General features: G+C 35.3%; 3 protein-coding genes across 12 annotated transcripts; all 3 read right to left on the bottom strand.

The window, feature by feature from the left end:
* Window positions 1-5,543: 5,543 nt before the first annotated feature.
* LOC123546602 (uncharacterized) lies at window positions 5,544-27,742 on the bottom strand. Of its 7 annotated transcripts, XR_008372342.1 has the most exons (21): window positions 27,587-27,742; window positions 27,341-27,441; window positions 26,981-27,094; window positions 26,742-26,807; window positions 26,294-26,359; window positions 24,458-24,667; window positions 24,178-24,267; window positions 19,196-19,401; window positions 18,341-18,458; window positions 16,545-16,946; window positions 16,114-16,245; window positions 15,661-15,876; window positions 15,230-15,280; window positions 14,262-14,439; window positions 13,242-13,441; window positions 10,534-10,623; window positions 10,121-10,207; window positions 9,867-9,935; window positions 8,995-9,127; window positions 8,456-8,530; window positions 5,708-5,770 (listed from the first exon to the last, which is right to left on the bottom strand). XR_008372342.1 is itself a non-coding variant. In XM_053550917.1 (20 exons), the coding sequence occupies exons 2-20, from the start codon at window positions 27,414-27,416 to the stop codon at window positions 5,676-5,678; spliced, it is 2,538 nt and encodes an 845-aa protein (XP_053406892.1). In that variant the 5' UTR covers window positions 27,417-27,441; window positions 27,587-27,742; the 3' UTR covers window positions 5,544-5,675. The 7 variants fall into 7 exon arrangements, 6 of the variants coding, with proteins under 6 accessions (XP_053406892.1, XP_053406893.1, XP_053406891.1 ...); XM_053550917.1 differs by lacking the exon at window positions 8,995-9,127 and having other exon boundaries at window positions 5,544-5,770; window positions 26,981-27,091; XM_053550918.1 differs by lacking the exon at window positions 8,995-9,127 and having other exon boundaries at window positions 5,544-5,770; window positions 10,534-10,620.
* A 3,682-nt stretch (window positions 27,743-31,424) lies between these two features.
* LOC123546603 (protein mono-ADP-ribosyltransferase PARP14-like) lies at window positions 31,425-64,206 on the bottom strand. 3 transcript variants are annotated; one of them, XM_053550924.1, is made up of 33 exons: window positions 64,047-64,206; window positions 62,411-62,987; window positions 62,014-62,076; window positions 61,105-61,506; window positions 60,221-60,592; window positions 59,383-59,490; window positions 59,006-59,055; window positions 58,213-58,402; window positions 57,694-57,855; window positions 57,295-57,369; window positions 56,240-56,417; window positions 55,523-55,767; window positions 54,091-55,008; window positions 53,363-53,540; window positions 52,861-52,991; window positions 51,926-52,029; window positions 50,383-50,616; window positions 49,869-50,090; window positions 49,408-49,465; window positions 49,076-49,134; window positions 48,645-48,869; window positions 46,636-46,866; window positions 45,674-45,812; window positions 45,221-45,325; window positions 44,853-44,918; window positions 44,276-44,461; window positions 43,770-43,991; window positions 42,740-42,984; window positions 40,481-40,880; window positions 39,243-39,379; window positions 38,470-38,668; window positions 37,263-37,385; window positions 31,425-36,251 (listed from the first exon to the last, which is right to left on the bottom strand). In XM_053550924.1, exons 2-33 carry the CDS (start codon window positions 62,895-62,897, stop codon window positions 36,040-36,042), a joined length of 6,726 nt encoding a protein of 2,241 aa, XP_053406899.1. In that variant the 5' UTR covers window positions 62,898-62,987; window positions 64,047-64,206; the 3' UTR covers window positions 31,425-36,039. The 3 variants fall into 3 exon arrangements, with proteins under 3 accessions (XP_053406899.1, XP_053406900.1, XP_053406898.1); XM_053550925.1 differs by having other exon boundaries at window positions 42,740-42,948; window positions 62,411-63,070; XM_053550923.1 differs by having other exon boundaries at window positions 62,411-63,070.
* A 3,896-nt stretch (window positions 64,207-68,102) lies between these two features.
* LOC123546606 (uncharacterized) lies at window positions 68,103-106,108 on the bottom strand. Of its 2 annotated transcripts, XM_053550927.1 has the most exons (19): window positions 105,972-106,108; window positions 99,394-99,474; window positions 98,812-98,940; window positions 97,911-98,003; window positions 97,041-97,091; window positions 96,471-96,676; window positions 96,009-96,126; window positions 93,351-93,743; window positions 89,053-89,187; window positions 88,358-88,579; window positions 86,485-86,535; window positions 84,758-84,983; window positions 83,775-83,983; window positions 82,671-82,760; window positions 82,320-82,409; window positions 78,099-78,137; window positions 76,609-76,707; window positions 74,693-74,715; window positions 68,103-72,129 (listed from the first exon to the last, which is right to left on the bottom strand). In XM_053550927.1, the coding sequence occupies exons 2-19, from the start codon at window positions 99,464-99,466 to the stop codon at window positions 72,127-72,129; spliced, it is 2,250 nt and encodes a 749-aa protein (XP_053406902.1). In that variant the 5' UTR covers window positions 99,467-99,474; window positions 105,972-106,108; the 3' UTR covers window positions 68,103-72,126. The 2 variants fall into 2 exon arrangements, with proteins under 2 accessions (XP_053406902.1, XP_053406901.1); XM_053550926.1 differs by lacking the exon at window positions 74,693-74,715.
* Between the last annotated feature and the right edge of the window lie 14,653 nt (window positions 106,109-120,761).

A 120,761-nucleotide genomic window follows, 5' to 3' on the forward strand; every position in this document is an offset into this window, starting at 1 on the left:
TGATCTTTAGGTTAAATTCAAAACTGTGTCATTTGGGGTCAAAAACTAGGTCAGTAGGCCAGATAAACTCTGATGAGCGATATTGGGCTATTATGGTCCTCTTGTTTGTATATAATTATGTATGCTTCTTATAGTGTTTATTCGCGGTAGAAAGCGCCGAACACTAGCTCAATCCTTCTAGCGAGGAGTCCAACCGTGCTGTGAAAAGCGGATCAATGCTGATATGCGAATTATGATGGTAGGGTGTAGAACCGGATATCGAGTACGAACTTCCGTTGAAGTGGGCATGCGTCATGCATATATTGCGTACCCAAGAAAAATCGTACCGAAATTCACCAAACTCACCCTATCCTAAAAGGATATGACCCAGTCTGAATATAATTCAAGCTGCTTACAGGCTAATTAATGTTTCATATAGTTCTCTCTCATGGGAACAATGACCAAGCTGACATATGGAATATCGCATGGATTATCTGGAAGCAACATGTTACTATTACCTTTTGCCAAAAAGACAGAATACATTTGCGTTGTCAAAACTGACTTAAATTATCCTGACATGGGTTACATCCTGATGCAATGCAACTAGTTGACTTCTTAGTTCCCGGGGGCCTCCGTGGCCGAGTGGTTAAGGTCCCTGACTTCAAATCACTTGCCCCTAATCGATGTGGGTTCGAGCCTAACTCGGGGCGTTGAATTCTTCATGTGAGGAAGCCATCCAGCTGGCTCACGGAAGGTCGGTGGTTCTACCTTGATGCGAGCCTGTGATGAAATAATGCACGGAGGGGCACCTGTGGTCCTGCTCCACCATAAAAGCTGGAAATTCGCCATACGACCTAATTGTGTCGGTGCGACGTTAAACCCAACAAAATAAATAAATAAATAAATTCTTTGTTTCCATTCTTGTTTCAGGTCCTGTAACTAGTTCATCCAGTCTGATTTATTCCTGAAATATCACCGTTTAGGAGCCTCAGAATCCTCAGGTTTAACTAAAAGGGGTTCACAGAGGTCATATTGCCTTCTACCCTCTTGCAACAAACGACTTACGCATAACGTATAATTATAGCTCAGTCGACTCAGCTGCCTGCTGTAACTCATATAAAAGGCAGTCCCGTATTACATATACTCCCTGAATGAATGGTCTAGGGAGGGATGTGGCGATGCTGTGCAATGTGTCAAATGCGTTAACAAAAATAACTGCCGACAGATTTTGTTACCATTTTCGATGAGATGCCTCTGTTACCTTTTGCGTGTCATTCTAAGTCCTCTCAGATTCACTTATCTCGGAGTAATCAGTTTGTTTGCTCTGAGTAGATGCAGCTTTAATTAATAATTTCCAAGTATTAAGTGTGTTGACTTTGAGTAAACTTGGAATCAATATCTCAGAGTATACAGTTTGTTGGCTCTGAGGTTCCAACTCGGCAGCATCCAAGTCTGGTTAGAGAAAATCATCAGAAAGTTCATACCATTCAGCAGCTTACATGGCCTGCAGTTCATTATCCTTGGTCGGATTACCTTCTCCTCTGATCCCTCATTGTTTAAATGTTCATGCCCATCTGGAAAGTTCCGATCCAAGAGTTTCCGCTTCTTGTATTAATCTGTTGACTTCAGATATTTGCTTCATCAAGACTACCAATTTACACATAATCATGTGCTGTATAGATACAACGGTGGACAGTTCCGATTGATTCGAGGCTTTCCACTTTAGTCTCTACTGTTTTGTTTTCAGGTGCTGAACTCACTGAAATGTTTTCCTTGTCTAAACATATAATTTTAGTGTTTCATCCTGGCATTTTGTGAACAGCATTTCGTATGGTAGTTAGGTAGTATACCTTTTTACCTGGGTATGTTCAATTTATTGTAGTCCGTGTTATTCAATGTTTTAGTTGCTACAATCTCAAGTTCGTTTATTTCTGTCCCTTCAAGTACAATTATGTTCAAGGTTTGAAGTATATGACCCTCCAAAGGTATTTTTCATTGAAAGAAGAAGGAAAATACGTATATTTTACACTTTTCGGTGTATTTCGGTTTCACTTTTATCCGTAGATGTCTGCGTAGTTGATAATGTCATTTGTATGCGCTTTAGCTTTCTATTATAAGCTTAATTGTTTCCATGGTAACGCGTTTTCTTTCATTTTTTAACAACTGTGTATGATAGTGGGTTTTTCGACGACATCAGTGCCATTCTGTTTATGATCAAAATGGAATTAGGGTAATATTATGAGCAGAATACAAAACATTTTACATGGTACCCTATTTATCTTAATGTTTAAAGTAACCATGGCAACAGAGATGTCTAGAATATCTATATATTGCTTTCTGTCGTAATTTCTTAGAAAAACATTAAATAGAATTATATTTCTCAATTAATTTAGCTCCAGAACATTATATTTCTACAGTAAGTAATATGTTCGTGTTATTCGCATTATTTAAACAAATTTCAAAGCTTAAAATACTTACGGCAGGACTCGTCATCTGACATATGTATTGAAAAATCATTGTGCTTAGAATGGATAGTGTTCAAAAACAGATTAAAAGCTGAAGCTGCGTTCCTTAAGTATATCAGTGTCAACCGCTTTGTATTTTACAATTAGATATATAGGAATTGGGATTCGTTGCCATGGTAACATTAAATTCAATTCACAAAATCACTATTTTCTACTGCAATTGTAACAATATTAGAGCTTAGTTTTAGTATATAAGTACCAAATTATCACTGGAAACGGAATACTATTAATAGGTATCAGAGATCAAACTGCCAAATTTTTATTTGAAAATGGCCACAATAAGAAACATTTCACCCCACTATATACCCAATAACATCATTAACCATCATCCATTTTCTTACATTCCGCATAACATTTCCAAGTATGTACATAAAAGTCGCAAAATATTAATTTTTATTCAGAGCGAAAGACAGATAAAATATTTCGGCTGTTTAAAAATACCTCAAACAAAAAAAAAACCTCAGAATTATGTACATTAACAATAAAAGCTATTAATTTTGTGCGGTACCGTCATGACGTCAGTGACGTAATTTTAAGACAACAATGTTTTGTAGCGTTTCTGCATAATTTATTAAGCATTAGGTCAGAGATATGTTAATGATTTTTTTCAGAAGAATGAATATACAACCACATTTAATTTGCCGTAAACGTTGTCGTAAATCCTCGCGTTAGCTTCCGGTTGGGCATGCGCACATACAAATGTCAAGGTATACTACCTCCTTAACATTGTTAATTGTCTCTTGCATCTTGATATTGATTCATATTGCCACAATTTCTGCTTGGTTTCATCTTGGCAACATTTTCACCTGCAGAGTTATCAGTGCCACTATGACAAAATCTTAGTACGGCTTGCTGATGCTTGACATGTTCGGGTAACTCCCAAAAGACTTTAGTAACAAGGGTCATGACTCGATCTGACCAGTCGTCAAGTGATTCACCTTCGATTTTGCTTTGCATTTGAAAAAAGAGATGCGTGAAGCTTCTAATAGCTCTTTAAATTCAAACCGCCTTTCAACCTGTTTCAAATAAGTCGAAATATTCCACATCTGGATCTGCTTCGAGAAGGAGGCTTTACCAGTCAAACACCAGCATAAATTGTCCTTACATTCTTTTGCAGTCCATTGCTAGGACTCTGCATATTTGCTGAACTTTGAAAGGAATGTTTTCCAACTACCAGTTCCGTCATATGCAAGAGATTGCCGAATTTCTCTAAAGATGTCGTAGTTCCATAGCAGCCGTAAGCTTTTCCACTTTCAAACCTAGTAGTATTTGCAACTGGGAAATTAGTGTAGGAAAGACTAGCTAGATGCCATATAATCTTAATCCTCGAATATCGTTACAGAGTAGCTGATATAACCATAGTCCGACCGAATATTACACGGTGGTGCAAGTCGATAATCTGTATCGAGATAGCTCAAATCTCTTTACTACATTACACCATGGAAAGAAGCTGTAGTGGGCTTTGAACTCTTTTGTTTATTGGTTGGTGTTAAACCCTATGGCCAGGCATTATAAGCAACTTTTTTTCTATTAAGGACTGTCTTCTGCTGAAGGCTAACTTGCAGAGTTTCATGTAGCCTGGGAAGCCGTTGATAATATTTGTGCTTTGTCAGAGGAAATCATACCTAATATCTATGCATTAAAGATAACACTTATTTTGCGTTAATTAGTGTTAATTGGCATTCATCGAGCTTCTGATATTATCAACGCCTGGGGAAATCTGAAGGAGTTTCCATGTCACTACTGATTATCAATTTTCTATAATTAGCCTAATTAACATGTGATCATATTTGCGCTTGTTTGAAACGAAAAACGAGACAATGCTGCCGAAAATTCGGCAATAATCGTAGATCACTAGGTCTGCATTTGCATGACATCTTGACAGCTATTACGCACATTTAAGTTTATACTGACATATTTAAAAGTTGTAACAACATGCTGGAAAAGCTATGGGTGGTACAAAGTGGTATTTATCTATGGCCCGGATATGTTCGGAAACCTTCGGAATTACACAATTCCGATCTGTCTTTTCCGTGAAAATTCTGTTTCTATTTTAAGCCATAGATTATTGCTTTCAGAAGTTATCGTTCTTTATCAAACACCCTCATATTTCGGGTGTAATATAGGTGGCGCTGCGGTCGGAGAACAGGTTTCCCCAGGCTGTCAATTTGCAGGTAGAAAAAAAAGTTAGAAATTGTCAGACTGGATTCCCATGCTAAGTTTCATGGTATTCTTTCATTGAAGACCGATGAGACGAGAAATCTAACATCGACAGTAATGCAGATGCAATCCGGATGTATCGAATATTCGATAACATCTCCGCGGTTGAAACAAATAAAACTTCAATTATATGGGGTTTTTTACAGCCAGACAGTAGCCGACTAGTTCATCCTCGCAGCACCAGTATAGTAATTAGTATTAATGCGCGATAGAAAGCCTCAAACGCTAAGTCAGTCCTTTTAGCGAGGAGTGCAGCCAGCTGTGAAACGTTGATAAATGCGGATAACCGCTATGATGATTATGAAATAAGAATGTTTCTTGTAGAACAGATATCAAGAACGTACTTCCATTGAAGTGCGCATGCGTCATGCGTATATTGCGTACCCATGAAGAATTGTACTCGAAAATCACCACATTGCTGTATATCTATATCTGTATCTATACAATAAATATGATTAAACTTAACTTAAACAAAACTGATGATAGGTATGAAATTATTATTCCTATTTTTGTAGTCTTGAGGACAATGACCAGTTTGTTTTATTTGCAAAGAGATTTTAAACACCTTTATATCCTTTCTCCATATAACAAAGGAGATGCATTCATTTTATCTCTTGTTAAACTCTACATTTAGGTTTTATCTAATTCACAACAAAAGGAGCGATCTACTTGGAAAAACAACCGTTTCAGAGTCATTTTGATATTACTTCTACTAATGACTAAAACACAGAGGCAATAGGTACAATATGTATCCAGTAAACCATTATAAAAAGGGCATGGAAGTGCCTTATTTAGCAGCATATTCAACGCCTAAACACCTTTCAAGTTCTGTAAACTTTATAATGTTTGTAACAGTGACATGAATTAAATACACTACATTTTCTGCAGCGCGATGATAATGTCTAATATAAACAGATGAAAATGTCAACTTCGGCTAGCGAAACAAAAAGTCTATTTGGTTTTCTTTGATATTTTTTTCTTCACGTCAATCTCTGTCTGGATTGTTGGTTCTTCTTTTCTACTACTGGACGACTTCCCTGCAGATACTGTAAGAAAATAATAATATGAAAGTTAAAGCATAAAATTAACAAGGGCAAAAGTCCATCAATTAAGGAAAGCATATCTACGGAGCGCTGCCATACTGATTGAAAATACCATACCACATGTTACTGTACACGTATGCGGACACATCAGCTGAGTAAATGTATGACAATGTATTTATTTGCTAACGGTTACCACCCCTCAACATGATTCTGTTAAAATCGTACAATTAACAAATACATTTGTACCTACGATGATAAGTATTGCATGTAAATCTAATATTTTACATTTAGTAAATATTTCACAACGCAACAATCAATTTCATATTATTTATTGTAATATCATTTGATTTCATGCGCATGAAATTTCGTGGTTTTGATCAAACCGGCAATTTCGTGAGGATATGAATCCGTGGACTTCAACGTTTGAACATATCATGAATGGGACTTTTACTTGTTCGTTGGAATTAAATTTCGTGGATTGACTCAACCATGAACTCCATGAAAATTGGTCCCCCGAATATTACTGATTTCACGGGATACTTAAATATTATGCTACAGCTTCATAATTTCCCTTGTTCCTAGAATGCAAAGAATTATTACATAGTTTATCTTATTACGAACTTTTCAGAGTTGCAGCTCAAAAGAATTCTTAGCTTATCTCAAAATATGCCTTATCTATCACATCTTTAGACAAACAAAAATGAAATGGAAAGATTCTCTATGTCTATGTCCGAGCTAATTTACAAATTTTACTCTTTTTCAGAATGTTGTCATCATATCTGCCTCTGTCTACCTCTAGGCTGGGTGAGGAAGACTGTAGTTTTGCACAAAAAATGTTTAAACATTTACGTAATTCAAATATGACTCTCATACAAACAATATCCGTCTCGTAATACCATTCTAGTTTAAAAGTGTTGTTGTTGTCACTTTTCGAATTGTTTTAAAAGAAAAAGAAAAGCGTATTAACAGAGACATTTTTGAGCTTATGTGCTATTAAATTTTATATGTGCACAATCCGTGGAAAAGCATCAACGTATTATTGCCTCACGTCAACGGCTAATCCTAACGTCAACGTGAACAAATTACGCCTTTCATTCCTGCGCATTTCATTATCATTTGATAACACTGAAGGACAATATAATCATTTTAGCATTTTACACGTTTTACCCAAGTCTAAGAATAGCGTTAACACATGTTCGTTTCGTTTTATAACCTTTGCTGAATCGAAGTTGTAACACGAAAGAAAATGTGTTATATCTTTATCATTATTAATTAACTGAAACCATTTAGGTTACAAAATGTTTACAATCAATTTAACAATCTTTGTAGACCTATAACTATATCTGCATAAAACACAATAAATGCAAAACGAAGAATACAGACATATTAAATCGATACAAATTTTTCTCGTTTTATGGAAGACCACATAGTAGTTTTAGGAGAAACGATTTTCTTGTCACAAATATATTGATACGAGCACTGTGAACATTCTGAGAATATACTAAATGAACATTTACATTAAACTTACTGTTTTGTTAATTACTTCCACTTTAATATTGCCATTTACAAATGGATGTAAGTGCATTGGCTATGAAATGACAATTTAAGCCAACCGTGTAATTCTTTATCATGCAATGGGCGGATGCATTGATCAAACAGGATAAATCTATATCCTTTGAACGCATATAACATAACAAAGCCAAGTAATAACAGGTTTGACTTGAGCGAGTCTGCCAATGAAAGGTTATTGAATGTGCAACACATCTCACGCTCTTAGCACCGACTCAGACAAAATGTTATTTGATTAACTTCAAGATCCAAAAGAACATGAAACAATAACATGGCCACATTCCAACATTCAAAGAAGGCAGCCATCCATACACTACTTCACGGGGAAATAGGGGAAAATGGCATATATATGCGCTTACATTGTGGAAACAAATATACATCGGTAAAAGATTAATGGCATTATGAAAACTATGCTGTAACAAACAGAAAAAGACAAGGAACACCGCCTAGAAATGGTCAGGGGTCTAACTACTGCGTAGGAGTTTTAGCCAATTTACTGGCGCCAAATTTCTCTCACAATACACTTCCATGTTACTTAAGGACACTATATGGAAAATGAAAATAGACCCAGTCAGATGATTTTCTTACATACGTTACAGTAACCACATAAACACTTGGTAATGCGCAAATATTCTCATTTCAAGAGGTATAAATCAAAACCCATTAACTATTAATATATGTCTTCTTTTTTTTTAATTTCTTTGCAGAGGATAAGGCACCAATAAGAGCACGACTTAAGAGGACAGCAAACAATTATCAAACTATTCCGACCTTGTTCATGTTAAGCGCTAATTGTTAAGAAGACTTTAGAGCTTTTATTATTTAAAAAAAATGTTTAGATATTAACATTAAAGCAATTACTTGAAAATAATGTCAACACGTATTTCCCTTTAATATTCTTTTTAAATCTATCCTGCATTTTGTTAAATGGAAATTTATATATTCTAACATACACTTTTGTCACCATATTCGACTCACACTGAAAAACTAGCACACTTAATGTGCTTTCAAATTTGAAAGTAAAAAATGTGCCTTTGATATAAGTGATTATATCATATATTTTTGGAAAAATTTGTATATTTATGCGCTGTAAAATGAAAAAGATATTATAAAACTTACGGACAGGCAGTGCCAATTCGACTTTAGTTTCTATATCTTTAGAGACATCGTCATCAACCCTCTCTACAACAGGTTCTGAAGTTGAATTAAAAAATGTAAGTTTTTTTTTCCGAAAGCAAATAACGATTGATGTCACATAATATGACAGGAACTTTCAACAATTACTCATATTTCTTTTTAAACAGGAGAACTTCTTTGTATTGGTCTATCAATTATTTATTATACAATGTTTAAATGTATGCTTTTTCAATTATTAAAATAAAATCATTGTAGTAAAAAAATATCCAGCTCACCAACATCTGAGCACATTTGGATCTCAAAAGAATTTTCTATAATGAAGAACTGATATAACTCTGCAACTTTTAATCCTTTCATGATGTTTTTCGCATAAATGACATCGGTTTATCAAAAGACAACAACCCTAACAATATGTTCACACATCATGGTCAGATAATTTCGTATAGATACATGCCGAAGAATCAAAACACGTCATTGCCAGCTTTCATAGCCAATTTTACATTGTAGCCTCCCTTGATTACCTGGCAATTCGTGCATTTTTGGATTGTTTCCCTTACGCTAGACCACAGGATTAACGTATTTCGGTTATCTGCTACCTGGTGAAAATCGATATCCCATTGTTTATTGGAAAGTCAGTCTACCTTTCAAATGTATCTGTTACCGAGAAGGGGAAACAGTTTATTTTGGTTAATAAAATTAATATGTGACAACTTAAAAGATATACCTATTTTGGCTTTTTTTGAAAAGGAAGACATTTGTTGATCAAACCAAAGAATGATAAAACACATTTTATTTGTATAGCTATTTGATCAAACATAATAAATTAAAAAAAAAAAACATTTAGAAATAAGTTACAAATTTCGTTTTTGCGGAAAAATGTTTTCTTCAAGCTCTGTCTGCAGAAGTGCATAAATTCAAATTTGATATGTTAGAAAAATGTGTTATATACTCATCTAAACGTTTTGTTTCAATGCTTGCAGGATATTGTATAAAAACATTTGTCTTACTCTAAGACTGAAAACCGTATATACATGAAAACGTACACTTTAGGCAACTGTTTTAAACCAAAAATTCAGTATAGATAGAACACAATAATTTGATTTTATCCAGTAATATCATATTCAAATAATGGTGATTGCATCATTTCCCCATTATTTTTGTAAGCTTTCTATATTATATAAATATAATGGAAGGATCACCTTTATCGGTATGACGTTTTTCATTATAATTTTGATATTATAAGATATTGTTTGTCAATGAGTTTTCACTATACCTGAGTTTATTATCATTATTTTTTATATTACTGCTATATCTTTTATTATTTTTTTCTAAATGTTGTATAATAATAATAATAATAATTATCAATTAGATAGTGATTAGTGAATAAGCTTACCAACATCTCCTTTAAATGAATTAAAGTCTTCTATCTCCTTCCGTTTTCCACCAAATTCATCAGGAAATTCTGCAATATATTTGATTGTTGCAATCCATTTAACAACTTAAAATGTGTTCAAACGTCAAATATCATAGTCCGATAACTTTGCCGCATTTGAAAAATACTGCAAGTACAATATTTGTATATGTTCATTTACCTGACATTTAAAATAATTTGAAGTATTAAGGCAATTGTGTTACAGATATTTTCACCTTTGTTTGCCTGATGTTTGGTTTCAAACGACCAGTTCTCTTCCAGAGAGAGGAACTTCTCGTCTGAATCGTCTTGAAGAACACTATCTGCAAAATGTTGATGGGAAATACAAACTTTAGATGGCAATTTTAATTCTGCAAACTACATCGTTTACATATTCAAAACATTCGGGTAATGTCGGATATGGAAATAGTTTTTTTTTCAACAATTGTATGTTTTTTTTCTACAAATTCTTTAAAAAGATGCGACATGTTTTTTTTAACTTGTTTTCCCAACATCTGAAAATGTTATTTAAAAAAAAACAGTTGTATCATGTTGTAAAAATATTCGATAAGCTTGAAAAGATGTAAGTTACTGTATTCATTATGTCTGATTTTTTAAAGTCTATAACGAATGTTTTTAAATAACAAACCTTCATCAGTAAAGTAGAATTCAGAACTGACGATACTTGGACAAGTAATCTCTACATCATCTCTTTCTTCATCTTTTCCTTTCTCTTCTTCTTAAATTAGGAATGATAAATCATGTAGATGTTCGGCGTAAAAAATAAAGTAAAATTTAATAACCCTTTATAGCCTATACAGAATTGTAGGAGCAAGCTTGTCGGTCGGTCCGTCCGTTGGTTTTCATGGTTTCCGGACAATAACTCATGCAAGGCTTGACAGATTTAAATGATTTTTGATACACATGTGTAACATAATACAATACAGGTCAAGTTCGACTTTGGCTACAAAACATCATTTTTGACGTAGTTATGGCCCCTTTCCAACTTAGAATTTGCCAAACTTATGGTTTCCGGACAGTAACTCATGAAAGGTTTGACAGATTCAAATAATTTGGGTACACAGGTGTAACATCATAAAATACAGGTCCAGTTTGAATTTAGCTACAAACTACAATTTTTTGACGAAATATGCCCCCTCTCTAACTTAAGATATGCCAAACGCATGGTTTCTGAAATACTTGACATATTTAAATAATTTTTGGTACACATGTGTAATGTTATAAAATACAGTTGTAGTCCGACTTTGGCTACAATCCATCAATTTTTGGACCTAGTTATCGCCTCTTAACAACTTAGAATTTGCCATACTTCTGTGACAAGGTCGTATTGCGCGCGGGGGGGGGGGGGGGGGGGGGGGTAAATTCGTCACTCCTGTGACAGTTCTAGTTTTACCTGATAATGATATAGCAAGTCTATGACTAGATTGAAAATGCAAATATGTTTCCGGAATATATTACATAAATACCTTTTTATATCACATAGCCTTTCACATAAACACGTCAATTGAATTTCATCACCTATCCCATAGTTGCACAATTTACAAATTCTAAGCTGTCTATCAATGTTTCTATGTCTGACCTATGAGCGTTTATTTTTACAGAGGCATAAGCAGGCCTGTACACTCGAAAATGTGACGTATTAATGTACTGTTCAATGGAATTGTTTATATTGTTTTAATAATTATAGGTTATTAGCTTTGTATCGGGAAATATGCACGAGTTCTTCAGCGGAAATATTGCGCGACTTTAGGAGCGCAATATTCTTCCGCTGAAGATGTTCAATAGCCTGAATAGGATTGACAATACTGAACTAAATAGAAAAAAATAGTGCAACAACACACACTGAATTACGTCACGCACCCGATATGAAATTCAGGCGTCAGTGTATGGAAAAATATTGACGTTTCCGGTACCAGTGTAACTTAACGGGGAATAGAAACGAGTATGTAATAATAATAGTATACAGTGCACGTTCTGCCATTTCTGATATTGGAAAACAAACCTTGAAGATACTTATCATTAACTGTTTCTGAATCACAAAAAAATTGTTTCTAATGAATGATGTTTCCAACGTTCCCGCGCCTTTATAACATATTACATATATTTAATTCGATTAGTTTAGTTACATTACGTAAAATCACCTGGCTTATTTTAACATTATAACACTCCTTTACTATCTTAACCCGCCCGCTTAGCTCAGTAGGCAGAGCGTTGGTCTACGGATCGCGGGGTCGCAAGTTCGATCCTCGGGCGAGGCATATGTTCTCCGTGACTATTTGATAAACGACATTGTGTCTGAAATCATTAGTCCTCCACCTCTGATACATATGGGGAAGTTGGCAGTTACTTGCGGAAAACAGGTTTGTACTGGTACAGAATCCAGGAACACTAGTTAGGTTAACTGCCCGCCGTTATATGACTGAAATACTGTTGAAAAAACGGCGTTAAACCCAAATCAAACAAACAAACTATAATAAGTTAATTTTTAGCCACTACAGACAAATCTGTATTACACAGCCAGCCAATGGAATGACACAAACAAGTTGCTGCATAAGGCAGATGAAAATCATAACCAAATGTCAATATGAGAAGTTAGTTGACTGTCGGATTAAGGCATGTGACTGCTAAATAAAGGTGAACTATAAACTTCAGAATACGGTTTCTGAACAAAACTGACAAAAATAATTGCTGATGTATACTGGTTACGATATAAATGTAGACATGTACGTATTGCTTGACTGGTAAGCAAACAAGGGACTAAAAATCTGCCAAACATATTTAAGAGTGAGAAAAATCATATAAAAATCTAGTTTTGCTGATTTTCAGGGAGGAGTAGGTCAAATGTCCTGCACATATGTAGCACGCCTTCGCAAAACATTGACAATATGCTTATTTAGTGGTGGACTGGATTAAAACGGCTTAAATTCAGTATAATGAAGTCAACATTGAGGAAAAACGGGCGAATTTTCCCACCTATTAAAATCTCTCCGATACTGCCCACATAACTGACCATAAACGAAAGTATTTTATATAGTATTTTGCTATCGTTAATCAACTGTAATCAGAAAAACGTATAATAACCGTTTCAATATGGGTGGATGAATGACTCATTTTGACCTACTTTTGTCATATAGGTTAATATTTTGGTATTTAATTATTTTAATTTGCGAGAAACCTTACAATTTTAATCAACATGAATAAGCAGTTGAATAAAATGCCTCTAAAATACATTAACTAATTTTTAAAAAAAAAAATTCTTAAATAGACAGGGAAAAATGTTGCAACGAGTGTGTCAGCGTTTTACACAAGACCAATGATAATAATAATTGCATATACCTGACTTCTTCACCAGTAAAAGTACAGACGCTGTAAAGAAAATTTCTTTTCTGTTTTCTTTAGTTGCGCTTCCGGGTCTAGCAGTAACATTTGCCCCAGTTTGCATAGATTTACACACACGTTTCGTGTTCTCTTTTGTTTTCAACGCCTTGTACAAATACGGGTTTTCTTGCCTGGTGTACTCTTTCAATATTTTATACCTTATGTAGATCAAATGCATGTATTTTATAAACCTAACAAACGTTTTTTACTATTTTTGTCCTGGTAGAAATTACTTCCCATGCCTGAAAACTATTCATCAATATCATCTAAAAATGTTGCGACAGAGAATGCAAGCGTTCACGTTTCTCAGAGATAAAGACGACAAATAAGCATAAAATAATTAACCCTAAAGTTATGTCGTGTATAATTGTACAGAAATGAATAAATTAAGATGCAATTTAAAACCTTTATGTTGTCATAGAATCCCAATTACCCTATTGTGTCGTACAATTGTTCAATATATTCAATATTAGCTATTTAACCGAATTTGTAAGAAGATATGAAATTCTTTGGAGCATCTAAATCAACTAAGCCAAACCTGCAAAAATTAGAAAACAACAACAAAACTGATGAGGCACATTGACACTCCACTGGATATGAGGATTAAATTTGGTGATAGTAACAACGTCAAAAACATGGTCAATAGGATTAATTGGTAGCATATTAATCAATACACTTGTAAACTACTACAAATCCTGGTTAACTAAAATGGATTCATCGATTGGCAATTCAACACTATGTCATATTGGATCCTTCAAATAAAGCGTATTGCACACGTACGTAATACAGTACAAAGTATAGGTATAATCTACGGTTTATTAACAGGAAATGGCGTTACTTGTATGTCCATATTCAAAGGTTTCACTACTTTAACAAAAAGCAATAACAGTTTATATACGGTTGTTGAACCATTTGTTTATTAGTTTATTATCTCAAGAGCCAAAAGTTATGAGATACAAACACAGTCAAGGAACCTACCCTCTATCGCCATGTTGTGTTATCTTATCTAAAAGACATCTGATCTTTTTTCTCCTTGGCTGTTTAGCAATATCTTGTTTGATATTTTCTCCCACAATCTTCTCCTTCTTTAATAGCGTAAGAAGTTTATCAGTAATTTCAAGCTCTTGACAGAGGACGCTTGCATTTTCTTCTATATCTTTTGAATGTGAAAATGAAAGTAAATAAGTACAGAAGATAACAGTTAAATTTAAAGCTAACTATAGAAGCGCATACTTCTATACCGAAAAGAGAAATGTTCACCTTTTATATAAGAATAGCTTTATGCCCCTGGTGCCGATCACCTGGTAGGCATGTAGTGTTAACATGTCCGTCTGTCATATTTTTGAATGTACACAACTCCTCGAACAGATTCTACCAAATTGAAATTCTAATGAAATATGGTTTACATCAACAAAATGCAGTGGACTTGCGCGCACATTCGGGGTATTTCATATCCGATTGTTCTTTAATTGTGTCCCTAGTAGACTTTATTATTATTACATCTGCACTTTGTTCACTAAACACCTCCTACGTTTTGATTTCAAACTCAAATAAAACTCTGTATACAGTCAACATCTAGTAGACATGCGTAAAGTAACGGAATTTTAATGCCTAATGTCCGAATTTGCTTTCTTGAGTTATGCCCATCTTGCAGATCCATTTTCCATCCAATTCAAAAGAAACTTAGTGTACGTCAACAGCTTTGTGTTTACATGCGCGTACCGTCGAGAGTTTCATGTCTGTGTTTTATTTTTTTTAATGAACTTTCTTTACACACTTTATATTTTGTTATTTTCTGTAGAGAATTACCGATATAATAACACTGAATACAAATAACAGCCTATATTCATTAATGGTGTGTTGTTAATAATATCAGACAAACATCTTTACATTTGATCTTTTTGTCGATCATAAAATTGATAAAATTTATTTAGCTTGAAACTTACATGTGGACGTTGACGGTTCATCTTCCAAAGAAAACATAACTTTTTTATCAGCTGAAATTGTAAACAACACCGGAACTATATACTATTTCTTTTCCTCGTGTTCCTTGTATTGAACTATATATATATTATATATATATATTATATATATGACAGTGAAAATAATATGTTGGTATTTAAGTAAATGTGGAGCCATCAGGGCGACTTGAAATGAACAATGTAAATATATATATATGACAGTGAAAATAATATGTTGGTATCTAAGTAAATATGGAGCCATCAGGGCGACTTGAAATGAACAAAGTAAATTCGTTTAAACATGTTAAAGGTGATAAAAAAAGCTTACAATTACATATGAAAGTAAATTTCGTAATTCTTCAATGACATATTATGCATATATTTTGTGTTATTTCAAATAGAAATAAATGTCTCACCTTGTGAATACGGTGGAGTCGGAAGAAGATATATTTTAAATCTAAGCATGTACTCTCCCTCCTCCATGTCAGATTTATTATTTTTAAACACTTCAGGGATAAAATCCTTGATTTTGCCAGAGCGACAGCTCGTTTTCAGTATTCGCCAGGAGTTCGAGTCTTTTGGAGTTAACTGGATTATGATTGATCCTTCGCAGGCGCTACTGAACACCATGCCTGAAATTCACAGAGAATATTTTGTATATAATGTATTTTGTCTGTTATCTATCATGTTAAATTAACTACTATTAATACTCTTTAACACGCAGACAAAAGCTTTTGAATTATATTAGCTTTAAATATTCTATGTTACGCTAATAACAATAACTCTGCTTTATTACTGATAAATTCTTTTTACTTTAGAAGACATTTATTTCTGTTTCACACTTTTGCCCAAAAGGAAAAATATCTTACCGTATTCCAACGCCTTTTCTCTAACATTTGAATTTAATTCTTGAATAGTTCTGACGATGTTCGACTGTTTTTCTTGACCCAAAGTTTGTCGCTTGCGCTGAATTTTTGGTGGTATGACATCGAGCGCATCGTCTACAAAATACAGAGACACCTTGGTGCTATTTGCAACGTGTGACAATCATAGTGCTGTTACATACACACCTGGCAGTATGACATAATCTTTATGCAAATTCAAATTCGATATAGGTATAAATCTGGTTCTAATAAAGATGTGATAGTCAAAACGGTGTATATATTTTCGTCTTAGTCACTTAAGCTTAGGCTCATCCGTTAATTTTTAAATAAATGCGAACTATATAGCTGACTGTAGAATACCTGTTAATAAAATCTTAGTGGTTTTTCCAATCGCCCCTTTCTATTTATGTACTTACCAACTGTAGATGTCGGCTTTCGCTTTTCCTTCTGTCTGCATATGACTTCCCCAAATTCCTTCCTTTCTAATAATTTTTCAATAACATGTGGCATGCATACGGTGTCTGATTTTAATATTTGGAAAAAGTCTTCTAAGATCTTTTCTGAGCATACTTTCATCGTATGTATAAGTTTGCAAACTTTTCTCTTTGTATCCATTGTTTTATCGGCAATGTTGGTATGCTCATCAATGCGAAATATCATTCGAGACAAAAACTGGTCGTTTATAGAATCTACAACTGCTTTGTCATTTAACCAGTATTTCAGAGTACTTTGGTTTGGTTTTGTGAATGTAAGACGAGGTTCTTTACAATATGGTCTCGGTTTCTTGTGTTGAGCTGACAATTCCAACATAGAAAACACTGCAAGTGAAACAGGTTATACAAAAAAAATAGCAGGAAGGGAACATTAATCAAGTGTATGCTTTGGTGAATGACTCGTTATTTGAAGTTGATATGATATGTTAAAAGTACTCTTTACTGTCCGTGTAATTGCTGTAACTTAAAGATATTCTCATATGTCACAGTTTACTATTATACAGGAATACAGTTGTCCGATCTTTGCCAGTTTTACTACAGTCAATGTTATCTATTCAGCAGCATTGCCCTCACTATATATCAAAAACAGAATCTTGTACGACGCGATTTATCATTGCGAATGTCAAGATACGGACTTTGTCAGGGGAGAAGATGTGTTAGCTCGGTCGGTAGAGCACTCGCCCTGTAAGCGAGGGGTCCCGGATTCGAGCCCCAGACGGACTGCATATTTTTCTCACTCTGTGGCACAATGTTAAAATTCGAGAAAGAAGAAGCATGGCATTTGACCCAAAATTGTTTAACTTGCCTTGAAAGATAAACATTGGTCTAACGCTTTTCTCACCCTCTGACATTTGGCACCCAACGTGGGACCGTGGCATGCTTACTTGGTCAGTCTTACGACGCATGCAATATTATATACCTCCGGAATTCGAGAACGAATTTACAATTAGAGTGGGTGTATGTCTCGGCACGGACTTGGTCACGTAATGGGAGAAGATGCATTAGGCAGCAGATTAGCTTGGTCGGTAGAGCATTCGCCCTGTAAGCGAGGGGTCCCCGGTTCGAGCCCCGGACGGACTGCATATTTTTCTCACCCTATAGCACAAAGTTAAAATTCGGGAAAAAACAGACATGAAAATTGATCCAAGTTTTTTTTTAACTTACCTTGAAAGATGAATCTTGGTCTAACGCTTTCATATCAACGAGAAACAATTTCCTTGCCTTTCTTTAAAGACTGATTTTTTCATATCAATGTTATAGTCCGAACAAGATCAGAAATGACCCGCATGTGACGTTAAAACAGGGACCTAGGTCTTGCAGAGGAAACTCCTCATTTAGATAAATGTGTCAGCAGGCATGTCAAAGTTACAGTCTGGATAATATCAGACAAGATCTTTCATCCAAAATTGTTACTTGACATAAGAACTACCAGCCAAGGACTTACACGTGACTCGCCGTATCATTTAAGCAGAATATTTTGTAAAATATTTCCAAGACTTCTCCGTGAATTTTAAACAATAATCAGAGCAAGACCAGACATGCACTTTGACCTCAAGGGATTACAATGCTTTTGAGACGGATACGCTATAAGCCGTTTTAAGGAGGCAAATTGTAAAATTTGCTCCATGTATAAAAAAATGAAGAGAAGAAGATTCAAATTTCGAGAGTAGCGGGCTTGATAAAATCTGGATAAATGACATAAAGAAGTGCTTATAAACCTTCAATATCCACGTCAGTGACCTCTACTGTATCCAACTCTTCCGCAATGTGTTTGCTTTCCCCTTGTCTTAGAACATTGATAAAAACATCATAAATGTCATTTGGACCCATAAGCACCTACAAATATGATAGAAGGTTTAAACATAGGAAAACAACTGTAATAGTCAAATATATTAATATCTAAATACGGAAACTTATGTTCAATTATGAAAACTTTGAATATCTGTTTATTTTAAATGAATAGGATTTTTTCCCGAGATTTCATTTCTTGGATTGACATAAACACAAATTCCAACAAATTAGTCCCCAGTCAATATATGAATGATTTCATGGTATTGCATCCGCACGCAGAAATAGGCATGCGTTCCATAAAACGACTACAGGAGCGCAAATTTACTCCACAATAGAACCGGTGCATACTTGGTGCAAATCATTACAAATGCATCGGCACATATAACTATTATATAAATCTTATAAATGTGTTAATTAGTTCGAGTAAAATTTAAAATTGCGATGTTTTGAACTCGACGACACATATTTATTTTAATGCTCTTAGATTGGTTTCATAGTATTTTCTTGTTTAGATAATTTTTATTACTTCACTTAAATAAGATTAACCCTCAATGTCAACAAATAAATGTCAGTTTACTAGATTTAATCTAAATTGTAACTGAAACGTAAGTGTGCTTCTAAACGTAACGTATGCTTCGAAACTTAACAAGTATGTAACTTTAAAATTAACGTGTAGTCAATTTTGAATAATATTGGTTTCTAGACAAACAAATATACATTGCTATAAGTACAAATAGGTAACAGGAAAATGTGAATAATTAACTTTATATATATAGACATACTCGTTTTAACAACGCCTCAACAGAGTTTCTCCTCGTAGGCGCCTCTTGTATACATTCAAGATCATTCATTGATAACAGCATAGGTTGATGCTGGTATAAATGGGAGGCGATATATTTTGCTGTAGATTGTTCCATTTCTTCTTTTATCCAAGCGTATGATTTCATAAGACGTACACGTTTCTCTGTTGTCACTCGATCTGCATGCACTACAATTAATGTCAAAGAAAAGTACATTTTATCAAACGGGAGATGAAGGTGCAACTTAACGCAAAATATTCCAAATGTTTTATTTGGTAAAGTTGTTTTGTAATTGTAAATCTAATCTGTTAAATTTTGGTTAAGCACTCTGTATATAACATGCAGCCAAATCATTTCCTGTCCTGCTGTTCAGTAACCCAATTAAACCAAAAGAACAGTTTGCTGTATTTCCGTTGTCTCGTTCTTTCGCTTCCATCACAACGAAACTTACGTACACGAAAAGAAGCCATTATCGTCCTGCCGTTCTGTAGGTAGTGAAAGAACGATACAATGAAAGAAGGGTAATTTAGTAATTGCCGTTTTGGATAGGGTGCCGATACGGCAACGTTTTAACAGACAAAGGAAAAAAAAAGAAAAATCAATTAAAACAGCGTCGTTCTGTCGTTGTGTCGTGAGTAGAAGGACGCGGGCGTGGCAAAGGGACAATGAAAAGCAGCAATATATCTTTTTTTCGATGATGTCTACATCTACATCTACAGCATTACGTCAAACTGTCAGACTTGACATTTCTTTGACAGTGCGCAAGGAAAGAGAAAGTGTGAGAAAACTGTAAATAGTGAAAGTTAGAAGTTTGAGTCCCAGTCAAGATTGGTTGCAGATAGTCAAGAGTTAGAACTGTGAAGAAGTATACCAAGTTCCTTTTCAGGTCCATCAGGACACGACCAATTCGGCTTCCGTGGTGGTACCAGGGCCCAAGGCCCGGCCGACATAGCTCGAGTCCATCATATCAACGCCTAATTTGTAACTGGGAAGGGTGTACCCTTAGAAGGTCAGGTTGGATAGCCCGCTCTTAAAAGATGCCATAGAGGGGGCCTCAGCATCAGCTGCTGGTAGATCATTCCATTGCGGTATAGTACGTGGGAAAAAGCTAAACTTGAGACTGCCTGTAGATGTAGGGTGTGGCAAGAAACCATTTCCATGCTTGTGTCGTGGCATGACCTTTCTCGGAGTCAGGTATTTGTTGCAATCTATGTCAACTAGGTGGTTTACTATGCGGTAGAGCATTGTCAGTTGGTGTTTCTGGCGGCGTGATTCGAGTGTTTCCCATTGTAGCTCTTTCAACATGCAGGTGACCCTGCTGGTGTAATGGTACCTGTTAGTGGTAAAGCGTGCTGCACGCCGTTGTACCAGTTCCACTTGATGTTTATGTAATACTGCGTGTGGACTCCATACTGGGCAGCAATACTCTAGGTTTGAACGTACCAGGGAGATATAAGCGCTGGTCTGGGTTTCTCTAGAGGTGTTCTGTAGGTTGCGCCGCAGAAAGCCGAGCATGTTGTTTGCTTTCTTGGTCACTCGGTCGATATGTGGTTTCCATGAAAGTTCAGAGTTAAGGTCCATACTAAGGTACTTAGATGTTTTTTCACTGGATAGTTGGATGCCTTTCAGTATGTAGTTAGTTGAAATGATCTTGGTTCTTGCCCTTGTTACACATAGAACACTGCACTTTTGCGGGTGAAAGTCCATACCCCATGTAGCTTCCCACTTGGCTAGTGCATCAAGATCTGCTTGAAGAAGTTGGCGATCAAGGTCGGATCGGATCTGGCGGTAGAGAATGCAGCCGTCCGCAAAGAGTCGTAAACTTGACAGTAATCCCTCTGGAAGGTCATTGATGAATATGAGGAAAAGGAGAGGACCTAATACCGAATCTTGGGGGACAATGCTAATGACAGGGACCTCTTCTGAACGCTGACCATGAACCAAGACTCTCTGTGTTCTACCATGTAAAAATGACGAGATCCAATTTAAGGTGTTACCTCTGATTCAATAATGTTGCATTTTCCTTAAGAGGCGCTGGTGTGGCACGCGATCAAACGCCTTGCTAAAATCCAATATGATCAAGTCCGTTTGAATCCTATTGTCGAACGACTCAGCAAGCTCATGCACTAGAGTTAGTAGGCGAGTTTCACAACTCCTCCTTGCTCTGAACCCGTGCTGACAGTCGCGAAGGATGGCGTGCTTGTCTAGGTGCTTGAGTGTCTGGCTGACAATGACATGCTCAAGCAGCCTGCAACATAGACTTGTTAGGGACACAGGACGGTAATTTGCAGGATCTTGCCTAGCACCCTTCTTGTATATGGCTGTGACACTAGCTTGTCGCCTGTCCCGTGGTTCATTTCCTTCGCTGATGGAGCGTTGAAAGATCAGAGTCAAGATCGGGGCCAAGTCTTCAGCACAGTCCTTTAATATCCTAGCTGATATGTCGTCAGGACCTGAAGCTTTCTTGTGGTTCATGTTCTTGAGGAGCTTCAAGATGCCTACCTCTTGTAACTCGATCTTGTCCATGTCCGGGTAAGGTGTACCCGTAGGACTGGGGATCTCGCCGCCCGTTATATCTGTGAAAACTGACTGGTATTGTCGGTTCAGTATGTTGGCCTTGTCTCTCGCTGAGTTGAACAGTCTTCCATTATCCTTGAGCGGTAAAATACCAGTGTTGTCTTTCCGTAAAGATTTAATGTAGTTCCAGAATTTTTTTTGTTTTGAAGGTTTAGTTTCATCAGGGTCGTCAACTTCAATCAGGTTGTTCACATAATTTTGATAAGTTTCTCTTTCAAGTTTCTGAGTGGTTACATTGTCTGTATCTGTTGGTATCTTTGTCCTGGCCAGTTTTCTTTATTCTGGTGTACAGCTTTGCCTTTCTCCTCATGGAAGCCCTCACCTTACGGTCGATCCATGGCTTTCGCTTGAACCCTTCCTTGAAGATCTTTGTTTGGATATACTTGTTCATCAAGGATGTTAATTTCTTCTTGAATGTTGTTCAAAACACATCAACTGAAGCATTAGGAATATTGGACAAGTCTTCATGTAGCTCGCATAGCTCCTCTCTGAGGCCCCCGTAATTAGCCTTGTTTTATGTGAAGACTTTTCTCTTGAGTGGGGGTGTCTTGTGTGGTCGTAGACTAGCTTCCACGTAGACTGCCTCATGGTCCGAAATTCCTTGAATGACTTTAGTTGTATTGATAAGTGAGCTGTTGTTGGAGAAGAATAAATCTAAGATGTTAGTCGAGTGTTCAGTAACTCTTGTTGGTTCTGTTACTTGTTGTTCAAGATAGTAGTTTTCAGTGATTTCAAGTAATTGATTACAAAGGACAGGTTTAGATGCTGATGGATTAACGCTGTTGTTTTCCCAGTCGATATCACCAAGGTTGAAGTCCCCTCCGAGCCAGATGTGTGCTCCTGCTGGGATCCTGGATAGACATGTGTTTAGGTGTGACAGATACTCCGGTTGGTTCATGTCGGGTGGGCGGTAAAAAGCACCAACATAGAGATGGCTAGCTCCCTTGACAGTAAGCTGGACCCAAAACATCTCGCGGTAGACTCCAATTGAAAGTTCCCCTGGTTCCATACTTTGGTACTTCTTTTCAACCAGGATGAAAACCCCGCCACCTCTACCTCTATTACGGTCTTGTCGGTAGACAGTGTAATTTTCTGGGAAGATCTCAGTACTCAGATGTGATGAGTTGTCAGATGATGATTTCGGAACCCGTGCTGGTGCACATATTGTTAAGAGATGTTTTCTTTCCAACTATAGATTGGCAATTCAGAAGGGCAACTTTGAGTGGAATATCCTGTCTCTGCTGTTTGCTTTTATGGATAAGTAGAAATTCATTTCCATTTTCTAGAAAACTTGGATGTACAAGGTTTTCATCATCGCCGATAGTGGTACATGGAATTGACCAGTCACTTGGGAGACGATCAAGGATTGGAGATTTAGTTCTCTTTGGAGATGATGTTGCTTCCGGGTTCGCGAAGTTGATGTCACATTCTAAATGGCTGTTGCTATCATTTTTGAGTGGGTCAAAACTATTTGAGGTTTCATAACAAGTTCGACCAAAGAGGCTCGATGCGAAGTTGGGGAGACCGCAGTTTACACATTCCCATGAAACATTGTGTAGACTTCATCGCACATACCCATACAGTCTATGTGGTACCAGTTGTCGCATGAATCACATTGCACACCTGGAGTAGTCCATATTACTGCCTTTTTACATACCATGAAAGGATATTTACATTGTCTAGGACCGGGGTTCGGCTCAGGGTAGGACTCTTGGAGAAGGACCATGCCGGGATAAAGCAAAACAAGTTTTTTGCGACATACTGGGCCTTTTTTCTTAGATATGTAATTTCTGATTGTCAAAATAAACTGGATGGACGGCGATAACACGTTCTGGGCTGAAATAACGAGGCCCCATTGTCATATTCATTTCTAAACTCGCTCTTACCATCTTAAGAGTCTACTGGATTCAGTTTATTCACAACGTGTACAGTTGTGACGGAGAAAACGGTCAGTAAATGCTCAAACATCGTGGAATAACATTCATTATTCGCAACCGGATGTTGACAAAACAGCTGATAATGGCGGATCCAAAACGAGGCTCTAGCTTGAGAGGGCCGATCAAAAAGTAATGTAAGCAGTATCTGGCTTGTATCCGGGATTTTGGCCTTTCTCCTTCAAGTATACCTTCTAAATTAGACATGGAGAGGGGGACGAGAAAATAAATAGTTTTCTAGCTGAGTAACTGAGAAATGCGCGCACTGCACCAGATGTGAGACCGACAGACCGGAAAGACAAAATTTGCTGAAATTTGTCACTATCTCCTTGTGATATAAACACCAGACAAAAAGGCAAACATGGTAATGTTCAATGTATAACTAAATCTGGTAAGTGTTTGTAACGAATGTCATTAATTTAAATGAGTGTTAGAATTGTTTTTAACGCAAACCTTCACAACTGGCATCTCCTTCATGTGAACTGGAACTATCGTTTTCGTGGTTTCTGTACGAAAATTCTTTCAATTCTTTCATTCTTATTTCTGAAAAATATCCATGTACATTTTATAAGATAAAATAAGACTGGATAAGTTCATTATAGTTTCTACCGACAAAATCCAAAATATAGATTCATTATTATACTGTAAGTAAAATATTGTCTAAGCGACTTCCTGTATTTTCATTATTTGAAAGTAAACGTATTTTCTAAATAAGAGAAACATAAATCGCTACCAGGAGTAGTTTGTTCTGAACAATCCGATGCTGTCTCTCCTAGGCTTGCATATGTCTCCTTGAGGCTAGTATCTGTCTCTTCAATGCTTGTAAATGTCTCCTCGAGGCTCGGATATGTCTCTTCGATGCTTGTGGATCTCTCCTTTAGGAACGTACATGCAGACGGGCCATCGTGAGTGTTCAGCTGCATTTCATTTGATGCGAAGTCCCCTTAAAAGCAGAAATCTCGATGCCTCCATTACATTAAATTTAAAACAAGCATTGTCTTTATCGATCAATTTATATTCAATTACCGTTTATTGCCAATAGTGTTTCAATAATTCGAATCATGTTCCTTACATACCTGTTCAAATCCATATCAAAACAAGAAGGTCATGATGACCCTAAATCGCTCATCTGTTAAACTTGGCCTTTGAATTATCATTCTGACCAAGTTTCATAAAGATAGGGTCATAAATGTGGCCTCTACAATGTAAACAAGCTTTGTTCTGATCTGAGTGGTGACCTTGTTTCTGGCCCCCACATGACCCAATTTTGAACTTGCAACGGAATAATTAAGATAAATAATCTTACCAAGTTTTATGAAGATTGGGTCAAAGATATGGCCTCTAGATTAGTAAGAATATCCTTTGAAATAAGCGGATGACCTAGTTTTTAACCTCATATAACCCATTTTGAACTTGGCATAAAATTACCTAGATAAACATTCTATTAAAGTTGCATGAAGATATGATTATAAATATGGCATCTAGAGTGTTAACAAGCCTTTCCTTTGCTTTGAGAGTGTCTTACTTTGTTTTAGACCTCAGATAACCCGGTTTTAAACTTGGCCTAGGAATCATCAAGTTGAACATTCTGACCAAGTTTCATGAATATAGCGTCATAGGTATGGTCTCTAGGGTGTAAACAAGCTCTACCCGTTGATTTGACCTGGTGACCTAGTTTTTGACCCCGCATGATTAGCCTAAAAATCATCAAGATAAACATTTTGTACAAGTTTTTATCAAATCAAAGTCTAAATGAAACCTCTCTATGACTGAAAAAAAAATTTCCCCCTTCAGGAGCAGTAAGTCTTAAACCCATGACGAAACCAAGAACAGTGATCTTATTGTGAATTAAGTTGTGTGTAAGTGTGGTCGAAATCGAATGTAAAATGTCACGTCTATCTAGTTGGGCCGGTGGTCTAATGGTAACACGCTTGACTGTCAATACAGAGGTCCTTGGTTCGATCCCGGTCCAGGCACTGGAAATTTCGGAGATGATCTCGTGTGTCTCCCACTTACTTAAGAGGTCTCTACTGGTTCTTCCCAGGAAGACGGTTTCGCGTGGTCCGTTGCTATACACCGGGCACGTTAAAGAACTAGCCTGTCTATTCGCAGAGTGCTAGGCTAAGTTAGCCGGACATGTCTGTTTCTAAAAATGAATTCCCTCTATCTATTTTGGGGGGCTTTATCACACTCTGTCCCTCAGGTCAGATCATTTTGTGTCTATACTAGTTGATGATGAATTCCGCGCCCTGTGTGGCTGCGTTTGCTATATATAAAGCGCCTTTGAGCATGTTAATCATGAAACGAGGGCGCTATATAAATCTGGTATAATAATAATAATAATAATACATGGGCGATCACAAAAGCTAACCTTGTCACTACGTAACAGGTGAGCTTAAAAGAGGTATGCAATGACATGCGCTCAGAAAAAAAAACGTAATCTCCATACTGTGTGTAATACATTTTTGAATGAACGCCACAAAACCACGTTAGTTACAAAAATACATCATTTTTAGTTGAGATGACACGATATTATATGCTTATTTATCTGTTTTATTTATATATGAACCTTGAACTCTTGCAATAGTGCCTGGTTCAAATACTTCGTCACTTTCACTATCATCACAAGTGTCCCCTGAAAGCAAAAGGAATAGTCTGGTTTAGCCTAATTAGTGTAAAATTTCAAATAAGGAGTTTTATAATTCTAAGCATTATCTATAGCTAGCGCATGTGTTTTACAAAAGTGCATTTAAATTGTTTCGTACATTCTTTATCTTATAATGACATCTATTTAAGGTAAGTGTCCGTTATTCTTTTGATGAAATGTCAATAACTGTTATGCAAGCCTCTAAACACAATTATCCAAATAAATGTTTTGTTTTTATTTCATGTTTATACCTCTCTGTGTACGATTTACAAATAATTATTATCCACTACAGTCAAACAACTGCGTGCTCTAACACGAATAACTATTGGCATTACAGTATTTTGTTGACATTTATTTTTTTTCATTTTACCTATGCATCCCTTTTCTGTCATATGGTGTTTATCCGATGTACCACACTCAAGTTCTGCTGTTGGTTCTGAAATGAACATAATGTCCCAACATTTACATGTAAAAGAATTAACGGACACGCTAATTAGTGATGAAATTGGCAACGATACAATTTAAATAATTTCTACTTCTATTTCTTCATAACCTTTCAGTTTAGAAAAAGACAGGTCATTGTACCAAAAAGGGTAAGTAAGGGCTAACCATTTATATGGGTTATAGAGGTGGTGCTCGGTGCATACGTCTCCTCTGTAATTCCATGTTTGGTATCGTAACTTATTCCATCCTTTTGATCCATACTGCCGATGCCAGAATCTGCTTTGAGTGAAATTTAAAACACTTGTACAAAACGTTAAAGAAAGAGGGCCAATAAAATATACCAAAACAGAATCTTATTATATCTTAGTTCGTTAGATAAACATCACAGATTGTTTTCCTAGGAATCGGACTGGAGACTGACTCAAGAGTCCAAAATAAATACTATTAATAAATACTAAATATGTATAAACATGGTTATTTATAAATAAAGCGTTCTCTTTAATTAATTTCAAAGATGCCACTTACTAATTTCAGGTATTTTGTACAACCAGGTTGATGGAATTATTCTTTCATTTCTACCAATCAACACACAAGTTGTCATGGCTCGATCTCAGAATAGTTTGTGTCTGAAATTATAGGAAAAAATCTGGCGCTATAACCACAGTGTATGATTTATCAATTTACCACCAGAAATGTCTTTGTACAGAAGGTTGTTTTTCACGTTTGTACTTAAAATATATCAAAAATCAGTGAAACTATTCAATTCATTACCTGTGTGTCGCTGACTTTATCCCTTTTTCCATTTGAGTATAACACAGTAAAGGTCTACATTATTCTTTCAGAAAATTAAAAGTATGTATGTGCCCTCAAACACACATTTCGAAAGGGCGAAAAATTGAAGAATAAACTACTATTTCAGCTTTGAAAAGAAGACACAGTTTTAGGGTCAGTGAAAATGAATGAATGTCTGTAAACATTTTTTAAATCTATGAAATATTATCTGTTAGGGAAATGGGATACCCAAACAGGAGTATCGAATGAAATCAACAAATAAAAGTAACATTTTTATTTGTACACGATCACTTCCTTACATTTTAAAGTATGTGAACAAAATAACCCGTTCTGAAGTTTAAATTTTCAAATTACACAAGTGTAGAAATCATTATATTGCCCAGGTGTACTTAAATCGTTAAAATTATTGTTTGGTATCAATTACATTGCACTCAAGTGGTGTATAGTTAAACGGAATTCCAATTTTGAGTAAAACCATAAACTGACCGACAATCAATAGTTACTTTTATATATATTTGTTCTTGCATTATTTATGTTAACTTTGTATTCAGTCAGTAATTCCGTGATTTTATGCTGCATCGTTGCTAAAATTTACAAAGACAACTCTTAAACATTACATTAAACGTCTATACGGTGGCCTATTGGAATTGATTTACCAACTTTAGAAACAGAGATAAGATCGATTTCGCTACATTAGCCGTTATCACATGTCTGGCATCGCGAAATATATGAAAAATATCGCAATTAAAACGTAATCTACAAATATTTTAAAAGCTTAGTAGCATTTCATTCTACAAGTATTGCCTGCAATATGTTGACATGGTCGTATGTGATTGTTAGTAGAAATACGAAAATAGTGTATGTACGTCCTCAGATTGATAACAATTCAATGTTTTGAGTTTGAATTGTTCCACTCACCTGATTAAAATGTTTATGAATAAAGATAGAATGTTATATCTATGACGAAGTAATAACAAAAGAAAAAGACATTGATGTTTTGATCAGTTGTTACAGAATAGCAGTACCGGAAATAAATAACTTATTTGTGTGTGAACAATTCAGCCAAAGCATTCATGCGTTCATACTGTAGTCTATATATAAAATATAACCTGTAAAAAGATCCTTTAGAAGCAAAAAATGCAACCAATAAGAACAATAGCAGACTCGGTTTGATTGAGTATGTTCATGAGAGGTAATAAAATGTGCAACACAAGCGGAAACTGGTCATTGTCTTCATGATTACAAAAATGGGTCACTTAAAGGAATAAATGCCTTACTTATGCCTCAATCAATTTTATAAGACTTACATTATTACAGCAAGTGATGACCACATGTACCAATACATGCTACATTTTGTGCAATATCTCCTGCTTCAAGATTCGATATCTGTTCTCCAATTTGTTTAATGTCTGTTTAGTTGCAGTGGCAGGGGGATATACCCGTTATCCATACAAAAGCCCATAAGATCAAAGCAAAAGTTGTGATACATTTCCCACAAGCAGGGGACGGTTTACACAGATGCAATACAAAATTCGATTATAGCGAGATACCCCTAGCTGTACTCCTGATCACACAATGATGATGGGTAAAATGTATTATTCCCTTTAGATAACTATATCGTTAGGTAGTCATTCACTTTATTACGGAAGAGCATTAGTGTCAGATGCGTTTTACCTATTAACTCGAAATTTCGATACACTTAATCGACATTAAGACTTATTATCTCGAATTGTCGGCATACATATAACTCCAAATTTCGAGTTAGATTTTTACGTAGTAACTCAAAATTTAAGGTAAGGTTTCTCAAAAATTCGGCTTACTAAGTCTGTCCATCTGTCAAAGGCCAACACTGTTAACTGGATACTTTTGTTGACTCTTAGATAGTATGAATGTTAAGTGGATACATCTATCTATAGATCCATATATTGTACTTAGCATAAAGTGCCTTGAACTTACATTGCCATACATCATTGTATAATCTACCATAGCTTCTAGAGCTACACAAGATTTCGAACAGTATCCAGGTTATATACATAGTAAGTTGCAGTGGTAGGAGCTCCAACTAAATAAAAAACCTTCTAGATAGGTCAAAATAGCGTTGAACACTACCGGTCGCCTTCTATGACATTTCCTCAACATTTGAAGTTACCCGATCTTGGTGAGACTCATAGCCATATATTTATGTAGGATGTCTATACATTTTTGCCATATGGGCTAAAACTGGGTCGAAAACCTTCCAGACATAACACTGTTCAAGAAGTGACATTTTCAAGAGCGAACACTGTCTGGTCGTCTAACATGACCCTCTAGGACTACCCTATACAAGGCAGCTAATCTTGGCCAGGACCACACGGCTACATATACTATGGCAGTTAGTGACCCAAACTTTCATTTCTGCTCTGCCGTAATTTATGGTCGACTGTGGGTTATTAGTTTAGATGTTTAAAAGACATTTCCAAATGTATAGGTTTATATATTTTCTATATAAAGATCTAATAAAAAGATAACATAATTTGGAAGATTTTAGCGAATAAAATTTCAACGAGCCTTGACAAACTGTTTATGCCAGAATGCTACAGACACAGACTGTTGATATTCAACTATGCGTGTGTATTGGTATATTCGTTTATACTTCAAGTGTTTACTGTATACAAATTCTGTTGGCAGGTATGTTTGCAAAATAACAATTTTATTACAAGAAACTGTCATATCTATGTCTATCATTAGAATATATGCTTCTCCCACATATTTATGTTCTTGTATTCTGACAGGGGATTCAGACCTGGTTGGAAATAGATAATCTTGAAACTTGAACTTGTATTCTAACCAGTATTTTCAGAAAGAAAAACTGTTTAAGTCAAATTTTGAGCGATGAACACCGGGCCATTTTCCTGTACTAAAAGCTCACTTTGAACCCGTGTGACTAATGTGAGCTAATAATAACCTTCATTTAACCATAAATAGACCAAAACTGTCAGCGTTTTTTTTATGATTCTGTAATGATTTCTTTGTATCTTATCTAATTGTATTTCAGTAAAGAAAAGAAAAGGTTAATTTTTATATTTACCTTTTTTTATATAATAAGAAGTCAAATACTTGGAGTGACTTTCTACATTTTTGGAACTTGGCTTTACCTGTGGGGAACGCGGCGTTACCTGTGAGGAATGTGACTTTACCTGCATGTGAGGAACGTGGCATTGCCTGTGAGGAACGTGGCTTTTACCTGCGAGGAACGTGGTTTTACCTGTGAGGAACGTGCCTTTACCTGCATATGAGGAACGTGGCATTGCCAGCGAGGAACGTGGTTTTACCTGCGAGGAACGTGACATAACTTGTAAGGAACGAGGCTTTACCTATGCGGAACGTGGCTACAAGTGTTAGATATTCATCAGAGGTTCTTGTATTTGGAAATGATAACATGATCGTTTTGTGCCAAGTAAACTACCTTTTCTGAAATGAAGTCTAACATATTTCTCCAATTGGTTCAAGTTAACAAACCAGAAACAAATAATTGAACAATGTTCTAACCCAAACTGAAGAACTAGGCAGTTTTATTAATAATTTGATGCAAGTGCATTACTGTTGTGCGTAGAACCTAATTAAGTATTTCAGGCGCACAAGTATAACATACTTTTGTGAACAAAAGTTTTTGAAAGAAATCTGTTTTCCTAAAAAGAATCAAATTCTGTGTTTAAACGCTTACGGATGATAGAGAAACAAAACTTGACGACGGATGCCGGGGTACCTACCTATCCTGCAAATATTGTTACTCACAGATCTAAATCTGTCAAGCAATCAGTTAATACAACTACTAAGGTAACTCTTGTTATATTTATTAACAAATATTATAACATCAATACATCAAAAATTAATAAAAATACAATATGATGGCAAAGAATACCACCATGCTATTCGTTAGATATCGTCCTTTGATATCAAATTTTGAAATAAAAGCTACATTAGAGATAACAAAATGCATTACCCTGTCATGTGCCTCAGCATAAAACATCTCTATTTATCTTATATCGTTATGTTGACGTCATTAAAATAATAACTTATTACATACTAGTTTTTATTCCCCATTAACTTACAATGCAACCAGAAACGTCAATATTTTTTCCATATACTGACGCCTGAATTTCATATTGGATGCGTGACATTATTCAATGTGTCGTTGCATTAATTCTTTTATTTAGTTCAGTATTGTCAATCTTATTTAGGCGATTGAACAAATTCATAATATTTACATTAAATTTATACGTGTAGATAATAATGCATTAAAAAGGTTATTATCTTTGCATCGGAAAATATGCACCTATTCTTTACTGAAAGAATACTGCGTTCCTAAAGTCGGGCAATATGTGCACTGCAGATCTCGTGCATACTTCCTGATGCAAAGTTAATAACGTATAAATTTGTTCGCGAGTGACATATGTGAAAATACAAAGATACAGGATATGCATGATAAATTATTTTAATTTCCACGTTACAAATAGTTATTTCAGGCATAAAACACAGAAAACAAAGAAAGCAATCCGTATATTTCCAACCGAGCATTAATGGACTGCCATGGTTAAAACTGAAGTACTTCCGTAACTCAATACAGAACTATTACATGGCGGTTCATACAGTTTGGTGCCATTTTCATTTCCGGCGCCAATCTAATTAATGTTTACCAAATATAGCCTCTACACGCATTTCAGGTATGAATTTATTGTGGATCTTTGGTATTTCCTGCCGAAGGACATTCGCTGAATTGTAGTAATAATGTTTGCGAAGTAGAAAACGGGTATCTGTTTTGTATGCGACGCTATATTCTTATATACAAAATTGAAATCAGCTACTTATTTCAGTTTAAAAGACAGAAGAAAACCCTCTGTGTTACTATGGTTACAAGGCTAAACTAGAAAAGGAATGGTGATATTTACACTTTGTACAATATGTAAAACATAAAAAACTAGTTTAGGAATATGCAAGACATTCAAAAGTTTAAATAATTGTACATTTCTGTAAGGTAAAAACTTTGTTATGCCATTACATGATTTATCATCAAAACTACATAGAGAATATGTGTGTGAAAGTATGTTCTGACATAATGAAGGTTTTATCAAACAGAATTGTCTTCAGCTTATTTTTGATACCAAACTCGTCAAATTCCTCGTTATCTATCATGTGCCTCACAAATAAGCTCTCGCCTCAAAGTCTATAATAACAAGCAAATTCAGTGAACTGTTTCACCCTTGAAATATATTATCTGCCTATAAAAAGCATTGGAATTTATATTGAATTTCCGTCCCTACCAATTCCTTACTAAGTTACAGAAACTGATAGAAAACTGTTTTTTATGTATTTAGTAACAATAACCCTAACCCATCCTACCTAACTGAAAGAAAAACATTAGTTTCTATGAAATTACCTATTTACCAGATTTGATATGCCTACCTCCTTCCTAACTGAAGAGAAACCATGTAAGTAATAATAATCCTGACTTTGATCCAAGGAACCAAAATACATCTGAAACCCATGGTGCATGTTCGTACATTTTCTTCCTTTACAACAAGTCTATTACACAGATCTGCAAGCCATTTGTCTTGATTTTATAACACAATGGTAACCAAGCAATCATGGGGGCAGTGGACAGTGCATTGATAAAAACAAGTAAAATTTTGGTTTCGGAACGCTGAATTTTGAGACAAAAATGGCCAAAATTGCACATCTAGCAAGACTGTCTCGTATTATCTGCAAATGATTGACCTACAAAGTATGTATATTTTTATACGTAAATAACGGTGGTAAGAAAAGCGTTTCCTGACCGTTTCAGCTTAATCTAGATGAATAAATAGCCGTTCAATCCATTTTGGTGGACATTCGATTCCTCGCCCGACCTCTCATTTGTGGGAATCCTCAGTTCTATAAACATCAAAAAACTAGCTGAATATAAATGCCTTTAAAATATATCTACGTCTTTTATTCAGAAAACCTAATCTGGGAAATAATATGAAACTGGCCACTTCCACTTAAGACCAGACATTGGTGTAATTACCTTATGTTAAATATAGGTGATAAAACTCAACTGCGTATTCGGATTGGATTCATTTTTCTCGAATCCACAATTATGAGTGGTTTCTCTGACAAACCATTTATGCAATTTCGTATAGTTTAATAAACAAAAACAGCTTTAATAAAACAAAAAATAGTACTTATTTTAAAGACTTAACCATATAAACCCACTCATTTTATAAACACAATATTACGAACTAGCCACTTGTTATCAGTTGATTTATAACATATAACTCGGGTACAAAATAGTCGGTTTCCACTTGTAAAAGTAAGGTTGCATCTATTAATATAAATTCTGATATTAAACTAAGTTTATCGTGATCGGGTCATTGGTGTAGTAGGGATATTAATCTCTCCCATATTGTTCAGTTGTGACACATGTTAAAATGATGTTTGCTATTGTTCAGTATATCATAACGTGTGTCACATACTAATATTCTTTATTTGCGTATGTTATCGAGTTGCTTCTATACAATAAAAAGATTAAATTGTTAATGATTTCAGTAACCGCCCTTTTAGCGCGGAAGGTTAATTAAAAACATTGAATCAGGGGTTCGCAATTTCGATCCAAGGGTGCGGCAGATGTGACAATTTGATAACAAAAACATTTGTGGATTCGTGAAAAAGAATCAACTGTTGCTATACCGAATGACGTCAGTAAAATATTTTATATGTTTAAGAAAACAAAATTGTGCGATGCATGACATAATTCATACAGTTTATGATAACATTTATGACAAACTCAGAGTATAAGGAAGAATCGAATAATCTGTTTCCTTTATATGCTTAATGATGAAATAATGATAAAAGAATGGAATAAATTACAAATCATTAGTGTGTTGCTATGACGTCATTGTGAGGTAGATAGGCGGCTGCATTTTCAAATGATGTCGGATGATAAGGTCTAACATTGAGACAAAACTCTCGCGAACTTTGTTCTATTTGGTGTTACAATGAAAACGTTTGACGCGATACCTATACAATCGTTTAAAATTCAAAAGCTTTGATACTGACTGCTCTAACAATACTTCTCCTTTTAACGGTACTTTTGCGAATAGACGGTAATAAACGTAATCATAATCTCATAATTATTATTTGATATAGCTTACAACTTACTGTACTGATACGATGAATTCCCTATATGTTTCAATTATAAACGCATAAATATGTAACAAAAATACATATCACGAGATATAATCAGTGCAAATGATACATTCATTCATGAATAGAAAATAAATTTCATTGCTATTACAATTTAATCACCGAAACACATGTCTTGCATTGTTTTCTGGCAGGAAAGGCCGTTCGCATCTTTACAATTCAATAAAATGCTGTTCGAATAATCTAAATGGCAATTCGAATTTTCTCAAATATAAGTAAACACTATTCTGTATTTCTCGTGGAATAACAGTTACTAATAAAACTACTTTATAACGGTTCATTTCTTCTTCGGTTAAGTAATCAATAACGACAATAAAGTTTTTATCGTGTATAATGGTATTGTTTCTTCATACATGCGACCTTTTCCTAGCGCATGTCTAAAAACATTACAAACTAACAAAAAAAATCCAAAAAAAAAAACTCTGATAACTTTTAAAGAAATAAAATAAAAAAGCATATTTAAACCTAGCCGAATACCTTCTGATGATGTTGCAGTTCGCAATAACATAGTTATCTTTGAAATTTTAATGAAGTACGCCTCCCGTTCGCATGAAAGATGACTTCCAGTTACGTACAGCAAAATAATGCCCTCAGTGCCATGGCAAATCCTTTGCCATACTGATTTAGTTCAAACAAAAATTTTACATACGAAACTTATAATGTGGCAGTATCATATACATCAAAGATGAAATGAGTAATTATCACACCAGAACGGCACGAAAATACAGATATGCAAATACGATATACTAGAGTAGCATATTTTATAGGCAAAATTTAAATACACTGAGATGTGAATAATATCTGACAACAACAATATAAGACTCACATGCTGTAGCAACCATATATACACATTATTTACAGTTATAAAACATTGGGATTTCAGGAATGAGTTTTATATCAAAGTTTAGATAACACCCACGTGAGAGTGATATATAATGCTAGTATTCTCATACTATTTGAAATACGCGAATATATCTAAGCTTATTTATAGTCGTCAACGGTTAGCCATTTGTGCGACTGTTAGTAAAAGCAAGTATATACATAAGACGCTATATTTCTAGATGATTCTCTGAATATTTTGCTTGCCAAGGAGTTCGAATTCATGATCATTGATTTCGTAGTTCAGCTTAGCACTCTCTCCCTCTACTGTTTGGAATGTATTTCGTTTATACGGTTGAACATCTGATAGTGCTGATGAAATTTTTCTTTAATCATGTAGTAGTTGTATCACAGACATCTAACACATTCGATCCCGAGTAGTGAAAGGTTATAATATAAACAGGATACGCCTGTGTGTCATTAAATAAGATAAATTCCCTGGGGTTTTGCTCATCATCTACGGCACAGTCATACATCAGTGTGGACTTCGCTGTGTCGTTTTCAGAAAGATATCTCATGCCTTTTTTCCCTTGGCACATTTTTCCTGTGAAAATAAAGATATGGCATGTGAAAATAACGTTTATTAGAAATTTCATTAATTGCTAAAACGACACAAAATGCAGAATAGTAAATGTCTTAACGTGCTATGTTATAACAAATAAACACAAATGGTTCTATTTCAACAAAACAAATGTAAATTTAACATTTTACAGTGTATGACCGTTTTATTTTAACGCCACCCGATTCGTTCGCAAGTTAAAGAAGACAAGATATCAATAAATGTATATTCTGTAATAAACAACTGGTTTGGTGTACAAACCGGTGAAAGACGGTAATGACACCAAACTTTACGGCATAGTGTCATATGACACGTTTTAGCTTAACTATTACTAGCGTTGGCATCGGCGTTCCGATTTTATGCAAGCTGGTATTTTCTACAAAATGTGCCCATTTAGACTTTTATATTCATTCAACTGACAAGGCTGTTGAATAGTCGAGCGTTGCCGTCCTCCGACAGCTGTTGTTAACAATGCCATGAATGTATGTCTGCATACTTTTATCATGTTAATTTTTTGAGCAAGTTAAAGTAAAAAATAATCAAGACTTTCCTGTAGTTTATTGTCCGATGCACCTAGGTTTACCGTTCTGGTGCTTGGATATTTTTCCTGCACATCTGATCTTTGAGTCTTAATACATCAGACTATGAACATTAAGGCTTTGGTTGTAATAACAAGTGTTATCTTTGTCTTTCAAAAAATTATGTTGCTTTCTTGTTCCCTAGAAATCATATCTGCGAACCTAAGATTTGCCCTGATCATGTAATGATATCTAAATGTGAGTTGTACATCGGAAAGGTTCCAATTGCGACATATTTCAAAAAGCCTAACATTGAAACTGTTTTAATATTTGAAATTTAATCTAATAAGGTACATTCATTTATTTAGATATACCAAGATTTTTTTTTCGAAGATACACGAGCAGTTCAATCGGTTATATTTCAACTGTGCAATTTTAAGCAATTAAAGAATACAATCGTACAGAACTTCTTACTTACCAGATAATACTTTGGCCAGAAATATGTATCCCTTCCTACAGGAGCCCGCGCTGGAAAGCCAACGTCGGATTGAATGTGATGCATCGCCAGCGAAATATACACCTTCGCCATACAAAGCGTCACCTGTAAAAACAGTTAAATATACACCTTCGTCTCTTTGAAAGAGTCGGCAAGTTGAAAAAATCGAAAATAATTGATCCATCAAAAACCAAATTTTTTACCAGTCAGAACGCTCATGATAATTTGCATCGGTACGCGTCATGGCGAAAAAATCGGTTATTATTTACCCAGCCAAAGAGCCAACTCTAAAAACCAAAGAGATATTTCATTGTGTTGAAATGTTAAGCAGATAGCTCGTTTAAAATAAAGTTATCTCTCAAATTAAAGATATATCGATATAAACTTTTCTCACTGAATGAATAGTAAAAAGGCTTGCTATCATAAATGTCAAATACATATGTTTGATAATGCTAAAATGTAAGTATGTAACTCATTCTTTTGTTGCAAGCATGTGCATACAACATAATGTCAAATTAATATGTGTTACATCTGCTTGTTACTGAGGTAAAACGTTTGAATGGAAAAAAAGCACGCAATGACTATTAAATTCATGACTGTTACAAATTAGACTTGTTACACAGTGCGTGTTTGTCTTTTCAATTTAGATGACGTGGATGTTTTAATGGACAGACAGACAGACAGACAGACAGATAGATAGATAGATAGATAACTTTTTTTTACTTTCATATAGGCTACAAAACCCATGTTGACATTCAATTTACATAATACAAGATATAGCAAAAACAGCAGTGAACATCACAAAATGCAATTTTTTTTAATTGCAATTTTAAATCCTCTTTCGGAGAAGGTCAGAAAAAACTATGAGAAAATTTTCTCCTTTGATCATATATCTATAAAAAGACAAATTATAATAAATACGACTGAACTCGTATGCTACTTTTTGCAAATAAACTTATTAAAAGCTGGAAGCAATGCTTGTCTTTGAAACAAGTCTTTGGCATTTAAAATGTTCTTACTTGTATTTGTTTCGTAAGCAGAATCAAGCGAATGGTGTAAGTATAAATGACGTCATAAAATGGTCAAACAGATCCAATATTTTTGCCTACCTGAAAACTATGTATTATATGGCACATATGACATGAGGACATGTAAATAAATAATACATGTTTGCAATTATATTTCTTACCAGTTGCTTTTCCACAGAATCCCCTATTGAAGCCATACTTAAGTATATTTGAAACTGTGTCAGAACTGGTGGCGTGCCATAGGTCCCGTTCAATCGGCTTATCTTCTGGAAGGCTTGATTTCTGTTTCAGCATTTGCCCTTTTTTCGCTTGGTAAAGCCGGTATAATGATTCGGTCTGTCCTCTTTCAATTCTTTCAACCTGCAAAACACAAGAGGAAAAGTAGCCTAAAAAAGGAACGGGGCGTTAAGGTCTGTATATAAAGTTGTTTTTCGGTTCCAAATCTTGATATCCAACCGCGAAATAAAAAAAGTTAACATTTTTTGTAGGACCATATTTTATACAACAATGTATATAAGGCGGTTAATAAAGGAATACAATCATTCTCAAATCTTTGTTGCGTGAAACGTTATATTATATTATATTACGTTAGATTATACTTACCTAAAACTTCAGACTACTAACCAAGACCTTGAAAAAATCCATGGTCACTTGAATTTATTGGAATTAATTTAGAGTATGTAGATCACTACGTTTTTTTTCTACACTATCTTTCACTGACATAGTTTAGTAATGCTCTAGTTGCCTTTGTGCAGTTGAATACAGTTTCTCACGAAAAAAAATGAATGTGTATTCGCACTAATTACACAATAAACATCGATTAAGGCTTGTGATAGGGAGTGAAAAATTGTTATTCAATAAATCCAATACATCCAATATCTGTCTTTGTTTTTAACTAATAAGAAGGGTAAAATTGATTAACCATGATTATTACCTTACTGACTGTTATGTTATTTCCATTAAAGATATTGCGGTAGTCATTTGATTCGACTTCTGATATGAACCTGTTTTCTACATCTTCAAACGTCATCTCTGTCCATGCATCCGGCAAAGTCAATGGTTCCTCTAAAACTTGATACATTGATAAATAAATGTGTAAAGAAATTGGATACATAGCTACTAGACATAGACTACTGACAGAAAGACAGAAATTCAAGTTAGTATCCCAACAGTTAATATTATATGAACGAGTTCTGTTTATGGGTTTTATTTATGTATATCACTTTAAAAATTACGTGCAAATTAAACAAAACAATACATCATGATGAATTTGAACGTTCCTTTGAAACACTAATGCTGTACAGAATCTGTTTCTTAAGGGTAAAACAATTAAGTCCATTCAAACTTTTCTGTAGTATCAATTTCTTGTTAAAGGCACTGACCTTCAGATTTTGGCTAAGAAATAATCTTTTATTCTAATTTAAGTTCGGTCATATTATGAACGTAAGAATACGAGTTTTAGTTTCTAAACTATTTTAAAAATGCCAAATCAAGAAAAACAGATGACCGCGTCCGGAGTCGAACCCGGACCGCCGCGGTAATAAACAGTTTTCCGCAGCCGCTACCAATACCGCTATGGTGAATTCAGTATTCAATGTGCGTTTAATATAGATATTTATAATCGAGGCAGTTTACCTCGAGTAAAGATTACAAACGCTTTTCGATTTTCATCGTAAAAAGTAGTAAAAACAACATATTCTCATGTGTTTCCTTAACATATAGTCTGTCAGTAATTTAGTTTCAAAGCATTCTTAAGAAATATAGCATTAATTTCCAGATATCTAAAAAAACATATTTGTTTGTTGCCGATCAATCTGGAGGCCAGTCCCTATAAGATAACGATCACTGGGAAAGACCTAATAATGAAAACGAGTTAACACAAGAATGTACTTCCCAAGAAGCAAAGAAATTATTGCAATTTCTTAATTATTATTGTACATAAATATCATGACGTAAATGTCTTATTTTGATTATTTAAATTGCTTCTGTTCCCGAAAGAAAGCTAACAGTGCATGTTTTACGTGTAATCCAGCCACATTTCAACAAATAATGCAATTTCAACAGTCGTTTATAAACCAGCAGTCGAGGAATTTATTGAAAAATAAAGTCTGGTATGATTATTAAAAAGTGCACGATAAAGTGATAAAAATAACTCTAAGGATAAATTGTTACCTTCTAACATATCCTTTCTAAGAACTCTTAATCTATTTTGTTCGTCCGACTTGCGATACTCTATAAATCGTATAAAATCAATGACAAAACTGTCACCATTTTCTTCGAACTGGAAGGATTGTAATTGTTCTTTATATGCCTGTTCAATTCTCTGGTTCAGTCGTTTGTGGTAAGGTACTAGTTTGAAAGAAACCGTTGTAACTTCCTCATACTGCCATTGGACATGATTATAGAGATCCTCTGCAGCTTTGAATTCATGTCTTTTATCTATTTCCAGGATGTTTGTCTTTATCGCGTTCGTAACGTCAGCTGCTTTCTCTGTAGGTCCATATATAGTTATGATACCCAACTGGGGATCTATGTTGACTTTTGCAAGAGTTGGTAGGTCAATTTCTCTTAACTGAAATTTTCAAAAGCGTGAAATTTAAATAAGTTATAGCGAGCGAAACACTTTTTTTCAATCCTGCAACTGCAACTTTTGGTTATAAGATTAACACGAAAAAGTAGGAGAATTGACGCATAAAAGATTGTGATCGAACATTGTCTGTTCAACATAACTGACACTAAGAAAAAAACTAATGAATATCGCGTAGCAAAGTGCGGTATTTTATCACTTTGGAATGACAGTTTCAACAAATCCTGCTATATGCCAGAACATCATGATATCACTAAACACAAACTGTTCATAAAACACATTACCCCCGATGAAAGCTTGTCGGAAGCAGCTGAATATATAATTGTATAAGCTCGACCTTTGACTTTTGACCTTATTAGCTCCAACTCAACAGGTGTCATTTACTGACTACAGGCAATCATCGTGAATAAATACCATATCGTTCTCCATTAAATGAAACCGACAATTATCAACCTCAAGGTCACTGTGACTTTGATATTAGGGATACCGACCAGTGTATCTCCCGACAACAGGCAGTCATCGGTTGGAAGTCTAATAATGATCCAGATATTGATAGGAAACCGTTTTCAGTGTCTCGGTCACTATGACCTTTATCTTTGACCTACTGACTCCTTAAACATTAGACACTACCGTTATTTAGTTACTACGCGGAAACTGTATTCCATCTTGGAACACTATAATCTTGATCTTTGTCCTTCTGACCAATAATATTATAATGGACATTAATTACGGCGCGGATAGCTACGTCTGGCCACGGATAAAATCGTAGTAATCTGTATTGATCCGTACCTGAGCCGTACCTCAAAGTAGTAATCCGTATCAATCTGTGCCGACAATTGGTCAAAACGTATTCAAGACTTATCCTAAATTTGCAAGTTTCACCAATTTTTGAACATGCACAAAACTTGAGCGTTCCGTAACCATTTGAGTGTGACTTTAGTCCAACTTGGTTGAAACTTATTCATTCATACTGAAACGTACCTTGCCGTAGGTGAACGTAGTTATCCGAGGCTTCCCGTAATTAAGCGTAGTTCAAAGTAGTTCACCATAGACCCATACTATGGGCAAGCTGCCTGGAGCAGTAAAACGTACACTGTAGGTTCAACGTAGTACGCCGTACCTATCCGTACTTTTTCGCGTCCTGTACGCTTTGTTCCCTTTTCTCACCACCATGTTTCCCGTACTAAGATGTACTGCTCCGTACTTATCCGTGTCCGCTACCCCACCCCCACCCCCAACCCCCACATACCAGTCCAATCCGCACCGTACAGAGACATATCCGTATGTGTGACTGTAGCTTTACAGACCATAGGCATCCTGTATACCAAATAGCTCCAGTTATTAAGCGCAGAACGTTCTCAGTCTCGAGTACATCATGACATTGTCCTCTAATCTACTTAACCAAAAACAATTAGGGTCCTTAACCATCCTATGAATATAAACGACTGTATACCACTGCGTTCTTTAGTTGCTGAGGTAAGCTGAAACTGTTTTCAGTAGTCTCAATGTCATTATGAGCTTCATCTTTGACCTAATGGCCCCCAAAACAATGGGTCATCTATTAAACGCAGGCAATTAGTCTATGAAGTATGACGGCGGCTCTAAGCAAATTGTGCGTTACCGGTTGTAAGTATATTGTGCTCCGAACAAAAGGCATAATTTACTGATCATTGGTAATCATCACTTGAAGTACCAAATATTTTTAATTATCGACTGAAAATAAGAGATCCACAGGCCGACAAACAGAAAGAAACCAAATGACAGACAGACAGACAACAATGAGCAAAGTAATACGATTTCTCTTCTTCGAATAGGAGAAAATGGCACAATAGAAGATTACTTACTTCTGCCTTTGTGAATGTCTTTATTGTTTCTTTGTGTTTCTCAATTTTCCATTCAGTATACATGTTTTCTACTTTAGAATCTAATTCTGCTTTGCAACGTTCAACATTGGCTCTACTGTCAGAATATATGTGAACCTCTATGGACGAAAGGTCTTCAATTGGTTGCTTCAACTGGCTTTCAGACAGATCGGCATCTTCCTCAGCACTAACTGTAGCAAAATCAAACTGTTTCAACGTTTTCATTCCTAGAATATAGTGTCTTAATTACATTTTAAATAAGAGTTACATAAGAAATATCTTTAGAATAAACGTTTTTTTAATCAGTTACACACGACAAAGAGGTTATACGTCTTGCGGAATAAATGTTCATATATACTGTTTTATCAAAAAATAGAAGATGCAATTTTGATCATTAGCACTTTCTCGCAAACAAGGATCTAATGTTTGTTTTCCGTGAAAAAAATCTCAGGGAATTATTAATCCTTTGTATTCATTTAAACTTAGTCCATTAAATCAACAACGTCTGTTGATATCCAATTATCTGCATTAATAATTTTTCTTTCTCCTTACTTATTACTTTCACAGAAAACCGTTCCACATTAGGCTCATCTCAACAAAGAGTCAGAAATAATTGATATTGTTTTATTTGTCAGTGAGTGCTATTATAGAGTGTTTTCTTTTGCAGAGCGTTTTACTTTTATATTAAAGGACTCTTAACGACAGATGCCAGTTTATTAGTCCATGTGATCCCTGCAGCAACATGATGCATTAGATTTACATTTATTTAAAAGACATTAAAATATATTAAGACAGTTGTATTGTTTATTGAATGACCCTCGAACATTATATCAGTATCGACCAAACACTGCTGCAATAACTTAAGATCGGCATTAAAGCCAATAAAGTATTAGTTTTACACTGATCTGTGCGTACATTCAATAGGGAAGAATTAGTATTTGAGAATAACAAAACCTATATAAATGACGCAAATATTAGTGAATATGCAGTTATAAAGATAAGGTCAACTTACGTGTAGATAGTTCTTTCATTCCAACAATAGCCTTTTCCTCAGGTTCATTCATTTTTGTCAGCAACATTTCTTTAATTTGAGAGAACATTCCGGGCAGCTTTTTGTACACAATTAAGCGAACCTCCTCGATTGAATGCGTCTTGTATGAGTGTTCAAAGACTTTGATAGCTTCAAACAGACATCCAGCTACTTCATCCGGACCGAAACTTTTATAGCCTTGCCCTTCAATGAACGAGACCGTCAGTGTTATAAGAATTTGAACTAACAAGTACAGGTAAATCAGAATCATAATGAACGTTGCTTTTAACTCTGTATCATTGAGAAGACAACGCACGATCCTATACGGTAACTATAGAAAGTCAATATATGTGTATTTTTATCATCGTATAAGCATTGACGCGCCCAGGGATCGAACCCATGTGCGCACTGGAAGCGGATTCTCTACCTTTAAGGAGGCGGAGAGAGTATGATAAAGAAGATACGGTAAGCATAAGGTTTAGAGTTACCTGTACCGAGAACTGGAAAAGCAATCGCCCTGTAAGACTTATTGTTGGCTACCTCCAAACATTTGTACATTCTATTTCGCCACTCGCTTAGATTATTCGCAAATCTTACATGGATTACTGACTTTGCGCATAATCCAGAAGCCTTCGTCACTACTACACCTTCAGTATTCAGCTTTTGTATTAGATCTATGGATAGAATAATCTCTAATGTACTTCTTGGTGAAAAATAAATATCGCTCAAAATAGTTTTTGGAATAAGTGTGTAAATTATTATGTCGAAATGGATAATTGATAATCTTATTACTATAATGGAAACATGTATCATCATCTATATACTCTAAAATATTTGAAACTTGAAAGTGTCAAATTATTTTTTTTCTCGTATTGTCCCAGCAATTTTTATGGTTATCAATACTTCCTACACGGATCTAAATGAATGCAACAACACTTCCACCCATATTAGAAGCATACACTGATAAATTAAATGTGTGTGTAAAGTTTTATTTAGTCTAAAATAAGAAACTTGTCTGCCAAAGTGAGGAGCATAATACTTCGAAACAAAACTCGGAAAATATACCTTTCCGCTGACGACATTCCATTTCCATTGCTGGACACTTTCGTTTCAATTCATGTGCTACAGCGCCTTACAAGATAGAAACAATATTACTGTCATCTTTAATTATAAGCATAATAATTTCACTTTCTCACTTTGAAATGAAACAGTTGTATGCAAATTATGGAACATTATGACCATTTGTTTTCGCCGAGTTAATTATCAGCTTCAGAAAATCAACATTAGATTTAAGAACGATAGATCGTCATAGGCAGAATCACATTTACACTTACATTTACACATCACCATTCTACCGAGAGGAAGGAGAAAATTAGAACACGTAAAGGGTATAATGGAAACATTTTAAAAGTAAGCAACTAAAATTCACTAACCAATGAACAGAAAGTCTTTTCCAACGCTGGATACAATTGCATCTGTCCTTTGTGCAAAAAGGTCGTCTTTATAAACACTGAATTTTATCTTGCCCACTGTAACACCTGCAGACACAAAAAGTACTATAGGATATTATATGATGTACATTCAATCTTATATTAGGTTTGATACTGAAATGCTACAATAGTTCTTATTTTGTTCACGGTATAAATGTAAGACGAAATACGACTACTACCTGATCATCAAAGGTAAAAACTGTTACATGTAATTGTATTTACAGATAATAAAAATTCTTACTTTTTCCGAACTTTGTACATGTAGACGAAATACGACCACTGCCTAGCTAGTCATCATAAAAGCTTGTATATATAATTGTATATGCAGCTTGATAATAGACATTATTGATCTGCACTTAGTTTTAACTTGTTTCAAATCATACAAAAATAATTTACCGTCCCAGTCTGGTTTGTAGATTGATTGTTGTTGTGCCAGACTCTTTAGACGAGCGCTAGGTTCCTCACATTCGTCAGATGACTGTCTGTTGTCTCTTCTACCCAGTCCTTCTGCGGTTAGGACATATGACTCGAATCTCTAAAACAATTTTAAAAACAAATACGTTTTTATGCAATGGTTCCAAAATCAAATCATTAATATCACAAAAAGCATACACTTTGTCATAAAACTTCTTTTTGTCAAATTTTGAAGGTGTTTTATGTGTATTAACAGACGATTACGCGCACATAATTCGCTGGTAAAATACCTTTTCACAAGTACACGTTTGAGGACAAAACATAAACAACAGATATCGACCCCTTATATTGGACGAAAGTAAGATGATTTATTACCACTATCTTTTGTTTGGGAGGGATTTCCGAGGTGCCCCTCAGTTTAAAGCATGGGCGGGCAACTGGGTAGAACCACAGACCTTCCGCAAGCCAGCAGGATGTGTTCCTGTCATGAAGAATTCTACACCCTAAACGAGGTTTCGAACCCAAATCAGATAGGGGCAAGTGACTCGAAGTCAGTGACCTCAACCACTCGGTCATGGATGCCCCTATATTTTTTATAATTTACTTATGTTAGAAAAGCGTTCACGCATGTTTGTTTCTCTTTATAGCATTAAACATTCTTGAGATGAGCCCAAATAGATCTGGGCACCAACCAATCTTTCCGTAGTCTGCTAATGTTAAAATATATAAAAACATTTTAAACTAAATAAGTGTGCATAATGAACAAATTTAGGATAAACGAGACCTACCTTTTCAATTACTAGCATATGGTCATGCATATTTTATAGCAAAAAGTATAAATCCATTGCGACTATTCTTCTTTCAAATGCCAGTTGAAATAACAAATTACTATTAAGATATGTTAATTAATTCTTTGTTAAAGCAAAGCAAAAATATAACGATACCTGGATAACTGCAATGTCCTTTGGGTGCATAACAAATTTGACAGTCTGTACACTTGATTCTCGGTTTTTCTTTGCCCATTCTGTTACAGCCTCAAACATACGTGTGCATACCTCGTCAACAGGATATGACTCGAATGGCCACAGAACTGGCAAAGCTAAAGATGAATGACCTCTAGCTTGTGCTTTATATAAAACTGTTTGAATGACATATGTTAAGTTTGGCAAGGTCATCTGAAAAAAATCAATTTACAAAATTACTCGTATCTATATTGATAAAATGATATATTAAGATGGCTAGCAGGCACTGACATACAAATTCAAAATAGGACCAACATGTTTGAAGAAATGATGGTCTTAACCGCGGTTGTGCGACGACCGAAGCAGCGCATTCTCTTCGCTAAACTCTGTATATATTAACCAAAGACTACTGGGAATAACAATTATGCCTTAATATAGTTATAAAAGAAATGTAATGAAAGTGCTATGAATTATTTTATGATTTAAGTCTAGTGTAATCATTTCGGGCAAAAACATTTGAATTGGTCCCGATGTCTTAAGGACTATATACATTCTGTCTAAATCTGAGTAAACCTAGTAAAGGACTTTGTGTGAAAACAAGGTTTAATGTGATAAATCAGGAGCCTTAACTCTTGGTTCAATAGCAAAATACAGACCCATTAAACTTGACAGATATCTAATGTACGTGTAAATTATAAAACTGCTGTAATGTTGAAGTTATTGTGAACGGCTGGCTAATTATGATACGACTAGATTTAAAGTTTATCATATTCAATGACCAGTAAATATTTAGCCTTTTGATTATGTCACCAATATGCAATACTTATAGGTTATTAGCTTTGTATCGGGAAATATGCACGAGTTCTTCAGCGGAAATATTGCGCGACTTTAGGAGCGCATTATTCGTCCGCTGAAGAACCAGTGCATATTTCCCGATGCAAAGATAATAACCTTTTTATTACATACGCATCTACACGTACAAATATTATGTAAATATCATAAATATGTTCAACAGCCTGAATAGGATTGACAATACTGAACTAAATAGAAAAAAAATAATGCAACAACACACACTGAATTACGTCACGCACCCGATATGAAATTCAGGCGTCAGTGTATGGAAAAATATTGACGTTTCCGGTACCAGGGTAACTTAACGAGGAATAGAAACGAGTATGTAATAATCTATCGTACAATGGCATTTGATGGTAGTTTGTAAAACAGGCTGTGAAATATGCAATATGCTTTACAGGTAATTGTACATGGGATTTATCTCGAATTCTCAAGGTCAAATTTAATAAAAGCGCTTTCGTCAGGGGACATGTGCACGCAGATGTGTATGCTGTAAATGCCTTTATGAAAATCAAAGTTCATAAACAACAAATTATTGATCTCAACAATGACCTAGAAGTTCTCAGAACAAAAAATGTATTTTTGAAATATATCGATTGTGAACATTAAATATTAAAGTTATCATTATTACAGCTAGTTATTCTCGATATTTCAGCAGTTAGTTCCTCTCGATATTTCAACTTAATAATATCTTTATGTTGAAATACTTTGTTTCATTGACAAAAATAGACGCATTTTGATAAATTACTTTACAGACAGTATAATCACTGGAATACGCATCAAAGTGATCACGTTAAAAAAAGAAGACTTATCTTTGAACTAAAACTTTCTTGACTTACATTCAGTAAGCTATTATATACTATATGCTATGATCAGAGTGTTGAACAGGTTGGTCCACCGTATCAAATTCACATTGACTGAGAAACAAAAGAAATGCCATAACGTTGTAGCGGCCAACATACAAAACGGAAGAACTGATGAACAGTTATTTGCAGTCATATATGCATATGAAAGCGTCCATTTTATATGATACAAAAGCCAAGATTCATCATTTTACATTTTATAACATTATGTTTATGGTCATTCCTGTAATCAAGAGGACTTTGTCATAGCTATAAGTTATGTTACAGAGAACGTACACATTCGGTGTCACCGGTGCATCCAGGTAGTACTGCTAGAAACAAGGACTTGCAGCACAGTTTCTCTGCTCCGATTTCGGTTACATGCCCTTTTTCAAGATTTTTCCTGTATTTAGATTTACATTCGTCCTGTAAGGGCTTTCCACCAACCCTTAAAAGAGCACGACCAACACCGTTGTGACTTAAATCCATGTGTGAACATGTTGGGCATAAAATTCCATCAACCTAAAAGAAAAACATGATACAGTTACTTTCCTTCGAGACCCCTTAATCATAAAGAATCCTTATTGCGAGGATTACTAGAATTTCGTGCATTACTAGACTTTTAATCGAACGTTATTAGAAACATTAGCATAAGGACATTCATTTCAATGAACATAACGACAATCCTGAAGTTAAGAGATTAATATATAAATATCATGTACACTAACCTTCTGCTCTGTTATATGTTCAACTGACAGTTCTATCACCATATTTCCTGCTTTCAGATCTATAAATTGGAATAACCCATACTGTATATAACAATTTAAGAGACATAATTCTATTTGATGATGTACCGAAATGAATATACGTTAGCTAGAAACTGTGATAAAAAAACATCTTCCTCATTAAATTACCGTTTTGGTCAAAATATATATCAGAAATGAAACTAAATGAAGGAAATTCAAAAACACGTGAAGTGATTGAGCAAACTAGAAACAAAAGTGAAAACGGAAGTAGATTCACTTAGCTTGACCAAAAGTGAAGAAATCATAAATTATACCATATAATAGACTGCTGCCACTTCCTTCCAACCTCAACCGTTCCTCTTCTTCAAACGCCTGAAAATAATTGTATGCTCTTCAAGAAGATAACAAAATGTTTACGGTATAAACAATACTTTAAGTGGTAAAACATAAAACACCAAAGGTGTAATTGACATTTTTGTTTACAATATGTATTACGTTCCATACAAGAGGATTTAAATAGCAGAGAAAACAAACCATGTTGTACTGAAATAAAGACTGATGCCAACAGAAGTTGAGAAGTGTCAATTATACCAGAGATAACTCTAAATGAATGCTTGTAAGAAAAGCATTTCGGGATTCGAAGTTATAAATGCGATGAATGCAATCACGACAGACTACATTAGCAGTACAAGCAAGTGTAGCACAGTGTTTAGATTAAACACTGATGGCCAACTTATGTTAACAACGCTCCAGACGATACGTAGGCAATACATACATTAACTGTAGCAACATCCTTGTGGTACAAAACAAATCTGACGTCTTTTAACGTAGTTTCAGGGTAGCTCTGGTCGAATTCGATCACAGTTTGATACATAAGAAAAGCAACAAGGTCTTTGGGATAGTTCAACTGTCCAGTGCCCATTGCACAGAAAACAATTGAGTTCATCTTCTTTTCTGATGCTAGTTTTAGCGATTTGTTAACGACTGTCTGCAGAACCTGAATGAAATTTTGAATTATTTTACATACACGTATATCACAATGTAGTACACCATTTTCAAATACTTTGCATGTAAATGTGTCTATTTATTTATGCTAAGAGTCGGAAGGTAACTACATGTATTTGCATCGTTCAATACATATGATCTATTAGTTTTGGTACAAGGACTAATATTACCGGTACATAAAACAATTACGAAATACAAATGTATATAAATCAGACAAATGTATCCAACTTTAAGCTAAATACAATCAGCACAATAAACACAAACTATTCAAAATGTTTCAATACTTGTCTCGGTTTGTCCTCAAAAGACCATTTTGGTAAAGATGTCAAAAACACTTGGTTACATGCTAGACTTCCACAATCACAAATTACGGCTATTTCGTCCATTTCGATGTGATTTGGGTATTTCATTTTGCATTCCTCTTGAAGACATTGCCCACCAGCTATCAACAACGATTTACATGCACTACCGCTACTCAAATTCAAATTCGGCGATGTTCCAGCAACAATGACATCTCCCTTTAATTATAATACTAATAATTAGCAAAAACGGGAGTATTACCAATTAAGAAAATTCACATTTTGGTAAAGGAGCAATAATGCGAGCGTAAAATATTTTAGCATCTAATAAACTACTTAACAGTTCATTAAGGCGAATATTTGAGCGGAGACATTCCATTAGCGAGTATAGACAGGATATAATAATGACCCTTTATAATAAGGGATTCTGATTCTGACACGTGACATGTCGTATTGTTACGGTGAATGTTTGTGCCAAGTTATTTGAAATCCGTCCATGCATACAAAGGTTATAGATCATACATAAAACTACATAAAACCTTTGACCTTAAGTGTTACCTTGACATTTAAGATACAGACGTATCTGAGTCTTTCACCCAATGTTATGGTGAAGCTGTGAGCCAAGTTATATTAAAATTCACCCTGGCATGGGGAAATTACTGACAAGACAAAAGTGTGACGGACTGACGGGTGAGGCACATTTCTCATAGTGTGGAAAAGCGGCTTTCAATTAGCTGGTGATTGAAGTAAAACTTCTGTATGTATAACCCAACTTTATTATTTGTATTATTTGTACTATTTGTCGTTACATACATCTTCTAACATTATTTAAACAAATATACACAATATGACGAATTTGTGTACTAAGCAGTACGATGACAGACAGTTTAGCTTACATTCTGTTGAACAAACATTGAACCCGTCTTACCTCCGGATCACTAGCATTACATTATAAAGAAAGCAAATTGTTTTAAGCCCATTCAACTGAAACGAACGAAAAGGTCAGCTATGGCTATTGAATCTCTGTTGTTGATATTCTAGTTTCAATTATTTTTTCTTTCTTTTTTTTAGTTTAACGCCGTTTTTCAACAGTATTTCAGTTATGTAATGCCAGACAGTAACCTAACCAGTTTTCCTGGATTTTGTACCAGTACAAACATGTTCTCCGCAAGTAAATACCAACTTCTCCATATGAATCAGAGGTGGTTGACGAATGATTTCAGACACAATGTCTTTTATCAAATCGTTACGGAGAACATACCGCCCGCCCGGTGATCGAACTCGCGACCCCGTGATCCATAGATCTGCACTCTCCCTATTGAGCTAAGCGGGTGAGTTAAACCACAATTTTACTTGTACAGCTACAGAGGTTAAAATACTAGCGGTTTTGTAATCGTCGTATACTAGTATTTGCTATGGATCACCGTTAAAATTTTGTAACACTAGTTAATACCAGATTTATTTAATGGCTTTATTTCTTTACACGACTTCAAAAACCTTGATAAATAGTTATATAAATGGAAATTACCTTTTGCTTCCCAAGTTCCCCTTTCACAAGTGTGACTTTAATTCCATTAGGGGCAATAAATGCTCTTTCCTTAGGTACGTCATTTGTGGCCAAACCAAAGTCATCTGAAATGGAATATTTTGATATGTTGTAAGTTACCATATTCACTTTCAATGATTATTTCGAGGCAAAAGCGGAATAAATGACACATGAAACTAGACGTAAACCCCATCGCAACTACCCCCACTCCTCTAAAAAAAAAACGGGTACAAAAACCTCACATTCTGAATAATAGTGCTCTGATGTTCAATAATCTTGGGTCAAATACTTTTTGCAGATACATGCGTCACAAACTTTATATTTTTGAATAAGTCATGGGTTATAACTCTGGCTGTACGATCCTAATCAAAACACTACATGCACAGCTTCCCGTGCTGCATAATGCTCCTATCAGAGTAGATGACTCTGGGTAATATACTTTTCGAGATATGCTCGGCACAAATTCGGACCGACGAACGGTCTGACGCACGGACAAGGGAAAGTGATAACCTACCCCGAAAATAAAATATTGGGAGGACACAAAGATACGCATGAAAATCAGATTAAATTTTAATTTTCACAAAACCTGTAGTTGATTTAGAAAAAAAAAACTCAGTTCTAACAAAGAAACAGCATAGCGCATACAATACAGGCATATGTTCTACTGAATGCCTATGTCACATTTTGAAATTTGTTTGTCTCTTACAAGTTGACAAAGGTGTTGAAAATGAAGTGAAAACATTTCTTTGACCTGTACGCAACTATTTGTCATATTTACTATTTCTTTCTACTGTCGCAATCTTGAAGCAGGCTCAAACCACGACTCTGGGATTATATACTTAATAGTTATTATTCATGGAAGAAGTATACCTCGATTATTACTCAAACAAAAAGTACTTAGTATGGAGTGTTCTAACCTTGTGTAGATATAGAAGGACCTCTTATACTTCCTGGGCCAATTTGACATCCGTCACTACCATCTACGTCTCTATCAGAAGTGTCTTTTGGCAGGACTGTTGCCTTCTCATCCGGTAGTTTAATGAGACATCTGTTTGAAATGATAAGTAAAAGATAATCCAAACACTAAACTATCACTTGTTACATATTACAGTAGTAATTCATTTGTCATACAATTCAACCTACATGATAACTTTTTTTTTAAATTCGATTATAAAGCATAACATTGGAAACAATATCCTTTTATTAAATGTCTCTAGTTCAAAACCCAAGTGGACTTTTTTCTGTATTGGATTTATTGCTGGTATTTTTTTTGTTTGTTTTTTGTTGTTGGTTTTTTTTTTTCAAAAGAAAGTAATACGATAAAATGTAGTAGATATTGTTGCAGTCAGTGTAAATTTCAGATTATTAGTTGAAAATTTGCCTATCTGTTGAAAAGTCTCATTTAAGTTCAGATTTTACCCTGCACTGTTTTCCACAACAGTTAATGTGCCTCGCTTTTCTTCATCTCTGAGAGCAACTTTAACACCTACTTTCTGAATGGTGTATTTTTCACAAAGAATCCCATCACATACACCCTTAAGTTCCTTCTCTGCATCCATTATTTCAGATTTCTTTCCCTTTATGGTCACAACCTCATCTAAATTTCAACACAATTTGTTATACAGTCTGTCTAGATACAGACGAAAAGTTCCAAAAATCTTAACCATTTGTATGATTATTAACATTGCAAATATCAATCAGTTAAGATCGTATATACCTAATGGGTTTTGTGTAATATGAAACGAACCGACACATTCCCAGCACATCTCTTGTCACGATCTAGCAACTAGTATTTAAACGTAATGTAAATATGAAAACATGGAACACACAGTTCTGTTAATTTAACTTGGTCATTTGACAATTAATTCTATTTAATTAAAGTGATTTTGTGTTTAGCAATACAAAACTGCCATAATGGCATTTTACTAAAAGCTGTGGAATATATATTAGATAGGTAAACAGCAATATTATTTTCTTATATTTATCTCGCTAACTTGCGTCCACAAAAAATATAGTATTAAGGTCTTAAATGACTAGTAATTTATTCTCTTCACCATACATACCGTTAATATGGTATCAGCTCGAAAGATTCTAGTAACTTATGTGTATTTCTGTACACATAGGCAATTATAATAATGTGATCTTACCATTCAGATAAATCTTCACTTCATATTTCTTCTCAAGTCTTGATACAAGATCCTCTCTATGCCTTTTGATGAAACTCACTTCCATAAAACCAGTTTCAATTATCTTTTCTGTCACAGAGTTCCCTTCCAGGAAGTCTTTTACTTTGCTCTGTACGATCATGACTTCTTTCTTCATTCCATAAATATTTAATTTTCCTGAGGACTCGTTGAATTGTATTTCAGCATTTTTCCCGTAGGTTTGTTCCATTTCTGCGAGAAAGGTTTCAATGTCGCGCGAAACTGAACTGTCCTGAACATTTTCCTGTATCTCTACAACAGCCGATTTTAAAATATCCTCAGGATTTGTGCCAACATCTTCATCCTCTAAATATGCGTAACTGTGCTCGCTGAGCACTCCGTGGTTGTCCGCTGACACCGCGTCTTCAAACTGCTCAAATGCATACACATTTACATTCCTCATATCTATCTTCCATTCTATAGTAGAGCACCTGTTTTTCAAAATGGAGGCGAGTTTATCCATCAGATTTCTTTGGATAAAATTTACACATTCCTTCGAAAACCCATGCCTGAATTTGTTTTGCACAATTTTGTGGCTTACCTCGTATAGTTTTAATTTGACTACATTTATGTCTTCTGATTGCCCTTCAATTGCAACTTCACCTTCACCTATGTGAAGTTGAATGTCCTTCATTTCTAGTTTCACCTCTTCAAATACTCCGGTGGAACGTAAGAGTCGTAACCTCGGAGCATCAAACACAATGTTCTCAGTTTGTCGGCCCAGCCGTTTTTCAATTTCTGTTTCTTTTGCTTCTAGTTTCTGCAGTAATTGCTCAACAGTATTTCTTAAGCCAGTCAGCAATATAACAAAGTTCGAGTCATCAACGCTGGTCACTAATTCTTCACATTCATGGAGATTTTCTACAACAATAAAAACCAGATAATTTATCATTTATTATATATAATGTGCCTGAATAAAACATATTCCTACATGTACTTTGCACTGCTTTCTTGCGATTTAAACTAGAACAGATGGTTTTTCATGTATTATAAAACTATGACTAACATGTCAAAACAATTTCGGTATCAATATATCTGTATTTCAGCATATCACGTGTTTCTTATAATCTTAAATGCGAAAACATTGAACATAGAAACTATTTATCACTTTATTATACAGAACTCATACAAACATTTTATCATAACTGTCAATAATACTAATTTATATAAAAAAAATTTAACTTGTTTGCTGAGGTAGAGGTTTCAAGATATCTATATTTTACAAATGAAAATGCGTTAAAAGACATATCACCATTGACTAAATCGTCAATAAAGTCATGGGATGGATAGACAAGGCAAAGCTCAAACTCAAGCCACTTGCTAGCAAACGATTTTAAATAATGCTAGTCTCGTGGTTCGATAATAAATCAAATACCTGTCTTAAAATACTTTATTAGTTCTGTCCAAACATTGGCACTCGACTCAAAAGACTTTTCAAGAATGTTGTTTGAAATGTAACTGTCAACAATGTGTTTGGAAGATTTTTCCCAATCTTTAGCAAGGCTTTTAAAGCCAGTTACAGTCGGTGTAAGAGTACATTCCAGCTCCAGCCCCTGCTCCGAAAATGTTGGGACACAGTGATTTTTCTTGAGTTCTGTAAGAAGCTCTCGACAGCATTCCCTACAGACAAAACAATTACTTGGTATATTATATCATTCTATCCACAAGTATATGTGTATATTCCATCATACAGATGAAAGAAATGTTAAATATGTTTTAATCTTTGTCTTTTTCTTGAATTCTGCCTTCTTGTCTTTGTCAAAGGTGTACACAGTTAACCGTACTGGGCAAATTTCAAAAAGTACTCAATCGAGGCAAAACATTTTTTTGAGTAAAGAAGAAAGACAGAGAATAATTCATGCCAACTGTTTTTTGATGAATGTTTCAACAAGCTGAACAGACGTGATGTTAATATTAGATTTTCGTGGTTGAAATCATGTTTAGTGGATATTTGTTTTTTACTGCGTATAATTTATTCCAAATTCATTCATGTCAGTGCAATTAATATTTGATATTTTTCACTGTGATACCCGGATATATTTTACTCTCATATTCAAGTACTTTGCTTAAAAAACATAATAAAATAAAGTACCTTTGCAAAAGAACCAAAATATTTGGACGAAATTTCACAAGAACAGGTTCTGGTATTTTCAAAGTATGAATTTCGCTGTCCCATATTTCACCAGCTTTACATTTGAAGAATGGTGAAACCCTAAGTCTTTTTCCTTCCCAAAGATATGTTGTATCCTTCGTACAGATTCTCCGAACAACTAAAATATATACAGAAAGGAGATTACAGAAGAGCTCTCTATTACTACAAACTTAACTGATTGGGACAATAGAAGCTATATTTTCTCACTCTGGAAGTCAACTGGATCTCGTGTTGAATATATATAGATAGTACGCATTAAGGGATATAAATTCTGAACAGTTTACTTTCCCATACGTGAGTTCCGCTAGGATACAAGTTCGTATCATAAATTATCATATAGTATATATTTACGATGAATATGTTTGGTCTACGTCCGCCATATATGGTATCTAATGGAACGAGTTCTTGCACTAATGACCGTAGTTTGCATATTATGATATGTTTAGACACAAAATTCACATATAGAAAGGAGTTCAACCACATGGTAACAGCTAATTAAAAGTAAATCGACTAAAACATACCATCTAAAATAACCAATTTCAAAATAGTTTGAAAATTACTATAAACATCACAGTATTTAATAAGTTTTTTTGTAAATTTGAATTGTCTGTTTTGTTAAGCTGAGGGGTGATGCTTATTCCATTGCCTCTCATGAACACACAATCCAACCGAGTGTACTGTCATTTTGTTTGGTTGCGTTCTGCGTTCAGAATGATCTTCTCGCAGATTATATTATTCATTTCTTTTTATAACAAACTGAATACTCATGTAAAGATAAAAATGTAACGTTTTGTCTACTTACACTTGATAACTTATCAGACTCTGTTGTGATCTTTAAGGCCTAAAAATTGGTGCCTAACTATTTATAAATCACTATGTTTTCATTATCAATTTATACGTTTATTTCATATAACCTTAAATCCAGACATATCATTTGTCTTTTATACTGATCCTAAGAGGAAATATGATACAATCTAACTGGGAGAAAATCTTACTATCAGGGTCTCCAAACTGAATAACGATGCAACTCCCATCTTCCGATTTGTATGGATCTTGTTTGACCTCAACACCTATAGAAAAATATTAATGAATATATAGTCTTCATATACAATTATTAGGCGGCCTGAAACACCCTTTGGCCTGGAACATTATCTGTTTTATGAAATTTTGATATAGTGATGCATGTCTGGAAACCTGGCTCTTTTAGTCCCTAAGCTTTGAAAGAACTTGTACAATAGAAAAAACGGAAAACCACAGATCGCCCAAAACGACTTAAATGAAAATGTTGCAGGCTCGGTTTTATTGAATCTGTTAACAGACGGTAGTTGAAGTGCAATCTACGCCCTCTAACTGGTAAAGGGAATCCAATTAACGTTAAAACTAATAGTATTTACCCCCAATTTTTCGGCTTTCAAAGTAAAGTACTAGACACTCCATGTTGATAATATCTTCCTCACTGCTCACAGCAATACTTTCTGGTGGTGGAACTTCGTAAACTTCTGGATTTTCGCCATCAATACCCATTTTTTGTATTTTGTCTTCAACACTTCTCAAATCTATCAAACGAAATATAAAAAAAAATCCCTCGGACTTTTAAGTCGCCGAAATATTTTGGAGCTTAAATCTTTAACGGTAACTTTACACAAAATGTTACAAAACCTAAAATATAATTAATTTTAGCGCATGATATGACAGAATACCGTTTTCTCCATTAATACTCCACTTTTTATTAATCAATTTATACCGTATTCTATATCGTAAGATACAATGCATTAATATAGTCTTATTTGAAATAATAGGATGGTCTCCAAATTCAGCGCTAACAAATCAGCCATACCTTAAGGTTACATGACATCCTTAGTAAATTTTGTCTAAATACAAAATGCGGAAATAAAAGGTTTCTCTATGTATACCTGGATTTTGATCAAATGACACGGTGACAAGAGCAGATGTCTTTGTATAACTTAATATGATTTTGTCACGTACGACCGCTCCATTTGTTGTCACTTCCATAAAACTGGCCAATGTTTCCTTTTTTGTATCAGGACTAATACCTCTAAAGAATATATAATAATCATCTACTGTCCTAACCTCCTCGCTGTCCTGTAACAAAAAGTAAACATATAGTGCAACTTCCCCATCCCACGCCCCCACTCCCCTCCCCCCAGTCGAAGTGGTAATTTTTTTTCTTACAATTAAAGACCTTTGTACCTTGCGAGTGATGACTAAATATATTAGTTTGTAACGATGAACCCGTTACAGCCGTATGTACACAAAGTATGCATGATAAAAACATTACTGACCGCTTTTAAATAAACACTCTGTAATACTGTTTATTAGTACATGGGTTACACTTTACTACAATTTAGATACCCCATTAGTCTTTTACAACAGGATGTGGTTATAAAAACGTACTAAACTCTAAAACTCTTAGGTATAAACACATTACCTTTTTTAAAATACATAATTTGTAAGGTAAGGCAGTTACTTTCCAAATGCGTTGTGAGAATGCTTAAACTCTTTACAAAATATACTGGTTCATTAAAACAGGTCGCTGTAAATTTTTAACATGGTGTTTTTTTCCTTTGTCAATGAAATACATTAAAGGAGAAAATTCTCCTGTTTTTACTGACTATTTTGGTATAAAACTGTTCTCCCAAAAAGATTATTGTTGTTTTAAATATTAAAGATGCATTTAGTACGCACCTCTGACACATCTTTTACGCTTGTTCCAAGAAGCGTTTCCTTTCTTGGAGCTGGAATAACAAGAGTCTGGCTTTTAACTAAACCTAGTAGATTAAGCAATTGTATTTCATGTATTTGCAACGGTACTTCTTTAGTCGATGACTTACAGACACTACACACATTTATGGTACAAAAATATGAAAACACACCTCGTGGTGAACGGTAGTATAAGTCCTATCCCCTCTCTATGTTTTACAGTATTATAACAATATAAAACAAAGATCTGGCAGTAAACTCTTCAAACACACAAACACAATATCAATTAAAGTACTAGCTTGCAATTAATCGAACAAACGATGGAGCTGGAAATACACACAAGAGACAAAACACGAGCTTACATTCTATTTCTTGTATTTCTTGTATTTCTGCTTCTAATTCTAAAGGAGTATCACCCGCGTCAGAGACATCTTCTATTAACACTCTGTCCACTCTGCTATCAGCTATAGCTGAAAATACAATACAGCTTTCATCATTTAAATTACTCAACGTTAATCTGTATCTATAAGAATACCATTAAAATAAAAAAAACATACGCTTATGAGAAATAATTGATAATAGGGATTAAAATGGACACAGAAAGTAAATACTTGAATGCGGTATTAAATTAAAGAAAAGTTGATGTGTATGTTTGTGGGAAAAAATGTAATATGCTTAAACGTATATGTTAATAAGGATTTGACATTGTTCTTAATAACCTAGAAAAAAATGAAATTATATCACAATGAGGAAGTTAAACCAAGATAAAACAGGTTGAGACACAATTACAAAACTGATAAAAGTAAAAACTAAAAATTTATCAGGCTTTTTAAGAGATAAAGTTGCATTATTTTCCTATTGTTACATTAGCTGTTACTTTCGTTTTCCCATACGATTTGAAAAAAAAATTGTTCAATGAAATAATCATTCCCCATTCTTAGTGGCAGTATACAAATTATGTAAATAGTCTGTGTTGACCAATGATGTTTCCATTGCACCCGAAATTACAGATCTGATAAATCATGTACATGTCGTTGATATTAAACGCGCTCTAAAAACTTTAATAGCGCCGATTCTTTGTATGTAAACATGTTTAATATTATATGTATACTTACTGGGATATATTCTGTATATGTATAATTATGATATTTCGCTGTCGTTTCACTGTTATATTTAAAAATGTTCAAATATTGTTCAAACCTGCTTCTTCAAATGCTTCCATGAATTCCTTCAGGTTCAACGACGTTTTTAAAGTGATTTTCTGGTTAAAGTGTGCCGACAGAGCATCTGCTATAGATTTCATATGAAGCTGCAATTCGTCTCCCTTGAATGCATTCAAAATATGAAGCAGTCCCTCCTTTGACGTGCATTCCAAGTCCAGCAAGAGAGGTTGTGCACTTTCTGTCGTCAAACAAGCTGTATCATCTGCGCCTTGCCCAGTCTTATCTTCATCTCTGTCATCTATTTTGATTTCATCTGCACCTTGTTGAGTCTTTTCTTCACCTGTGTTATCTGTTTTGATTTCCGAAGATATTTCCAGGCGGCTTTCAGTCTCCTCGTCATTCATCATTTCTACAAAATAATTCAAACACACTCGTACACTTAAATCTTTTGTATGCATTATACCTTTCACCTTGTTATTTCAGTCATGCATATTTAAACCAGTATTTTGTAATAACGTTATATCTGTTCACCAGAATGACAGCTATATAGGCAATTTATCATAAATTCCATGATTTTTAATTTGGTCAAATCGTTGTACAGTTGCATAGGAATAGAAGTCATGACCACAGGCTTTGTAAGCTCGTATTTCCCTGGCAAAAATATATATTTGATATTAATTAATTTTTCATTGAATCTTAAATAGTCTGTCTATATAAAATAAGAAATACCAAATGGATACAAAAAAAATGAAATGGTTTTGCATACTATCAGTGTATGAATATCCGTATATTTACCTTGTGGGTATCTGAAACCTAATTAAAAGGTTATCAAGTAAAGAAACATTTCTCAAACTGATTTAATATTACAAAGATCAATTTAGACATGTGCATGGATGTTTATTATCTATAGCATCTACTTACTTATATAATGTATCAATATAGACTGCAAACATTCGGTCGTGACTCTGGACGTAATGGTCAACAGGCAGTTGAGCTGAAATTTTCTGGTAAGTGCATTTGCAATCTTATTCAAGTGGTACCTATATTCCCAACTGTCTAATTGGTTCAATACAAACAATGAGTCATCATAGGTGTTACACTCGAACGAGAGAACAACACATGCTTTTGTGCAATCTTTCAAGACCACTTCCTTGTTTGCGAGAAGAAATTCAAGCATTTTGTTGACCTTTTTCTTGATTTCTTCGAATTCATCTCCTTCACTTCCTGTTATCGCACTGTTGAATACAGTATCAAGCGTTTGTTCACATAAACCTATCCAGCAATCTGATGGACCAACAACGGCTAGTTCTGTATGCACACCAACTAAAAAAAGAAACTATCTACTTTTTATATTCCTAAAATCATTTAATTTTAAAGACTGTTTCTATTTCAGTCTTCGGTGGGCGTTCGTGCGTGTGTGTGTGTGTGTGTGTGTGTGTGTGTTTCACGAGTTTTTATTATGAGTACAAAAATTGCAAGAAGTGACCTGAATGCGACCTCTATTATAAGTTATAACTTCAACCAAAGCAATGCGAAAAAAAATATTCCCTAAGAAATTAGTAAGTGTAAGTTTAGCAACTACAGACCTAAAATGAAAGCACACCACCGTCTGGAATTCAATGTAATTGAGATAATGTGAGCAAAAAGCTGAATCGCACACAATATACATGTATATAAATAATTTTTTCAACATTTGTTTCCATAATATGAAAAGGTACTCGATTTATATGTATCTAACTATTTAAGTGTTTATATGTTTTCAACCTATGTTTCCATATTATGGAAAGAACGCTTTAGTGTATTAAATACCGGATCTAAGTGCATACGTACCGTTGACCTTTTTCAGACATGTTTGACTAACCCCATTCAGCGTTGCAATAGATGGTCTTACAGCTGAAATAAAACATGCATTCCATTGGAGTTCATATACCACTACATGCAAGACACATCAGGCAGTATATAAATCTGAGTCTTGATATTTGATTCTAATTACTTTGACACATTAAGTACAGATAACAACTGAAAACATTCAAGTTTTTTAAGATTCCTCTGTAATTTCTTTAGCATCAAATTCGCAATGAATAATGATTCTTAGCTAGAAATGACCATAACAGATTTAAAGTGAAACATATGATGTACGTAGTGTGGTCTTACTTGGCATTTCTTTTTAACTATTCATCAAATAAATGACCCTATTAAAATACATTGTAATAAAATAAATACGAACCATCCAATGGCCCAGAAATAAACTGCTTTATGTATTTGGAACAGCATTCCTGCACAGAGTCTTCAAATGTTGAAGCCAAAATGGTAATAGAATCCTCAAGTTGTTCTTTGATTTCATCGTACTTATCGTCATCGAGAGCAGCGGAGGAGCAATGCATGTATACTTCATTTCTAAGTTGTTTTAAGACAACTAATTCCTTCTTTTCATGTTTAAGAAGTGAAGTTCGAAAGACAATTGTAACCACGCCAATTAACAATTGCAAATCCCATTTGTTGATGTCAGTGCAACCAGATGCTGGGAACAATTTTTGATATTGTTTCCCATGAAATTCATGTTTGAGTTTTTTCTCGAAATCTTGCAACAATTTGTCCAGATTACCTTCTTTCTTTTGACATTCTCGTTTTATGATTGTTCTAACAATATATGAACCGCCTTCGACAAGCAGTAAGAAGGATCGAAGGAAATACGTATTTTCTAATGTAGCCATCCAAATGATAAGAACATCACATCTCTGTTCGGGCAGCTTGGTCTTCAGCGCTTCCCTCTTTCAACTGACCACATATTAGTCTTCAAACGTCTTGAATGAACCGAATATTTTACAATGACAAAGAATAACAAGAAAATGCTTCCCACTAGTTTAGGCTACTGGTTACACATGAACTAAATATAAAGAAATAGAAACACAGTGATTAGACAGGTAGAAAATAAGTCCAATATAACTGCATTCAAGCATCAGAAACGGTACATGACAAGCTTCATTAATTGTAAAAGTACTATATTATCATGTGCCTTTTCTATATAGTAACTATACTTATTAAACAAAATTCACTTCCCAGGCCGAGATTTTATGCCGATAACTTCACTACTTTGGGTTCAAGCCACGATCGTGTCAGTCATCCAGTTGTCATTTTCGGAAGGTTAGTGGTTCTATTCTGGTGTCTGTCCGCGGCACTTTGGCCAATCCTACTTTAATTTTATTAAGCAGGTAAACCATCACATACCTTGTGAAAATTGTGTTGATGTGACTTAATGCTAAACATAAGAAACAAAAAAAATACATGAAATATTTGACACTAAAAAACAATGGATGAAATTAAAATTCATATAATCCTTAAAAGCTTAAGAGTATTTGTTTAGGGTAATCCGACCCTATATGGCTGAAAGTTTCTACCCTAGAGCTGTTGTTTTCCAGCTCCGTGGCAACTTTATTTTAAGTCTGTAAGAGTATTAATGTGTCCAAATGCACAAAAAAATTGTCAATAGAGTTGAATCTCTTATATTTTCTGTTATAATTACAACACTAACAATTTAGGTATCAGACATATTTGTAACATATCTGTAATTTAACATAGACATTAATGATAACCTACCAAAAATAAAAACAAAAAAAGTCCACCTACCATTTTGCCTACAATGTTTTAGGTGTGTCTCTATACAAATTTTTTATTTGGTCTAATTAATGTGAATGGTGAAATTTGTAAAAAGAAGGATTAATCGGAATCTCTGTTAATACTGTTCACCATGTCAGTCTTTACACATGTTCATCTAGTTTGTTTTTCATTAAATCCAAACTTAACTAACTTAACTGCTAGATAACACACACGACCTACGGAAAGAGAAAGTAGAGTAAACTTACAATACAAAGACTGAATTCGCTTTAGCCATCGTTTCAGCAGCGAAACATTACATCATGTCTGGTTTAAAACTGAATTTAATAAAACTTCTTATCAGAAACTTTAAGAGGATACCAGAATTTTGAATTTCCAAAATTATCCGATTACCATAATATCACTGCGCATGTGCCGATCGTTTTGTAATATCTATGCACCATGACATAAGCTGCAACAAAACAAAATGAGTCATGTAATTTATCTGTTAATTGTATCAACTGATTGTACATAATGTGTATTTTTGTCACCATATAAAGTAGTCACTTAGGTTTTAGAACCCATTAAAACGCTTATATCTGGCAGTTAATTAAATGAGTTTCATGATAACATATTTAAGTGATTGTATAAACAAGGGAAATTTCTTCATGTTAGCCTACAGTTAAACCTTTCCGTAAATTTATAATATACAAAAATTTGTTTAATAAGACGTATCACACCTTGAATATGGAAACATCATTTGGCATCCTCGTTTCAAAAAAAGGACATAAATGCTATTGAATCAGTTCAGAAACGTACTACTAAGCTAGTTAAAGAGGTGAGACATTTGCCGTATGAACAACGTCTAAATACGCTGAAATACAAACCCTTGCTTATCGTTAGGTTTCGTGGTGCCGTGTTAGAGGTACACAAATTACTTCATAAAAAGCAGGATATAGATCACAATGTATTCTTTAAATTAAAGAAAAACTCTAGCAAAAGAGGTCATGACTTTTTAATTGAAAACTAAATCCTGTAAAAAAAAAACATAGAAAAAAAACTTCTTCTCAGTGTTGGTTATTTCTGAATGGAATGGACTCCTAAACATTATTGTTAGTGTACTCTTTCAAAACAATACAATATACATGGAGCAGGCGCAATAAAGTTTTTATAGTTTCTGTACGTGTAGCATTAAAAGTATAACATAGATACGTTCACAACATAACACAATATGATACTGGAGGCGGAGCTTATAAGTGTAAATCATTTTATCTATCCTTCAGACTTGCTCACATGGTTATATTAAAAATAATTTTCTTTAGTGAATGTGTACGCACATTTGAAAAATAAATGATAATTTTGAATGAGGAGTTTGTAAATTTGATTATATTGATGATGTCTATTAATCTAAAGGCGAAGGAGGATGTAGTAGACAAGTCTATACGCTAAAGGTATAAGCTCCGCCCCCAGTATCATAATGTCTTATGACGTATGTTTCTATCTATTTCTGGCAGTGCGTGTTATAACTTTGGATGCTACACACATATAATAAATATATATTACCACCCTTAGAGTGTTAATAAGCCATCCTAAGAACACTGAAGGCCATTACATTACGATGAAGAAATGTTCATCGGATGATGCCGATCAAACCTTCTCCGGTTTCATACACGAAGATAGTTTGTATACCCATAATGAAATGTATAACATTTCACGACGGCATACATCACTCCAAGAGTTTAATCTATTTGTGTCATTTTGTAGTTGTTTTATGTCTGTGTTGCCATTGGTAATACTTAATGATTTTGTGTCGTCTGCAAAGAGGCAATTCTTTAAAGACTATATTTTGGTAAGACAGTTATAATACAATATAACATAACAGGTGAACAAGTTAAGGCCCTTCCTGGGATGTTGTATTTTCACGGCTTTAGTATCTGTTAAGTCTTTTTAAAGTTTAAAGGCACAGATAAATAAATATATCGCACTGTATAAACAAGCTGTGGTCTAAGTTACCTTCATACATCAAGTGCTACAGTAAAGAAATAAAATATTTAGATAGTAGACGCATATGTCTTGGCCATATTGTATGTCAAAACAAAATAAATACACTTTATTTCTCATTCTTCTACGCAAATCATGTATAATTACCATAATGGGAATACAAAAGAAAAGTTATTCTGTGGTGAGTCTTTAAACACAATTTTCAGCTGTAAAATGACATGTGACAAATTAACTTTTTTAAGCCCGCATTATTTGAGCCGCTCCATAGTGCATTTGCGACCAGCATGGCCTTGCTGGATCCGTGCTGTTCGGTTTCAAAGTTTATTGCAATTAGAGAAACCGTTAGCGAACAGCATGGATCCTGACCAGACTGCGAGTATGCACAGGCTAGTCTGGATCCATGGTGGTCGCAAAAGCATTATGTTGGTTTCCTCATGGTGCGGCTCAGATATTTAATATCTAGCGTACCATATATGTTTTCTGCTAAAGAATGTATTAATACGAAACAATATATAAAAAATCTTTGCAAGTATTAAAAGGTTATTTATGGCATCGAAACGTGAACTGCATTTACTCCATGTCAATTTGGTCGCAAAGCTACTATGTTGGTTTTCCCATGGCACGGCCCATATAACATCATTTCTGAAACATGGAAACATTAAAAAAAGTCTTAGTGAAATATGATTGCGTATCGACCTGACTGTAAGCATCTGACTTTCCTTTGGAATATAATAGGTGAAGATGCATCTGACTTACGAGTGTGTATCTACATTTAGATGTTTTACATCACATCTGAGTTCCAGTGTTCTCAATGTTTTATTTTTGTAACTTATTTTATAGCCTTTCATTTAGTATTGTTGAATAAAACTGCATGTACACAGAAAACAGAACAGACAATTTGTAATAATGTATATGTATGTGGACATGTGACAATGCGGAAATCAATAAATAGGATATCTATGTTAATAGAATGCACACGGAGAAGATCCACCATAGAATGCAATTAGGCAAACTAGGAGCAGACTCGGTTTGAATGAGTATGTTCATGAGCGGTAATGGAATGTGCAACATCCCTCACGCCCCCTGCACCTGCCTAAGCGGAATTCTATTACGTAGTCCATGATCCAAACGGACTAGGAAGTATATCAACACTGAATCCTCCAAATACGGGGTGATTTTTTTATAGTCGCCAAAAGGCACTTAAAGATTGCTGTTGATACAGTTAATAATGTCTACAAGAACTTGAATCATTTCGAAGCATAGAATTTAAAGTTCCCACCTAAACAGCACACTTGTGACACACCTCACAGAAAACAACACTGCTTTTCAATAGGAAAGAATACATGATTTCTATACCAGTTAAACAAAATTAGTATTTAATTATAGTGTTCTGTTTGCCCTTTTTTCAAACAGGGTGGTAGGTTTACACACCTATATACACAGTGTGGTTAATATCGGCGGTTTAGCAGGAGTTTTGAAGGTAGTGAAGATTTGTTGTAATAAGTGCCGTTTGTAAAACGTATAATGTGCCAATGATGGCATCTTGGAGCATGTGAATATGTCATTTTATATGCTGTGAACTTGGACCGTTTTACCGAATGACCTCAAAAACAACAGGGGACATCTACTGACTACAGGCAACCACCCTTCGAAGATCGACAGCCAAAGCGTTCTTTAACTATAGAGCGGACCATCTATTGACCATATGTAGACAACCATCCTATGATGCTTGAACATTGCGAGATCAAGCATTCTTATTGATCGGAAACCAAATGGTCCAACGACCGGCGGTTAGAAACCCTGTCTCAAAATGTAGTCTTGCTATTGGAAAACTTCAAAAAACTATCACCTGCTGGAGATTTGAGAACGGTCTCTGGACTTAGTTTTATTACCTTGCTCCCATACAATACCAAGTAGGTTTCTATATGAAATGTAAAAATATTTAGTTATAATCGAGAAAAGTGTGCTTTCTCAGCCAGTAACATATGGCGTAAGGAGGTCGTGTTTAGCATCCTTTTAAACATTTTTTCAGTCACATAAACGACGGTGTCTCCTAGCAGCGAGCACAATGTCCAACTTCATAGTGCTGCCTCATGGAACATCACGCCGTAGACACGTTACGTTATACCCCACCCTGTCACATTATACTGATGCCGGGCTGACCAGTCATAGAACTACCCTCTTAATGCTGAGCGTCAGGCAATGAAGCTACTAGGATATCATTATTCACGTCCTTGCTATGACAACCCACGACCTCCAGCACTAGAAGCTAGCGCTCTAACAATAGGCTACCGAGACAAAAACAAGAGAAAAGAACTCGGTAATTTAATCAGCACTGTATCTTTATTTAAGTGAAGAAGAACACTATCAAAAGCTGAATTGTCCCAGTGTTACATAATGTATCTAACAGCAAAATCACTTAACAAAAACACTAACATTTAGACTAATAAAATATAACTTTCACCGGAAAGTTTATAACATCAAACTGTCTTTATCTCTACCATGTATAATCATATTTTCAATAATTAATCAATGAATATCTGATCTTCCTCTATTTAATGTATTAACTGCTGCTTCTATCTCTTTCTTGCAGACTGTTTGAATAATCTAATGTTTTATTTGATTTCTTAACAATTTCATTCCACTCTATTTACTGTACTTTATATCATCTTATTGCAGTGGCAAATTTATAAAATATTTCTAAAACTTTGTAGACCTACAACATTTTAACCTAAGTAAGTGTCCCCCATTCACATTTATAACTGATATGTTGCCACATTAAGCAGACACTACAACACACAAAACTAAAAAGACACAGAATATATCGTAGAAAAAAATAATGCCTAAATAGAAATGCCATCAAGGCAAAAATGACTACAAAAATAATTGAAAAACATTGTTTAGTTAACAAAACAATTGAGAAAAGTTTGACTAAAGTTCAGTCATTATTGTTTTTTTAGCAATCACAATGTGGATTGCATGACTGGCAACAGACAAAATGATCGAACTCGACCATGAAACAAGGTCCAAATATGACACATCTTGAGACTACTGCATATTTTTAATAATTGTAGACATAAAACAAACATATTCTATTGACAAAACTTCAGAATTATTGAACCTGCTCAACTTATTTCACCAAAAAAGTCATGACACAAGCATACTTTTCAAAACACAAAGTTACATTTTGCAATATGAAGTGTAAATACAAATGTACTACTAAAACAAAAGTGATAAAAAGTCACACAACTAACACTTTAATGAAAGCACACATATACACCTAATCATATTACCTAATTCAATTTTATAACCACACATTTAATGGAAGATCTGATAAGTTTAAACTTAAAGATGACATTATTGCATGTTGACTTGACCAGTATTACACCCTGAACTAAACTACAAGCATTTCAGGGATGCTGCACTGGTACTAGATGTTTTAACTTTTCCTCACATGACTTTATAAATCATATCCCTTATCACCTTTACTGATATTCATCTACAATAATTTTGTGCTGTTGTAATGAAATGATAATGAAAAGACAGAAGCTTGAAACAGACGAAAATTAAACTTAACCCGTATACTACTAAAAGAACACAGAAGGTTGGAATTATACAATTAGATTGCAATAATTTATAACTGCTAAGCATATGTTATACAATTTTGAAGCAATTAAATTGATTTGCGTAATAATTACAAAAGCTGTATGCTATAAAGGATATAAATGCTACATGATACATGCTATATTATACAATAATTACCATTTGGTGAGGTTGGTATGTGGATTTATCAGGTCGATAAATCCACATACTGACCAAACCTCAAAGGCAACAATTGTTTTATTATTAAATCCAGATTACCTATAAGTATACTATACAGATTAAATACAAATATCTGCAGCCTTTGGTCATTTTTTGTATTAAACCTTCAATGTCGCATTGTTTAGACGTCAAACCATACTAACGTCACAGCTGGATGTCAATACGTGTTTTTAGCTCCGCTTTTGAGTCAATACGACTTTTTATCATTGATATGTGACTACATCTAGACCAATGGAAAGGACTATAAATATATATTTAATAATAATATATTATATTAATTCTCTCAACACCTCACACCTGATGGAATCCATCATCACAAGGATATTTGAGAAGAGAAGCAAGTTTCCCTTTTACATGCTGAGTGCCAAGCAAGGGAGTTACTGGCACAATTTTTCATGTCTTTAGTATGAGGCATCCAGGGATCGAACCAATGATCTCCCACTCACGAAGTGGACGCGCTCTACCACCAGGCAATCAAAGTGGTTAATACTACTAAATATACACTTTTAGGTGTTGTTTGTAAACAGTGAACAATGTATACTTTGGTGTTGCTGACAGAGAAATAGTCAGAAATTAAAGCTTCCATACCCAGAAAGAACAACCCAAACAATCTTATCAAATCATCTGTTCTTAAGAAATCTGTATACAGTATTGTTTTGCTCCCCTAATAACAATGATCACAAGGCAGTGAACCATTTTATTTACTGTTCTGTGTAAACATTGCACACAGCACAGTTTAGTTGCTAGTGACACAGGAACAACAGACATCAATACATTCATTCTTTTCAGCGATTCAACAAGTCCTACCATGAAATTCATGGTATACCTCAGGTTTGTGAAAATGAAAACTTGATATTTGACTGCCTAAGACAAACAGAACACACTTCTATAGATAATAAACCAGACATATTAACATGAAGCAACATATATTCTCTATGTACAATGTAAAATACACAAGTTCAATAAGTACATAGGATGAAAGCAACTATTCTAGACAGCCCCTCCTAACTACACATACATTGTCAAAATCCTCCCTTAAGGACCTGTATCAACTTCTATGTTTATTTATTGCACATATATGAAGATACTGCAAAAAGAAGATGTGAATTGCTAAACATTTGCATGAAACATTTAGGAATACTTTCCTTTGAAAGTTATAGGTGACTTCACTTGGAAAAAGGTTTGTCTACCACTCAGTTGTATTTGTTATCACATTTATCTTTACCAGACAGTTCTACAATATTTATGAAATTTTTACAGCAGGGCTCAGATGGGCAAAATACAATCAATTGTAAAGAAAACATTTTATGAACCAAAACTATAAAATAATCAATATAGTATATTTTTATAAAATAAATGGACATTCAAATTTTATAAAAGCAGAGATAATAAAGGTGTTTATACATTACACAGAACACACAGGCATTTTATTTCAATGAAAGTCATATAACAAATATTTCCTACACCTTGTTACCAAAACCTTATCCTGCAACGTATGTCAAAGTGCTGATTATTTCACCACTAATTAATCAGACAAAAAATCCTAGAAACTTCAGTTAATCACAAATGGCCTCAAATTATACAAAAACACTTCAAGCAGTCAAAATAAAACACTGTCAAACACAATGCCAGTATACTGTGGTCAATAAAAGGAAGTACATTTTTTTCAAAAGACAAAAAATATTGACATGTATAAAAAAATAACTTTTTCTTCGTAGAACTAAAGAAATTTTTAAAAAGGACCAAGTAACACTGCCATATAAAAGTTCCTAAAATAACTGCATAATAGCCCTTTGTACACACTCCCATCACTACCCCACCTCTGCATCTGAGAAAATCCTATAAAAATCTGTCAAAAATAGCACTTGAAAGCAATAAATTAGATTGTCCCATCTGGAATGTCTGACATCTTGTTGAGTTGGACGAAATGTTTATAAGTGCCCCAGTGTATATTAGGAAATACTTAAATGTTTAAAACAACTAAATGTTGCCTGTCAGAAGGGAATGGAATTTCTACAACTTATTCAGTGTAAGACTACATTTGTAATCAACAGTCAGAACAAGCACAAAGCAAGGTAGCAAAGAAAGCTGCATATCTATACTAACTACATCAATTATAATACAAACAAATTCACCCATAGTTTAAAATGAGACAAACTTTTAATGCAAGAGTCTTAAAACAATTTTCATATCATTTACAAGAACATGATTAGATACAATACTATTTAAAGACAAAAAATAGGAAGTATTACTTTTCCAATGTAACGTGTTACATTCAATTTCTTACACACATGCTAAGGAAGAGCAATAAAGCACTTCCATTTCTTTGCTGTGGTCATACAAGTACTGTTGTACCCATTTAAAATAACTCGACTGTAATCCAGATTGCACACCATCAATACCATTATGTTATACAATAATCATTTCAAGATTTCTACCCATCTTTTTTATCCTTGCCACATGACTCTTTTTTCTCTGCCGATGTCTCTTTCAAATCTGTTTCTGTTTTTGCAGCAGTCCTTGCTTTTACTGAAAGATAAACAATGTGCTGGTTACCACACAGAACTTTTTCAATTATGTAACTACTGGTTATATTATATAGGATAACATGTCATTCAAATAGATTAATAACAAGTACTGTCTGAGAAGACAAGTGTGTTAGACTATTTCAATACTTGACAGTGAAATAGAGCATGTAAGAGAAACTAGACCTATCACTGGAGTGATTAATACCTTTCCCAATGTGGATAATGATGTACTACAAGTTAAAGTCAAATCCATTTAGTAATAACACAGAAAGAGTGAAAGTGCATCAAGATATTAACCAGAATTTCTAAGTATAAAAGGAACATAACTCATGGACTATTTCTGCCAGAGTTATGGATCTTGTGTCATAGGTTATGAGTGATGATGTGGAACAACTATTTCAAGGATGAATCAAATCCATTGAGACAGAGTGAAAACACAGCGAAATTTTCACCTGAAATTCGAAGTAAAAAGGGGGAATAATTCATAAAATATCTGAGCTGAAGTAATACACCTTGTGTCAAGTGATTAGGATGGTAATACACAACAAAAATTTGAAGCTTAAATCAAATCTATTTAGTGACAACAGATTCAGACTGAAAGTGCATGAAAACGTGAAATTCTGAGTAAAAATGGGGCAGAATTCATAAAATATTGATGCTAGAGTTATCTAAATCAAATTCATTAAGTAATAACAAAGACATAACTAAAGTGCATCAAAACTTTTAGTAACAAGAGCTGTCAGAGGACAGCAATGCTCGACTATACAGTCTTGTCAACTGAAAGAATATTAAAATAGAAAAAGGGGCATAATTTTGTAAAATTGCAAAACATGGTTATGGGACCTGTACAATGCAAATCAGCTCATGACAATGGAAAAGTGTGTGAAGTTTCAATCCATTCTCATTACAAACAAAAACTTCACCAAAAACAGCTAAGTCAAAAAAAGGGGCATAATTTTGTAAAAATGCAAAGTAGAGTTATGGAACCTGTGCACTGCATGTCAGATCAAGACAGTGAACAGGTGTGTGAAGTTTCAATCCATTCCAATTAGTAGGTACTGAGATACCAGCTTACATACAAAAACTTAACCAAAAACAGCTAAGTCCAAAAAGGGGTATAATTTTGTAAAAATGCAAAGTAGAGTTATGGAACCTGTGCACTGCATGTCAAATCATCACAGTGAACAAGTTTGTGATGTTTCAATCCATTCTCATTAGTGGGTACTGAGATACCAGCTTACATACAAAACCTAAACCAAAAAAGGAAAGTCGAAAATGGGGTATAACTTTGTAAAAAAGCAAAATAGAGTTATGGAACCTGTACAATGTAAGTCAGATTATTACAGTGAATAAGTGTGTGAAGTTTCAATCAATTTCCAAAAGTGGTTACTGAGAAACTAGCTTACATACAAAAACTAAACCATGCTGGGACGCAGATGCGGACACCGATGCATGGGTGAGTCCAGTAGCTCTACCTATTCTTTGAATAGTCAAGCTAAAAATGGGACATTATTCATGAGATACTGATGCAAGAGTTATGGATAATGTTACTAATTTAATGTATGTTTGAAGCAAATCCATCAAGTACTAACAGATATAAAGTGGAAGTGCATCAAAACTTTAACCAAGGTGCAGACATGGACACTGATGTGGACACAGGGGCAAGTAAGATAGCTCTATTTGATGTATCTGCAACTATGTTTCTTTCTTTCTTTCTTTAGAACAGTATTTCCTTGAAAAATGAATCCTCTTGGGAGGAATTTAACCTTTAGCATGCTAGATAAATTGTCGTCTGCTGGAAATGTCGTCTGCTAAAATTGTAAAGTTCATTCAATTTGCTCCAAAATTGGAAGAAATATTGTCAGAGTAGCAAACAGCTTGGAACCTGATCAGACGCAGATTTAATCGGCGTCTGATCTGGCTCCAAGCTGTTTGCAAAGGCTGTTAAATTCGCCTGCAGCAGGCTAAGGGTTAAGATCTGAATAAGAACACTGCCATCAGTTAAATAATACAAAATTAATATCAATGGCCCCTCCTTTTATCTAATGATTTTCTCTGTGAATATTCTCTCCATTTCCTTGTCAAATCTGTATTTATATTGACAGGTCATGTTCATTTATCTTAAGGACTATGACCATCTAATCTGTTTTATAAAGTCTTTAATGTAAAAGGTTTTACAGCAATGTATGCACAAATTCTGTTCAAAACAACATGACCACCCACAGATAGTAATTTCACAAGAAAGATAATGGGTTACAATTTTTACATAAATAAAAGTACCGTAATTTTGAAAAAGTGCCCACTCTAACACCGTAAATTTAACACATTTCAGTATAATTGTTACATTATACTGAAATTACACACTTTTAAAACCAATCGTGGGCTGTGATTTTAATGGATAGAAAACATTAACATAAGCTAAACAGTTAAATTCTATGTGCAAATACCATTTGCCAGTTCAAATCAAGAACAAAACAAACTAAAAACAGAGGAAAAAAACAGAACAAACTGGTAACAGCAAAGAACATATTGACCATCTGCCAATAAAATTGTGTTTGTATTACCAAGTGATCCAGAATGGCCTGGTCTGAAATAGTGACAGAGATAAGCAAAACAAGAACACAAATCAGAAGTGTGAATAAGCTGAAGAACAAACACAGACAAGAGGGCCAAGATGGCCCTAGGTCGTTCACCTGTGTAACATACCATAACAGTGTAAACATGTTTTACCTAGTGATTACATGGAGACAAGTATTATGAGCAATTTTCAGTAAGATTGGAGCAAAAATGCGGCTTCTTAAGTGTAAACAAGCATTTTCTTTGATTTGACCTAGTGACCTAGTTTTTTATCCCACATGACCCAGAAACGAACTTGTCCAAGACTTTATGATAACAAACCCTCTCACCAAAATTTATGAAGATAGAATCAAAAATGTGTCCCCTAGGGTGTAAACAAGCTTATTCTTTGATTTGACCCGATGACCTAGTTTCTGACCCCACATGACCCAGATAAAAATTCATAAGATATTTCATACAGACAAACATTCTGAACAAGTTTCATTCACATCAAATGAACAAGATTGTTAACGTGCTTTTCCTTTGATTTGACTGGGTGACCTAGTTTCTGACCCAATATGACCTAGTTTCAAACTTTGCCTAGGAACCATCAAGATAAACATTCTGACCAAGTTTCATGAAGATAGGGTCATAAATGGGGCCTCTAGACTGTTTACAAGCTTTTCCTTTGATTTGACTTGATGACCTAGTTTTTGACCCAACATGACCTGGTTTCAATCCAGGCCTAGAGATCATCAAGATTATCAATCTGTGCAAGTTTGTATCAAATCCAAGTATAAATAAAACCTCTATATGGCTGAAAATGCCAAAATAGAAAATTTTGCCCCTTTCAGGGGCAGTAACTCTAGAACCCATGATGGAATCTAGCCAGTTTTTGAAAGGAACCAAGATCTTATTGTGATTTAAGTTGTGTTTAAGTGTGGTTAAATTCAAATGTAAAATATCACTTCTATCATGTTCACAAGGTAAAAATCACCAAATTTTGGCTCTTTTAGGGGTCAATTAGGGGCCATAACTCCAGAATCTATGATTGGATCTGACAGATTCATCATGGAATCCAAGATTTATTGTTGTTGAAGATATTCTGCAAGTTTGTATCAAATCAAACCATAAATAAAGTCTCTACATGGCTGCAAAAGCCAAAATAGCAGATTTTGGACCTTTAAGGGGCCAAAACGCTGGAACCCATGACAGGATCTGGCCAGTTTTCGAAAGGAACCGAGATATTATGCCAATACAAGTTATGTGCAAGTTTGATTAAAGTTGACTGCAAAATGTGGTCTCTATCGTGTTCACAAGCCAAAATAGCAAATTTTGGCCCTTTAAGGGGCCATATCTCTGGAACTCATGATGGGATCTGGCCAGTTTTCGAAAGGAACAGAGATATTATGCAATACAAGTTGTGTGCAAGTTTGATTAAAATTGATTGCAAACTGTGGTCTCTATTGTGTTCACAAGAAATTGTGAACGGATGACGGACGACAGACGACGGATGAAGGGCGATCACAAAAGCTCATCTTGTCACTATGTGACAGCTGAACTAAAAACATGCAAAGATAAAGAAATGCATAGACTAAGAAATGCATAGATAAAGAAAACTGCATACATTGCCTCCCTCTGAATAACTTTAAAAGGGGATGCCCAAGCAACAATCCCATAAGGTTTCAGTGGGTTTGTCCTAACAATTGACAGATGGATGGACAACTTATGACTGTATATGCTCCTACTGACCTACAACCTGGACACATAACCTGAAGCTCATATGGTGGCCCTGAGTATGCTGCAAAAGCACTGACCACAAAAAATTCCTGGAAACTTTATGTGTTAGCAGGCAGATGTTACAATACACTGGTAGCTGTATAAACTGTATATTTAATAACAAAACTATCAGCAGACTACTTACAATCCGTCTCTAGAGTCTCCACCTCTCGTTCATCATTATCCTCTACTTCAGAATCTGTCTCTTCTATCTGACTATGTACTCTTTTACTGGTTGATGCTTCTAGAATATATAATACAATTTATATACCAATCTAAAAAGCTTTCCAGACATTATTGTCATTTACCTTTAATATTTGTGGGTTTGAGCCCAGATTTGGTCCCCATTTGAGGAATCCATCCCCAGCTTACTTGTGTGGTCAGTGGTTCTACTCAGATATCTGAAATAAAACTCAGGGCAGGTCCAGATGTCTTCCTACACCATAAAGCCCACACAGGTAAAACCATAAAAGGTACTGAAAACAGTGAAAATATCAAGATGGCAGTTTTTAGATTTTTGTTCAAAACACATGAATGGAACTTACAGGCAACTATATTCTGTACTCTCATTTATGTAAAAATGCCTCCATTATTTATTTCTTTAAAAGTTAGTCAGTAATACAGTTAAAACTCAGTATCTCGAATTCCAAAGGACCAACTGTTTTACTTCGGAATAACTGAAATTTGATTTAAAAATGATACTTGGTACAAGTGTTTTCTAATAAAAGTGTTGCCATAGCGTCGTGTATACGTACATGTAAACATTGCATATACTTTGTGAGCACACAGCAATTTGAAAAACATTTTTTTTAATAGATTTTATTGTCATCATCATGCCTTTATATTAGATTTTGTTGCATTTCTATGCATCAAGATGTAAATATATAACTTGACTGACAGGACATGAACATTCTTCAATAAAGCTGGAATTTCAAGATAAGCCAGCTGAGTTTCAATTATATATGAATTATTCAAACAAAACAGTATGTTGAATACTGTCATTGTTATCATAATCATTACTACTGTAAAAACAACAATCATTACTTCAATAGCAACAACTGATACTGCAATAGCAACATTTCTGCCATAGGAACAATCATTGCTGTTACAGCACAATCACTAATGGTATAGCACAATATTTCCTGTTACAGCAACGATCATTACAGCACTGCTATCAAAACCACTCTTACTATAGCAACATTTCTTACTGTTATAGCAACAAATTGTTTTTAGTCTAGCAACAATCATTGCTGTAAGCTGTTATAGCAACAACTGTTACTGTTATAGCAACAACCATTACTGCAATAGCAACAATAATGACTGTTATAGCAACAATCTTTATATCTATACTTATGCCATTTCAATTTTAAACATTACTGCTACTGATAACATTCGTGCAGGCTGATCATGGTCTGCACTGTTGGCTATTCAGTCAGTAAATTTTCAGTGAACACTTCTTCCAATAACTAGAAATACATTCTGCATGCCCATGGGCAGAATGTCGAGCCCGCCAGCTCCTTTGGCCTCTAAGTGTGGCCTTGACCTTAAACCTAGGAACCTGGTTCTTGCGTATGACACTCCGTCTCATACTGGTGAACATTCCTGCCAAGTTACATCAAAACTGGACATACTTACTTGTATCTTTTGTCTGTTTCCTTTTGCCGACAAGAATTTCTGAGAAAGAAAACAAAATATTTTTGGAATCATCTAAATATATACCACCATAATTTTTATTGAACAAAAATAGGTAAAGCATGCTGTGAGGTAAAATGGACATATCTATGATATAAAACTCTTTTTAAAACAGACAGCTATGTCTGTACAATATCATTCAATGTTACCCAAGTTGATGTCTTATAGAAATGACTAAAAAGCTAAACTGAATTCCTTTTTCTACATATTTTTGTAGGGAATGTATTTTTTGTAAACAAATACTAGGGTCACTTTGTGTGTGCTTCTTTACTTAACAAGGCAGTCTGATAGACAGCTAAATCCCCCGCCACTGCTATGGATAGTGAAAGGGTAAACCTTTGATTTTAGCTGTGACCTTGACCTTGATCTGACATGGCTGACTCATGAATTCTACACATGTCTTGATGAGGTGATCATTTGACCAAAGTTTCATGAAAATCCTTCAAGGGGTTTATGAGATACAGAGCTGAAACCTTTGACCTTCAGTTGTGACCTTGACCTTGAGTTGACATGGCTGACTCATGAGTTCTTGATGAGGTGATCATTTGACCCAAGTTTGATGAAAATCCTTCAAGGGGTTAAGGAGATACAGAGTGGACACCAAATGGAAGGCTCAAACCTTCAACCCTTAGTTGTGACCTTGACCTTGAGCTGGCATGGTCGACTCATAACTTCTGCACATCGCCTTGATGAGGTGATCATTTGACCCAAGTTTAATGAAAACCCTTCAAGGGGTTTAGGAGATATAGAGCGGACACAAAATGGAAGGCTCAAACCTTTGACCCTAAGTTGTGACCTTGACCTTGAGCCGGCATGACTGACTCATGGGTTCTGCACATCATCTTGATGAGGTGATCATTTGACCCAAGTTTTATAAAATTCCTTCAAGGGGTTTAAGAGATATAGAGCAGACACAAAATGGAAGGCTCAAACCTTTGACCTTGAGTTGTGACCTTGACCTTGAGCCGGTATGGCTGACTCATGGGTTCTGCACATCATCTTGATGAGGTGATCATTTGACCCAAGTTTTATAAAGTTCCTTCAAGGGGTTTAGGAGATATAGAGTGGACACAAAATGGCAGGCTCAAACCTTTGACCTTGAGTTGTGACCTTGACCTTGAACCGACAAGGCTGACTCATGGGTTCTGCACATCGTCTTGATGAGGTGATCATTTGACTCAAGTTTCATGAAAATCCTTCAAGGGGTTTAGGAGATATGGACCGGACACTTTGTTTGTTTGTTTGTTTGGGTTTAACGCCGTTTTTCAACAGTATTTCAGTCATGTAACGGCGGGCAGTTAACCTAACCAGTGTTTCTGGATTCTGTACCAGTACAAACCTGTTCTCTGCAAGTAACTGCCAACTTCCCCACATGAATCAGAGGTGGAGGACTAATGATTTCAGACACAATGTCGTTTATCAAATAGTCACGGAGAACATACGCCCCGCCCGAGGATCAAACTCACGACCCTGCGATCCGTAGACCAACGCTCTAACCTACTGAGCTAAGCGGGCGGGGTGGACCGGACACGATTTTGTTACGGACGGAAGGACGGACGCAGACCATTCCTATAATCCCTCCGCCACGGCGGGGGATTAATAACATCTTGCAAATAGTAGTATAAGTATTTTATGTGTGACAATAGGTGAAAGTCTCAAAGTAAGAATACACTAAACATATAATATTACAGAAGAGCCAAAAACACTTATGACATTGAAGAGCAACATTTATTATATGTTTTTCAGTGAATCAATGAAGTGTTAGAATGGTATACTTCTGGTAATTTCACTGTGAAAAATATCAAATATATTCTATATATGGTGAAAGGTATTTCAATATTACACTAAAAAACAAATATCCTCAGTCTATTTCTTGAAGCAGTTCACTTAAAGGGAAAGGCAACGTTGTTCTTATGTTAATTTCGTCTGCTTGGATTTCTTAAAACATTTAAAAAAGTGAAAGAATTTTCAAAATTGGACTAAAAATGCGAAAGTAATGAGCATTTAAATATTTGGTCAAATTGGTGGCCATTTTGTTTCCATGGCAACAAAAAAACAAAATGGCAGATTTATTAAATTTTTAGATCCACATCTGAACTGTATTTACTTATTTCAGTAATATAATTTCTCTACTTTTTCCAGCTATAATGAAAGAAAATATCATGTTTTACACCTTACACTCAAAAACATCAGAAAATTAATTGATTTAAAAGGTTATTTGCTAAATAAAGAATTCAGCAGTGTGTAAATGACGTCATAAACACACTAAAATGGCTGCCTCCATGATCAGCCATTTTCTTAAATTTCCAACTGCCATATCTTTTTCAATAGTGGTCTGATTTTAACAAGAGCTGTCGGATGACAGCGCACTCGACTATTCGAAGAATTGATTGAAGAATGGGGTCAAAATATTTCCATAGATTTTCAGACTAAACAAAAAAATGGATTTAACAAAAAATGTTCCTGTATTTGTGGATTTCGATTAGTCTTGCACTAAATGGCAATGTGTGACCATGATGGCAAATATGTTAAGTTATATGTTAGGCAAAACATGGACTTATATGAAAAATTTAACTAATTTCCAAGTCCAAAAGGGGCCATAATTCAGTCAAAATAGTTGACAGAGTTATGTACTCTTGCCTACAGATGGAAATCATGTTGATAAACTAGTGTTAAAAGTTTCAAAGCCACAGTTCAAATAGTTTTGACAAAACGCTGACTTGTAAGAAAAACTGAACAAATTTGAAAGTCCAAAAAGGGCCATAATTCAGTCAAAATAGTTGTCAGAGTTATGTACTCTTGCCTAGAGATGGACATCATAATGATAAACAAGTGTTTAAAGTTTAAAAGACATGTGTCAAATAGTCTTGACAAAACATGGACATATACAAAACAGAACCAGTTTCCAAGTTCAAAAAGGGCCATAATTCAGCCAAAAAAGAGGAGAGAGTTACGTACTCTTGCCTATTGATAGAGACTATTATACTGAACAAGATATAAAAGTTTCAAAGCCATATGTCAAACACTTTACACAAAATATAAACTGGTACGAAAAACTTAACCAAGATTTCTAAGTCAAAAGGGGCCATAATTTAGTCAAAATGCTTGATGGAGTTATGTACTCTTGCCTACAACTGGATATTGTGATGGTAAACAAGTGTTGAAAGTTTCAAAGCTTTATCTCAAAAGACTTTGTCAAAATGTGGACTGGTACGAAAAACTTAACCAAGATTTCTAAGTCAAAAAGGGGCCATAATTCAGTCAAAATGCTTGATGGAGTTATGTACTCTTGCCTACAACTGGACATGGTGATGGTAAACAAGTGTTGAAAGTTTCAAAGCTTTATCTCAAAAGACTTTGTCAAAATATGAACTGGTACGAAAAACTTAACCAAGATTTCTAAGTCAAAAGGGGCCATAATTCAGTCAAAATGCTTGACAGAGTTATGTACTCTTGCCTATAACTGGACATGGTGATGGTAAACAAGTGTTGAAAGTTTCAAAGCTTTATCTCAAAAGACTTTGTCAAAATATGAACTGGTACGAAAAACTTAACCAAGATTTCTAAGTCAAAAGGGGCCATAATTCAGTCAAAATGCTTGACAGAGTTATGTACTCTTGCCTATAACTGGACATGGTGATGGTAAACAAGTGTTGAAAGTTTCAAAGCTTTATCTCAAAAGACTTTGTCAAAATGTGGACTGGTACGAAAAACTTAACCAGGGTGTGACGCCGACGCCGACGCCGACGCCAACGCCGTGGTGAGTAGGATAGCTCTACTTATTCTTCGAATAGTCGAGCTAAAAATTCTTTCAGCATTATAAAAGGCTTGAAGATGGCTTTCATATAACACTAACTTACTGTCAGGCTTTCCTTACCCTTTAACAACATTAAATGGCCATGACTTTTTAAAACTGTGCTTCCACTAGTTTTACACTACTGATTTGTTTACAGAACTTAAACTTTCAAGTTCATATTAAATCTCATGTGGGGAAGTTGGCAGTTACTTGCGGAGAACAGGTTTGTACTGGTACAGAATCCAGGAACACTGATTAGGTTAACTGCCCGCCGTTACATGACTGAAATACTGTTGAAAAACGGCGTTAAAACCCAAAACAAACAAACAAAATCATATTAAATCAAAAAATATAAATTATCAGCCTACCTCTTTTAGGTGGCTGATTTGCTCCAACAAGACTCCAAGCTTCCTCTAGAACCAGGGTTACCTCCCCTGATTTAGACTGATTCTCTTTACCTACAATTGTAAAAAGAAAGTCCATAGTAAATATAATTTTCTTTTTTTCAAATCTATAATATCCTTCAAAAGCACTAAAAGTAACCAATCAAAATAATTACACCTCTCACACCTATAGCCTTAAATGAAATCTTAGTTTTATCATTCAAACTGGAATTTCAAGTAATACACTGGCTCATATGTTCTGAATAGCATCGTGCTTTTATCAATGAATTGTATACATGTAAATTAATCATAATTTTGATAAATAAATAAACAAACCTTTCTCAGCAAAATGGCAGACTGGATCAATAATTTCAGGACAAGTTACTTCTATTTCTGTGGCATTTTTAGTTCCTTTCTTCTTCCCAACTTTTATACAGTAGAATAAAAGATTTAATTAATTTAAAAGTGATTCAACTATACAAGGAATAACAGCAAAATTTAAAGGAGTATTTTTCATGAGGGAAAATAAAAAGATGTGAGAAATTAGAGATTAAGCACAAGTATGTATGTAAATACAAGTAGGATTTGTTGTATTATATTCTTGTAGTTCTCTAACCTTTCTACTATAACAGAATTTAGACATCTATGTCGAATGTATATTTGTGTTTATTTTATGCTAACTAATGAAATACTGTATTCTATCAGTTAAATATTTTCATATCTCATCACTCACACTGTGAAAATATGAAATCTATATTTTCACACTGTGAGAGATATAGCTCCGCCCCCTCATTACATTGTGTATGAATTTTAAATTATTTGCTTAAAACAGGATGAAAATTGTAGTCGCACTTTGTTCTTTATAGTATATTTCTCGATTCAAATTATTTTACTGAAAGAGAATTTCATAACGTTATGCGGCAAAAAATAAAATAAAATGGAACTTTATGTTGTATGCATCTTTATAACATCACAGCATGTCTGACGTCATATCTGTTTACGCGCGTCTGTTTCCCATGCTGAGATTAAAAATAGTTGCAAAATGCACATCTTAACGTAACTGAGCATAAAATAAAAAGAAAATTTGTTTGTTTTAAGTGAATATGGAATATATCTCACCTTGAAGTGAGAAAATTTTCACAATTTCACACGCTATGCGCGTGAAAATATCTGAAATTTTCTCACTTCTCAGCGAGATATAGTCCATATTCACTCAAAACAAACAAATATCCTCTATATATATTAAGTTCTCTCAGATGCTTACTGTACATAACATACTGACATTTTCTATAAACTCTTGCTACTTTACCTAAATGTCTTAAAATTCATCTTTCTATGAAGAAGTTTAGCTCACATCCTTCAGCAGAGTTTTAACCTTTCATACATAACGCAGAAACCTTCTAAACCTTATAAATACACTCTTCATAATTAAGGACATACCATTTTTCTTGACCATGAGAACAACTGTACCAGTAAAGAACACTTCCTTCTTGTAGATACCCCTGTGTCCCCCACTGGAAGGTCTGGCCTTGGTAACCTTGGCAGCAGTATCCATCTTGTTGTCTATGGCTTTCACCTCCTCACGCGTAACCAAGGCTTTATACAGATCCTCATTCTCTTCTTTGATATAATCCTTCAATACTTCATACCTGAGTAAAATATACATATATATACACATACCTGAGGAAAATATACATGTATATACACATACCTGAGTAAAATATACATATATATACACATACCTGAGTAAAATATACATATATATACACATACCTGAGTAAAATATACATGTATATACACATACCTGAGTAAAATATACATATATATACATATACCTGAGTAAAATATACATCATACGCAATCAGTCAAAACTGCTCCCAACAATTTTTAATGTCAGACAATTAACTGGAAGCTTGTATCATTTAAATAAATATACCTGAGAATGCCTGATTCACATTTTATATCTTATACAATTCATCATATCCTTAGTATATTTGAAAATTAACTACGCTAAATCAAAATAAAAAAGCAGTGACATTTCTGATAAAAAAATTAAAAACACAACTGAAATAGAGAATTCCAATGGTCTACTTTCAACCTTAAACATCTAAAGTTTAAGTATAAAAGAAATTATGTTTTATCTCATTTACACTGTCAGACATAACTAATAATTATGACACAATCCCATATATTTGTAGTCATAGATTTATGCTACTTCTGAGTCAAGAGCAAGGATACTTCAAAAGCCTTAAAAATTTCATATCAAACACTTTATTCAACTTGAAAAGAGGAACTTTACAGTTTTCTTTTGTTCCTTCACCAAGCGTTACTTTTAAATTATTTATACTTGTGTAATGGTATTGTTATGATGTTAATAAAATATATATTTATATACCAAAGTACCAGACAAAACCACAACTTACCCCTTTTGGCCATGTGAGCCTATCTTCTTTAACAAATATTTGATTTTCTTTGCCCTAGAACCCTGTTTGTCTATCTCCTCTTTAATATTCTCATCTACAAGCTTCTCACTTTTCAACAAGATGATAAGATCTTTATCTATCTCCAGCTCTTCGCAAAGGAGATCAGAACACTCTTCTAACAGGTTTTCATGGTGACCATTGGCCATTTTCTTTTCTTCTTGCTTTGCTGAAGAAAAATGTATAAGATAAATTTTTGAAGATAAGCGTAATCATTAACAGCAAAAATAAAGCAGTTTGCGGCAGATCACTGAAAATAATTCTTTTTATGCAGAAGGGACAGTTCAATGTTCTTAAAAGTAAAAGTTGTGCATGCTATAACAGTATGTTTGAGAAAACAAGAAAAGTTTTCCTTTGTAGATTTCTTTATGAAACTGTTCCAGCCATGGTGTTATCTCAGAGTAAATGCTTTCAATTAATGACAGTAGTGATTCTCATACATTTATCAAGCTGTAATTGCTCAATCAACTGTACATACGTCTGTTTACAACAGTTTAAAATGAAAATATCACAGCAGACTGCTTTTATATTTTTTGTATTAAGGACCACATAATATGCTATCTTATCTGGCTGTTATTACAGATGGGCTTTATTGTTTAACAAGAGCACCGCCTTGCGGGTGCTGACGCTCATCTGATTTTTTTTGTGTAATAGAAATATTGTCCTACCCATGATTTTCTAAGTCTAAAAAGGGCCATCATTCTTGCAAAAAGCAGGATAGAGTTATGTTTCTTGATGTACAGTGTCCACTTATGATGGTGAAAAACTGTTGCAAGTTTTAAAGCAATAGCTTTAATAGTTTATGAGAAAAGTTGACTTAAACATAATACTCAACCAAGAAAATGATTTCTAAGTCCAAAGGGGCAATAATTATTGCAAAAAGCAGGATGGAGTTATGTTGCTTGCTGTACAGGGTCAGCTTATGATGGTGAACAAGTGTTGCAGTTTCAAAGCAATAGCTTTGATAGTTTTAAGAGAAAAAGTTGACCTAAACATAAAACTTAACCAAGAAATCTGATATTTTCTAAGTCAAAAAGGGGCCATAAATCTTGCAAAAAGCAGGACGAGTTATGTTTCTTGCTATACAGGGTCAACTTATGATGGTAAACAAGTGTTGCAAGTTTTAAAGCAATAGCTTTGATAGTTTAGGATAAAAGCTGACCTAAACATAAACTTAACCAAGAAAAATGATTTTCTAAGTCCAAAAGGGGCAATAAATCTTGCAAAAAGCAAGATGGAGTTATGATTCTTGACGTACAGGGTCTGCTTATGATGGTGAACAAGTATTCCAAGTTTCAAGCAATAGCTTTGATAGTTTAGGAGAAAGTTGACCTAAACATAAAACTTAACCAAGAAATCTGATATTTTCTAAGTACAAAAGGGGCCATAAATCTTGCAAAAAGCAAGATGGAGTTATGTTTCTTGCTATACAGGGTCAGCTTATGATGGTGAACAAGTATTCCAAGTTTCAAAGCAATAGCTTTGATAGTTTAGGAGAAAAGCTGACCTAAACATAAAACTTAACCAGGCAACGCCGACGCAGACGCCGACGCCGACGCCGACAACCGCTCAAGTGATGACAATAACTCATCATTTTTTTTCAAAAAATCAGATGAGCTAAAAATATCTGACTAAAAGCAATGCTGGCAAGCATATATAACTTCACGCACCTTTTGGTTGCTGCTGTTCTGTCTCCAAGTGGAACATCACTTTTTTCTCTTCTGAAATGGAATGTATAATAGCTGAAAATAAAACTTAATATTTCAGTTTGGTTTGGCTTCTTTCAAAGAACATTTTAGTATCTTATTTATCCTACCACTTCCCATATATTTTATTAAAATCAGTCTTCTATGAAAACTTTAGCTTTAAACATAACCATGTATTTACATGGCAGGTGCTGACAAGACATTCAGTTCAATTTTTTACAGGGTAAATTAACCAAAGGGACATAACTATAGATCAAAATAAGAACAAGAGTGCCAGACTGTCACAAAATAAGCCCGTCATCGAACTTGGCCTTATTCAATGGGCATAATCCAAGAGTGCCTGGGGCGATTGGTCAAGACATTATGCCCACAAACATTGTCAGCAAGTTTGGTGAAGGTCGGATGAAAACTGTTTGACTCAGCAAGGGCGTAGGAGCTGGGGCGGCAGGGGCGGCACCCACCGCCCCAATATTTCAAGGAGCGACGAAATGCCGAACTCGTAAATTTTTGAAAAGGCTAGAAAATATAATTGAAAATAAACACAGCGGTCTTCCATTTATCATGAAGTGCATCGGCGACTGATATGTACACAGAATCTTGTCATATCACTGATACCTTGCTAGATCACCTTGGTGACGGGGTATTGTACAAAATCGATAATCCGCAAGGACCAAGGTTTCTGTATTTTCACGCCCCGCAGACTCGGATTATAGGCAATACATTAATTTAATTAATGAAAGTTAATTGTTTTTAATTGCTTACTGCCAAAACTGCAATTAATGTTGTGTCTCAAATTCTGCCGACAAAGGAAAGTATCTTGAGTAAAACACAAACGCAAATCGGGATCTTTAGATGTCTTTACATGAAATATATTAAATTAAATATTTTTGACACTTAAACATATTGTTTGAAAATCAAAGGCACCAATCATAATGATTAACTTCAACGCATAAAATGTAGAAAAATCCTCATAGATTTTACAGATCTAGTAAAATTAATAAGTATTACTGCTTCTACGTAAAAATATAAAAGGCCAATCAGCCTCGCAATTTTGCATTTCCAAATCGACCATTTGGTAAAAAGAACCCTCAGTGGTTCAAAGAAAAAGGTGAACTGCGTTTTACCTTTATAATGCCATTTAATGACTAAAATGTTATAAGGATTGGATTACCCCTTTAAGTCAGGGTCTTGTGCTCGATCCCCTACTTAGACATTACTGGTTTTACCCTGGCAATACATTGTCCGTATCTAACATCGTACTGCCATTACAGTGTTTAAACATAGTAAACTGTAAATAGGGGTGAAAACTCAAAAAAAAAAAACGAGTATGTTCAACAGATACTGAGCAGTCCAAGAAGTCGCCAGATTGCATCAATTACTCTAGCTATATGCAAAATTTTCCCGGGGCCACCTCGGACCCCGTTCATAAGAGGGGGACACCCCCTCCCACACCCACCCACTCCGCCGCCCCAATGCTCAAATCGTCCCTACGCCCCTGCTCAGTGAGCAGACAATGCAAATTCACAGTTTTTTTAGTAATTCAAAGGCCATAATCCAAGAGTGCCTAGGGCGATTTGGCTGGTTTTCAAACTTGGCTGAGATATTATGCCCACAAACATTGTCAGCAAGTCTGGTGAAGATCCAATAAATACTGTTCGACTTAAAGAGCGGACATGCTTTGGATGCCGCCCGTCCGCCTGCCGCCGCCGCCATGAGTGTTCACATAATACACCCCGCTCTTTCAGAGATGAGCATATAAACAATATTGTAGCCAGGCTGGTGGCATTGCTCTCTCTCTACTGAGATACTTTAACCTCTTTATGAGCTCATACTATACCTTGTTTATCAGGTTGTGTTGGTAATGTGTATATTGTAAACTTTAGCCTGTATTCCCCTTCCTCAAGTAGGTCCTGTACAGCTTCATTATTATACACAACTGGAATAAAGTCTTTTATCTTCCCAGATCGGCAATTCTCCTCAAGTTTATGCCATGAGTCAGGCTCCTTTGGACACAGCTGGATGACTATTGACCCCTTATTTACATTTTCAACATCAAACCCTGTAATTATGCACTTGTATTATAACATTACATGTCATTAATTAATCTTCCAACAAACTATTTGGCATAAATACATAAACCAAATTTTTTTATATCAAATACTTGAATTAAGTACAGTTTCCTACGAAAAAAGTCATTTTACAATCTTTATTGTTAGTCTTTTTATTAAAGCAAAGGAACTTCCTACACTTAAAAATTGACAAGTGACAGTGAGACAGTCTTATCACAGACAACTTCTGCTTTTATGAAAGTGTGTTTTTCATGGTGGGTGAAAACCTAAGGTATCTCTTCAGGCAGTATTTAAGACAAGCAGGGCACACAAATAGAACCCTTAACCTCTGCCAAATCAACCGGATGACTTCTTCACATAACCCTAGTGAAGCTCAAACCTACAAAAATGAGGGACAAGTGTAAAGAAAACTATTATGGAAGACTCGTCAGCTGCACATCAAGTACATATTCATGCAACATACCTAACTGATCAATGGCATGCAGTCTTAATGTGGAGGAAGATCTTTGCATTGATGTGACCAGACGACACTCTATGGACGAATTCAAACACTGACGTTTAGCTGATGATGATGATGCTGATGGTTCAGATTCATTATCTAAACACAATGTATTCAATAATTAGTAGTATACTTAACAAACTACATACAGGTACATGTTTATGTAGGGAATATATTGTGTACTACTTAGCCAATGAAAACACAACGCTTAAGTAAACAAGAGGGCCATGATGGCCCTATATCGCTCACCTGTTATCATTGCACTTGAGGAGGTCCTCAGAAAAAATATCTAAGTCCAAAGGACAGGAACAACAAAGGGAAGAAATTTAACCAAAAAGAAAAAAAATTCTTAAAAGGTACAGATATGTCAAAATACACCTAAAAATTGGAGGTACCATCCATGTTGTACCACAGAAAAGTGGTCTCGGTTTTTCCCTTTGGCCAATAATAAAAAATTACTCAAAATAAGCTATTTATAGTAACGTAAAAGGGAAGTAATTAAAAAGAAAATTATAAGTGAACAGAAGAAGGATCTGCCAAATAAATCTGTTGACATAAATGAAATTTCAGATCAGTATCTTCATTAGTTAGGAGATATACCAATTTTAATTTGAAATAAAGGGAGGTAATTTGACATAAAAGCAGTCCATAGTTATCTACCCTGATTGGCTCAGTCCAACTAATGCCAATAATGAAATTTCAAATAAGTCCTATAAGTACTTACTGATATAAATCCATTTTGATTACAATCAGGGGAGGTAATCAGATATAAAACTAGAAAATGCTTTTGTAAAAAAGCGCATGTCTCCCCCAATGCAAAGTCCTATAGGCAAGAAGTCAATAGAGGTCATGAGCGAAAGTCAAAGAGACACTGATGGTTGGCTGCAATAGGGATCATCTACTTGGCATGTCCAGTCATCCCGCTAAATTTCAACACTCTTGGCCTAGTGGTACTCAAGTCACTGTTCAGGCTCCTGTGACCTTGACCTTTGATCAAGTGACCTCAAAATAAATAGGGGTCATCTACTCTGCATGTCCAATCATCCTATTAAGTTTCAACATTGTAGGTCAAGTGGTTCTCAAGTTATTTCCAAAAAATGATTTTACATGAACAGGCCACTGTGACCTTGACCTTTAATAGACTGACCCCAAAATCAATAGGGGTCATCTACTCTGCATGTTCAATCATCCTATGAAGTTTCAACATTCTGGGTCAAGTGGTTCTCAAGTTATTTATCGGAACTGGTTATCAATGTTCAGGCCCCTGTGACCTTGACCTTTAATGGAGTGACCCCAAAAACAAAAGGGGTCATTTACTCTGCATGTACAATCATCCTATGAAGTTTCAACATTCTGGGTCGAGAGGTTCTCAAGTTATTGATTGGAAATGGTTTTCCATGTTCAGGCCCCTGTGGCCTTGACCTTTAACAGAGTGACCCTAAAATCGTTAGGGGTCATCTACTCTGCATGACCAATCATCCTATGAAGTTTCATCATTCTGGGTCAAGTGGTTCTCAAGTTACTGACCGGAAAAGGTTTTCAATGTTCAGGCCCCTGTGACCTTGACCTTTGACGGAGTGACCCCAAAATCAATAGGGTTCATCTACTCTTCATGACCAATCATCCTATGAAGTTTCAACATTCTGGGTCAAGTGGTTCTCTAGTTATTGATCGGAAATGGTTTTACATGTTCAGGCCCCTGTGGCCTTGACCTTTAACAGAGTGACCCTAAAATCGTTAGGGGTCATCTAGTCTGCATGACCAATCATCCTATGAAGTTTCATTATTCTGGGTCAAGTGGTTCTCAAGTTACTGACCGGAAAAGGTTTTCAATGTTCAGGCCCCTGTGACCTTGACCTTTCACAGAGTGACCCCAAAATCGTTAGGTGTCATCTACTCTGCATGAACAATCATCCTATTAAGTTTCAACATTCTGGGTCAAGTGGTTCTCAAGTTAATGACCAGAAATGGTTTTCAATGTTCAGGCTCCTGTGACCTTGACCTTTAATGGAGTGACCCAAAATCAATAGGGTCATCTACTTGCATATACATCATCCTATGAAGTTCAACATTCTGGGTCAAGTGGTTCTCTAGTTATGATTGGAAATGGTTTTCCATGTTCAGGCCCCTGTGACCTTGACCTTTGATGGAGTGACCCCAAAATCTATAGGGGTCATCTACTCTTTATGACCAATCATCCTATGAAGTTTAAACATTCTGGGTCAAGTGGTTCTCTAGTTATTGATCGGAAATGGTTTTACATGTTCAGGCCCCTGTGACCTTGACCTTTGACAGAGTGACCCCAAAATCAATAGGGGTCATCTACTCTTCATGACCAATCATCCTATGAAGTTTCAACATTCTGGGTCAAGTGGTTCTCTAGTTATTGATCGGAAATGGTTTTACATGTTCAGGCCCCTGTGACCTTGACCTTTGACGGAGTGACCCCAAAATTAATAGGGTCATCTACTCTTCATGACCAATCATCCTATGAAGTTTCAACATTCTGGGTCAAATGGTACTCTAGTTATTGATCGGAAATGGTTTTCAATGTTCAGGCCCCTGTGACCTTGACCTTTGTCGGAGTGACCCCAAAAACAATAGGGGTCGTCTACTCCAGCAGCCCTACAACCCTATGAAGTTTGAAGGTTCTAGGTCAAATGGTTCTCCACTTATTGCTCGGAAATGAAGTGTGACGTACGGACTGACGGACGGACGGAAGGACGGACGGACGGACAGGGCAAACACAATATGTCTCCTAGGGGAGACATAATAACTCTGGAACCTACGATTGGATCTGATTTGTCATGGAATCCAAGATTTATTGTTGTTGAAGATATTTTGGAAGTTTGTATCAAATAAATCCATAAATGAAGTCTCTATATAGCTACAAAAGCCAAAATAGCCAATTTTGGACCTTTAGGGGGCCATAACTCTGGAACCCATGAAGGAATCTGACCAGTTCAAGAAAGGAACCAAGATCTTGTGGTGATACAAGTTGTGTGCAAGTTTGGTTAAAATCAAATCATAAATGAAGCTGCTATTGTGCAGACAAGGTCAAAATAGCTAAGTTTGGCCCTTTCAGGGGCCATAACTCTGAAACCCATTAAGGGATCTGGCTGGTTCAACAAAGGAACTGAGATCTTATGGCGACACAAGTTTTGTGCCAGTCTGATTAAATTCAAGTCATAAATGAAGCTGCTATTGTGCAGACAAGGTCAAAATAGCTAATTTTGGCCCTTTCAGGGGCCATAACTCTGGAACCCATGATGCAATCTCGCTAGTTCAAGAAAGGAACCAAGATCTTATAGTGATACAAGTTGTGTGCAAGTTTGGTTAAAATAAAATCATAAATGAAGCTGCTATTGTGCAGACAAGGTCAAAATAGCTAATTCTGACCCTTTCAGAGGCCATAACTCTGGGACCCATAATGGAATCTGGCCAGTTCAAGAAAGGATCCAAGATCTTATGGTGATACAAGTTGTGTGCAAGTTTGGTTAAAATAAAATCATAAATGAAACCACTATCGTGCAGACAAGAAATTGTTGACGCACGCACGGACTGACGACGGACGACGGACGAAGGGTGATCACAAAAGCTCACCTTGTCACTATGTGACAGGTGAGCTAAAAAGGCTCTGTCTGCAATGATGAACTGCTGAGTGGTAAAATGTTTATAGACCAGACAGACTTGATCCCTTAGGGACTATCCTACTTTGGTAAACTTAATGAAAATATACAGCTGAAGTGTGTGTGTACAAACATAATTTAAAGCCACTCATTTACTGGTGGGATGACATTTTTTTACCAACTTTGTTTCCACCATGTTTGCCATAGAATAGTGAGTGAAAGTAAGTGTTAGATGTTAGTAAAAAAAGTAGGAATGTTGATTTTCTCTTTCTTCAAAAGCTTTAAAACAGTTTGCTACCCTTTTGCACAATATTTTTGGTCATAAATAAGATACATTACAAAATTCATACACATATAATGTCAGTAAGTTTCTACCATTGGTCACTTTCACAGCAACCATATTTCATTGACTTTTGAGAGAAAAAAATGTCCTTAAAAAGTGTGAATGAGGTGTTTTAAGGCATTCAAGCATAAAGAAACATGTAACTGTAAAAGTACTTGATCTGTGAAAAACACATATATATCCTTGTGGTCATTTTAAGTCCATAAAAAAAATGCAATTTCTAAGTTATTAATCTATGAAAATCATGCTATCTTATGATTTTTAAAACTTAAGACATAGAGAGGCAATACCTTGTGTATGGGAAGATTTCCTCTTTTGTCTCTGTCTACATGGGACAGCGCCCTGATTTCTTTTCTCTAGTTTCCCAATCACATGTGACATCTCAATGGAATTCAAAATCTCGCAGAAAACCTTGAATATTTTCTCTGCACATACTTTCATTGTCTCTATTAACTGTTTTACACGTTTTTCACAGTCCAGTGAGCAATGGACGACATTTGTGTGCTCACGAATACTGAATATAAACCTGGACAAGAGGTGGTCATTGATATTGTCTATAGTATTTTTGTTGTTAAGATAGTACAGGAGGGTTTGATGATCGCTGTCAGTGAACTTGAGACGTGGCTCATGACTATCAGGTCTCATACACTGCCCAAGAGATGACAACTCTAAAGCTGAGAATTCTGAAAAAAAAAATCAAAGGCCTGAATGGCCTGAGTCGGCTAATGATTGATGTACTGACATTATAGTCTACCAGTTTCAGTTTGTTTTTAGTTTTTTTCTTAAAATTTCATAACACAGCTCGATATTTACCCAAAATATTATATCCGGATACGATTACACTTTTCTCCAGTTTGAACAATATATTTTACAAATTGTGATGATACGAAGACATTTAGCAGCAATTGGCAGTATCTGACATTGAAGTTTACGGTTAAATTACCTCTTATTTAAATCTTTTCATAAAAAAGTTGTTTCGTTTCGCCAAACATAGACGATCTACTTTCGATTTCAAAAACTACAAGAAAATACAATTTAATGTTTCGCCGATTTGTTTATTTCTCGAAAAATAAGAATTAAAATCATTTTTAATATCAGTAGTAACTAAACAAACCAGTAAGAGCTTCTTCTTCCGATAATTTATCCGTTTACTGACTGCAAAATTCAACCCACGCAAAGTTTATAGAAATCATACGATGCGTGTCTACGTTCAATGTGGGAGAATTAAGGCTGATCGGCTATGTTACCTAAGGCATCCAGACGATTCAGATTTTGTTTTTAAAAAAGCATTGTGTGCGTTTCTGTAATTTTATATACGTTTTTATACGCTTAGAAATTATTAGACATGCGTATTTGCATTATTTCTATACGTAATTTACGCTAAAACGCATCTTATCTGGAGCCCTGCAGTGGAACTATTTTTTGTCTTTCGCTGGATGTTACCCAAGCTTTGTAAGCCTGCGCAATTCTTAAAATGCACATTTATGCTTAATGAGTTACATTCGAGAATTGCACAATTACAAGTCATAAATATGACAGATTACATCGTATATTGGTCATAGCAAAGGGAATTGACACAACTTAACTTCATTCATGCAGTGAACTGTTTGAAATTTGAGAAATCTAATGGAACTACATCCCTTCACATGTTATATGGTCCATTTAGAGAATCGTTGGATAGCAAGGACTCGACAAAAGGCTTTCAGCCTTTAGCCGACTCAAAAAAACATTTTCTACTTCAGTTTCATACTGATATTGTAAATTTTCTGTATGGAAAGGTAATGAATGCCAGAAACTTGATGAAAAGGTCTATACTTGTTATGTTATCAAAATCACACTTTGAAGAGTTCTTTTTATAAAAAAAAAAACAAGTGAGTAACTGCAAAATATGGATACTGGTAAGCACTGGGAAAAAATCCCAATGCAGGGTGGTTTCAAATCCAGCATGTCACTATAGTGACAGTTATACAGTATACACTTATTGCATGCCTTGCCAGTCCGTAGTTAGAACTATTGCCCGAGGTCTGAAGGACCAGGGACCAATAGTTTTGGCTATTGACTGGCAAGCCATCCAACAAGTGTTTTATAACATGACATCAGAAATAAGGTTTCACACTTTTAGTTAATATTTCCGGACTTATTAGCCCAGTTAACAACATGTGCTGAAACTGAATATAGACCGGTTTTATAGCAAAAACTACTGACCTGTGATTTACATAAGGAGTCCTGTAATAACAGTCTATGTCATCATCTTTTACAACAAAAGCTTCTTTTAAATAATTTTCCTTTCAGTTTCATATATCAGACAACTACACAGTTGGGTTGCTGTGGTGTAGCTGACAAAGTGTTATCCACTTAACCTGGAGGAGGCTGGTTCAAACTTAACTGCCTCCTAATAGGACATCAGCACTACTTTAAACATTAACTTCCAGATTAACAATCAGGTAGATATTGTGGCCTTTAAAGTGGGAAAGTGTTATCTATCACACAGAGACTTACTTTTTCACCTTTAACATGTTAATTACTTGGTTTAGATTACATTTTCATTATGTTAAAAGCAAACATTGCAACACAGTTTTATGAAAATCGGGTAGGAAATGTGGGGTTCTTCAGTGGTAAAAAGGTTTTTTTATGACTTAACCTAGTGACCTAAGTCTTCAACTCAAATTACCCAGTTTTACTCTTGATCAAGAATTCACAGAGACATTCTGATAAAGTTTTATGAACATCAGTTATAAAATGTGGCCTCTTTGTGTTAACTTTTTTTTCAGATTTAAGTGAGGTATAGTGCTGACCAAGTTTCATATTAAGATTAGGCCAAACTTCTAACCTGTAAATTGTTAAAAGCCAAACTGTTGATGACACAAGATGAAGGCTGATGGAGAAAAGGCAACAACATTTGCTCATCTTGAGCTTATAATTAGTGAATAAACTGTGTTGCTACAAACCTTGGATTTCTGTATCACTGGCAGTTTCCCCATCTAGTCTCTCTGCTATGTGTTTTTCTTCCTGTTCTTTCAGTGCTTTGATAAATACATCATGTATGTCACATGGACCCATTAACACCTGTAATGTTGTAGAATCTGATTTAACTGGCATATTGAATTAAATGCAATTTAAGGATGTTTTATTTAGAAGTGTGTCAACCATATAGTTAAGTTTTCTGGGTGTTAATGTTGATTTAAAAGTTTTTCTTGTTTAAATAATAACAGAAAACATCAAAGTGAAAAAGTAGCTCATTTCAAATAGCTGGTCCCTCACCTCCACATGTACAACCACTCTGGGGATGTACAGTTCTTCCTTGTGAGAAAACAATCCAACAATTACAAATGCCAATCTGAAGAAAATAACAAGATCACATCACATTGGTGCCTCTAAGTACTCACAGGAGTCTTTAACTTAGTTCTCACCTTTTTCAGTAACTGCTCCACAGCATCCCTCCTCCATGAGCAGTGTAAGATACTCTCATGATCAGACCTTGACAGCAATTTATGTTCACTCTGGTATAGATGACTAGCTATTGACCTGGCAGCTGATTTAGACATCTCCTCTTTAATCCAGGCATACAACTTCACCAAACATACACGCTTCTGTACTGTCTCACGGCTCAATGAATCTTGTAAAAATGAACATTTTCTATTTAAAATGCAATCAACAGCAGTTACTTACTTTAGAATGAAAATCTTAAAGGAATTGAAAGACACTGTTGTCTAAATTTTGGACAGATCTGGGAAGTACATTTAAGTGTTCAGGAAATACCCATTTATCTGATATTGCAACCTAAAATCTGATGTTTTCAAGAGAAAGATAAATTGATTCTACATGTAATACAAAATTATTTATGGATAGCATTTCACGAAAGAAATCATGATACCAACACAGTTTATATAAGTAAAAATGTATTTGATTTTTATCAGATATATTTCACTTTTATAACTTTATAATCCACTGAAAGACATGTCATATAAAAGTTGTAATACCTTCTCCATCCTCGGGGTTATTCCCACTAATGAAATCATCTCTTTGTTTATCTGAAAAATAAACAAATGCAAAAGTATGATAAGGAAGAAATGCAGCTTCAAAGTAAAACAAAAGTACTGCTTAACACATCAGCAATCAGATTTTTTGTCACCATAACATGAATGTTTTAATAATATTGTAATCAAGACTTCAGTGACTTCAAGCTGAGTTTTATACCAAAATGTAAGATTTAGTAATTTTACAGTTTCCTCATTAGTCATTCGAATCTATTTTATTATGTTTGTTATGGCTTTTAAGTTATACCAAAACTGTTAAAATCATATGGCTTCTTTCAAGTTTCTACTGGTGCAGGATCCAGTCTTGGATTACATGGGTGAATACCTGGGAAGAACCACCAACCTTCTACACCTAAATCACTCAGCCACCTATGTCCCAGTGGCCAAATATCAAAAACACTTAAAATTATCAACAAACAATTAGAGCTGTGTTTGCAAATGCTTATGATATAACACACACTGAACAAGTCCAAAATATCCTTTAAAGAGACTTTACTTACAATTTCATTAAGTCATAATAATTGAGCTGCGCCATGAGAAAACCAACATAGTGGCATTGCGACCAGCATGGATCCAGACCAGCCTGCGCATCCGCGCAGTCTGGTCAGGATCCATGCTGTTCACTAACAATATCTCTAATTCCAATAGGCTTTGAAAGCGAACAACATGGATCCTGACCAGACTGCGCGGATGCGCAGGCTGGTCTGGATCCATGCTGGTCGCAAAGCCACTATGTTGGTTTTCTCATGGCGCGGCTCATATATGATTATGACATTTGATAAAACTGGTTGCCATTGCTATCATTATAAATACCTGTATCATTGGAAGCCAATTCCGTGGGAGTGACACTTTCACTGTCTGCATTTTCACTGTGATGCTCTTTTAATTTAGTAAACATTTGCTCACCTAAAAGTAAAATAAAATTCCAACATACAAAGCCTTACTGTGAAAATCAATCTCAGACTAACATATTTCTAAATATCTTAAAAGTAAAATTAAATAACAGCTGATTAAAAGTTAAACCACGGACACCCTTGATTGGATATAAAATTGGAATGAATCCTCTATATAGCAAAAACTATCAAAGAGCCATAACTGCAGTAAAAATATTCACAAAAAAATTCCTTCCTTTATGGTCATCTACACATGAAGCTTGTTCATCTGTGAAAGATTTAATCAAATCGGGCTAATAGTGTGAGAGAAGTTGGGCACACAATAATGTCGGGACATACGGATTTTGTACAGAAGCAATGCTATATATGCCACATAAATGTGTGGGGTCATAAAAAGATAAATTCTCACTTCAAAAAATTAGGTAAACAATTTCCATGAACATGATAGCCTGAGCTGTTTATGCCAGGTTAAGATATACATGAAAAAGGCTGAAAAATGTCAAATTACGCTTTTCTTTTTTAATGTAACCATTTAATGTTCCTGACTGCATAATTTGTAACATGTCAGAACTTTATATAAAATCCCACATAAAGAAATTAACATAGCAAGATATGTATAAGCCAATGAAACCACTTCTTTCTGTTTCATTAAAATGACAGAGTATAATAATACAAATAAATTATGGACCTATTTTTTGTTAAGACTTTAAAGTTGAGCACATGAAATGAAGCACCTTTTGTAAGTTTTGTTAATTGTGAAGCATTTGGCTAGTGCTTGTTTATGGAAAAAATTCTGTATTACATGGAGTGTTTATACTTACCACTGCCTCCAGCATTGGTTGGAACAGAATTAACATATGGAACTTTAAACTTCAGCTGTGTATTTTCATGAGCAGCAATATGACGGACACATCGAGATACTTTGTCACACTGAGCCATGTGATCTCCACCTACAATGTTATAACATTCTTAACCATTCAAAACTATAGCTTCATTGCATACACTACATTGCATAAAAAGAACAGCCAACAAACAGAAATAACTAAATTTCTTTGACCTCAAGTGCAACACTGACCTTTGAGCTTTGTGTCTGAACGTTGCATGCTCTAACGGCAGATATTTGTGTATATAAACTCATTCATTCATGATAAACTGATTAAAAAGAATGTCCATGAGATGGCCTTAAAGATTGTGCTAAGTTACAATTGGAAGAAGTATTAGAGACTGTAATGCCTTTCTCACACTGTCCTCATAATAGGGCTTATATTGGGACATTATTAACCCTTACCATGCTGGACACAACTGACTGTACCTTTGCGACCAGTGTAGATCATGAACAGCCTGCATATCCGTGCAGTGCAATATATATATAGCAAGATACAGTATACAGAAACTTCTCTTACCAGCTGAAGATGAGTGTTGCATCCAGTTTCTATTCTGATCTATGCACACTTCACCCTGCTCTGTAACACTCATAACTGAACCTGAAATCATACTCATTTCGTTAATTTACTTCTCTGCTATCCGAAATAAAAACAAGAATTTATTTCTAATTTTCAAAACAAACCAGCTTGAAAAATCATGACACAAAACCACTACCTTTTATTTATTTGTTAGCTGCTTATAGCAACATCCAAGGTGCCAACTTAGAGTAATTTTAGTGAAACTGGAGCCATATTTCTTAGATGTTAACACATAAGAGGCAATAAAAGTTTTTGGATATAGCTGTGGATGCTGCAAATTTGTAATCAGATTTTGTTAAGGGTTTCTTACATGAAACTATAGGTAGACATTGAGAATCCCAAGAATACAACATTTGTGAAAATGGACAAAAATTGACAATTTTTATTCATTCAAGCAATAAAAGCCTGACTGAGCTTTAAAGCCTGATTAGGAAACAACTGCTGCAGCTCAAGCCATTGAGCAGGACTCTTCACAAATATTCTGTATGTTTTTTATCATCATTCCGCCATTCCAGATCAACAAAAATCCACAACAAACAACAAAACCAAATCAACTACAGCAAATGTGCCTATCAACATAACTTTTTCCAGTCAATGTTGTCCTTTTGAATGAGTTGTCTCAACATGTCAGAACTCAGAAAGCAAATGTGTCTATCAACATAACTTTTTCCAGTCAATGTTGTCCTTTTGAATGAGTTGTCTCAACATGTCAGAGAGCAAATGTGTCTATCAACATAACTTTTTCCAGTCAATGTTGTCCTTTTGAATGAGTTGTCTCAACATGTCAGAAAGCAAATGTGTTTATCAAATGCTATCAACACAACTTTTTCCAGTCAATGTTGTCCTTTTGAATGAGTTGTCTCAACATGTCAGAGAGCAAATGTGTCTATCAACACAACTTTTTTCCAGTCAATGTTGTCCTTTTGAATGAGTTGTCTCAACATGTCAGAGAGCAAATGTGTCTATCAACACAACTTTTTCCAGTCAATGTTGTCCTTTTGAATGAGTTGTCTAAACATGTCAGAAAGCAAATTTATGTGTCTATCAACATAACTTTTTCCAGTCAATGTTGTCCTTTTGAATGAGTTGTCTCAACATGTCAGAAAGCAAATGTGTCTATCAACACAACTTTTTCTAGTCAATGCTGTCCTTTTGAATGAGTTGTCTCAACATGTCAGAAAGCAAATGTGTCTATCAACACAACTTTTTCTAGTCAATGCTGTCCTTTTGAATGAGTTGTCTCAACATGCCAGAAAGCAAATGTGTCTATCAACACAACTTTTTCCAGTCAATGTTGTCCCTTTGAATGAGTTGTCTCAACATGCCAGAAAGCAAATGTGTCTATCAACACATCTTTTTCCAGTCAATGTTGTCCCTTTGGATGAGTTGTCTCAACACGCCAGAAATCAATCTTAGAAGGGACTTTTGGCGGTGAATAGAATGACCGGAAAGCACCGGATAGCACCGAAACACCGGAAAGCACTCAAATTTCTTATAAAAAACATATAAGGGATGTTCTGGGCGATTTTTCAATGGTTTAAATCGATTTATTATTGAAAAATACGTATAATTTGATAAAATGTTGACCAATTAACTTGCTTGTATCAGGATAGTATGATAATTGACAAAATTAGCGAGTGCTTTCCGGTCAGTGAAAAAAGAAGAAATATATATATTTCTGTTAGAAATATAGTGCAATTTTATCTTTCTACATGCTTTTAAGTGGTTTTACTTATTTATTAAGTAATCTGTTTCACATAGATTTATATTTGATCATATTGATGATGTGACTATATTGATTTGAATAGTGCTTTTCGGTCAGAATTTTTAAAAAAAAACGTGCTTTTCGGTCAGAATTTAAAAAAAAAACGTTGGATAAAGTAATGTGAAAAATATTTAAGATATATAATAATGATGCCAAAAAATATGTAAATGATGCAATTACGTTGGGTCTATGTGAGTAAACCATATTCCCCAAGCTGTTGAAAAGCAGTTCATAAAAACATAACATCTGAAACCGGAAAGCACTAACAGAAGTGTTTTTGTAGAAATTGAATAAAAAATAAAATAAAATAAATGTGTTTTTATATTTATATTTTAGTTTTCAATATCTGGATTATATGTAGGAAAAACAGACCTATATGAACTTACTTTGACTGACTATTAAACATTTCTAGATCACCGGAAAGCACATAAGACATCACAATATATTACTTAAGATATGTAATGTTAAAAAATAACTCGCTTTATGTTTGACATTGTTCTTTGTTTTTATTTATAAAGTTAGACAGTTAATTCATCATTAGAATACCTGATAACCTGATAAGAAACTTTAATTTAAAAAAAAAAACGATAAACACAAGAAATAAACACGAAAAAAAAAAACGGGCAAGAAACAGACTTAATAAACTCAATATTCACTCGAGATCACCGGAAAGCACACACGACGTCAGCGGGATCAGAACTATTATTACTTAAGATTTTTAATTCATAAATATAAGTACTTTGTAAGAAATATTAATTCATTATTATGTGTACTTGATAAGAAACATTGATAAATAAAATTAACGATAACCACTAGAATTGATAAAAACAAGTAGATCTAGCAGTAGTATAACAAGTGTTAATCTAATCAATGATTAACGGGTTAGCGGCCTTACAGAGGTGTTAATTTAATCAAAGATGATTAATGGTGTTGTTTATTGAAAATGAAAAGAAATTGCACCGACCGGTTGGCTTTAATTTTGAAAAAGGATATTATTAACAGCGGTTTATCAAAAGCATATATGGCCAAACTGAGGAAACATTTAATGTACGATCCATTTAATTCTTTTATTTATTTTTTCTGAGATAATTAGTACAGACACCTTTTTTTTAAAGAGATGACATGAGAATTTTCCGACAAATTTTCAAACGGCGGTTTCCTTTTGATAAACACACCATACACCTTACATTAAACAATATATGTGACCAACAAATATTGAATAAAGAACAATTATTTTTTGAGTAGAATCTACATTTAGTATATAAACACTGAAAAAGATATTCCTTTTACCATTCGATATTGCTATTTATGCTTATCTATTAGGCTATTACATTGCTAAATCAAAATCAAAATCATGACAGAAATTCCGTGCATTGAATGCACTTTAGAGTGTTCAGATGACACAATACAGTGTTCAAATTGTAGAAATTGGTTACATCGCACTTGTACAAATTTGACTGATGTAGAATTTAGGTCTTGGTCAGATAGAAATTTAGTTTATCTGTGTAAGTGTTGTGCATTCCGTGGAACGGATTACGATGCTGAGGGCGCTCTTAGGCGGTGAGTACATTTGTTGTTGTTTTTTTTTATGAGGTCAATCCATGTTATCATGTTCAACATCAGTGGTGAGAAATTTTACCCAAATTGGCAAATAAGATTTAAAAGATATTGTTTCATCGTGATATGACACTTGATGCAATCCATAAATTTCTACGTAATACTCAACATACTGTAAATGCACATGATACATGGAAGGACACGTATCATTTGATTATCAGTTTAACAGTTCAGTGACCGTCTAACTGACGATTTATAGTTCATAACTTCTATGATTAAAATTATACCATGTTTTTCCTATGTATTTATCAAATATATAAAAACAAAATTCATTATAAAGTTACATTTTATTAAATCTCTTTTATAAAAACAAACACAAATAATAGTTTTGTTATTATCTCCCTTTATTTTTGAGTTTTGACGCTGAACCTGAAAAGCAAGCGAATGATTATATAGTTTTATTTCATAAAAGTATGACAACAACTGAAGATATTTCTTTCATGATAAATGTGTGGTCCTTAAAAGGACCGTTGTGTGGACCGTTGAAAGGACCGTTGGTTTTTATGCACTACACAATATTCTGCGTAGGCGGCACTGGTATTTGTGCATTCCATTGTTTCCCGGTTTTCTGCTTTCTAAATGCACGAGATCTTTGGCGTAATCTGCAGGAAATTTGATGTCTGGAAATCTTATGAAATTGTTTTTAAATTTTTTTGGCCAAACATTTATTGATTTTCACCCGTTGTCTGTCAAAACAAAGTTTAGTAAGGCCCGGACTCTTAGAAAAATCTCACTCTTGTGATCATCAGGCTACAGTATGGCCCTCACTCGAGTTCATTTCCAGCTACTTCATTGCTAGTTATCCTTTCTGTCGGATTTGAGTCCGAATTGCCAATACATAATTTGTGTACATTTTGTATATACAATGTAATATATTTAAGTAGTAATAAGGAAATGTGCTTTACACATCTATTTTAAGTCTCAATCTTATCAAGTTTATATTAAATCAAGAAGAAGGAGGCTCGAGTGTGGCCCTCACTCGAGCTGTGATATGAAAAATATTATGTGTACATGTACAAAATACAACAATGCTGATGGAAATGCTATAGATCTACCATGAAAACGGATTAAAAATGAAATAAAACCAAGCTACTCTATGAAATGGATAATGAAATGTCATTCTATTTACATAATAAATCAATAACTTTAATAACTTATCATTTTGAATAGTTAAATTAAGTCTGCCTCATATTCGATGTCTGTAATTTGTTTTGTGTACATAATTTAAGACAAATGTATTGTTTATATTGTGTGACTATTATATTTCTGACACATGTGGTTGTTTTTATTTTGTGTATAATCATTATAATGTGTTCTTTTATATGTATGTTGTATGTATTAACTTTATTAACTTTGTATATAGAAATTGTGATCCGGAATTACTGACACTTAAGAAAAAGAATAAAACTAATATAACATGTTATTTTTTATTCCTCTCTTCCGATAAGACCACTGTGATGATTGGATTAACGCCTATTAATTATCGCTAATATACAATCGCTGTGATTAAATTAGCACCTCGTTAACTATAGATGTACAATACACGATGTGACAAGTGCTTTACGGTAACCTTGAATTTGCTTTTCGGTACACAAATACATATAATATTGAACGTAAAAAAATGTAAACATGTCATATCATAAAATAGCTAACGAAAAAAAAATGTTTAGTAATTCTGGATCATCGTATTTTTAATGTTTTTAATGTTTTTATATGTAAGTGTTGTCTTCAATTTGTGATCATATAGGTTCAACTACGATGAATTTTACAGACCGTCATCTGCTTTACGTTTGTATGTATATTATATGTCGTATGTGCTTGTACATGTTTGTATGTTATTTTGACAGTTGTCACAAAAATAAATATGAAAATTGTTTCAGATATGCTTTGATTCTCTTTATCTGTTTAACAAGTTTATTTATTTTAACACAGTTTTCTCAAAACCGGAAAGCACTATTGAAATAAATATTATCAAGTGAACGTAATTATGAGACTTAATTTGACCAAATATTTATCAGTTTATATTACTTTTTCAATCATTACAAGTTAAACAGATTCAACGCTATGATTAAAGATTGCTTTCCGGTCGTGTTGATATATTCACGAAGTGAATGGACATGTGCGTCGGACATTTAGTTTTAATGTAGACAATGATAAATTCGCTTATAATCAATTAATATAATGAAACTTTAAATAATTATCTGAATTTCTGCTGCTCTTATATATTCGAATTTCCTTCAATTTGAAGTTCAAATATTATTAATCTCTCATAATTTAACAGGATCGCAGAACCGGAAAGCACTCGCGAAATGTCAATTATCATACTATCCTGATACAAGCAAGTTAATTGGTCAACATTTTATCAAATTATATCTTTTTGTCAATAATTAATCAATTTAAACCCTTGAAAACTCGCCCAGAACATCCCTTATATGTTTTTTATAAGAAATTTGAGTGCTTTCCGGTGTTTCGGTGCTATCCGGTGCTTTCCGGTCATTCTATTTACCCGACTTTTGGTATGCTTTAACTTGTTATAATTGTCATTTAATTGAAGCATTTCTATTTTAATTGTAATTAATTAATTACTTTTGAAAATAATTGAACCCAGGTCTGTTCCAGTGTAACAGATATGCTACACTCCCTAAACCTTCGTTGACTAGATTTAAGGCGTATAGATTCTAGGTTATCACTCTTCTTTAAGATTCATCATGATCTGGTTGATATCCCAATCGTAGATTACCTGACCCCAATGACCTGCTGTGTCCACTATGGCCATTTCCTAAGTTATAGGTTAATTACTGCAACCACTGACTACTGAACACTACGTCAACAGCAGATAGCTAGATAGATAGACTCAGTCACACTCACACTTGACTATCACACGAGTGCAAAATTTGAGACCTGATCATCATCAAGATCCATTGTTAGTTTATGTTATTTCTTACTTTGGCTGGTCTTGTGAAGAAAACTATCTTTTTAACAATCTTAAGAAGTTCTTATGAGACTTATGCATATTTAACTAAAAGACTTTTTTCAATTTTCTCCCAGTTTCGGACTGGTGATCCCCAAGCCTGTGATTTTAGCATTAACCAGCAAAAGTCTTACTTGCAAATAAAACACAAAACACATGTTTCACCTCTGTATGGTTGTCAGAGCATTGTGCGACTTGGAATACAAGAAAACACCAAATAAAATAATCTGGATTTGCAAACAACAACAAAAAAAAAATCCGGGAAATCCCCTTTAACCGGTGCATTGTTCGTTTTACACCTAGTAAAATGTACGAGAGCTTCTAAATTCCGTACTGTACCGGAGTTCTAGATACAGGCAGTCTTTTACGTTGCATGGCCGTAATGTATCAAAATAAAAAAGGCGGATGTATTTTGAAGGCATATATATTCAATTGGTTATTTATGATGTTTATTAAACTAGGGATTTCCACGAATGAGTACTTGTTGAAAATCAATGCTTAAATCGAATCTTCTAGCTCCTTAAAGATGGTCGGGTCTAAAACTTAACGTAAGGTATTGATCAAAAGTCAGTATAAATAAAAAAGGGTCAAGCATCCATCAATATTCATCTAAGTAAATTATTATTAGACACTGTTCATGCCGATGCTGCATCCAATAAAATATACAATATCTTAAGGTCATTGTGTGAGAGATCTAGGGAGGTGTGCAATTATGTCTTTAAGAAAGGTATAAAGTTTCTCATCTTTCTGCACTAAGCACTAAAGTAAGGTGTAGGCACATTCGGTCAGCGGCAGGGGTAATGGTAGGCGGGAACGCGCGGTGTGGTTTCGGAACGTCTTTCGCATGTGCGATAGGTATTCATCTTTCTGCCCTGAGCACTAAAATTAGGTCTAAACTCAAATCTTAAACTAAACTAAAATTAGGTCTCAACTCAACTCTCTGCACTAAGCACTAAAGTTAGGCCTAAACTCAAATCTTCAGCTGAACTTAAATAAGGTATAAACTCCAATCTTAAACAAAACTTAAATGAGGCCTCAACTCAAATCTAAAACTTAACTTTAGGTAAGGTATAAAGTTTCTCATCTTTCTGCACTAAGCACTGAAGTTAAGTGTAGGCACATTCGGTCGGTGGCAGGGGTAATGGTAGGTGGGAACGCACGGTGCGGTTTTGGAATGTCTTTCGTGCGCACGATAGGTATTCATCTTTCTGCCCTGAGCACTAAAATAAGGTCTAAATGCAAATCTTAAACTAAACTAAAATAAGGTCTCAACTCAACTCTCTGCACTAAGCACTAAAATTAGGTGTAAACTCAAATCTTCAGCTAAACTTAAATAACGTATAAATTCAAATCTTAAGTAAAACTTGAATGAAGCCTCAACTCAAATCTAAAACTCAACTTTAGGTAAGGTATAAAGTTTCATATCTTTCTGCACTAAGCACTAAAGTTAGGTGTAGACGCATTCGGTCGGCGGCAGGGGTAATGGTAGGCAGGAACTTGTGGTGCGGTTTCGGAACGTCTTTCGCAGGTGCGATAGGTATTTACCTTTCTGCCCTGAGCACCTAAATTAGGTCTAAACTCAAATCTTAAACTAAACTAAAATTAGGTCTCAACTCAACTGTCTGCACTAAGCACTAAAGTTAGGTGTAAACTCAAATCTTCAGCTAAACTTAAATAAGGTATAAACTCAAATCTTAAACAAAACTTAAATGAGGCCTTAACTCAAATCTAAAACTCAACTTTAGGTAATGTATAAAGTTTCTCATCTTTCTTCACTAAGCACGGAAGTTAGGTGTAGGCGCATTCGGTCAGTGGCAGGGGTAATGATAGGCAGGAACCCGCGGTGCGGTTCTGGAACGTCTTTCACGCACGCGATAGGTATTCGTCTTTCTGCCCTGATTACTAAAATTAGGTCAGTCAACTGTCTCACTAAGCACTAAAGTTAGGTGTAAACTCAGATCTTCAGCTGAACTTAAATAGCGTATAAATTCAAATCTTCAGCAAAACTTAAATGAAGCCTCAACTCAAATCTAAAACTCAACTTTAGGTAAGGAATAAAGTTTCATATCTTTCTGCACTAAGCGCTAAAGTTAGGTGTAGGTGCATTCGGTTGGCGGCAGGGGTAATGGTAGGCGGGAACGCGTGGTGCGGTTTCGGAACGTCTTTCGCAGGTGCGATAGGTATTCATCTTTCTGCCCTGAGCACTAAAATTAGGTCTAAACTCAAATCTTAAACTAAATTAAAATTAGGTCTCAACTCGACTGTCTGCACTAAGCACTAAAGTTGGGTGTAAACTCAAATCTTCAGCTGAACTTAAAAAAGGTATAAACTCAAATCTTAAACAAAACTTAAATGAGGCCTCAACTCAAATCTAAAACTCATCTTTAGGTAAGGTATAAAGTTTCTCATCTTTCTGCACTAAGCACTAAAGTTAGGTGTAGGCACATTCGGTTGGTGGCAGGGGTAATGGTAGGTGGGAACGTGCGGTGCGGTTTTGGAATGTCTTTGGTGCGCGCGATAAGTATTCATCTTTCTGCCCTGAGCACTAAAATTAGGTCTAAGTGCAAATCTTAAACTAAACTAAAATTAGGTCTCAACTCAACTGTCTGCACTAAGCACTAAAGTTAGGTGTAAACTCAAATCTTCAGCTAAACTTAAATAAGGTATAAACTAAAATCTTAAGCAAAACTTAAATGAGGCCTCAACTCAAATCTAAAACTCAACTTTAGGTCAGGTATAAAGTTTCTCATCTTTCTGCACTAAGAACTAAAGTTAGGTGTAGGCGCATTCAGTTGGCAGCAGGGGTAATGATAGGTGGGAACGCGCGGTGCGGTTCTGAAACATCTTTCACGCGTGCGATAGGTATTCGTCTTTCTGCCCTGATTACTAAATTAGGTCTGTCAACTGTCTCACTAAGCACTAAAGTTAGGTGTAAACTCAAATCTTCAGCTAAACTTAAATAAGGTATAAACTCAAATATTAAGCAAAACTTAAATGAGGCCTCAACTCAAATCTAAAACTCAACTTTAGGTAAGGAATAAAGTTTCATATCTTTCTGCACTAAGCACTAAAGTTAGGTGTAGGCGCATTTGGTCGGCGGCAGGGGTAATGGTAGGCGGGAACGCATGGTGCAGTTTCGGAATGTCCTTTGTGGGTGCGATAGGTATTCGTCTTTCTGCCCTGAGCACTGAAATTAGGTCTAAACACAAATCTTAAACTACCGTATTTTGGTGTGTATAGGTCGCGGTAATGTATAGTCCGCATCTAATTTTTGCTTTGGAAATGGTTGGAAAATTTAAGTTCTAGCGTATTAGTGGTAATGGTAGGTGGGAACATCCGGTGCGGTTTTGGAATGTCTTTGGTGCGCACGATAGGTATTCATCTTTCTGCCCTGAGCACTAAAATAAGGTCTAAATGCAAATCTTAAACTAAACTAAAATTAGGTCTCAACTCAACTGTCTGCACTAAGCACTAAAGTTAGGTGTAAACTCAAATCTTCAGCTAAACTTAAATAAGGTATAAACTCAAATCTTAAACAAAACTTAAATGAGGCCTCAACTCAAATCTAAAACTCAACTTTAGGTCAGGTATAAAGTTTCTCATCTTTCTGCACTAAGAACTAAAGTTAGGTGTAGGCGCATTCGGTTGGCAGCAGGGGTAATGATAGGTGGGAACGCGCGGTGCGGTTCTGAAACATCTTTCACGCGTGCGATAGGTATTCGTCTTTCTGCCCTGATTACTAAATTAGGTCTGTCAACTGTCTCACTAAGCACTAAAGTTAGGTGTAAACTCAAATCTTCAGCTAAACTTAAATAAGGTATAAACTCAAATATTAAGCAAAACTTAAATGAGGCCTCAACTCAAATCTAAAACTCAACTTTAGGTAAGGAATAAAGTTTCATATCTTTCTGCACTAAGCACTAAAGTTAGGTGTAGGCGCATTTGGTCGGCGGCAGGGGTAATGGTAGGCGGGAACGCATGGTGCAGTTTCGGAATGTCCTTTGTGGGTGCGATAGGTATTCGTCTTTCTGCCCTGAGCACTGAAATTAGGTCTAAACACAAATCTTAAACTACCGTATTTTGGTGTGTATAGGTCGCGGTAATGTATAGTCCGCATCTAATTTTTGCTTTGGAAATGGTTGGAAAATTTAAGTTCTAGCGTATTAGTCGTAATGGTAGGTGGGAACATCCGGTGCGGTTTTGGAATGTCTTTGGTGCGCACGATAGGTATTCATCTTTCTGCCCTGAGCACTAAAATAAGGTCTAAATGCAAATCTTAAACTAAACTAAAATTAGGTCTCAACTCAACTGTCTGCACTAAGCACTAAAGTTAGGTGTAAACTCAAATCTTCAGCTAAACTTAAATAAGGTATAAACTCAAATCTTAAACAAAACTTAAATGAGGCCTCAACTCAAATCTAAAACTCAACTTTAGGTAAGGTATAAAGTTTCTCCTCTTTCTGCACTAAGCACTAAAGTTAGGTGTAGGCACATTCGGTCGGCGGCAGGGGTAATGGTAGGCGGGAACGCGCGGTGTGGTTCTGGAACGTCTTTTGCGCGTGCGATAGGTATTCATCTTTCTGCCCTGAGCACTAAAATTAGGTCTCAACTCAACTGTCTGCACTAAGCACTAAAGTTAGGTGTAAACTCAAATCTTCAGCTAAACTTAAAAATAAGGTATAAACGCAAATCTTCAGCAAAACTTAAATGAGGCCTCAACTCAAATCTAAAACTCAACTTTAGGTAAGGTATAAAGTTTCTCATCTTTCTGCACTAAGCACTAAAGTTAGGTGTAGGCGCATTCGGTCGGCGGCAGGGATAATGGTAGGCGGGAACGCGCAGTGCGGTTCCGGAACATCTTTCGCGCGCACGATACGCATTCGTTTTTCTGCCCTGAGCACTAAGATAAAGTCTAATCTCAAATCTTAAACTAAACTAAAATTAGGTCTCAACTCAACTGTCTCCACTAAGCACTAAAGTTAGGTGTAAACTCAAATCTTCAGCTAAACTTAAATAAGGTATAAACTCAAATCTTATGCAAAACTTAAATGAGGCCTCAACTCAAATCTTTAACTCAACTTTAGGTAAGGTATAAAGTTTCTCATCTTTCTGCACTAAGCACGGAAGTTAGGTGTAGGTGCATTTGATCGGTGGCAGGGGTAATGGTAGGCAGGAACGCGCGGTGCGGTTCCAGAACGTCTTTTGTGCGTGTGATAGGTATTCATCTTTCAGCCCTGAGCACTAAAATTAGGTCTCAACACAACTGTCTGCACTAAGCACTAAAGTTAGGTGTAAACTCAAATCTTCAGCTAAACTTAAATAAGGTATAAACTCAAATCTTAAGCAAAACTTAAAAGAGGCCTCAACTCAAATCTAAAACTCAACTTTAGGTAAGGAATAAAGTTTCTCCTCTTTCTGCACTAAGCTCTAGTCAACTCAACTGTCTGCACTATAAAGCACTAAAGTTAGGTGTAAACTCAAATCTTCAGCTAAACTTAAATAAGGTATAAACTCAAATCTTAAGCAAAACTTAAATGAAGCCTCAACACAAATCTAAAACTCACCTTTAGGTAAGGTATAAAGTTTCTCATCTTTCTGCACTAAGCACTAAAGTTAGGTGTAGGCACATTCGGTCGGCGGCAGGGGTAATGGTAGGCGGGAATGCACAGTGCAGTTCCGGAACGTCTTTCGCGCGCACGATAGGTATTCATCTTTCTGCAAGTCCGCCCGCTTAGCTCTGTAGGTAAGAGCGTTGGTCTACGGATCTCGGGGTCGCGAGTTCGATCCTCGGGCGGGGCGTATGTTCTCCGTGACTATTTGATAAAGGACATTGTGTCTGAAATCATTAGTCCTCCACCTCTGATTCATGTGAGGAAGTTGGCAGTTACTTGCGGAGAACAGGTTTGTACTGGTACAGAATCCAGGAATACTGGTTAGGTTAACTGCCCGCCGTTACATGACTGAAATACTGTTGAAAAACGGCGTTTAACCCTAAAAACAAACAAAAAAACAAAATCATCTTTCTGCCCTGAGCACTAAAATTAGGTCTAAACTCAAATCTTAAACTAAACTTTTGGCACAATGTTGATTGTCTACTTTTTATATATGTTATATTTTGCTTCATTTATTATTGAACGTTTTCATTCATTTCTTTTCGTATTTGTTTCATACATGTAATATATCATCCGAATTTCAAGGATGTATCTTAAAAAACAAGAAATTAGGTCAAGTCAAAGTCATGTGATCCCTAATTACTTGAGGTTATCAGGTAATTATAATTAAACAGTCTATGAAATATGATCAAATATTTTTTTAAGTATTTTTTCCTGTATAGCTAGTATAACAAGTGACCCCCGGGGTGGGACCTCTTTTCACCCCAGGGGCATAATGAGAACACTCTTGCTAGAGAACCACTAGGCAATGCTCCATACTAAATATCAAAGGCGTAGGCCTTGAACTTATAGACAAGAATTTTTTAAAAGTGTTTTTTCCTATACAAGTCTATGTAAAACCTGGGTGGGGCCTAATCTTGGTAGAGGACCACTAGGCAATGCAACATACCAAATATCAAAAGCCTAGGCCTTGCAGTTTCAAACAAGAAGTGTTTTCCTATATAAATCTGTGTAAAACTTGGGACCCCCGGGGTGGGACCTCTTTTCATCCCAGGGGCATAATTTGAAAATCTGCATAGAGGATCATTAGATGAGATCACAGGCCAAATATCAAGGCTCTATGCCTTGTGGTTTTGGACAAGAAGATTTCTTAAGTTATTCCTTTTGGTTGCCATGGCAACCAGTTCTGTGTGAAACTCACAAGTGAGCTAAAAATTGACAGCCTCGAGTATAGTCACCTCACTTTGGGGCAGGATCGAGTAATAATATCTGTCATGTGTTTACAAATTGGATAGAAATATCCGTCCCGGGGGCACCTGCGCATTGGGCTGTTACAAGGTTTGCACATCATATACATATAAGCTTTTATTATATACCTATATAAATTCTGTAAAAACTAGATGTGTGTCCATAGGACACAGGTGCCCCCACTCCTGCCTTGGTAACATGGTTTTATGACTCCGGTTAAATAATTTTTAAGATGTTTACAACACAAACTTTTAAGAACCTTATGTGTATTTTTCACTTAGTTAGCCATAACTCTGGCCTAGCTGAGTAAAGTCCTAAAGAGTACACTTCACAGGCTATAAAACAATCCTCTAATGTTTTATGATTCTAGGTCAAGTACATTTTAACATACATGTTTCACAAACTTTTTTTTTTTGAGGCTAGTCTTGTGTAATGAAAAAACTTCAGGGGCCATAACTCCTACACGACTGAATGAATCCAGATGCGAAACCCCAGGTGCACAACTGCACATGCTGACCAACATTCCTGTAAACTTTGGTGACTCTAGGTCAAATACTTTTGGAGCTATGCGCGACACAACATTAAAATGACCAATATTTTACTAAGTCAGGGGCCATAACTCCTACATGACTGAATGAATCTGGATGCAAAACCCCAGGTGCACTACTACACATGCTGACCAACATTCCTGTAAAGTTTTGTGACTCTACGTCAAATACTTTTAGAGCTAGGCGCAACACTTGTTATACTAAAATGACCAATTTTTACAAAGTCAGGGGCTATAACTCCTACACGACTGAACGAATCCAGACACGAAACCCCAGGTGCACAACTACACATGCTGACCAACATTCCTGTAAAGTTTTGTGACTCTACATCAAATACTTTTGGAGCTAGGTGTTACACAACATTCTCGGAAGGACGGACGGACAGATGGACAAGAGCAAATCTATATGCCCCCACCACTCGTGGGGTGGGGGGTGGGGGCACAAAAAACTGCTAAATATGAATAGGCGCAAAAAAAAAAATCTGTGTTGCATGTTTTAAATTCCGTATTGTACCTTTTGTATTGTATGCTGCCAGACTACTTTCATTTATATGCATGAACCTGTCACAGTTCTTTTAATTGTGCACATAAAAATTTCTAATATCTTATATTCTGACAAAATATTTTTTTGTATACCGTATTTTACAAATATTAAAGCAAATACAAATACTTATTTGTAGCACTCTTTCTTATAGTAGAGTATGCACACAAAGCATGGGAAATTAACATCCGTAAGCAGAAGTGACGTGATGACGTTATGACGTTTAATTGACACACAATAACAAAGTTCCACTTTAGTTTTATGGTTTGTAGCGTAACGGTATGTTCCTACCATAAAATAACGTATTTTGAATCGAAGAACGGAGAGAAACTATCGAGGTAGTAGGTACCAGATTTTTTTCGTCACCCGATTTTTTCTTATTTTACATAAACAAGGCATAATCAATGCATAAATCTCTAGTTGTCATTAACAGCATGAGAGTCATCTGGCATGGGTGGGGTGCCAGATGGGTTTTGCCGGAATGGGTAAAATCAATGGAAACGCCAGTCTGGTGTGCAAGAAAAGACAATCAACGGCCAGCAATTGGTTTTGTAATCACATCTTTTTTTAGCCAGTGCTTTTGCAACTGGCTGTAGCTCTAAATCAACTACCAAGTTTCAAGCTCGCGTCGTTTGAGTTTTCCTTCTATTTCTATGTGACGGCATCACACAAATATTCTGGACGTGTAAAAAAATAGTCCCATATTTATTTTTTATAATCTTGGTTTTGTGTGTGTGTGAATGCATGCGTCCATGTGTATGTGTGTGTGAGCAACTGATGACTACTGTTAACAGAGAGATTCTCGTGTTCAAGTGCTGTTAAAACAACTTTTTATTTATGCGCATTCCTTGGGAAAGCGTAAACGTATTACGGCCCCAAAGGAATAATTCAAAAGGAAATGACATCAACATGAAACAAGAGCTGTCTGTTGACAGCACACTAGACTACTTGAAGCATTGACAGAAGAATAGGGTCAAAATATTACCTGAGATTTTCAGACAAAAGAAAAGGAACAGATAAGACGAACAAGGTACCTGCATTTGTGGAATTGGACAAGTCTTGCACTACATAGCAATGTGTGACCATGTTGGTAAGCAAGTGTTCAAAGTTTCAAAGCTATATATCAAACAGTTAATAGACAAAATATCAAATGGTATGCGAAACCTAACTAATTTCTATGTCCAAATAAGGGCCATAACTGAGCTAAAGTCCTTGTCCTAGGTAAGTGGACTATGAAGGTAAACAAGTGGTCAAAGTTTCAAAGCCATATGTCAAATAGTTTTGACAAAACATAGACCTGTACAGAAACTGAACCAATTTCCAAGTCAAAAAGGGCCAAAATTCAGCCAAAATAGTTGTCAGAGTTATGTACTCTTGCCTACAAATATAAATCATAATGATAAACAGTTGTTCAAACTTTCAAAGCCACATGTCAAATAGTTTTGACAAAACATGGACTTGTACAAAAATGTCCAAGTCCAAAAAGGGCCATAATTCAGCCAAAGTAGTTGACAGAGTTATGTACTCTTGCCTACAGATAGAGACTGTTATATTTAACAAGTGATAAAAGGTTCAAAGCCAATGTCAAACACTTTACACAAAATGTGAACTGGTACGAAAAACTTAACCAAGATTTCTAAGTTAAAAAGGGCCACAACTCAGCCAAAATTCTTGATGGAGTTATGTACTCTTGTCTAAAACTGGACATGGTGATGGTAAACAAGTGTTGAAAGTTTCAAATCTTTATCTCAAAAGACTTTGTCAAAAAGTTTTGTTTGTTTGTTTGTTTTGGGTTTAACGCCGTTTTTCAACAGTATTTCAGTCATGTAACGGCGGGCAGTTAACCTAACCAGTGTTCCTGGATTCTGTACCAGTACAAACCTGTTCTCTGCAAGTAACTGCCAACTTCCCCACATGAATCAGAGGTGGAGGATGAATGATTTCAGACACAATGTCGTTTATCAAATCGTCACGGAGAACATACGCCCCGCCCGGGGATAGAACTCACCACCCCGCGATCCGTAGACCAACGCTCTACCTACTGAGCTAAGCGGGCTGGCACTTGTCAAAAAGTGGACAGTGGTACGAAAAACTTAACTATTCCCGCACATTTCATGGAATTTTAATGATGTTGAGGGATAATGTTTTTTTTTCCGGGTTTTATTCATTTCATGTAATAACACCTTCAGAATCCCTCGGGGATATGTTGGTACCCTCGCCCGTGCTCTTGTAACTTTTTGGGGGTGATTTAACAGTAGAGAAAACATGTGTTAACAGAGATTCTCGCACTCAAGTGCTGTTAAAACACCTTTTTATATTTGCTCGTTACATGGCAAAGCATAAACGTATTACAGCTCAAAAACGGATTATTCAAAAGGAAATGACGTCAATGTAAAACAAGAGCTGTCTGAGGACAGCAACGCTCGACTATTCAACAGCCTTGTCGATTGAATGAATACGGAAGTCGAAAAAGGTGCATAATTTAAAAAAAGCAAAATAGGGTTATGAAACCTGCATAGTGCTTATCAGCTCATGACAGTGGACAAGTGTGTGAAGTTTCAATCCATTCCCATTAGAGGGTACTGAGATACCAGCTGACATACAAAACCTTAACCAAAAAATTCTAAGTCGAAAAAGGGGCATAATTTTGTAAAAAAGCAAAATAGAGTTATGGAACCTGCTTTGTGCATGTCAGATCATGACAGTGAACAAGTGTGTGAAGTTTCAATCCATTCCAATTAGTGAGTACTGAGATACCAGCTTACATACGTAACCTTAACCAAAAAATTCTAAGTTGAGTTATTGACCCTTTGCACTGCATGTCATATCATGACAGTGAACAAGTGTGTGAAGTTTCAATCCTTTCCCATTAGTGGATACTGAGATACCAGCTGACATACAAAACCTTAACCAAAAAATTCTAAGTCGAAAAAGGGGCATAATTTTGTAAAAAAGCAAAATAGAGTTATGGAACCTGCTTTGTACATGTCAGATCATGACAGTGAACAAGTGTGTGAAGTTTCAATCCATTCCAATTATTGAGTACTGAGATACCAGCTTACATACGAAACCTTAACCAAAAAATTCTAAGTCAAAAAAGGGGCATAATTTTGTAAAAAAGCAAAATAGAGTTATGGAACCTGTGCAATGTAAGTCAGTTTATCACAGTGAATAAGTGTGTGAAGTTTCAATCCATTCCCACAAGTGGTTACTGAGATACCAGCTTACATACAAAACCTTAACCAAAAATTTCTATGTCAAACAAGAGGACCATGATGGTCCTGAATCGCTCACCTTTTCCCACATGACCCAGTTTTGAGTATGACGTTGTTTTTTCTATTATTTGACATAGTGACCTAGTTTTTGAGCTCATGTGATCCAGTTTTGAACTTGACCTAGATATTATCAAGATAAAAATTCTGACCAATTTTCATGAAGATCCATTGAAAAATATGGCCTCTAGAGAGGTCACAAGGTTTTTCTATTATTTGACCTATTGACCTAGTTTTCGAAGGTACGTGACCCTGTTTTGAACTTTACCTAGATATTATCAAGGTAAACAGTCTCACTAATTTTCATGAAGATCTCATGAAAAATATGGCCTCTAGAGAGGTCACAAGGTTTTTCTATTTTTATATCTACTGGCCTAGTTTTTGACCGCATGTGACCCAGTTTCGAAACTGACCTAGATATCATCAAGGTGAACATTCAGATCAATTTTCATGAAGATCCATTGAAAAATATGGCCTCTAGAGAGGTCAAAATATTTTAATAATTTTAGACCTACTGACCTAGTTTTTGACCGCAGTTGACCCAGTTTCAAACTTGACCTAGATATCATCAAGATGAACATTCAGACCAACTTTCATACAGATCCCATGAAAAATATGGCCTCTAGGGAGGTCGCAAGGTTTTTTTTATTATTTGACCTACTGACCTAGTTTTTAAGGCACGAGACCCAGTTTCAAACTTGACCTAGATATCATCAAGGTGAACATTCTGACCAATTTTCATGAAGATCCATTCAAGGATATGGCCTCTAGAGAGGTCACAACGTTTTTTCATTATTTGACCTACTGACCTACTTTTTGACTGCACGTGACCCACTTTCGAACTTGACCTAGATATCATCAAGATGAACATTCTGACCAATTTTTATGGAGATCCATTCACAAGTATGGCCTCTAGAGAGGTCACAAGGTTTTTCTATTTTTAGACCTACTGACCTAGTTTTTGACTGCACATGACCCTGTTTCGAACTTGACCTAGATATCATCAAGATGAACATTCAGACCAACTTTCATACAGATCCAATGAAAAATATGACCTTTAGAGAGGTCACAAGGTTTTTCTATTATTTGACCTACTGACCTAGTTTTTGATGGCACGTGACCCACTTTCGAACTTGACCTAGACATCATCAAGGTGAACATTCAGACCAACTTTCATACAGATCCCATGAAAAATATGGCCTCTAGAGAGGTCACAAGGTTTTTCTATTATTTGACCTACTGACCTAGTTTTTGAAGGCACGTGACCCACTTTCGAACCTGACCTAGATATCATCAAGGTGAACATTCTGACTAACTTTCATGAAGATCTCATGAAATATTTGGCCTCTAGAGAGGTCACAAGGTTTTTCTATTTTTAGACCTACTGACCTAGTTTTTGACCGCACGTGACCCAGTTTCGAACTTGACCTAGATATCATCAAGATGAACATTCAGACCAACTTTCATACAGATCCCATGAAAAATATGGCCTTTAGATAGGTCACAAGGTTTTTCTATTATTTGACCTACTGACCTAGTTTTTGACGGCACGTGACCCAGTTTTGAACTTGACCTAGATATCATCAATGTGAAAGTTCTGACAAATTTTCATGAAGAAATTTTGAAATATATGGCCTCTAGAGAGGTCACAAGGTTTTTCTATTTTTAGACCTACTGACCTAGTTTTTGACCGCACGTGACCCAGTTTCGAACTTGACCTAGATATCATCAAGGTGAACATTCTGACCAATTTTCATGAAGATCTTGTGAAATATATGGCCTCTAGAGAGGTCACAAGGTTTTTCTATTTTTAGACCTACTGACCTAGTTTTTGAAGGCACGTGACCCAGTTTCGAACTTGACCTAGATATCATCAAGGTGAACATTCTGACCAATTTTCATAAAGATCCCACAAAAAATGTGATCTCTAGAGTGGTCACAAGCAAAAGTTTACGGACGGACGGACGCACGCACGAACGGACGGACGACGGACGACGGACGCTGCGTGATCACAAAAGCTCACCTTGTCACTATGTGACAGGTGAGCTAAAAAGGGGCATAATTTTGTAAAAAAGCAAAATAGAGTTATGGAACCTGTGCAATGTAAGTCAGTTTATCACAGTGAATAAGTGTTTGAAGTTTCAATCCATTCCCACAAGTGGTTGCTGAGATACCAGCTTACATACAAAAACTTAACCAAATCGGGATGCAGACGTGGACGTCAACGCATGGGCGAGTCCAATAGCTCTACTATTCTATGAATAGTCGAGCTAAAACACAAGCTTCACTAGCTTCAAATGCCCCAGTAGCACCCTGACCTTTGACCTGGTGACCCCGAAGTCAATAGGGGTCGTGTACTCAATAAGTACTATCAGCATGTGAAGTTTGAAGGTCCTGGGTGCAGTGGTTTGCGAGTAAAGTGCCTTCATGCAAAAAGTTAACGTTGTGACAAACGAACTAACTAACGAATGGACGGACAGTTGAAAACTAACTCAGATATTCTCACGCATTTCATTAAGGGATCCTGCCAAATTTCTATTATGAACTTGGCCATCTTTCATTTTGGACAGTTCCATTATTTGTTAAAAGGGGTGCATACCAAAAAGATACTGACTGAACGGCGAACAATGCAGGTCATGATCAGACTGCACAGATATGCAGGCTGATCGTGTGATCTGCACTGGTCGCAAAGGCAGAGTCAGTCATGTCCAGCATGATAATTAATCTTACTTGACATATATGTTAGTTTATACATAATTTACTTTAGGTCGATTGTACAGAAAGCCGCCCGCTTAGCTCAGTAGGTAAGAGCATTGGTCTACGGATCGTGTGGTCGTGAGTTCGATCTTCGGGCGGGGCGTATGTTCTCCGTGACTATTTGATAAACGACATTGTGTCTGAAATCATTAGTCCTCCACCTCTGATTCATGTGGGAAGTTGGCAGTTTCTTGCGGAGAACAGGTTTGTACTGGTACAGAATCCAGAAACACTGGTTAGGTTAACTGCCCGCCGTTACATGACTGAAATACTGTAACAGCTGAAAAACGGCGTTAAACCCAAAACAAACAAACAACTTATACTAATCACTCTCGACACCTCATTCCTGATGGAATCCATTGCCACGAGGGTATGAGAGAAGAGGTCATTTTTAATGCCAAGCATCAAGCAAGGGAGCCACTAGTACCATATTTCACATCTCTGGTATGACGTGACCAGGAATCGAACTCACGACCTCCTGCACTTGAAGCGCTTTGATCAATCTTGGTAGAGGGTCCCACAAGGACCATTTGTGTAAAATTATTTTAAAATCGGGCAAGAAGTTTCACACAAGATTTTTTAAATTTCCAATAAAAACATATAGGGACCCTGGCGGCCATGTTTTTTGACGAATCGGTATAATTTGAACAATCTTGATAGCAGGTGACATAAGGACCATTTGTGTGAAATTATTTCAAAATAAGACCATCGGTTTAGATGTTGTTTGAATATTTTTCTATTTTTAGCTCTGGCGGCCCCTATGCGCAACCAAGCGGAACCATTTGAACAATTTGGTAGAGGACCATCCAAGGAACATCCATGCCAAGTTTCATCAAAATACATTTGTTGGTTTAGGATGAGATGTCTTTTAAACACAATTGTTGATAATAGAAGCCGCACGACGGACACAGCTTGATAACAATACCTCACCATAAGCATTTTGTGCTCAGGTGAGCTAAAAACACTTGTGATGTGCCT

Source organism: Mercenaria mercenaria, chromosome 9, assembly GCF_021730395.1.
Source record: "Mercenaria mercenaria strain notata chromosome 9, MADL_Memer_1, whole genome shotgun sequence".
Classification (NCBI taxonomy): Eukaryota; Metazoa; Mollusca; class Bivalvia; order Venerida; family Veneridae; genus Mercenaria; species Mercenaria mercenaria.

What these genes read in the sequence shown, in the direction of transcription:
- LOC123546606 (XM_053550926.1), bottom strand. Translation starts at nt 99,466, where the DNA reads ATGAGTGTTACAGAGCAGGGTGAAGTGTGCATAGATCAGAATAGAAAC. An exon ending in GAAATCTTCCCATACACAAG is followed by an intron (nt 89,188 to 93,350) that starts GTATTGCCTCTC and finishes CATTGTGTTTAG; the next exon opens with ATAATGAATCTGAACCATCA. An exon ending in AGAACAGCAGCAACCAAAAG is followed by an intron (nt 84,984 to 86,484) that starts GTGCGTGAAGTT and finishes ATTTTTCTTCAG; the next exon opens with CAAAGCAAGAAGAAAAGAAA.
- LOC123546603 (XM_053550924.1), bottom strand. Translation starts at nt 62,897, where the DNA reads ATGGCTACATTAGAAAATACGTATTTCCTTCGATCCTTCTTACTGCTT. An exon ending in GTCATTTGATCAAAATCCAG is followed by an intron (nt 57,856 to 58,212) that starts GTATACATAGAG and finishes TTCGTTTGATAG; the next exon opens with ATTTGAGAAGTGTTGAAGAC. An exon ending in AACATATAACAGAGCAGAAG is followed by an intron (nt 48,870 to 49,075) that starts GTTAGTGTACAT and finishes TTTTTCTTTTAG; the next exon opens with GTTGATGGAATTTTATGCCC.
- LOC123546602 (XM_053550916.1), bottom strand. Translation starts at nt 27,416, where the DNA reads ATGACAACTTGTGTGTTGATTGGTAGAAATGAAAGAATAATTCCATCA. An exon ending in CACTATTGCAAGAGTTCAAG is followed by an intron (nt 24,668 to 26,293) that starts GTTCATATATAA and finishes TCTGCTTTTAAG; the next exon opens with GGGACTTCGCATCAAATGAA. An exon ending in CGAATTGGCACTGCCTGTCC is followed by an intron (nt 5,771 to 8,455) that starts GTAAGTTTTATA and finishes ATTTTCTTACAG; the next exon opens with TATCTGCAGGGAAGTCGTCC.